Source organism: Aulonocara stuartgranti, assembly GCF_965226115.1.
Source record: "Aulonocara stuartgranti genome assembly, chromosome: 11".
Classification (NCBI taxonomy): Eukaryota; Metazoa; Chordata; class Actinopteri; order Cichliformes; family Cichlidae; genus Aulonocara; species Aulonocara stuartgranti.
In genome coordinates this window covers 2418906-2562210 of record NC_138947.1, presented here as the reverse complement: position 1 = coordinate 2562210, position 143305 = coordinate 2418906, and the positions used below count along the sequence as shown (strand labels likewise).

At 42.8% G+C, this 143305-nt stretch overlaps 6 protein-coding genes and 2 long non-coding RNA genes across 20 annotated transcripts; 3 read left to right on the top strand and 5 right to left on the bottom strand.

Moving 5' to 3' along the window:
• Window positions 1-7499: 7499 nt before the first annotated feature.
• LOC309717159 lies at window positions 7500-11627 on the bottom strand. Its single transcript, XR_014279633.1, has 2 exons — window positions 10167-11627; window positions 7500-10022 (listed from the first exon to the last, which is right to left on the bottom strand). It is a non-coding gene; the product is annotated as an uncharacterized lncRNA (long non-coding RNA).
• A 16368-nt stretch (window positions 11628-27995) lies between these two features.
• dnajc28 (DnaJ (Hsp40) homolog, subfamily C, member 28) lies at window positions 27996-31300 on the top strand. 2 transcript variants are annotated; one of them, XM_082550732.1, is made up of 2 exons: window positions 27996-28134; window positions 29457-31300. In XM_082550732.1, exon 2 carries the CDS (start codon window positions 29470-29472, stop codon window positions 30619-30621), a length of 1152 nt encoding a protein of 383 aa, XP_082406858.1. In that variant the 5' UTR covers window positions 27996-28134; window positions 29457-29469; the 3' UTR covers window positions 30622-31300. The 2 variants fall into 2 exon arrangements, with proteins under 2 accessions (XP_082406858.1, XP_082406857.1); XM_082550731.1 differs by having other exon boundaries at window positions 28042-28204.
• Window positions 31301-32687: 1387 nt separating this feature from the next.
• On the bottom strand, window positions 32688-34542 carry LOC309717979 (uncharacterized protein). The gene is made up of 2 exons (XM_082552920.1): window positions 34459-34542; window positions 32688-33152 (listed from the first exon to the last, which is right to left on the bottom strand). The coding sequence occupies exon 2, from the start codon at window positions 33116-33118 to the stop codon at window positions 32693-32695; it is 426 nt and encodes a 141-aa protein (XP_082409046.1). The 5' UTR covers window positions 33119-33152; window positions 34459-34542; the 3' UTR covers window positions 32688-32692.
• Window positions 34543-36034: 1492 nt separating this feature from the next.
• LOC309717173 (sodium channel regulatory subunit beta-1) lies at window positions 36035-45819 on the bottom strand. Its single transcript, XM_082551526.1, has 7 exons — window positions 45738-45819; window positions 42953-43018; window positions 40845-41011; window positions 39578-39812; window positions 39252-39402; window positions 39090-39143; window positions 36035-39000 (listed from the first exon to the last, which is right to left on the bottom strand). Exons 2-6 carry the CDS (start codon window positions 42993-42995, stop codon window positions 39098-39100), a joined length of 642 nt encoding a protein of 213 aa, XP_082407652.1. The 5' UTR covers window positions 42996-43018; window positions 45738-45819; the 3' UTR covers window positions 36035-39000; window positions 39090-39097.
• Window positions 45820-45958: 139 nt separating this feature from the next.
• gramd1a (GRAM domain containing 1A) lies at window positions 45959-97784 on the top strand. Of its 6 annotated transcripts, XM_082551513.1 has the most exons (22): window positions 45959-46069; window positions 48022-48096; window positions 51049-51948; window positions 76654-76879; window positions 80816-80836; window positions 81060-81144; window positions 82589-82692; window positions 82851-82946; window positions 83215-83295; window positions 84732-84850; window positions 85287-85602; window positions 86365-86518; window positions 86783-86866; window positions 87364-87510; window positions 88704-88825; window positions 89938-90080; window positions 91983-92086; window positions 93507-93737; window positions 93890-93974; window positions 95192-95299; window positions 96147-96267; window positions 96351-97784. In XM_082551513.1, exons 3-22 carry the CDS (start codon window positions 51485-51487, stop codon window positions 96444-96446), a joined length of 2907 nt encoding a protein of 968 aa, XP_082407639.1. In that variant the 5' UTR covers window positions 45959-46069; window positions 48022-48096; window positions 51049-51484; the 3' UTR covers window positions 96447-97784. The 6 variants fall into 6 exon arrangements, with proteins under 6 accessions (XP_082407639.1, XP_082407641.1, XP_082407642.1 ...); XM_082551515.1 differs by lacking the exon at window positions 86783-86866; XM_082551514.1 differs by lacking the exons at window positions 45959-46069; window positions 48022-48096 and adding an exon at window positions 49124-49213.
• LOC309717177 lies at window positions 64078-71897 on the bottom strand. The gene is made up of 2 exons (XR_014279642.1): window positions 71065-71897; window positions 64078-68226 (listed from the first exon to the last, which is right to left on the bottom strand). It is a non-coding gene; the product is annotated as an uncharacterized lncRNA (long non-coding RNA).
• A 1858-nt stretch (window positions 97785-99642) lies between the features above and the next one.
• On the bottom strand, window positions 99643-118864 carry scn1ba (sodium channel, voltage-gated, type I, beta a). Of its 3 annotated transcripts, XM_082552501.1 has the most exons (7): window positions 117740-118864; window positions 117576-117634; window positions 105668-105834; window positions 103569-103806; window positions 102400-102541; window positions 102128-102199; window positions 99643-101041 (listed from the first exon to the last, which is right to left on the bottom strand). In XM_082552501.1, the coding sequence occupies exons 2-6, from the start codon at window positions 117631-117633 to the stop codon at window positions 102133-102135; spliced, it is 672 nt and encodes a 223-aa protein (XP_082408627.1). In that variant the 5' UTR covers window position 117634; window positions 117740-118864; the 3' UTR covers window positions 99643-101041; window positions 102128-102132. The 3 variants fall into 3 exon arrangements, with proteins under 3 accessions (XP_082408627.1, XP_082408626.1, XP_082408628.1); XM_082552500.1 differs by having other exon boundaries at window positions 117576-118864; XM_082552502.1 differs by lacking the exon at window positions 102128-102199 and having other exon boundaries at window positions 117576-118864.
• A 6606-nt stretch (window positions 118865-125470) lies between these two features.
• LOC309717171 (C-type lectin BML-2-like) lies at window positions 125471-140711 on the top strand. Of its 5 annotated transcripts, XR_014279639.1 has the most exons (8): window positions 125471-125560; window positions 126237-126439; window positions 128708-128802; window positions 129034-129087; window positions 130052-130408; window positions 130494-131377; window positions 139525-139622; window positions 140013-140711. XR_014279639.1 is itself a non-coding variant. In XM_082551524.1 (4 exons), exons 2-4 carry the CDS (start codon window positions 136507-136509, stop codon window positions 140148-140150), a joined length of 528 nt encoding a protein of 175 aa, XP_082407650.1. In that variant the 5' UTR covers window positions 134628-135065; window positions 136030-136506; the 3' UTR covers window positions 140151-140711. The 5 variants fall into 5 exon arrangements, 1 of the variants encoding a protein (XP_082407650.1); XR_014279637.1 differs by having other exon boundaries at window positions 128732-129087; XR_014279638.1 differs by lacking the exon at window positions 129034-129087.
• The last annotated feature ends 2594 nt before the right edge of the window (window positions 140712-143305 follow it).

Sequence of the window (143305 nt, the reverse complement as noted above, 5' to 3'; positions counted from 1 at the left end):
CAGACTGAAGGAGTCACTTTTTGTCATTTTTTTGTTCCTTGAACACTCATAAATTCTGATTTGGACAACAATCTGTCTTTTCTCTACAATATTTTTATGAAAGACAAAAACTTTACTTATGAGACATCTTAACCACCAGAGTTCATTTAACTTATTTCCTCTTTGTTGTCTTACTTTTGGGTTCTGGGCTGCAGTCTGACGGCCTCTGAGCCAGATCAGTCCCCTTCATCTCGTTTAAACCCTCCATGGTCTCCTCCACTGACCGCTCACCGTAAGTCAGGACCATGAAAAACACCGTGTCCTGCAGGTCTGTCCTCATGTAGATGGTTCTTTGGATGTCTGACTAATGTTTGTAATGAATTTTACGCAGGACTTCCAGGACTTCCTTGAAAACCTCAAGTTCCCAGTAACTCAGACCAGCCAGGGTTTCCAAAATCAGCTCAATAACAGACGCCAACGTTTCTACCTGAGAAAAAAAAGGTAAATGCGACTTTTCTCCAGGTTTTTTTTCATCTCATCAACGTCTCATAAATGTTTAGATTACACCAGACACAGTTACAAGCAAATGATGTAAGTGATAATTACACACCTGATTAACATTTATTCCAACCTGATGAATTTAATCTTTCTGTTTATCTTTTCTACATGTAGGAGTTTTTTAAACTGAACATGTTCAGTGAACGCTGCATCATTTAAATACAGTCATAGGTGATATTACTCACTTTCTGGCTCAGCGCAGCCCAGTATTCATCCACAAAGTTTCTCTGGGAGAAATATTACAATATCATGGTTACCATGAGAAAAGAAAGTGTAGTATCCCCACAGCAGACTCGTCCACAGTTTAATGCTTTTCAGCACAATCTTTATTCATACTTACACTCGGTTGCTGTTACAAACACACACGGCTGCAGCTTTTCAGCCGCCACAACAACAACTCTCAGGATCAGGTACAGATTTTAAAGGCGATGCTGGCAAAGTTAGAAAGGTGCCGGCTGTGAACAACACCTCATCTATCTATTACTTCATTTGCTCTCTTTAGGCTCCACAATGATTGTCTGTCTAGTGTCTGTCGTCCACCTTAGATCCATTCATAACTTATTTAACGTCAGGGTTAATGATCAGAAAACAATTAAGTGTGTAAGGAAAGAATTTAGTCGTTTGTAATCTTAATATTAATGTCTGTGTTTTATTTAACAATATCTATTATTAAACACTTCAGTGAAGAAAATCCTCCTGCCTTCTTTCAGGAAGACAAAAAAGCTTCCATTGTTCAGTTTTTGTGACTTGGTTCAAAGATTTTGAATCAACTCTTGATAATTTTTTTTATTAGGGATAATTATTCTCTTACCTTTGAGTCCTGAGCTGCTCTCTGACAGCCTCTGCACCAGATCAGTTCTCTGCATGTCCCTGAAAACATCAATGGTTACCTCCACAGACTGTTGGCCACATGTTTGCACCATCGCGTTCACTATATGTTTTCTGTTTGTACTCGGTGGGAATTGTGGAAGGCCCCTCTGAAAACATGTGAACTGCAGGAACCACATGAACTCCTTGAGACCCTGATCACTCAAATCCTCCCGTGTTTCTAGAAGCAGATCTTTAACAGCTGCCATTGTTGCAACCTGGAAAATTCAAACATTCATAAAGAAAAATTAAATATTAATGTTTCTGTTGCTGTTTTAAATATTAAAACTAATTAAAGACATTTAAATCATGTTTTCTCTAAAAACTTAAAGATAAAAAAGCCAACATTTATAAAGAAAATATATCATTTCCACACTAAGACATTTTTTGGCATTTCTATGATAATGTGTGATTTTTCTGATGATCACCTAAACCACAGATACATTTAGTAACGAGGGCCTGAGCATTCACAGTGTGAAGACCTTGCTGTGTATTCACTATTATTATTATTGTCTGTGAAGGTTCCCAGTCATCCAGGTCATCGTAGCCCAGTGGTTCCCCCCCTTTGTTTTACAAAATAAATGCGGTTTATTTCACACCTCAAACATTTAGTAAACAATTAAGCAAATACAAATAATCTGCAATAAATTACAGGTAGTAATAAAATAAACTACTTTCTTTTACGCTACGTCCACACCTACACGGGTATTTTTGACAACGCAGCTGTTTCATCCACACGTAAACGGCGTTTTGAATAACTGAAAACGGAGATTCTTTAAAACTCCTTTTACGTGTGGACGAGGAATACAGAGTTGGTCACGCAACGTCAAAGGTATGTGCCTTTTTTCACGTCAGCTGTGGCCACGTTATTGTTTACATGAGATGAATTGCAGAATGGCAGATAGAGACACAATACTGTTAATCTGACTGTCTGCAGGTTTTACACAGTTACTGTCCCTCCATTTACAAAGGCAGAGGCGTCACATGTGATTATTTTACATGTAGTTGTTTTTCTTCCTGTGTAATAATATTCAACATTGCTGTCAATACATTTTTCAAAAAATGCCTCTCTGTGCAAAATAGGTTTAAAAACATAAACAGCTGTGGGATCCTGTTTGTCCGTGATTTGAACAGCCCAGCGCTGCTCCCCATAGCTGGACTGGCCATCGGGCATACCGGGAATTTGCCCGGTGGGCCGCTGGCGATTTTTTGTTTTCATGGGCCGATGGATTTTTTTTTTTTTTTTTTTAGGAAGGGTATAGGGCTTTGGAGTTGACGTCACGCCGCAATGCATTGTGGGAGCGCGGCACCATTTTCGGGGTCTACGAATCAAATCAAACACACTGTGTTGGAACAACGATTACAAGATGCTTAAAAGCAGCTCAAACGAGAATGGACTGTATAGAGACCGATTGCGTCCAGAGGCGAAGCGGCGGTACTTGCAGAAAATAGCGTGCATTGGAAATGTGGACCCGTATGAAATACGGCCGTGGAGTAGAAACCCTGAAGACCAACCGCTATTGACGTAGCCTGATATATTTCATACCTTATCTGTGGAGTCAGCGCGTACAAGTCGTCATTCAAACAAAGGTAAGTCAGCTCGAGTACTGCGAGTGAAATGCGTTTGATTTCCCTGCAAACATTCAGATTAGTGCAGCATAAATTCATTCATGAGGGGAAATTACAGTGAGAACATGTGGAGGCTGTTAGGTGGATAACATAGTGAGTTCAGTGCATTGATGAGACATTGTCCTGAAGGATTTAGTTATTCTCTATGGTTAAAGAAATTGCACTAATTTATTAATGTTTATTATAAATAATTATAATTATACATCTTGCTTCCATATTTGTATCCTGTGTCACTAAAAATACATTTTATTGTAGTTTTATACATTGATTAATGACCTGCAGAATCTCCTTATCATATTAAGTGATTCATAATTGTCACTTTATGCTTTCTCCATCTCTAAAGTGATGACATCCTTGCATTACATGCTTTAGGTTCATTTTCTGCAGGCAGGTTTCTGACAGAGAACAGACAGATTTAGACTATAACCTGCAGCGTTCTATAGATGGACACATAAAGAAATGCATAATTACATGTATGTGCTAACTTTCTAGACACTTTGTTACATTTATGATAAAGTAGATAAAACACATTTGTGTCGGCCTTGGCTCATAGTTCTTGTCTTTAAATGAACTTTGTCTGTGTGTGTTTCAGGTGCTGCTCTCTCAAAGACTGAATGAACCAGCATTGCAGCCATGGGTCACTGAGAGCATCACAGGGAAGGTTGAAGTCGCCCACTGCACCTGTATGGCCGGAGTCGCAGAGACCTGCAGCCACGTCGCTGCTCTTCTGTCTAAAGTAGACGGAACAGTGTTGATCCGTGGCACAAGGACTGTTACAGATGAACCTGCATACTGGGTTTTGCCTGGTAATATGACCAAGATACAGCCAGAGGTTGGCCATAAGATAGACGACTTCTCTTCAGCTGCCCAAAAAAAGGCTCTTGATCAAAACATAAACAGACCATCTGTAGTGACAGGTAAAAGGAGCCGTCCCCAAAACAGAAAAACCCCACCTGCTACTGTGGAGGAGTCGTCACTGCTATAATGCCATCATGTTTTATCTAGGGGTCTAGATTTATGCCTGTAGTGCACTGCTGTGTAAATAATTTGCATTTACTGAATATGTACTGACTGAGTCCCACTGTTCAAAAGTTGAATAAAGAAACAAAATAATTTTGCCTTTTTTTTTTATTAAAACCACTTTATAGAGCATCACATCAGTAACAGTGTAGAATCCATGTCATTTACAGTTTACAAATGACAAAATGTTTACACCAAATCATGAGTGTTTACATGATATCACCCACTACTAACATTACTTTATTTACTGTATCTTTTGAAAAAATAACAGCACAAGACTTAAGAATATTTAACAGGAGCAGAATGGCGGATCGGGCCAAAATCCTTTCCACGCCCACCCCCGTGACATCACGCTCCAAAGCCCTATATATAACGAAAGGTGTTGGATTGGCCAATTGGTCATGATCGACTCTGGGCTGGACCAATTACAGCCGAGGAGGCCGGATGCACCCTCCCCCTTGTTTAGCAATCACGTGATTTTCGCGCTTTGCATGCCGGGAACTCGTGGCAAAACAATCCAAGTACCGCATCAAATGCAAGAATTTGCAGCACCGCAAAACGTTCATTCTCCGGTTCCAATACCTTCTTGTTTTTTCTTTGCCGCACAAAAAAGGAATGTACAAAACAAAAGGAGAACAATGCCGGTCCGTACAAAGACAGACTCGACGAAAAGACAAAGAAAAGATACGAGGAAAAATCAGAGTGATCCTTACAGCACACAGAGTGGACAAAAGACGTTAACGTGCTGCCCAACTTTCACCACGCTCAGATTTATAATCATACGGTTCTTGGAGTGAGTGCATACACTCATGAAGTTTAGTAACTTCAGGTCACTGCAACAAGCCCAGGTACAGTTTACCGACGGATGGGTGCAGGACCTTGAAATGCACCGTGTAGAACGAAAGACCATCGTACGAACAAAGGTGAGTTTACCAGTCTCACAAATTGTCGTCATAAATACACATTCGTTAAAAGTTTATTAATATAACCTTTGAGCTCAACAGTAATTAATTAGTAGTGGAAATAATTTCTGGTAGCGTCACAGAAATGTAGCAGTGACAATAATATTGTATGCTGTAATCGCACTGGACAATTAGTGATACAAAACAACTGTTTTATCCTGTGAATAAAAGTATATGTTTTTGTCAATGTACCATAATAACAGAAGCGAAACGCAATATTGTGTCAGGACAATTTACTATTTATGCACAATAAACAAAGGAGCATAGCGCGACAATTTCTGTTCAGCGCCAGACTTGCTTGTAACCTATATCACCAGTTATGTTAAGAAAAATGACGTATTAACTACTACAAAACTCTGATCTTTGTGGGAATGCTTGGAGCAGACTAACATGTGAGCTGGAGTGTTCTGGGACGTTATATTTGGTATATCCAGGCCATCCCTCGGCTCTTACTTCGGAAACATGGCTTAAAAATTTCTCTTCAACGACGTAATCCGATAAAAAAAAAAAGATCTCTTTACCCGTCGGCTTCCCGTGGCTGTCATGCGACCGGCTATTGCAGTTAATAATACAACAGCTTCTTGCCATTTTTTGGGTTTCTTTTTATCGCTGTGTAACTGATTTCAATTGAAAGCCTGCGTGCGCTAGTACCTCTTGCCACAAATTCCCAGAGTCCATTGCGGTTTTACCCCTGAATGACATCACATTTCCAATCTTTATCCTGGTGGGCCGGTCTCTAGTCAAAATGCCCGGGCCGATTTTTTGTCCCAGTCCAGCCTTGCTGCTCCCGACGAAGGGGAAACCAATCCTGCAGGGAGACCTACCTCGGCACTTGTGCAGGTGAAGCCAAAGGGAAGATTTGCTTCACCATATTTTCTAGTCTTTGGCTTAGAATGAAGTTGGTTTGGAAACATATTCAGCGATGCTTGATCTCCTGCTTTGCGTTTCTGTAGGCGCCCGTGCTAGCAGTGTCCAAGCGTTTTGTCTTTTCCCCCCCTTTTCATCCCCCCCCCCCCCCCCCCCCCCCTGCCATGGCTCTATGCCCCCCCTAGGGGGCGGGCCCCACACTTTGGAAAGGTCTGCGATGCAGGGCTTGGATTCAGCCTCTTGGGAAAAGAAACCCGTTCCATGAAGCTCTGTTTGCACTGTTCTTGAGCCATTCTGAGGACCACATGAGGTTTGGAGGTCTGTACTGACTGACTCTGCAACACATTGGCAACCTCCATGCACTTTGCACCTTAGCATCCAATGACCTCGCTCTGTGAGCGCCCTACCACTTTGAGGCTGGATCGCTATTGGTCTCAATCGCTTTCACTTTTCCATAATCCCAGTAATAGTTGACTGTGGAATATTCAGTAGTGAGGAAATTTCACAAATGCACATCCTATCACAGTCCAAAGCCAGAATTCACTGAGCTCCTGAAAGCGCCCCCTTCTTTCACAAATGTTTGTAGACGCAGTTTGCATGCTTAGATCCTTGGTTTTGTACACATGTGACCATGGAAGTGTTTGGAACGGCTAAATTAGTTGGTGAGTGAATACTTTTGAGAACAAAATGTATTTTTCCAACCAAACCTTTTGTTTCTCCTTCAGTTTCAGAGTGAGTCGGCAGAAAATTAAGAAGACTGCAGCATTGAAGCACTAAAGAAGCTAACTGCACTCCATGAATGTCTGGCAAAGCAAATGAACCACCTGCTAATGAATGACACACACTTGAAATGGCTAACTGAAGCCCGGACAGGCTGGGATCCCCAGAAGGGACCAGTTACATCCAACTAACGGCAAATAACCTGCCTCCGCACAACATGGAAGCTCTTGTCAATCATCACAGCAGCTAAAATGAACAAACATATGGTTCAATACATGAGCAGGGCCCGGAAAGAAATGATCAGAAACACTGGAGGTGCAAAACACCAGATCTGGTAGATGCAACAGTCGCTCGAGACTGCAAGACCAGACTGACCAACCTGTGGACTGCCTGGATTGACTAAACAAACACCTTAAGAGTCAATGCCCACACATGGATCCTAGAATATCTGGAACTATACAAGATCACACACGCTAAGAGCCCTCATCGAGGATTCAGTGGGTATGTGACGAACAACACTAGAGGCCGACTTCAAGATAATTACACAAGTCAGCATCAAGTGCAGGATTTACAAAGGAGCTCTATCCCCACTGCTGTTCTGCATAAACCTGAACCCCGTCAGTGAGATCATTAAGACTCACTATCCACACCTTTAGGATCTATAGCGACAAGATCATGATGTCATTCTTACTGGAGAAGTGTAGTCGGATGGTAACGAGAGTGAAGGAAGGACAGAAAAAGTGGCTAATATCAAAAAATCCTTTCAATGGCAGACAAAGCTTGACTGAAGGACAGCACAGAGGCACCAATCATCACAGCACAGGATCAAGTCCTGTTAAGGTTCAAAATATTGGGGATGGAGACAAGAGAAAAACCACAATAACAACACTGGTCCGGTCGGGTTGAGTCAAACGATGATTTAATGATCACACACGTGGGAGATGGACACTGATGCAGACAGCCTCAAAATCTCAAAATGGTGGAGCATTGCTCAAACTTTTATAACCTCTGGTGCCTCCACCTTATCATAAAAAGCCTAAACATTCACATGCTCTCTCTCACACAGCGCCTAAGCTACGACCTTGGCTCCCTGTTTATCTGCTCCTGCTGAAATGGGGCAGAAAACTCCAGCACACTCTGTTCTCCTCTACTCAGACAAATTAGACAATAACCTTCTGCGAACAGTATTTCTTATAACTCAGCGATATAATGCATCATAAAACAATATCATTCATTCACAACAAGTCAGCAATTTAATGTAATGCAAATCAGTTTAACTAATGCAATAGTTATCAGCTTCTTCTAATTCAGGAGAATAATGCAAACTAAAACTACATAATAATTCACAATCTTTAATTAGGGGTATAACATGGCATAAAATAATATCATAATTTTACAATTCCCCCTGATGAGGTCATTAGAATAATGACCTCACAAACACCCTGTAGCCCAGTGTGGCCGGGTTCATCTCTTCTCACTCCTGAGGTCCTTTGTCCCCCTGAGGGGCAAACCATATGTAAGATGACCTCTGTGTTTGTGCAAGTCAGGTGCAAGACAAACTATTACTACAAGGATAGCAGGTCCAGATGACACTCCCCTGTTCTCCCACAGCTTTATTTGGTGTTCCCTTATACCATTCAGACGTAGACTAGAACCTCTGTCCGAAGAGCTCTTAACCTTTATTTTATCGCTGCAGCTACCAGTGTCGTCCAGTTGGGTGATCCTCTGCTCTTAATTCTTCAACCTTAGGGGTTAGACAACCCTTCAGTCGTAACACAGATCAGGGGATTATTCTGCTCCGATTTCAAACAACGATCTGTGTATTCTCCAGAAAAAGGAACAGGAAGGTGTCCCCTTTTTGCCCAAAAGCCTCTCGAACTTCGTTGGTCTGGTGTTCCCGGATTTCCGCCAACCCCTTCATGGTTATTGCTGTGTTTATGGGATCCATCCTTTTGTGGTGACTAGCTGGAGCCCAAACGCCATGACCCTTGGACCCAGTTGATGTCTCGGCAGTCACTGTGTCTGACTCTGCTACGGAGGATCCTCGCATCTCTGTGACCTCGTCTGGTGTCTGTTCCTTTCTCTGTAAGAGACAGAAAACCAAAACACCTCTCTTCCTAACCCTAATAATCTAATGTTGTTATCTACTGACCTTCTAGTGATTCAGAATTGGTCTAAAACATTCAGAATGTCCCAGGGACTTATTCTAATCATATCTTATGTGTGTGTAAGCATGTTTGCATTTAGCCCTCTGCACTCAAGGCATTTCCTACACTTTATCAGTCCGGACAGTCACGCCGAACGAAGCTTCTGACCTTCAAAAGGCCGAGTGCCAGCTCGTTATAAGCACATTTGCAAGGTGTGTCTGAAAATTATTGAAACCCCTCTTTTTAACAAAAGACAAAAAATTAACAAATCTTCTAAACGCTATTCAGTTCATTTCAATGAGTAATGATTAAACATGAAAGTGATAGTTTATGCTTTTTCACTGATTCTCTAAAAGGTCCGTCTTCTCGGACCGCTATTAGCTTAAGCTTTACCATTCCTAAATTATTAAAGACACAAATGAAGTTATAAAATGTTCAAATAATCCTGGTTTGATGTTAAAGCTCAACCTTCCCCCCCTTTTTTGACACATTCCAATGTGTCAAATCAACGGAGCTAGAACATTCAAAAAAAAAAAAAAAGTTAGGCAGCTACAAAGTTTCCCAGACTCTTAAGGTGATCCGCGTGTAACGTTCTGACTCAGGTATTTAATATTTTAATGAATCTCGTTTAATTAACTGCCACTATTTAAACTAACCTTAAAGACATAATTTAAGAAAAGATCACAAAGAATAACATGATATCAGTGTTTTGTAAGCGCGTGCGGCCTTCTATGCTCGAAGCCTTTCCCCTCAATAGATCAGTCAGACATTCGCGCTGACTGTAGCTTTTAACCCTTATTAACTTGAGCACAACTCCACAATGAGCAACAAGTTGCAATATGTATGAAAATGATCATGGTTACACCTGCAATGAAAAATTATATCATTATCCTAACACCTGTAAATGGAAGATTCATCAGAAGTTATAACAATCACAGGAACACAGATGTTAGTATAAGGTCAAAAGCTTCAATAAATGATCATCGATGCAATACTTGTTGCATGATTCTCATACAATAATAATGCTGACATTGAAAATAACAGTATAACACCCCCTTTTGTCCCGTTTCACTTGACACCTAAACGTTTATAAATGCCTCTTTAATTCTTGATTTTATTTCCCCCTTTTCTCCCCTTACTGACCACAGCAGGGGGATCTTAGTTTTGAATCAGCCATGAATCCAGCTCACCTGATTCATCAGTGAGCTCCACCATCACTGGCGTCTGACAGGGTGGCGCTGCATACTCTTCCTTTAATATCACTATTTTCAACCTGTTAATGAGAGTGTTTAAACCTGAAGTCGACTACGTCCACAACAAGTCAATACAGCTGTAAATGTGGCCAATTATCAATCTATTACCAATCAATAACAACAGATAACTTCTATTTTATGCATGCTTTTAATCAACCACTCACCCAGAGGATCTCCAATCCCAGCAAGTTCCTTCTCCTCCTTTAATGAGTCTGTCCTCCTTCCATGCCCCGGTAACCGGTCCATCCAGAGCCATATGATCTCAAATATACATACAACAAGCCAAACCACACCTTGGTCACACCAACCCCTTCCCACCCCCAAGATGCCCAATGCCATCCTAGTATGGACTGTCAAAAGTGGCTTTAACGCTGACTGTCCTGACAATCCATCTCATACTTTTCCTGGTCAGATTTGCCAATCTCGGCACCAGGGTTTTAAACGTTTCGCCATTTTCATTAGGTTTTATTTTTTATTTAGTTTCGACTCCAGATTTTCAATTTTTTGCCAGTTGTAATTAGTTTTTACCAATTCTTTGCTAGTTTAGTCTAGTTTTTATTTTCTGAAAATCCTTAGTTTCAATTTAGTTTTATTTGTGTTTTGCAAAAGTTAAGTGTAACAAACTCTCAGTTGCATCATATCAGTCATGCTCTTCTGGTTATCCTTGGGTGTTGAGACTAATAACTATTAACTCTTGCCGCACCGTGTGGTCCTAATTTTGGTTGAAGTCAATTGATAACCTTTTGAAGGCGATTGTTTCACACCTTTATTTAGATGTCCCAGTCCTGTTATCTCGGGATACATCACGCTGCCTTATCTGGGGTTAGCTATTTTCTTGGGATGCGAGTTAAGTGGGTGAGCTCTAAAAAGAGGGGGAGTGTGCTCCCCCTGATGAGGTCTTCTAGGTAAGCTAGGTTAACCTTCTTGTGTGAGCTTTTCAAGTGCACTTTTAAGGTTTGTGGGATTTTTTGTTTTATAAATGTCCCTCAAGACCCCCTGATGACCCAGTAATTCATTTTTGCACACTGTAGTACACATTTAGTTTTTTGCTTGTAGCTCTCATACTCTACTTGCCACTCCTCTAAGTCCTGATGTTTCTTAGAGAGGACAACAGAACCTTTAAAATTATGTCACATGTGTGGGGGTGTGGCCTTGCCAATTGTTTTTCCCACCTTTTCAAAATGGCTGGCGTGCCCACAAGCACATTTTATGGAAGAAAGAAAGGTAAGCTTGATATTTACAATTAAAATGTTTTGTTAAACTCAGATTTTTATTTTATTCAAAAAATAAACATCTGGTAAATAATTTCAGGGGTCTTTAAGAATTAGGCTCATTTACTTTCACAGGGAACATGACTAATTTATTAATGTGTGCTCTACACATTGGGACTTTATATTTATATTTATTTCACTTTTTCCTAATACACAACTTTTGACAAAGGCGGAGAGAATTCTTAACAGAATTATTAAGGGAGATTCAAACATAGATTTTTCAAAATATGAGAGGGTCAGGACCCACTAAAAGCCACACAAAGATTATCGAGATGCAGTGGCAGATGTAATAGAGAAAGACACAGGGCCACCTGAAATCTGTCGTCCTATCTGGTGCAAAACCAACATGTAATAGAATCTGGAATTTTGATTTTATTCCAAATTCCGGGGAACTGCACTGTGTTGTCCAGTCTATTTCCCCCTATTGGCAAGCTCACGCAAGTAGGGCCGTTTATGCCCCGGAAAGATAATTATACGTGCTTTAAGTTTACCACAGATAAAGTTAAATATCGGTTGGGGGAAATTGACCCCAGTTGGTGTTCGGTCACCCAGATTGGGAGGACCACCAACAATGTGAGTGATGCAGCCACCCTAATTGGGACTTGGGCTTATTCCTTATTCTACAAAGGAAGCCCCAATCTGATGAGAGTCTAGCAAAATATGGTTCACTCCACTTGCCTGAAATGGTTAGCAGTCCAAGGCATTTCAGTTGTAGAATGATTGGGTACAACAATGAAACAGATGTGAGATGAGGGAAGTGCCAAATGTTCCTTTGTGTCTCCAAATAAAATCAGTACTTCCTCAGATATCCTAAATAAATTGACTTTTGTGAAATAGACAGTTCAGTGCCATCACTTATTCCTAAACCAATAGTTTACAGCTAGTGAAGTGTCAGTGACTTCTGGGTTGGTCCCTGATCTTCATCTTATGAGATTGTTATTTTAATAACACTTGATTCATTTAAAAGAAAAAAAGAAAAAAGAAAAAACGAAAATATTTTCTCCCTGTTTTTTCTTATTCTCTGGGTCTCAGGAGGACATTACGTCCCTCTCCACTACAAGACTCTTGTTATGTCTACAAAACAGTCATATTAAAATCATCCTCAATTCTATTCTGGCGCTGTCTCCCGACTTTTCCTGACCTGATTCTGCGCGTGAACGGAGCAGCAACACAGACGACTCGACTAACGTACTACCTTAATTTCACTATAGCACGGCACGCACACATCAATGCAACCAAACACATTTAGCTATAAATCCAGTTAATTTTAGTTAGTTTTGTGAACATTCAGTACAGTTTTAGTTAGTATTCCTTTTTGTTTTGATTTTATTACCGTTAACGCAAATTCTTTCCACTTCTACTTTTCGTTATTTCATTTGTTGTCTTTAATAATAATAATCTCCTCTGCACCCTTGAATAAACACCATTAACATGATCAACCTTTCGCTGCTTGTTATTTCACCATGTTATTGAATCAAATACTACATGCTTATGTGGTTTACGACATTATATGTATCTAAATCTCCACTTTGTGTCTAAATGTTTGAAGAATTTTTGAGGGTCAAATTTTGAGAATTTGACCATAGTGAAAGTTATGGCATTATCACCCCCTTTGGGGATTACCTTTTTCCAGTTTTGATGATATTCCTCCCCGTTCTTTATTTTTTTCAAGTACCCCTCTTCAGTGGCGAGAAACTGTTGGTGTGATCAAGCGGGTGCTGTAAAAACAAAAGCTCAGGACAGAACAGTCACCAGTCATGTACTTCATTCAAAATTAACAAATATCAAGCTTCATATTGATCCTCTGAGTGTAATGGTACATTTTAATTTGCACTTCTAAAAACAATATTTTCTTTATTTTACTCTTGTTCTTGTGCAGCACCACCCCTCAGCACATGCCCCTGTTATTTTATCTTACTTTTAAATTGTTGACTACATCAAGAGAGCGCCCAAAAGACGGGGACCAGTGTTTATCATTACATATCTCCATTTTGAGTGTGGCTGTCTATCATTCCCCTCTTTTTCATAGACCTCGGTGGAGGGTTTTTTGTTTGTTTGTTTTTTTCTAAAATTAATTGACTCTCTATAGTGACCCACTATGGTTAATAATAACATGCTCAGTCATGAGTGGGATCAAACCTTTTCTTCACTTTAGCATTTAATATTCCCAACAATATAATGTAATACCTTAATTAAAACACAGCTACTAAAACACAATTTCCTTAATGCAAACATCAGTAGCTCAAAATTAGCAGCCAAAGGGTTCAGTCTGCAGTTCACACTGCTGTGAAGCTACAGCTCTTTAGTCTCTGTCATTCTTCTGTTCTTGCAGACAAAACAAAGCAAAACAAAACATCCACCCTTCTTTTACAGGCTGGGTGAATTGTCTGTGGACATTTAATAATCCTAAAGTCAGCACCGTTTTTTGTCTCAGTATCAAGTCAGTTAAACTTTTAGTCGTCAGTCCATGACTTTTAGTCGTCAGTCATATGCATACATCCACACACATTCATACCAAAAGTTGCTGATAATGGAGTCTCACGCGCAGCCTATTCGAGGCTCCATCACCAGCAAGATGACGTCATCATTTTAAAGGAAACAGCTCCTTGTTTGTTTTTCCTTCTTTGGACTGGATTGACTCGCTGCAATCCTTTTAGGCTTCAGGATCAGTGTCCCATATAAGTCAATTTTCTCCCAAGCTCATTATAATCATGGAGAAAAAATACTTTGCGACTGTTTTCAATAAGAATATTTTATAGCGCTTTAAAGTTCAATCTCTCAGGCCTGGATTAAAGAGCTGATTTGTTAAATCAGGAACTCACAAAATACCAAAATATCACCACCGGTGGATCACACCTCTCAGATGTTCTTATCTCAGTGCACTGTAACAAAAGCAAAAACAAACGTAAACAATAAAACACTCATATGATAACAGATACTGGGGCCCATTGCAAACATGTCCAAAGTTCAAACCATCTTTCTCTCTCTTAGTGAAAGAGAACAATCCAAACCTCACTGATAGAATCAACCTAGTGTCAAACAAAACCCAAAGATCAACCAAAACTCCTTTTTGCACCAACAAAACATGTTGGATTTACTTGACTCAATAGTGGACACTAGTTACACACCAACTCTTTACCTTGGCAAAAACGTAAACAACTAAGTTGAATCAACACAACCTTTTCATAATCTCTTCGAAATAAAACTCACACCATTCATTCATCATTTTCGCTCTGTACCACTGCTCCTTGTTAGACTGTGTGAAGCACAGTAAACAATTCAGTGGAGGCTTTGAGCCATAAACAGACATCACGCACAGACATTGTTTTCATTATCAAAGTGCTTCAGACCATGTCCTCTAAATCTACACAAATGCCCTCTGCGTGGCATGAAATACATTTAAGCAATAAATAATCAATCAGTTCTTGCTGTTGTAACCAACTCCGTATTTGGATGTTTGTGTGCAGCATTTGTTAGTAAAGCATTCTTCATTGCATCAGCGTGTGTGTGTGTGTGTGGATCACTTCTCAGTTCATTGAATCAACATTTTAATTTGTGTGTGTGTGTGTGTCATTTCTCCCTCAATCAACGAGTGCATATGTTCATATGTATGTTTCTTTTCACTCTGAGTCGGTGCATGTAGATGTGTGTGTTTGTGTGGGTGTTTGTGTTCATCACTTTCCTGTTGTAGTGTTCTGGGTAAACCACGGCCTGAAGCGTGCCCTGGGTCCTGCCCTCCTCCTTTTCAGTCTGTTTGCATCCATTGGTGCTGCTGCTCAGAGTTCTGTCCATACTGGTTCTGGCCCCAATTGAGGCAGTCCTTTTCTCCAGTGTCCAGCATCTTCTCCTTATTTCGCTCCTCCTTAACTTGACCCTTTTGCTTCGGTCTTCCTTCAGGGTTTTGATACGCAGCTCAATTGTCTGGATGTCCGTTTGTTGCTTGCAGAAGTGCGACTGCTGTCCGTTTGTTTGCAGGTGGAACGGCTGACATCCAGAAGGTGTATAGGAGAGTCTGCAGCTTCCACCTCCCCAGTGGAAGACCTCAATCTTTGTTCTGTTAGTCTAACACAGGCCTCAAGGCTCTCTGGGATCCCTGCTTGCACTCTCAAGCCCACGGCTGAGGTCGTAGTCGTGGTCCCATTCCACGGGAATGGAGTCCATGGTTGTTTGGGTGTCTCGGCCCGAGCGTTCAGTCCAGAGCTGGGCAGCCCAGGACGCTGAGCGATCGGAGGACGGCAGAGGCGACAGGAAGCCATCCCCCTAACGTTCGCTCCATAGCAGACCGGACAAATCACACTGCTCATCTAGCTCCAGGATGCTCCGGCCTGATTTCAAGTCCGGTGTCTTGGACTCCAAGCCTGATGGGTTCGATTTTCAGCTAGCTCCTCCTGGGCCATGCTCAGTTTCTGCTCTGATGCCTCGAGGTCTTATTGAGGGCAGAAACCTCAGAGTCTTTTCCGTAGAAATCAGATTTAAGTCCATTGATGTTATCCTTGCTTTGCTCCACGGCCTTTTGCGGCTCTGCTGTTCGGCTCTTCTCAGAGGTCAACTCCTGGCCGAGCCCCGACACCTGTGCCTTCAGCTTATTTTCTCCTGGTGTTTTGTCCATTCTGAGGTGACCTCAGTTACTCCTCCTATCCCTGGCACGCCCTTTTTGCTGCCCGATGGTCATTGTTGGTCCGTCACTGTCCTGCACAGTTTTAATGCAGAGTGGTTAAGGTCAGCATGGTTTTGCTCGGCCTCACTTTTCATCTGGGCTTGATGGGCTCTGTCAGCTGAAGCTGTCTTTTTCCATATGGCAAGAATGTAAAGAGTGTGTTAGAGGGGTGTGTCCAATCAGGCACAATGCTGGTGGCTTTGCGAGTGCCTCGTTTTCCAAATCCAGATGTTTCTTTGTCACGTACACAGCAACAGAGAGAACAGTCTATTGTTGGGATGGCTGAGGTCCTTCACGATCTTCCTGGTCTTGGTCCAGCACCGCCTGCTGTAGATTGAGTGCAGGTCAGGGTGCTCGGAGCGGATGGTGCGCTCAGCTGATTGCACAACCCTCTGTAGTGCTTGTCTGTCCGGCATGGTGCTGTTCCCGAACCAGACAGTGATATAGCTGCTCAGGATGCTCTCAATAATTCCTTTATATAAGGTGGTCAGAATCGGTGGTGGGAGCCGGGCCTTTCTCAGTCTTCTCAGAAAGAAAAGACGCTGACAGAAATCTCCCCGTGTAGTGAAACGGGCCTTGGATTACCGCTCTCCGTCTCTGCTGCATGAGATCATCTTCCTGCAGCACTGTTGACATTTTCAAGTTGTTGTTGCGGGTTCAGCTGCTTTAGCATTTGGTCAGGGTCACATCAAAGATGGTAGAGGAGAGAGCAAAGATGGTAGAGGGGAGAGCAGGAGTCCAGAGTCAGCTTCGGCTTCCCGGGCCGACAAAGCAGCCTGTAATCAAGCATAAAGAGAAAAAACAAAACAAAACAAAAACAAAAACAAACGAACAGGAAAATCATGTTGTATTGGCTGTGTTACTCAGAGAGGGGAAAAACAACGGGACCAGGCCCTGTGTCAGCCTTCTCTCCCCCTTTTTTTGTTTTTTCTCACCATATAATCCTCTCATAACCCACCAAGCTGACAGGACAACACAGGTACATGTTAAAATTCTTAAGATCATGTTTAAAGCACAAAAATGGAATTTTCTTTCATTTAGTAATCACTTGTATTAATCAATCAGAAGAAAACATGTCACAATTTGACTTTTATCAACCACTAAATTTGTCGTGTTATCACTGGTTGTGATTTTTTTTTTGAAGTTAAGTTGTTGTCCTGCAACCCAGAGGGTTTATTTGTTAGTAGTGGATAAACTTTATTGTGTAACGGCGGGTGTATGTTAAGTTTCACTGCTTTAAAGTTGCTGGAAAATCTTCACGTGTTCATGGGTGTAAGCTGTTTCTTCATTGCGTGTATGTGCGTTTGTACATGGGCTAATTTAACGTTTTTTCTCAAACGAGGCATTTCTCTAGCACGTGCCTCTCTCTCACATTTCTCTGCTTGTGTGTTTTTGTTTCACCTTCTTGTTGTGATGCTCCAGGCGCCTTCCCAACCTCCACAAGTCTGTTGGCCGCAATTTTATGTGTAAAACTTCTCTTAATTTCTCCTTTAATTCTCTGCTAGCTGCTGTCTTTTCCACAGCTGCTGATTCTTGCTGATTTTGTGTCCATTACTATAATTTTGCTTCGGCCGCCGTGCTTGTGGGGGCAGTTGGTCCAGCCCCATAGCCACCTGTATCAACACACTGAGAGATTTATTTAATATCATTTTCATCACTGTTAAATAGACTAGCAGGCAAGACGCCCACCTTTGCACTGCAGACTACATGCCAGTCTCCCAACACACTCCTCTCTGAGTTTCAGCTTTAAAACCCAACCTCATTCACACCCTAGTCATTCAAAACCTTATTTGTAGTATCATAATCAGCAAAATCAGCGTTTTAATTACAGGCATGTATCATTGTTTGCAAATCAAAATTATAAAACTCAAAAAACACGCTAAACAGGAAGCAAAGTCCTCTGTGCGCGTCACAGCTCATTTGCATGTTCACACACCGTCTAAAAATAGCTCGCAGTGCTGCAGCTGCACGTCACACACAGGGTCACACAAAGCTCAGACAAAACTCTTTTATTTTATATTACAAAGACGTCTTATATTTACAATCACTGACAGGCCTGACAGATTCAGCACCTAACAAATTTCGACAAATTTAAAATAACGGGTCTCACCGAAGAAAGTCCAACTTTTTTGTAGTCAATCAAACAGTATCTGTTACTTCTGGGAACAGTTTCTGACCTAACTTCTAAATCCCTAACTCAATTTAACTTTGTCCAAACAAGCACATCACACCATTTAAACGGTGAGGAGATTCTAACTCCTAGCTTATTTCGGGATGCCCTGTACCCCACAGTTAAAGCCAAACTGAACCAGGAGGGGGCGTAACCCCCGGGCTATGTGCTTCTTAGCAGACTTCTGGGCTGCCGTCCTATAATAATTTTCACCTAACCGATTTTGAGAAATTTTACCATAACGGGTCTCACCGAAGAAAGATAACTTTTTTACGACCAATTAAACAGTCTCTGTTACTTCTGGGAACAGTTTCTGTCCTAATTTCCCTACCAAACTACCTGAGCCTTCAGCTCAATATCCAGGGACTCAAACCCAACATTCTCTGTTACTTCTGGGAACAGTTTCATATTTCTTCAACTTCATTAAATACTCTTAAGCAACTTTAACTGCATACCACACGGTGATTCTCATCAAAATCAAAACAGACACTCTACCAGTAATTTCAGTGAGTAGACTTTAATTTAGTCATATCCAATTTGGCACACTTTGGAAATAATTCAACAGGTAGTGCCTTACCTTTAGATAAGCCGGCTTTTGTCCACTCACATCAGACCACTGGCTCGTGCCTGTCCGTTCGACAACCTCGGACCGTCCAAACTTTTAAATTCCACCCCAATACCACAGGACGAGCCCCCAAAATGTTAAGGTTCAAAATATTGGGGATGGAGACAAGAGAAAAACCACAATAACAACACTGGTCCGGTCGGGTTGAGTCAAACGATGATTTAATGATCACACACGTGGGAGATGGACACTGATGCAGACAGCCTCAAAATCTCAAAATGGTGGAGCATTGCTCAAACTTTTATAACCTCTGGTGCCTCCACCTTATCATAAAAAGCCTAAACATTCACATGCTCTCTCTCACACAGCGCCTAAGCTACGACCTTGGCTCCCTGTTTATCTGCTCCTGCTGAAATGGGGCAGAAAACTCCAGCACACTCTGTTCTCCTCTACTCAGACAAATTAGACAATAACCTTCTGCGAACAGTATTTCTTATAACTCAGCGATATAATGCATCATAAAACAATATCATTCATTCACAACAAGTCAGCAATTTAATGTAATGCAAATCAGTTTAACTAATGCAATAGTTATCAGCTTCTTCTAATTCAGGAGAATAATGCAAACTAAAACTACATAATAATTCACAATCTTTAATTAGGGGTATAACATGGCATAAAATAATATCATAATTTTACAGTCCTCAGCAGAAAGTCCACAGAGGCTGGGGTCTATCACAGCAGACAAGACCAGCTGTGTGAAGATGCCCCAGAGACAATCCAGGACATAACAGCAGGGTGCAAGATGCTAGCAGGCAGGGCATACATGGAACGCCATAACCAAGTGGCCGGCATAGTGTACAGAAACATCTGCGCTGAGTATGACCTGGAAGTCCCGAGGTCACAGTTCTGCAGCAGTATATACATATGAACAGTATTAACAGACAAAAATATATAAAATGTACAAATATACAAATCAGTCCATTTGTTCACTTTATTAGTTTGGTTTGCAGTTTTCTTCAGTAATATAATTCAATAATCATTTTATTTAAACCTAACACTGATATTATGATGCGCATAATAGCATTGTGTGGTTTTTCTAAAAATGTTTTCTGTTATATTAATTATGTTTCTCTTTCTTTGAGTTTCCTGTTTTGGGCGCTGGCTGTTTCCTGTCTGGGCAAAAGGTGCAAGTGAGGACTGTGGCTGTGTCCCAATTCAGGGTCTGCACGCTTGAAGTACGCGCACTACGTACGGTGCGTACTATAAGTACGAGAAGTGCTGAAGTGAGAGGCTTGTGAAATGGGACGGTCTAGCCTTCGTTGCGCTGTTCAGGTTGCCTAGCAACCATGATACTAACTGCAAGACACGTTACATACAGCATTGTTTGACAGAAATGAAGGAGAAAAATGTTTTGTTGGTCATGACATCACTTTGATTAGTTGAGTATCTGAGGCTGAAACCACAGGACTGTAAAGCATGGTTGTTGGGCTTCATTTCTGTGCTGAACAGTCATTTAAGATTAGTTAGTAAATAACAATTAGTTAATGCTGTTCATGAGACTAAAATCATCTCACTGTGTAATGTAAATATAATATGGACAATATTATAGTATTGTCAGATGTGTATATATATATATATATATATATATATATATATATATATATATATATATATATATATATATATATGTATATATACATATACATATGTATAGCAGCTGTGGACATATACACAGCTGTCCATACCTGAGGCCTTGGAAACTGCCAAGCAAAGACTCACAGCCTTGGCCAGCCGCTTGAGGAGGTACACCAGAGAGATAGAAGGCAGGAGAATAAACCAGCTGTTCTCCACAGAACCAGCAAAGGTGTACTCTCAGTGGCAAGGGAACAATAAGAGAGAGAGAGAAAAGGTCTCCAGTATGAAGAGTTGGACAGCACCAGGGCCCGACATGGTTCACGCCTACTGGCTGAAGAAGCTGACTGCACTCCACGAGCGTCTGGCAGCACAAATGAACCAGCTGCTAGTTAAAGAGAGACACCCGGAATGGCTAACTGAAGGCCGGACGGTCCTGATCCCCAAGGACCCCAAGAAGGGACCGGTCCCCTCAAACTACCGACCAATAACCTGCCTCAGTACTACATGGAAGCTCCTGTCAGGCATCATATCGGCTAACAGGCACATGGGTCAATACATGAGCGGGACACAGAAAGGAATTGGCAAGAATACCAGAGGCGCAAAACACCAGCTACTGGTAGACAGAACAGTCAGCCGAGACTGCAAGACCAGACTGACCAACCTGTGCACTGCCTGGATTGATTACAAGAAGGCCTATGACTCAATGCCCCACAGCTGGATACTGGAATGCCTAGAATTGTACAAGATCAATGGGACCCTAAGAGCCTTCATCAGGAACTCAATGGGGATGTGGCGTACAACACTAGAGGCCAACTCCAAGCCCATAGCACAAGTTACCATCAAGTGCGGGATCTACCAAGGAGATGCTCTGTCCCCACTGCTGTTCTGCATAGGCCTGAACCCCCTCAGTGAGATCATTAACAAGACTGGCTACGGATACCGACTACGGAACGGAGCAGTTGTCAGCCACCTCCTGTACATGGATGACATCAAGCTGTATGCCAAGAGTGAACAAGACATCGATTCACTGATCCACACCACCAGGCTATACAGCAATGACATTGGATGTCGTTCGGACTGGAGAAGTGTAGTCGGATGGTAACAAAGAGAGGGAAGGTAGTCAGAACTGAGGGGATTAAACTACCAGAAGGCAACATTGCAGACATAGAGGACAGTTACAAGTACCTGGGGATCCCGCAGGCGAATGGGAACCATGAAGAGGCCGCTAGAAAAGCTGCAACCACCAAGTACCTGCAGAGGGTCAGGCAAGTCCTGAGGAGTCAGCTGAATGGTAAGAACAAGATCCGGGCCATCAACACGTACGCCCTGCCCGTGATCAGGTACCCTGCTGGGGTAATAGGCTGGCCAAAGGAGGAGATAGAAGCCACTGACATAAAGACAAGAAAGCTCCTTACCATGCATGGAGGGTTTCACCCCAAGTCCAGCACCCTGAGGCTGTACGCTAAGCGGAAGGAAGGGGGCCGGGGACTGGTGAGTGTAAGCACCACAGTCCAGGATGAGACAACGAACATCCAAGAATACATTGGGAAGATGGCCCCAACTGACCGAGTGCTCAGTGAATACCTCAGGCAGCAGAAACCCAAGAGAGACGAGGAACCATCATGGAAGGACAGGCCCCTGCACGGTATGTACCACCGGCAGATAGAGGAGGTGGCTGATATCCAGAAATCCTACCAGTGGCTGGACAAAGCTGGACTGAAAGACAGCACAGAGGCACTAATCATGGCAGCACAAGAACAAGCTCTGAGTACAAGATCCATAGAGGCTGGGGTCTATCACACCAGGCAAGACCCCAGGTGCAGGCTGTGTAAAGATGCCCCAGAGACAATCCAGCACATAACAGCAGGGTGCAAGATGCTAGCAGGCAAGGCATACATGGAACGCCATAACCAAGTGGCCGGCATAGTGTACAGGAACATCTGTGCCGAGTATAACCTGGAAGTCCCGAGGTCAAAATGGGAGATGCCCCCAAGGGTGGTGGAGAATGACCGAGCTAAGATCCTGTGGGACTTCCAGATACAGACGGACAAAATGGTGGTGGCTAACCAACCGGACATAGTGGTGGTAGACAAACAGAAGAAGACGGCCGTAGTGATCGATGTAGCGGTTCCCAATGACAGCAATATCAGGAAGCAGGAACACGAGAAGCTGGAGAAATACCAAGGGCTCAGAGAAGAGCTCGAGAGGATGTGGAGGGTGAAGGTAATGGTGGTCCCCGTGGTAATCGGAGCACTAGGTGCGGTGACTCCTAAGCTAGGCGAGTGGCTCCAGCAGATCCCGGGAATAACATCGGAGATCTCTGTCCAGAAGAGCGCAGTCCTGGGAACAGCTAAGATACTGCACAGGACCCTCAAGCTCCCAGGCCTCTGGTAGAGGACCCGAGCTTGAAGGATAAACCGCCCGCAGGGGCGTGCTGGGTGTTTTGTTTTTTTTTTATTATATTACAGCAGTGAGCTTGAACTCTGGCTCAAAGATTCAAGTTGCAGTTACTTATATTTCCTATCACCCTAAATCTTCACTCAAAGACAAGTATCTTTGACAGTGTATATATAGATGTATTATGCATAAGAGACAAATCTTGTTCTTTTAATTTGTTGGCATTACTACATTTGGCTCAATGCTTACATATATGTGTAAAAAGGAAAATGTAGGAGCTGTGATAAGTGTGTCTGATAGAATGAAGAGTAGACTGATATATGAAATATTCCTTTATTGGGTGAGAAAATCAGACCATGTCATAACTGCTTTAAGTCATACAGAATAGATATCAGAGCCTTAAACAAGCTGACTTCTGCTAAATGGGTCAAACTGGGCAGAAAGTCTACAAACACATAACATCCTTATAGAATATGATGTAACACTATAGATCAACTTAGCTCAGAATATATAAAGCATATAAACAATTACAGCAATATGATGCAACAAACACAGCAGTGCTACTGATCCAAAATACTCAAAGCTTCATAGAACTGAAACCAACATTTATTTTAGCTCCATTCTGCTGCTGATACATACTTTAGGTTTCTGAACATTAAACTTGTTGCTGCCTTTCATAGTGTGTAACTTGAAGGCCCTGAGTACTTTCTCCCACACTGGAAACACTGGGATGATCACATTATTTGAACATTACCTAATAAGACTGATTCAGCACAGACAGTTCTGTTAAACTTTCCTAGCAGTCCTTCACAAACAGGGAACAGTCTGTCTATTCTCTCCATCTGTCAGCTGCTGCTGGCTCTTCCTCCTCCTCTTCCTCACACACTGCTGAGTTTGTCCTGGTGGATCATCAGGGCTGCAAAGCCTCACAGATGATGTGCAGCAGTGGCTCCCTCAGTCTGTCCTCACTCTGGACACTTGCAGTCGTCACACATGGAAATCAAATGTGTGATAAGCTGCAGGATTCAAACACAAGTGTAACTTATAAACACATGTTCATACTTTTATTCCACAATCAGAGAGAAAGAAACAGAGAGAGAGTGCAGGACAGACAGACAGGTGACAGTCTCAGGTGTACACACTGCTACACAACAGCACCAGAGAAGCAGGATTTAGTGTTTGTGTTATTACGAGTGTAAACAAGAAGAGTCCCAGATGGTGCAGTGGACACATGTGTGACTGCTGTGATTAAAGCATCTTTCTTTCAGCTTAACGAGTGAACCGTCAGCTCGTTCAAACACACGTTAAAGTGCGTTTGGCTCGACACCACCGAACAGAGGCAGCAATATAACATAGCTCACATTAACAGTGCAGTGAATCCTGCTTGTGCCGTGATATTCAGGACTGCAAACCGAGCAGCATCACTGACTTTCAGCTTGTTGTGTTTGTGGATATATGACTGACTTTAATTATCCACAAAATCATCACATTCTCTGTAAGATTAAGGTCGACTATATATATATTTAGAAGTAGAGGCTTTAAAACCATGTTAACGCTGAAAGTACAAACATCACTAATGTGACATTAGTGATGTCACACAACTTTGCCGACATGTGGGAACAGTAATGTTTTAATGTTCTTCGTTATTAAACATTCGCACATAAATAAGTGACATGATGTTCAGTACTTTTGACAGTTCACTCTTCGGCCGCTCCCTTCTGCCGTATTTTGCAGCAAAATTATCCACACCCACTGCCGCGCTATGAATTGTGGGATATATGGGACCACGAAGCGTGCACCGGACCACGCTTGATATTTGGGGAAATCGACGGCGCATTTGGAGTATGCATTTGAAGCACACTTCGAATTGGGACAGCCGTCGTCGCGTGGCGGTGACGTAATCGCACTTGAAATGCGTACTTCAAGACCCTGAATTGGGACACAGCCTGTGAGAACAAAATGCCTGCTTAGCAGGAACAACCATGTGCTTATCAGGAACAGGGGTGTTTTAGGTTTACTTATGTTATTCTGTGCTTAGTTAATATTAGTGTGTTTTTGTTTTCCCCCTATTGTGGGTAAATGGGTTGGCCAAACCACTATAAAAGCTACCCTCTTATATATTTGTAATTAGGCCAGTTTGTGGGTTAAGTTGTTTCCACTTTGTTTGTCTAAGTTTCTGGAAATGACTTTTTGTAGAGTTATATTTAGTTGACCTCTTTTCTGGGCCTGCTAATTATGTTTTTTGAATTTTGTCTTTTGAACCTTTTTGAGGGTAAAATAAAGAAAACCCTTTTTGAAGACATTTTTTTCCTGTGTCCTCTATGCCTTGGCTGCGTGGTCCCTCACACTGACTGAAAACACACTCTTGCCCATAATGAATGAAATGTTTCTATTTACCTGCATGGCTGCTGTAGCTATGGTACATGGAGCACAGGTTTGGTACTGCTGCCTGGAGAAAGAATAAATTGCCTTTTCAGCAGTCATTAGTATCTGACTGGACACTTGTGAAACAGAAACTGGATGAGTATGTATCTGGAATAGAGAAGTCTGAAATTCTCTGCCAACACAGAGGAGATTCTCAGGAGGTGCCACCAACGGCTACACCTCCTTAGGAAACTAAACTCCTTTGGAGTCAGCACAGCCATCATGATGACTTTCTACTATGCCTTCCTGGAAAGCATCATGACCTTCTCCATCACCTGCTGTACAGGAACAGACTGCAGCACACGGCATCACTGTGCTCTAAAATCATCTGTCACGGTTCTGGGTCGGTTCGACCCAGCATTTTGAGTTCATTATGTTTTGGTTTATTCTTGAATGATTGTTTTGTTACCTTTGTGAATTGTTGGTTAATTATTTGAATTCTATGTTTCTGTTTATTCATGTTAAAGGATTTGTTCTTCGGTTGTGTCTCACGTTTAGTTTAGTTCAGGTTCCATGTGTTATATTCTGTCTGTCTCTCAGTGTCGAGTCTGCGTCTTTTTGTAGTGTTTTCTTGTTTCCTGTTTTATTGTGAAGGTCTGCGTCTCATGTGTGTTCAGTTTTACCTCCCATGTCTCGTCTCGTTAATTACTCCCACCTGTGTGTAATCTCCCTTTGTTTCTCTGTGTGTATTTAAGTCGCATCTTCTGTCATTGTGGTTGCTGGTCTGTCTGTGTATCCATCATGTCTTACGCATGTGGTTTTTTCCATGCTGTCAACCATCGTCTGCCTCTGCTCGCTCTCGTTCAGGTTCGTGTTCAGTAGTCAGTTTGTTCCCAGTATAGTTTAGTCCTTCCTCCGTTTGCCACTTGTCCATTTTTATTTTGTGTTTAATAAACCACCCTCACACCTTTACAAGTGCCTGCGTTTGGATCCTCCTTTATTACTTCCACGCGGCTCATCTCATCGGCCTGCCTGTCAGAACTCTGGCAGGTTTTCAGCCAACAGGCCCAAAGACAGGCAGCCAAAATCCTCAACGACCCCTCTCACATTCTTCACCCTGCATTTCAATGGCTCCCCTCTGGGCGACGCCTCTGCTGCATTTCCTGCAGGACTGAGAGGAGGAGGAGCGCCACCTTTGTCCCCAAAGCCACTCTGCTTTTTAACTCCAGCCGATAAGAACATTTCCCACAACAGAAACATAAACTACAGTCTTCTTATTCTACTGACACTTTATTCATTTTTAGTCACTTACAATTATTTATTCACCTTTAGTCACTTTCATTTTAAAACTGTATATTCTGTGTATTTATTATTTCACTCCTATGTCCTTATCTTCAACGTATGCTGCACGGTTGTTTGTTAATTGCCCCTTGGGGATAAATAAAGTCTTCTGATTCTGATTCTGATGAACTTGAGATCAAGTCTCATCCTTCTTATAACGTCCTTAATGACAAACCAGAGCATCAGTGTCACAGTACCTGCTGAAATCTATCAGAATTCATATGCTCCCCATAATTTATGTAAAATATTTGTGAAAACTTTTTCTCAGTCTAGAATGCATGCATTAGCCATGGCATAAGCACGTCTGACCTTAATATAGTTTTCTTCCATCACATTTTGTATCCTAGTCTGAAAAGCAGGCCCCAGAAAGTCTGCTTCTGTTCATCGGCACAAAGCTTCAACTAAATGAAAGATGAGGGCTGCTTCCTCTCAAATGGACTGTCACTAAAACAACCTGACCTCTGACCGTGTGGTAACCAAGCAGCAAGAAACCAAAAATATTTGTATTTGTAATGTACTCTGCTCTAATTATTAATTAAAACATGCTCTCCACATGAAAAACAACAACAGAGAAGGTGAGGAGTGAGTGAAACTACACAAAGTTACAGTGGATAAAAAAGCCTCATCGGTCGATCTTTCATTTATAATTATATCCCAATAACATCAGCAATGCAAGAACACAAGAACACTCATGCTCTGACTTAACATGAACCTAAAAACCAGCAGCTCTTTATATAACTTATAATTATAAACTATTCTCAATTACATTAGTTAAAAAGTGACTTAATCCTTGCTTACCTTTGAGGACTCATCTCAAATTTGTCCACCTGGTAAATCATTCTTGCTGCGTGAGCAGGAGCTTGTCTGTGGTTTAATGCAACGTATTTTTTCTCAGTGTGAGAAACTAGTTCCATCTAGCTCTCTCTCTCGCTCTCTCTGATCTTTCTGGGGTTTATTTTAAGGTTTGTAAAAAAAAAAGTGCCTATAGCGGTGCCCCTTGGCCTCTTTTGGCACTGTTATTTGGGGCTGATCCTCAAATCTGATGTCTCCTTTTAATCAACATTTTCACTCCCCAAAACAGCAGCTGCAGAAACAGAATTTAAATAATAGGCTTTTTCATTAACTTTCAGTAAAAAGCTCCACATCACATTCTCAGATATGCATTCACAAACTAACCAGACGTATATTTCTTCTTTCTGGTTGTAACTCATTAAAGATATTGTAAATCATATGCAGTGTGTGTCTTTATTTACTAATTGTTTGTCATTGGACAGGAAGACCTGTGGTTTGCTGGAGCAGCAACGAGAAGCAGAAATGTAGCACATAATGTTTAATAACTAAGAACAGGAAACATAAGGGGACCATCCAAACCCAATGAACTCAGTTTATTGGGTTAACTTTATTCGTTTGATAAATTTCATCATGTTTTTGATAGAATGCTTCACTGTAATTAAAAATAAATGCATTTTAATTCTGACACATTATAGTGTGTAAGTGTTTTTTGTTTTTTTTCTTAAAGCAGAGCAGGTCGTTTAGTTCCACAGCCTTTCATAGAGAAGTGTCCCCCTGCTGGCCGCTGGCTGAACTGCAGCCACTTACTGTACAATAACACGAAGGCGCTGCTGGTCGTCTCTGGGTCGACAGAGGGCGCTATCGCAGGTGAATCCAGAGATATCGCAACCTTTGAGGAAGCAGAAGAAGAAGAAGATCCACTGCTAACAACAAACAGGTGACCTGTCTTCTCTCTGTGCGAGGCCGTGGGTCATGCAGTGTTATAACGTGTTCTGGTGAATAAACAGGTCTGGTTTTCGTTCAGTTTTGGGGTCTAAATGTTTTAAATCAGTCTCCATTAACTCGATGTTAGTTGTAAAACAGCAGCTAGCAGTCATTCTGGCTGGTAGCCTCTCCTCCTCCGCACACTGATCTCAGCTGTTGGCTGACAGAAGACTTCGAGCTGCTCTAAACTATTAAATAACGGCTAATTTGCATTTTGTGCTCACTTGTGAGGACCTCCCGTTCTGGTTAACACCTCCAACACTGTTATAAGGATTCAGAGGCTGCAGTGGAAGTGCTAAGACCAGTGCATGCTGTCTTTGTTTAATTATGAATATATGCAGAGTTAGGAAGTTTTACAGCACTCTTTGTATTTATGCATGTATATTGTATAAAGTATGTTAGAGTTATATGAATGGCCTCGTTTAGGGTGGTATCATCCAACATCCGTCAGTTTCACTGTATCATTTCTGCATATGTGGCCTTTATATTATTTCTCTGCCAGATTTAAATAGACAATCTTAATAAAATAAACTCATACAACCAATGCAATAAACGCAACATCGAGCCCTTCTTTCAGGTGAAGCTGTGATGTTATTTCCTGTTACAGCTGTTTTCAGACACAGTAAAGATCTTGTTCACAAACATTAGTGAAGTGCGGCTTTGAAACAAACTCCATGTAGACTCTCGACGTTTGTGGCAGGCTTGTGTTTGGGTAAAAACGCATCTATAACTGAGTAACTCATTGCCTCACCAGAAGTCTTTAATATGAAGCAGGATTGTGGCTCATCCAGGTAACGTCAGCGTTTAGCTCGGTTGTCAGTGTTACAAAGGTGGTTCATTTGTTTCTCACGTGCATCACCATAACCTGTAGATCTGCTCCAGACAAGGTGGTGATCCAGGTGAACAAGCACCAAATCACTGAAACATAGCGTCAGCCATGTAACCCAAATCCAAATATATGCAGAAATAAATTAGTTTTTTAATTGAATTGAACTAATTGAATTATATCATTATTAATTAAATAGTTCTTACTGATTTGAATCGATTGGCATTTTTAGGTAATTATTTAAAACTCACTTTTTCAACAACACTTTCAGCTTCTAGAGTTCTTTTGTAAAGTGTCTCTGAGTTTCTTGAAAGGTGCTTTACAAATCTAAATTATTATGACTTATTATTCTTAACAGCAGTAGCCCTCATTATTCTTCACTCTGAACCCTGGTGACAGTACACAGCCACAACATGCTCAACGTGTAACTGAACCTTCTGTGTCAGCAGGAGTGTGCTGGAGATGAGTTTCACTCTCCGCCTCCTGGTTTCCTGCGGCGACTGCTATCATGGACGCCTTCTGCTCATCTGGTCTCAGTCGGTCCGATCGCTGAGCTCTGGTCCTCGAATCAGCCGCAGCCTGCGGGAGAGCTACCGGCTTCTGCAGCTGCCTGACGAGGGCAACAGCAGTCCTGTGCAGGTGAAAGAGGCCTACCTGCGTCTCGCCAAGCTCTACCACCCTGACTCAGGGGTGCCAACTGCAGACGCGGTGCTGTTTGCTCGGGTCGAGGAGGCGTACCGTGCCGTGCTGGCGCATCAGAGCAAAGTCAAGCAGCTGAGCGGAGAGAAGGAAGCTGAAGCTGAAGATGAGGATAAGTCCAGAGGTGCAGCACTCCAGCACAGACACTACCTCAGCTACGAGGGCGTGGGCACAGGCACGCCCAGCCAGCGTGAGCGTCAGTACCGTCAGATTCGTGTCGACCGGGCATCCGAGCAGGTTTTAAACTACCGACAGCAGGAGCACGAGAGGGCGGCGGCGGGCGAGGGGGCGCTGGTGGAACGAGACATGCGCCAGCGTAGCCGCAAAATCAAGATCACCCAGGCAGTGGAGCGGCTCGTGGAGGATCTGATTCAGGAGTCGATGGCCCGCGGAGACTTCAGGAACCTGAGCGGCGCCGGAAAACCCCTCAACAAGTTTGAGCACAATCCCTACGCCGACCCCATGACCCACAACCTGAACCGCATCCTCGTAGACAACGGTTACCAGCCCCCTTGGGTTGTCACGCAGCGCGACATCAGAGAGGCCACCGCTCAGATCCGAAACAGGCTGCTGGACGGGCAGGCCCGGCTCAGTGACCCCGTGACTCCCAGAGAAAGCCGGGAGTGGGAGGAGCTGTGTGCGTCAGTGGAGGAGGAGCTAGTCAAACTGAACAAGCTGGTAGACAATTATAACCTGATCGTGCCGATGCTCAGCATGCAGATGGTTCACTTCAGTTTGTCCCGAGAGATCGAGTGTGCCGTGAAAGGAGCTCGCCAACGCCGACTGCAGCAGCAAACGGAGAGAGAGAGGGAGCGCGAGAGGAGGAAGGAGGAGAAGAAACGAGCCAACGCCGCAGCGATGACGAAGAACAGAAAACACGGACTCGTGTCGTGGATGCAGAATTTGCTCCGATAAAAAAACAACAACAATTATGTTTTTTAATTTAACCAGCACCAAAGGTCTGCCCGAAGGCACTGAAGCTACATCTGAGTTATTCAATTCTTACAGTAATTTCAGTGGTCACCAGGACATAAACACTGCATGTGTCAAATCAGCTGACTCTGCCCCAAAAAAGCATTTAAAATCTTTAATTTTCCCTGGAAGTTATGTTTCTAACATCAGCTTTGCTGTTGGATGGTTTCCCATAGATTTCTGTTCAGAGGCCTGAAGTACAAAGCATCTTCAGGTAGAACGTCACATCAGGTCGTGGTTATACTGGTTATACTGGGAAAAACAGAACATAAAAACCCTCATTCACTGACCAATCAGATACTTTGGTTTGAAGGATTTTAAACTGTTTCTGAATTAAAAAGTTCACCATGAGTACTTTAACTCATTCACTGCAATTGACGGCTATAGACGTCAATGGCAGTGAATGAGTTAAGTGCCCAGCTTCCTCCAGCTCAATAACAAAAAGATTAAACGGTCCGTTCTCGACTTGATGCTTTTCCCTCCTCATGGTAAGGAGGTGAAAGCATCTTCCAGTCCAAAGGTGGTGGACACCTGGTATAGCTAATAGCTAAAAGATAGGTGGTATGTAAGGTGATGTAGGGAAACTTGTGGTTTCAAACTTTAATAAAGGCTCATCACTGTGGATTGTGGTCCTTGGTTTCTGTAGATGTCCAGAAGTCGGGGTATCCGTAACAAAGTGTAAGTGGTTGGATTGTGTACCACAATAGGGCTGCCACAAACGATTATTTTGATAGTCGACTAGTCACCGATTATTTTTGCGATTAGTCGACTAATCAGATCATCATCCATTGGACGTAAAACGTACAGCTTATTGCACCAGCAGCATCTGCTCTTATATAACTATCATTAGCTTACAGCTTTAAGTGTTTAAGGTATGTGCTAACTAACAATAAAGACAAGATGATAGTTTATTAAATTTTAATGACATTTGCAGATTGTTTCGGTGAAGTTTAATAAACTCCTTGCTATCTAAAATCTAACAGGACACCGGAGTAAATTCTCGAGCATCTCACACTTCTGATAATCTGCTTGACGTTTATTCAGCTGTGTAAAAACTATAACTTTAATCTCAGACAAACTGATTTACTCAGGAACAAATAAAATACTAAAAAAAAAAGCCAAACAATAACATTTTAAGTTATCTAAGTGACTTATATATCATGTTTAACCTGAGTAGCGAAAGATGGCGGTGGGTTTGAAAACGATCTGCCGGGAGTCCGGTGCTCTCACGGCTCTAGTTAGCCTAGCCCCCGGCTAGCTATCGAGCTAGTGGGTAACAGACGTCTCAGAAAACGTCGGAGCCCTTTTGAAAATATGTGGTGTCCTGATAAACTGAGCCGATATTTGAGGTTTACACAGCTACATTCTCCATGAAAATATGTTAAACGTTTATTTTGTGACCCAGAAAGAATAATAAGAGTAATATTAAAACTAACTAGCTGCCGCCATTGTTGACAACTGAGCTGGGCCGCGCTATGAATTCTGGGACACAGCTTCTTCTTCTTCGTCGGGGTTTAACGGCAGCTGGCATCCTTGTACATGCAGTGCTGCCATCTTCTGTTACAGTCCGTTATTACACTCTTAAATCCTGCTACTTATTCCTGCGTCTTTTGGGATCTTACAAAGCTTCAAACGACGCGTCGACTATTAAATCAGTCGTCGACGATTTTGATAGTCGACTAATCGTGACTAGTCGACTAATCGTGGCAGCCCTACACCGCCACCATGTCCTTGTTTGTTGCATTAAACTACAGAGCTGATAGATTGATCCAGACTTTCATTTGTTTGTTTAGTGCTCAGCCAATCAGAGCCCAGCTCAGAGCTGCAGGTGTTTCCTGTCAGATAAAAGTTTAAAAGAAATCAGAATCAGAGTGCAAAGTGTGAGTAACTGTTGGAGTTATTTCTGTGAAATCACTGAAATGCAAACCCGACACTGTAACTTTTGGTTAATGTGATTAAATTAAATGTGGAGAGTGTTGCAATTTAAATTATTTGAGTCATTGATTGTCTTCGTTTAGTCCGTCAGCTGCTCCTGCGTCGCAGGATTGCAGATGATGACGGGCTCCTTGCTGCCCGCTCCATCACCCGTGGCCACCCTGCGCAGAGCCTGAGCGACGGCCCTGGACGGCGCCGTGGCCGCGTTCCAGTCGTGGGCGATGTACTGGTGGTACGGGTCGTGAGAGCTCTCCAGCTTCTTTGAGCGGATGTAGCTGAGCATGATACCGAACGTGAAGAAGCTGAACATGCCCACCAGCAGCAGGATGTACATGATTCCCTGAGACTCAGTGTGGGCCCTGCCTGCAGCCACGTGCTGCACAGCCTGCTGGGTAGTGAAGTTCTCAGCAGGCCCTGCAGGAGACAGAAAGCTCGTGCTGTTGAGGCAGTGCTGCAGGACGGAGAGAAGGAGAGACTGCAGCTCGGTACTGTTGATGTGGGACATGGCTGACCTCTGCTGGGCACTCAGCAAACTGCAACTAGGAAAAAAGATAAATTTATAGAGAAATGCAGTTATTTAGAAATGCGATATATGCCTCTGGTACACGACAAATGAATAATAATTTTTCATTTGTGGAGTGATTTTAAAAACTCATGTTTAAAAATTCTGAGTGAGTCGTTCAGAGGAGTCGTGATTCCCACAGCGAGGGCTGCAGTGCTCCGCACGCTGTGCAGATTTTTCAGTTTTCAAGTCTTTACAACCAATCAATATATTTCTAAAAAGCTTTTAATTTTGTAAAATTTTCACTTGATTTTTCAGATTTTGAACAGTAGATTTATTCAAGTAAAAGTACATTTTAATATACTTTTACTTTATATAAGTATTTCCATGTTTTGCAGAGACTGTATATTACTTGCACTCCATCCATCTATTTTCTGTTGCTTCTCTGGTCGGGGTCATGCAGAGACGCTCAGGCCTTCCGCTCCCCGCCACCTTCTCCAGCTCTTCCAGAGGGACACCGCAGAGACACAGCCTCTGCAGAACGTCTCTGTGGGTTGTCGTCCCAGTGGGGCCTCGCATACGAGGAGCCATTCAGCTTTACTTGCTTATTATTTGGCAGATTTTAAAACATAAATCTATTATTATATGATGATGTATTATTAGGGGAAACGGTGTCAGGTATTATATAAGTGACTGAACTGATATATACAGTAATCACTAATATCATGTTTAGGATCCTCCATGAGTACTTTCATAACTTTTGTTCTATTCTTCAACTACGATTATGACTATTACTTAAATAAAGTGATTAAATATTTCTGTCATCACATTTACAAACAGCTGTTCACCTAAAAACAAACTTCAGCTCTTCCATGAAAGTAAAACTTGTCCCAATGTTTTCTGCACGACTCTCCAATCTTTCAGCCCCTCAGCTTAGTTCTTGTTCCCTTGTGCAGCAGCCCAATGAAAACACTCATTTCAATGTGACTTTATGCAGTATGAAGAAATGTGTTGTGAAAAGATTTAAATACTTAATGGCTCATTTACATATTTAATCATCAGAAGAAAATTTGTGATAAAAAAAACTGATCATCTTAACCTGAGAGGTCTAGTTCCAGTTTTCAGCCCGTTCACCTGAGATTTAAAATAAACTACAAGGGAGGCAAGTGGGAGGTGTAATCAGGTGTAATCTGAGAGGCAGCTCACATTTTTCAAATCAATATCAGGGTTCTCACATTCTCGGGGATGATGATCGAGTTTGTCTTATCGTTACTGATGTTTAGAGATTTCATTGTGCACACACATCCTGACTGAATCTTCATGCATTAGAGAGAAAAACTTACCTGAGAAGGACTCACATCAACCCGTGCGTCTCCAGCGAGGAAAGAAGCAGCTAGTCGCTGAACCCTGAGTATTAATGCTCAGTCCTCACCCATAAACATGCTCAACATGTCAACACGTTTAATGAAACCAGGAGGTCACAGGGCAAGGTCAAAGGCAGCAGGGGTGTCCTAATTTCACTCCCCTGTGCTGGTCCAAGCAGCAGCTTTGCAGGAAGATTATTATCTTTACATCAGGCCTTGTTTAGGCAGCGTTACCCAGTACAATGTCACTGCTTTCATTATGTATCATGAGTCTGACTGCATGTCAGATATGAACATTTCAGTGCTGCTCATACGATCGCCATCCATGCTCCTCTGAGCATCCAGACAGCAGCTTGTCAGATGTGTATGTGCTCGGCCGGGTTGTGTTGCAGAGGGAGCGTGTGTCGCTGCAGGGACGGCGCCGGGCTGCGAGCAGGAAGAACAAAGCTGCTTTCAGACCAGAGGCAGTTTGGATCGTCTGCAGCACAGCTCAGACTAGATTGAGTTACAGCACAGTCACCTCCAAATGTCCTCTCACCACTGTGTGTGTGTGTGGACAGGGTTTAACGTCTTCATGGGGACCAAAGATGGATAGTTTACTATACTGTGGGGACAAACAGCCATCGCGGGGACCAAAACGCCAGTCCCCTCGAGTTTGAAGGCATTTTTAGACTCAAAATGTGGTTTTAGTGTCAGGATTACAATTAGGTTATGGTCAGGTTTAGGGTCAGGGTTAGGCATTCATTTTTGATGGTTAGGGTAAGCAGCTAGGGAAAGCATTATCAATGAGACGATACAAGGATATAAATACACACATGTGTGTGTGTGTTTAGAAACAGTGTAGCAAAAACAGTGGACAAATATTAACAAAAATATGATTGTACAACCTTTGTCTAATTAGACGTCACTGTGTGTGCTTTTAAACCAGAGTTAACATCGTCGTCGTTTTGCTTTTGCTGGTCTCTGCTCTCTTCCCTCCAGCCTCCACCTCCTCACTGTTCTTCACGCTGCACAGTGTTAGCTGACTAGCTAGCATTACCCAGAATGCTGTTCTGCAGTGTAATTTTGTAAATATCCTCTTAAAATTCAATTATTTGCTTCCAATCATCAGAACTGTGAATAGGCTGAAATAAAGTTCCCCACAAGGCTCTTGGTGGGAAAATTAACAATAATTAGTGATAATAGAAAAATTAATATTATGTACAAAACTATACCCATAAATGGTTGAAATAAGGAAAAAATGCTCTCGTCTCATTTTGTTCTAATGTTTCATACATTCTGACTTGAATTGCAGATGAATGGAGGTAAAGTGTGTTCTCTCCTACTCCCTACTGTGAGCCGTTACAGGATGTTCAGCTCTGAGTCAGCGGGCCTCACTTTGAGAACCTGCACTTTAAAACAACTAATGGGCCAATAACCAACAGTCTCCTTTCCAATGCTTCCTGTTTACTCCTCCAAGACTGTGAAATTATGACTGAATCAGTTACAAGACTGATTCACCTTAGCTTGTGCCAGCTTAGCATGTGACACAAGACTCGGGCCTACACCACACTGGCAGCGACGTGGTGACCAGAAAACATCAAATACATTCGGCTAGCTGATCGTCAGCTCCTCTAGCCTTCACTCATCCTTAGGCAAGACACTGAACCTTGAGTTTATCCCAAATCATTCATCAGAGTGTGTGTGAAAGTAGAATGAGACTTGTTTTCAGTTAAATTTATTTATACAGCGCCAAATCACAACAACAGTCGCCCCAAGGCACTTTATACTGTACGATAAAGACCAATAATCCAGGGAAAAGCCCAACAATCAAATGACCCCCTATGAGCAGCACTTTGGTGACAGTGGGAAGAAAAAACTCTTTTAACAGGAAGAAACCTCCAGCAGAACCAGGCTCAGGGAGGGGCGGGGCCATCTGAGCAAGGGGAGGACTACAGAACAAAGACACGCTTTAAGGAGGGCGAGTGACCAATGAGAGCACCAGACACTACTTGACATGTGACCTGACAGTAGATATATTAGAGGGTTACCTAGGCAACCTGGGATATGTGTACAGCCATCATCTTCAAAGTGATGAGTGAAAGGCTTCCAGTGTGAATGCAGTTTTATTTTAATCTTGACTTCGTCCATCTTGATGCTTTAAAAACAGAGTGAGGGACGCTTTGAGCTCAGTCACGGAGCATCACATCAGCCGATCAGCTTTATTCTGAATTAAACCAGAATTGAACTAAATGTTTCTACTGTCACGAACTCTCACAGCTGTGTGCCCAGTGCTAAAAGAAAAGGAGCTGTTGTCGAATAAAATTGCTTCATCTATAGAGCCGAGAGTGTCCGTCCACCGTCGATCACCACAGTCCCCGCATTAAGCCAGCAGTAGAGTTGGATGAGGTTTTCAAGCCTTTTATCTCTAAAGGATTTCTTTCACTGACTGGGAGGGAGGGGGACAAGGTTCCCTCACAATTTTAAGGGATACTTGTATCTGTGGCACGTTGTGTTATTATGCCTTTTTCCAACCAGTCATACTATGGTGCAGATTTGTTGGTGTGGGGAATTACGATGCACATGCCGCTTCACACAGTAACCCTACTTTCCCCCTTAGTATCAGGCACAGAGCAGGTGGGGGTGAAAGATCAGCTACCAGTCGCGGGTGTTGATCTTATTCTTGGAAATGAATTCGCTGGGGGAAAGATGTTCCCTGCCACCCCTGAAGCTGCTGAAAACCCTGCTGCAGATGTTTTCGGTCATGCACCATCTGGGGCGGTGTCTCTGCAGTTTAGCATGTGTGGTTGCTCATGCACAGACCTTGGTGATGCAGTGGACATTTCCCATACATTCTTTAAAAGCCTAAAACTCTTGTCAAGCCTTTGCCTGGGAATAAGAATGAATCTGTGGCGTTTACTGGGATACCAAACAACTTGTGTCTAGCAGTAGACAAAGAGCAATTCAGTAGAGCTCAGCAGTCTGATTCTACCTTGTCTGCCTGCCTCTGTGCTGCAAGGCGGCGAGCACTTGGAATCCAACCCGTGTTATACTGATGATGCTGTATTGCTTGTTAGGCCTTGACCACGATCATTTAGGAATTAGGAGATCTTATGATAGAGTTTCCTGCTATTATTTTTGGCCAGGATTGAAAACTGAGGTTGTCAGATTCTGTCCATCATTTTATCCACGTCAAATGGGTCAAACATTTCTTGAGTGGGAGAAATGTTAGATGGGGGAGTGTTATGATCCAGGTCATGATTTTGTGTTGTTGCTGCTCACCGCAACTGAGGGTGGCGTTGTTTGTTCTGTGCTTGTGTAAGTTTGCAGGTGGAGCCTGACCATTGGTAGAAGACTGAATGAGGCCGGCTATAAATTTGGACCTGTCCGGACTGGCGGCTCCGCCTACTTCCTGTTTCCAACAAGCTGTGTGTTTAGCCCCGTGTGTGGTGTGATTGAGTTTTCTTAGATAAGAAGAGCTAGGCTGCAGATATTGTAGATAGTGTAAAAAGATCTCTATTGTTGACCTGGTAGCTGTAGGGGCGGGAAGCCGTTTTCTTTGAGAAATGTTTCTCCTGTTAGGGAGACCGGTGGGAGGCCTGTATTTTCTTTTGGGTTTTCTCATTAAGTCAGTTCTGTTTAATGCCCACCCTGACGCTCGCTACCTTTTGAGTTTAATAAAACCGCTAGTCATTGTAAAACCGAGGCCGTGTTGTCCTACTGGAGCAGGGAGTGTGGGCTTTTTCTTTTTTTTTGGCTTTTCTTGTGTATTGCTCCAGCTCCTGCTGTGTACGAATGCACACAGGGAGAACAGACCACATTTATCTGGAATTATTGATGGAGAAGGAATATTCTCGAGTCACTGCTAACTTGTAAGTCTCTAATAAGTATAGTAGGTAACTTGAGTACAGCTCACCTGTGGCAAATAAGCAGTAATTTAATCGAACACTTTCATTGTTCGGAGATTGCTGACCGCAAACTCTTCATTGAAGGCTTAGTGTTTTTAAAGTAATGCAGGATGAGGGATTAATAGATGCTTTGTAAATATGACTTATGAGATAATAAACATTAGTAATTTAAAGGTGTTACTCACACCTTTAAGGCCTTTAAGCCTTAAATCAAAGTGGAGGTTTTCCTTTCCCCCCCTGTCATTTATGCGATGTTACAGTGGAAGATGTTTGCATTACAAATTACAGCACAGGCATCAGACTGCCCACACTCAGCTTTAACTACTCTTGGGTTTGTATGACACAAGAGAGAGGGGATATCCCTAATAAGGTCATCTCAGGTACAAAGGCTCCACCCACATTTTCAAATCTGTTGCATATGAGGGGCAGCCAATCAGAAGAAAAATGCCTTAAAAGGGAAATAAACAGCTTGTTTAACATAGAGGACAATCTGAGAGGCTTCCTCGAGGTCCAGCATGAGATAAATAAGGATTATTTTGAATTGTAATCATGCAAAGCCACACGAAGGTGTAAATGAGCAGGTCCATCTCAAAGAAAAAAATGCTCTGATCTTCTGCCTGAGCTCCAATCCAATCTGATGGATATAAAAAATGAAACATACAATCACAAAAATCAAAGTGAAAGACATTCTTCCGTGTACAGAGAATTTATACAGCAACTCACCGCTGATGTTAGTCTAGCTGCACCCCGTCACAGTTATCTTTAGATTCTCCCTGTCTACAAGTGCACAAAGGAGACAAAACAATCTTTTTAGATATAAAACCAACACAACCAAAATGACCTGTTTCCTGTGAACAGATCACCTGGACAACAGACATGACTTACCCAGCCTGAGCCTTTTTAGCTTGACGTGCTTCGTGCTCATCCCAGATTTTCTTGTAACAGTAGATCAGAACCGCAATGAGCCACAGCTGCAGGAACGTGACCAGCACGTACATCATTATCTCCGAGATCACATCAGCCAGCTCTCGATTGGCTGGGAAACAGGAACTGACAATGAAGCTTCAGAGAGAAGACTAACAGGGGCATATTTCTCCCATATTAGCTTCTCTTCTATCCGCCCAGCATGCATAGAGAAGAAGATCTTTTGTAACACTGCTTGGAACAACAATATTTTGTATAACTGAAGGATTTAAATCCATCCTCCTTACCTACAGTCACCACACTAAGCTCCACCTCCTTCTCCACAGTGACAAGCTCAGGAGACAGCGGCAGGAAGAGGGTACGGTGGAAGGTGCAGCGATACGTCCCAGTGTCATTGAAGGTGACGTTATTAACATACACGGTTCCCATCTGAATGTCATCATTTAGCGTCCCACGCCATACCAGGCGGTGGCTGAAGTCTTCATGGAGGATGTCAGCTACAGGATGGTCATAGTGGAAAATCTGAGATAGAGAAAGAATTAAAAAACTGGGAATTTAGTTATACTTGTTCCCTCACTTATATCTGAATAGAACATAAAGAAATAGATACACATAAGCTGATCGGTGACAAGGTAGGCCTGCTCTATAACATCCCCTGCTTTATTGTCCTTTTGAGCTCTAATAGGAAACATATTGTACCAAATAAATATCACCATGTATTCAGTAGGACTTTAAACAAATGACTGAGACCAAAAACTCATCAGAGATGTGTCAGGGGTACACGTCATAATAAAAAAGTTTGAAGGGATACATGTGAGCTTACATGTATGGACCCTCACACGCTCCACCAATCAGTGATCAGTCATCTAAGGCAGCGGTTCCCGACCCCCAGCCAATGGACTGGTACCGGGCCGTGAGTCGTTTAGTACCGGGCCGTGAGAGTCGAGGCTCAGGTGTGAAATTTATGTTTTTCATGGTTTTTTATCGTTTTTATCATTAACTCGGTTTCTCTGGGTCTTTTCCTGTGTGTTATGAATAAATCTTCTTGTTTTGGCACCGCTAATCGTTTTATTTTGTGGTGTTCATCTGCGACACCTTAAAGGCCGGTCCGTGGTGCAAAAAAAGTTGGGGACCGCTGATCTAAGATGAACAAAGGTAGACACTGACAAATAAAACAGTTCATCTTCCCTCCCTCCATCCCTCATATATCCACCCATCCATCCATCCCTCATCCATCTATCCCTCCATCCATTTTCCAACACGTATCCATGGTGGCAGCAGTTTACTGTGTAATTTATGCCGTGGTGTTTGTGTCTGTGGAGTTATTTGCCCACACAGAGTGGTGCAGGTTCTCCGGTGCAAACTCCAGCCACACTGTGCTGGATGTGAGTGATGCTGTTATTCTGTAGAAAGTGGTCCAGAACAGTGTTGCTCTTTTTTATGTTTGTGTCAAGAAACAAGAAAAAACATCAACGATAAAAAGAAAAAAAATCCAGTGACGTTTTTGTTTGATGCTCCACTACCTGAGTCACTAGAGAACTTTGCTGAACTTACATGCCTGAACTCCTCCTCTCCCAGAGGCTTGAAATGCCAGTCTACGGTGGCTCGTGCAGGGACCTCCTCTCGTCTCTTACAGGAGATGCAGCCCAGCAGGAATCCTTCTCCCGCCACAGCCTCGGTCAGAGAATCCACCTCAGAACAGCCGGCATGGCACTGAGACACTGCAGAGAGAGGACGAGGGGAAGAAGAAGTAGGAGAAGAAATATAAAATAGAAGCAGACAGAGAGAAAATACAAGAGCAGAAATAAATCAGAACTTTGTGAATCTGTCGGCAGTCACAATTGTCAAGCAAGCAAAACTTTACTTAAACAAGAAGTAGAGAGACAAAGAATAAAACTAAAGGCAAAAATACCCAAAATAAAAGAGCTCATGTCTTTCCAGTTACACACACATATCACATAATTTAGCACACAGGCTGCAATAAGAAGAAAAAGCGACATAAATCATGTCATAACAGACCAAAATAGTTTTAATCGCCTGCACATGAAGATTACAGTCACACACGTATGAATAAAACACCTGCATGCACTCTGTTAGGTAGACCTACTGAACTGCTCGCTAACACAAACATCTAATCGTCCAATCATGTGGCAGGAACTAAATGCATTTACCATGTATGAAGACATGTTTGAGACGACCTGCTGAAGTTCAATCTCAGCATCAGAATGAAGACCAAAAAACTGGATTAATCTCTCGTATTTACAGAGAAACAGGAAACATCCAGGAGCCGCAGGAGGAGCCATTCTCTGCTGGAATACTTAGTTGATGTCATAGACCAGAGCAACTCCAAACAACAGAAACTCAAATAACCACTTGTTGGAACCAAGGTTTGCAGAAGAGCAGCAGAAGTCCACACCGGGTGTTCATCCTGTCAGCTAAGAACAGGAAGCTGAAGCTACAGTTCACACAATCTCCCCAAAACTGCACAACAGAAGACTGGAAAAATGTTTCCTGGTCTAATAACCAACCTACAGCAAATGTGTTATGCTGTCATTTTAATTTGGCCCCAAATCTCTGAGGAATGTTTTCATTACCTTGTTGAATCAGTGCCATAAAGAGTTACTGCAGTTCTGAAGCCAAAAGTACTAACAAAATGTACCTAATGATGTGTCCAGTCAGTGTTCATTTAGGCAAAAACAAACACTGTAATCATCAGACAGACAGTCGTAAAAGCTGAAAACTCTGGAGGTTAGACATGTTTTGCATGTAACATTAACTGTATGTGAGTAAAGCCCTCACATACACGAGTCATCAGACTGATTCAGCTCCAGGAAACTTTCATGCTGCACGTTGTCACTCTAAAAAACACATCTGTCCGTGTTTCTTCTCTTCTTATCATCGAATCTGGAAATGTGTGCAAATGTCATTGAACAGATCATTGCTTGTATACAGAAAAACAAAACAGAGGCATCTTTCAGTCCTTCCGGATGCAAATGATGGATCGAACAGGAACAGGAAGCGTCCAGTCTGTTTCTGTCGTCCCCGCCCCAACTTCAACAACACACAGACGGAACACACAGGTGTGCAGGTGTGACGGCTACTGGAAACAGCAATAAGTGAGTATTTTATTTCTAATTAAACTCGACATGTCAACACCAAGAAAAACACAGTGACTGCAGTTGGAGAAAAATGAGACAAAGGCTGAAAAGAAGGACAGCGGGCTACAGATAGATGCAGATATTCTTATATCATCTTTTGTAAATAAAGACACAGTAGAAATGAAATACAATGCAATGCAAAAAATAAGAAATAAAACAGGATTTGTTTATTTGTAAAATACAATAAACAAAAAACGAAGAAACTAAAGAATAAATGTAACCAGTCACAGACAGTTATGAAGACAGTTATGCAACATTGTATCGAAAAGGCCGCCGTGACTGTCAGACCACTGAATCTGATGATATTTGTCCAACAAACTAAATTCGTTAACTTTTTTAGTTTTATTGGGTTTATAGTCATTTTCAACTTCCCAGAATAAGAGAGCTTTACGGTCAAAGTAAAGGGTTTCCATGTATTAGAGCAAAACTTCAGCCACCAGCATTGATCGTTTCTCAGAGTTAAAAGTTAAAGTTGAAGAACAGGAAGGATTTTTTTGGACTTACCAAAAAGACTGAAGACAACTAACAAAGAAAAGTAGAGTCTCATCTCTGCGGGAGCCTCGGTCAAGCCTGCAGAGAAATATCGGTGTTGTCTGAGATTACATGTCTGCCTCTTGATTCCCAATGAATTTCATTTTCCACGTGAATCCAGACTTTGATTTTCCCATTGGTCCAACAGCTCAACAATCTTTAATTTCACTGAGGCAAAAAGAGAGCTTCAGAGCACAGGAAATGCTTCATTTATATCAAAAAGTTGAGTCTCTGTGTTTCAGGAGTTTTAAGTCTCCCGTGCTGTCCTGTCTGACTTTAAGGCAGCTAAATTTAGAGCGTGTGAATCCAGGAGAGTTGGGCATTACGAACGCTGAGAGCCAGCACGAAACCTGAGAAGATGAGACCTGAACCACAACCACAACGTGACCGCCACAGCAACACTACAGCCAAGTGTCCTCTGATTCAAACACTGACAAATCACAAGCCTGCAAAAGAGGAAAACTTTACATATAACTTCAGATACAGTGAAATTTGTTGTGGCCAAACAGACGTATATTCTTTCTCAGTGTGTACTACGATACACACAGTTTACTGTTCTGTGTTTCATGTTCGTTCTTTCCTGAAAGGAGCTGCAGGGCTGACATGCAAAATAACCACCATAGGATTTGTTAAACAAACAAAGTGGAAACAAAAGCAGCTCAGAGATTAAAGGGTAGCTCACAATCAGCTGCTTTCATTCATACAATAACTTCAGTAAAAAGTTCAACATTTTCCTTCATGGTTCAATATTTTTACAGACATAAACATTTACAAATGTTAAACATGACCACATAGGGAAGGCTCTTTGAGCCAAAAGGAACCACTGCACCAAAACTTTAACTGAGCATCTCCCACAATATGACCCTCGGTATTCACTCAAAGTGCAGTTTTCAAATTTTCTCCAGTAAAATATCAAAATCATCCAGGGGACCAATGCTTGTTGCTGTTCTCATGTGCCATCAACATTAAAATGATGCTATCTCTGAATCATAGACAGACTTTGCTAGTTTGATTGCAGGTTTTACCAGAACTTAGATGTGTTTTCCAGCTGTACTCACAGAAATCCATAAGGACGCCTCAGCAGAGATACAAAAACAACAACAACACGTTTGTGGCAACTTTAAGAAAAGAACTGCAGTTTCTATCAAAGCTTAGTCATCAGAAGTGTTGCACATTTAAAATAAACTCAGTGAGACAATGTATGTTAAAAGAAGACAAAAGTAAAAGTTTCACATTTAAGAAGTGAAATATTTAATGGGGGTCGGGGTAAACTCGACAGTATATAATGGTTTTACTGATCTGACTCGTTACAAGGTTAAAGATGTATTAAACGCATGAATAAAATACACAGGTGTACTCATAAGACAGCAGGCAAATAGGAAATAAAGAAAAAGTGAGAAAAGATCAAAAAGGAAACAAAGAACAGCAAAGGGACAGAGAAAACTGGGAGTGTTGAAAAAAAGAAAGATGGAGGAACAGAAAAAGAAAAGAAATAAACAACAAAGGGGGAAGTCAAGAAGAAAGACGAGTGAGAACTAAATAAGGAAACTGGGGAAATGTTAAAAATGAAGAAAATATCAAAAGGGAGAAGAACAAAAAAGATTTTTAAAAAGAGGGGGGAGAAGGAAGCAATGAAAAAATAAAAATTAAAGCAAGACGAGCGACAAACGAGGGAAGAAGAAAGAATAACAAAATAAGGAAAGATGCACAAGAAGAAAGGAGGAATTCAGCAGAAAAGGAAGGAAGAAACAACAAAGGAAGCTAGGCCAGAGGAAGGAATGAAGGAAAGGAATGAATGAAAACAAGGACAGAGAGAAGATTGGAGGAAATAGAAAAGGCTGCACCAAAGAAAGGAAAGTTTGGCGTGAAGATAACCCATGAACCGAAATAAATCTGACAGCCGCGGATTAAGTGATTTAAAAATGATTAGTTTTCATGAAACATCATGTCCCAGCTCCTTTAAAAACGTGTTTCCTCTCCTCTTTTAGACACCACATCTCTTGTTCCTGCTTTAAATCCATCTGAATATTCCACACTGACTCTGACATCTTTCACACTTCCTGCCTGTCCTGTTTAGCGCTGTAAATTGCACTCATCAGCCTCTTTAAACCTGATTTCAAACCCGGCACTTCCCTCGTGTTCAACCACTAAATGTAATATTCGGTTTGTCTTGATTTCTGCCATTGGAGAGTCTGACAGTCGGTCAATGCCTGCCACAGAAACAAGGCCACTCAAGTCAAGGCTGCCAAAGCAGACATCGACTGAAGGCCTCAACTTGCGTGCTGACAAAGACATTCACGTGGAGGATGCAGGCGGTGAGGTGGCGTGATGAATGTAGCGGGCTGGATTGTTTTTAAAGGGGAATGGCTCGTGATGCGTGAGGTGAACCTGAACACGTCCCTCTGTGAGGTCGTACAAATATTTGGAGAAAATAATTAAAATGTGAGCAGGCGGTGGGACACACGCCGTGTTTGTGTGCGTTTGTGTATTTTAGTTGATTTGGAGGTCGAGGATGTCGTCATGTGATGTAACTAGAGCGATAAGCGTCCTTACCTCTTTGCTCTTTTTTGGCCTTGTGTGTGTCTGTGATTGATAATGGCAGCAAAAATCAGGAGGGTTAAAGAAATTCCCAGAGCAGAACATACGGGAGGGGGGACTTCAAGGAAATGTTGACACATGATAAACCCCGTGTGTGTGTGAGTGTGTGTGCGTGCACCTCTGTGACCCAACACATGCGTACACACAGTGAGTGACACACCTCCTATCTCACTATGCTGGTGATGATTCTTTATTTTTAGCTCAGATCGAGTTTCCAGCCCCTCCTGCTCCGCATGGTTCAGCAGCCAGAAGTGCTCAACAACACAACTCCCTGTAACCTGGAGCGCAGCAGTTCCTGCATATGTGACTCGGAGCTCAGCAGCAGCAGCAGCAGCGCCCAGCGAGGCGTTGATTGCAGGAGGCGGAGGAACAAACACCCGAGATGCCTCGCAGAAGCTACGGAGAATCTGAAATTGCCAAGTCACTGTGATGCTTTGTCATCAGTTTGAGAGGATGCAGAGGCAGCTGCTGGCTCGGGATCAAAACTGACAGGTACGTTAGAGACAATTCAAAAGTGGTTGTGTAGTTAAAGACTAAAAAACTTCTTTATATGAGTTTTTCTCCTCAAAGGACTACAAATGTCTCTGTTTCATAACGTGGTTGAGCTGCTGAAGTGCAAGAACAGCTATGTAAATATGGACTTTTAGAAAGTCCGGTATAGTGACAGATCAATAAAATCTCAAATATAGGTTGTAAATATGATAAAGTTAAACTTTGCATGCAAAACACCTAAAACTGTAAAAACCTTGAGAGACACACAAATCGTTTCCACACAAACCACAACACACAGAGATTGATCTTATTTAGATGATCACTGAGCTCCTTTATTTGATTTTGGTTTTTCCAGTTTAAATGTGCTGTTTTTGTCTTGTATTTGTGACCTTGTTAAATTAGTTTGTCTGAGCATCGTATTTTTTTATTTTATGGAGCTATTTGATAACTATTTAGCTGCTATTTAACACAGAAACTTCAAAACTTGGGGGATCAATAAAGTATATTGCATCTTCTTGTGACCCAATGATGTCACAATAATTAAAGCTTCTCTGTATGTCTGTACATGCCTGTACATTAACAGGTGCAGATTTCAATGGCGATTCTTGGGAAACATTAAAGATGTATATAACTATGACAGGTCGATTTTTCTTCAACAACAAATTCTTTTATTGCTACCAAAAATGAGAATTATGATTTCATGCCACCTCTGAATCTCTTTTTGCCTGCATGAATACCTCTGCCTGATGGAGGAGGCAGAAAAAACCCCACTGCAACTATGAGGGGTTTTTTTTCTTCTCATGTGTAAGATCGCAAATTGATCTTAAACATTCTGCATTAGTCTTTTCATAAAATAATTTAAAACCTTACAGAATTCACTAAAACGACGAACCGAATAAGAAGAAACATCTACAGCTATGACTTCATCGCTATCAACTGAACTTGAACTGTACTTTAATGCAATACCACTTTCACTTTATACCAGAAGATGGAGCACAAAGTTGATGTACCCCGTTATTTAACCTAACAAGTAAAAAGGAATTTATTCAAATCCACAGGAAACGAGTTCAGGGCTATTTTCTTTTGAAATCCATCCATTCTCATTCCCAACACGTAACATACCAATGATTTGTTACATCCCGAGGCGTATCGTAGTAACGCGAAATGTAACCTTCCGCATCCCTATGGTACGATTGTGGATGGAATCCAACAGCGGTAACACACGCTCCAGCCGTCTATTCCAGCGCTAACACTAACCTTAACCATATCAGGTAGTGTGTTCCAAAGCGATTCATGATCAGAATGTAAAATAAATGTACATGTCTAGATTCACTCTCATACCTCCAAAAGCGTACTATCCCGATGATTTGTCACATAGCGTTGATATGTTATGTTTTAGGATGAGAACATGTTGCTTCTGAAAACGTTTCAAAATGCTGCCCCTTCTGGTGAAAGGTTTAGTTCATATTTGCAGATCTTAATTACACCAATTCTCATTAAGACATTACAATCAAAATAAAGATTATGAGCATGAAAAATATGAATGAATCCACACTTAAACTGTTACTTTGTTTAAATGTTTAAGCAATATGAGCACAGACTGATAAATCCTGTCTCAGTAGTGATAATATTACACGGGAAATGGAAAATAATTATTTCTTTCGAAAATGATACAGAATACCCGAGATTCTCACTGAATTTTGTTTTTTCTGTTACATAAATAATGTCCTGGGTGAGGTGTACATACGCCACCACTTACTTTATAATGTGGCTTCTTGACCTTTATTAAGATTAGATAAAAACTGTATTTTTTAATTCTGTAACTGTAAAGTGTAAACTGCTATGCCGTTCCTTTAAAATGGCATTTTAATATAATAAATGAATTTCAAACAAAACCTCGTCTACAGTTATGCATTTGCATTATTTGGGTTTGCTTTTATTCTCCACTGCAGACCAGGTGACCTGGTATACCTATCGCCCAAAGACTGCATCCTTCCTACAAATGATGCTTCTGCAAGCGGAAGCAGGTGAGATGTCAATCACACTCTTATTTCTTAAATGACTGTTATTCACTTAATAGGGACCCACGGACACGCAGTATTTCCAGCGCGTGGGGTTACTAGTTGTTGCAGTAGGCCTCTTTAAACACAAGAGGTCGCTATGCTCCTTTGCATCAGCGGTGGTTAAGATTTGCTCCCTTCAAACAAACTCTGAAATTAAGCCAAATCTTTGGATTTCCCACCGGGTCAGATACCTGCTGCCCAGAACCTCTGCTGTTGTGACATCACCGAATTTATTTTTACTTTATTTTTTTCTTGTCCTGGAAGTAAAAGAGCCTCCGCGTCATAGAGACCCAGCTGGAGGTGACAGAAGTGAATAATGCGAAGGTTAAAGCTGATGGAAGCTAAACTGAAAACCAGTTCTCAGCAGGTTTCGTTTGTTTGATGTAAACACTCTTCTTCTCGCCACACATCGTCAGGACAGTTATTTTCCTCGGATCGTACCACAAAGTTTGTCCGTGGGGGGTTCGTTTCGTTTGGCTGTTAGATGTGTGTGTATGTGCACATACATCGAAAAATTCATTTAATCATAACATATAGACTTAAACATTTTTGTGTGTGTTTTGTGTGTTTATTTATGAAAAAGACAGCAGGAGTTGTGTTTTATTGATGAGGTTTAGCACAGCTCCCCCCCGCGCACTAAGCTGGTCGCCCTGGTCTCGTCCTTTTCACTTTTCGACAAAAAACGCTTTGTCTGTTACTTCAATAGCGAGTTAGTTTGGTTCCAGTGCTGAGCTAACTTTGGTCTTTATCTTTGAATTCATTTTAAGAACAGGGTGAGGGAGGGTGTGTTTTTAAAAAAGTGAAATGGAGGAGGCGTAAGTGGAACTTTCTGTGCTGCGAATAAAGTCTGAGCGGCATCATTGTCGTGGCCTTCAGAGCTCGGGTCTGTGTTTAAGGTTAGCTGGCTAAAGGGGCTAACAGTTAGCTGGAGCCGGCCGGCTGATGCCTCTCTGTGCATCCGAAGCATGTTGATGTGTTCCTGTGAGAAAGTGGATTTTAACATCACGTCCCGCACCGTGGCCCGGCTGGTTTTCGAGGCCGAACAGGATAACAGAAACGGAGGAAACTCGTCCAATGGGAGGTAGGACTTCTACGGACTTTTAAGGCTCTAAAAGTTTGTTGTTCTTGGTTCTTCTTTGCGCCTCGGTGGTCTTTCTTTGCGCTGCGGCTGTTTAACGGGTGGCAGGAGGTCGGAAATCTTTCAAGTGGTTATTTTCTGCACCGCGACGAACCGAGCAGCAGACTTTTGCACAGTTTAAACCGCAGAGCTAGTGCGTCTGACTCGGCTGTAGTCGGTGTGTTTGTTGGTGCAGTCGGAGGAGCTTCGTTTCACGGCGGGGACAGATAAGGCTCGCTCGTGTGTGCACGGGGATCACGGTGGCTGGATTACTCTGGGCAAACAAGTCTGTGCCAAGATTGTTCTTGTTCAAACAGATCACATCAAATACTGTCAGACGTGCCGGGGCCCTAGCCTTGGAAGTTCACGCTTTGAAGGCAAACAATGGACACACACACACAGGTTATCGTAACACACGGAGTTATCAGAGTTATCGTAGCTTCGCGTTTGCTAATATTATTTTATTCAGTTTGCAGAGTGGATTTCCTCGATTCACTGTTTGAAAATGTTATGATTGTGTTTCATTGGTGTCAGTGTAGCTTTAGTGTTTTTGCTCTAATGCAGAGAGTATTTATGAGGATCATGATTTTAAGAAGTTCACAATAGTTATTACAAAAACATATAAACACACAGCAGTTTTGAAGGCAGGAGTGTTGACCTCCAAAATCTCTATAAACATCTGCACCAAAGCCTCACCAGGTGGGCTGTGATAACAAATTTAACCAAAGACTGAAACTAACACACATTCTGGGTTTTGCACAATGTCGTTTCAGTTTGTAAACACAAGAAACTTTAACAAAAAATGATGCACAAGCAATTACAAAGTGATTCTCTGTTGGAGGACCCGTCTGCACTCTGTTTTCGGATAGTGTTGGCCTTGGCAGTGCCAGCTGGGCCTTGATACCAGCCACAGATTTTCCAAAGTTTGTGTTTGTGTCTCATACTGAAAAGAAGTGTGGGGTTGTTGCTGTTATTTCTGCCCATTTAGTAAACATAATTCAGCTTGAGGTATAAGTCAATTGAACCATATCGGAAAAAAGGTAGTTGAATGTTCCCTGGTGTATAACTTTTCTGACAAAAAAATTCAAATTTTTTTTCTCAATTTACAAGCTATCTTAGAAAACTGAAAGTTTACTATGAGTTGAGGCGTCTTCGAGGTATATAGGTGGTAGCTGTTATTAGCTATTTATTTTATGTTTCCACAGGATCCATTGAACAGTTATGGCTGCAGGATATAAAACTCCAGCATCTCTTAATGTTTCAAACCTAAAGCAAATAAAACTGAGCAGGGAGGGGGCATTGCGCTTGAAATCAACCCTTTTAAATCAACAAAGGCTCTTTCGGGGTTTTTGGATCTCTTGTTAATTCACAAATAAAACAACATTTACACCGATCAGTAATGTTTATCGGCTAATTTACCCCTATTTGGCTTGTTTGATCATAAAGGTTGCGTATCTGTTCTGGAGCAGCTGCGTTTTAAAAATTGGTCTCTTGAAGCTTTAATTAGTGGCTGTTATCTGAAAGCCCCAACATTCACCCAGTTTTGGCTATTTCAGAGTTTCTTGAAGGGAGAATTTCTTTAAATGATCCAAAAATAGTCAAACATAAATTAGCTCATTACAGATGAATTCTATTGATCAGTCTTCTGATAATCATTGCTGTCTGACAGAAATGTCTGTAATCTGTTAAACCATCACTTTAACAACTTGTATGTGAGGAAGCAGATTTATGATAGCTGTGGTCAGGTCCAGGCAGGCCAGCGTTTTGAACGCCAGGTTTCTGCTCTTGTTGCTCCTCAGGTGGCTCCTTCCAGACAGTGCTATGTTTTTCTCTGAGGCTCCTTATCTCAGGAAAGTCTGCCTAAACTCAAAAGAGTGAGACTTCTAAGCTGAACACAGAAGTGGGAGGATCGCAGAGCGTTTTAGCCTCTCGTTGCCAGCATATATGTACAGACTGGACAGCGGGAAGTGGATTGGTTGAAGAACTGAAACTGAGACTGCCAACAAGTTTTCTGCTGTGTATTTTTTCTCTGCAAGAAACCCTCAAACCTGTTCACTTGAGAGCTGTTTTGCCTTTTTTACCACTTCAGGAGAAGTTGACCAGCACCTTCAGAAGAAAATCTGTTAAATTCACAGGAAACATGGTGCGTAATCAATAAGTTGCTGTCTGTGGCCGACACGTGGTCGGTTTTAAATGCTCGTCCTTCTTGATGGCCTTGACTGAAAAGCTCAAAAGATGACGATGTCCCCTCCTGCAAGACCAGAGGGCATGACTCTGGCTCAGCCCATCCCCGTCCCAATGCTGACCGTCCTCCCGCCGTCCTCGGACACAGAGTCCTGGTCTTGTTCGCCTAGTCCCAGACCCCTGCGCTCCGACCGACCCCGTGGCTCCCACCGTAGTAGGACAAGAACCAAAAGGCGGAAACAGGAAGAGCAAGGCTGTGCTTATAAGCCGCAATGGGGCAAAACTCCACAAATCGTGATACAGTCGTCCACAGAGAGGGGAGCTGTTCAACATCGGAGTCCCTCGCCCTCTTTGGTTACTGAGATGGGGACAGCGAAGCAAGGTCGGGACAGTCCGTCACATGACCTCCTCATACCGCCGTCTCGCTCCTGGTCTCGTAGTCCGTCACCCAGCCGCCGCTCTCGTTGGTCCCTCAGGAGCCTGCTCAGCAGGGACTCTGACGGAGACCGCTGCAGGTTAGTGTGCTGGATTCAGTCAGTGATTTATTTGTTTTTATCTACAGTTTATCTGCTCCTCATGGCACAGGCCAAGCTCAAGCTTTTCTTTTTACCTTCAGTGATTCAAGTGAAGGTTCTTTCTTATCTCGCAGCACATAAAGTTCAGGAGGTCAGAACAGAGCGTCCGCACCGTGTTCAGCAGCCTCCTGGGTATTCTGTGCTTACCGCTGTGTAAAAACATCAGCCGATTTGCATTCAGGCCCGCTGAGACGGCGGTGACTCACACGAGCTGTGCAGCCTCTCATCTGTGCACATTTGGTGAGAGATAAAAAGCACATGACGCTCTCAGTCATATTTTTCTCTCTGAAACTACACGAGAGCAGCTATTTTGGATTAGGGTGAAGGTAATTACCTAAAGCTAGTGAGGACAGGATGAAAAGTTTTTCTTTCTTTTTTTATTTGTATGACATATAGCCAAAGTTCGTACAGTTAAGGAGGAGGAAAAAGAGAAGAACTGAGCTGTATATTCAGGGTTTTTCCTTTATATGTAAAAATAGGTGTGGGCCTTCTCGTAAAGCTTATTTGGGTGGCTGTAGCTCAGGTGGCAGAGCAGGTCAGCCACTAATCAGAAGGTCGGTGGTTCGATCCCAGGCTGCATCCTGGCTGCATGCCAAATATCCTTGGGCAAGATACTAACCCCGTGTTTGCCTACTGGTGGTGGTCAGAGGGCCCGGTGGCGCCTGTGTCCGGCAGCCTCGCCTCTGTCAGTGCGCCCCAGGGCAGCTGTGGCTACAATGTCAGAATCAGAATCAGAATGGGTTTATTGCCAGATGTTGAGGTTTACAACATTAGGAAATTGCTGCGGTGCTTCAGTGCAGACAATAAGAATTAAAGTGCTATGTAGAAAGAAAGATATGTGCATGAGATATACATGAGATATATACATGAGAATAAGAATTATGAGTGCTACGTAGAAAGATATATACATGAGTGCAGGTGGTGATCAGTGCCAGACATGAAATGATGCAGTGACACAGCGTAGGGTCATGTGTTAGTGGCGGGGACAGTCATGTGGTTATTGTTCATGTGTCCAACAGCAGAGGGGAAGAAACTGTTCTTGTGGCGAGAGGTTCTGGTGCGAATGGACCGGAGCCTCCTGCCTGAGGGGAGCAGTAGCTATCGCCAGTGTGTGAATGTGTGTGTGAATGGGTGGATGACTGAATGTAGTGTAAAGCGCTTTGGGGTCCTATGGACTAGAAAAGCGCTATATAAATGCAGGCCATTTAGTATATGTGATATAATGTGCCACAAACAGGACTTTAATATCACCAACCATTCCCATGTTATTACCGTGTATCCATATAAATGGCCCACCCTGTACTTATCTAAGCAGCACTTTTTCCTCTGAAGAGATGAAGAGATTATGTTCACAAGTAAACCTGAGGATGCGTTATCTTGTGATGGTGGCATTACATTTCGTGTCAGTGAAACTGTTTCGTCAGGGTTTGGAGTCAGTCTCTGCGTGCAGCTGTGCAGCTCATTTCAACATCTGTGCATTAACTCTTTATAACTATTTTTTTGAACAGTAATAAAATATATATATATTGCACATCAGGTCATCTTACATATTAAGCCAGCATATTCTGCTTTAGCTCTTTTGCACACATCTGTTTCAATCTCCATATTTTTGCCTCTTTTTCTGTCATCATTTATTTATTTGTACTATTTGTATTTTTATTCTATATATTAATCGGGATCTGTGGGTGGACAGCACAAGAATTTCATTGCACAGAGAAATGCCTTTTTCTCTTGTGACGCATGACAATAAACACTTTGAATCTTGAATCTCTAACCTGTCAGAAACCAGCTGCAGCACATTCGACTGAAGCAAGTCGGGTCCGGTGTGCTTCTGCAAAGCTTGATATTACTTAGGCAAGCTCCTTTTTCATGATTCTGTATTTAAATGTTCAATCATAGCTTTAAATATATTTTGATTAAAGAGTTGTCATCTCACCTTTCTACAATTTATTAAAAAAAAAAAAAGCTCAAGGAAAGTTTGTGTTTAAGCTGAAAGTAAATGAAGTTTCCTTTTTTATTCTTTAAGGAAATAACAATTTTGTGTCTCCAGGCAAATAAACATTTCATAACTGCAGGGTTGTTTTTTTTTATTGTTTTTACCTTTACTGCATTACAAAGGATTCTGTGTGTAACAGCGTCTGAACCTCACCTAAAGAAAGCTGTGTCCTGGGTGTGATTGTGCTTTATGTTTTAACATGTTTAGTAGTTTGATTCCATGCAGAAGCTCATTAGTCCACCACTGCTCTCTGCATGTGGCTGCTGTGCTGTGCCTCTGTTCCCGCGGAGTTTCCCACTGGTTGTTTTTCCTCTTCTCTGCGTAAAAACCATAATCAGTGCTGTGGCAATGGCTCTAAGAAAATGCTATAAATGATTGTTCAGAGTTTGAACAGAATTATGCGGGTGGGGGTTAAAGTTCACAGCCTCTTCTTCCTGGAATCTCCCAGAGGAGCAGAAAGGGTCAGATCTGGTTACTCCAGGTTCAAGTAAAATTTAAACCGTTTATAAAGGGATGAGCTTGTTTGGGCAGTGTGATTGATTAAGGATGTATTTGTAATTTAGTTACAGGACAACTTTAAAATGATGAATTATGAGAGGAAATGTACTTTTCACCTTTATAGACCAACAACAATATAGCCTTATGATGCCAAAATAACTGGAGATATGATTCCTGTACCTCGTGACAGAATCTACATAATTCTCTATTTATTTTCCTCCCAATTTCTAATTATATGTATTTATTTATAGCTGAAAAGCTTTTATGCGACACATGTCTAAGAAATCCTCCCGTTTTGACTAAAAACTCATTACAACACAACTTCTTTTATTAACATGGGAGTGTTTTTATCTTAGCTTTTCTTTCCTCCCACATACCATACCAGTCATTTGTTTTTGCAGATTACCTGTTAAAATCCTGATTGAGTCCAAGTATGCTATGATGTCAAATTTAAAAAAACAAAAACCTAGAAGCAGTCAGATGGCAGGATCGCAGTGATAAAGCAAAGACTGTACCCTGTATTTAAACATCAACATCACTGCTCCAGATGACCTGAGAGGATGGTGTGACTGAGGACAGAACCCGGGTTATGTAAACTGTAAACAAAGAAAATGAGACCACCTCTGAAGGAAAAGCGGAGCTGAGTCAGGCACAAGGACCAGAGGCGGGTTCCTGCACTCTTTATCTGTTCCTCGGAATGATGACATCACCTCCAGCCAATGGGAGCGAGTTCCTGGTCTGATGATGTCATGTGAGCCCAATCAGATGAGGGATGTGTGGATCACTGCAGTGGGCTTCTGAGGGCATGCACATGAACAGCTGTGCCCTTGTCCTCTTCATCAGCGCCTCCTTTTATTGACCTACTTATATTGTTCTGCAGCATATTAATGATTTTTAATGTTCACAGCTGACCCGGCCAGCGAGGATTAGGGAGGGTTTTTTAATGGTGAAAGCAAATGTTTGTGGAGCTTAAATGGAAAAGAAAACATTTGGTTTAAATAATGTTTGGTGAAACTGGGGCTGCACAGGTTTCAGAGTTGTCACAACATTTGCATGTTTCCCACAGATTTGTAGTTTATTCAGGTTGGGATGTGTCTGCAGTGAGTTGTCAAATAGGGCTGCCACGATTAGTCGACTAGTCACGATTACGTCGACTATCAAAATCGTCGACGACTGATTTAATAGTCGACGCGTCGTTTGAAGCTTTGTAAGATCACAAAAGACGCAGGAATAAGTAGCAGGATTTAAGAGTGTAATAACGGACTGAAACAGAAGATGGCAGCACTGCATGTACAAGGATGCCAGCTGCCGTTAAACCCCGAAGAAGAAGAAGTAGCTCCGTCCCAGAATTCATAGCGCAGCCCAGCTCTGTTGTCAACAATGGCGGCAGCTAGTTAGTTTTTATATTACTCTTATTATTCTTTCCGGGTCACAAAATAAACGTTTAACATATTTTCAGGCGAGAATGTAGCTGTGTAAACCTCAAATATCTGCTCAGTTTATCAAGACACCGCATATTTTCAAAAGCGCTCCGACGTTTTCGGAGACGTCTGTTACCCACTAGCTCGATAGCTAGCCGGGGGCTAGGTCACTAGCGCCGTGAGAACACCGGACTCCCGGCAAATCGTTTTCAAACCCACCGCCGTCACTTAGCTTAAAATGTTATTGTTTGGCTTTTTTTTAGTATTTTATTTGTTCCTGAGTAAATCGGTTTGGCTGAGATTAAAGTTATAGTTTTTACACAGCTGAATAAACGTCAAGCAGACAGCTGATTATCAGAAGTGTGAGATGCTCGAGAGTTTACTCCGGTGTCCTGTTATATTTTAGATAGCAAGGAGTTTATTAAACTTCACCGAAACAATCTGCAAACTTCATTAAACTTTAATAAACTATCATCTTGTCTTTATTTTTAATTAGCACAGACCTGAAACACTTAAAGCTGTAAGCTAATGATAGTTATATAAGAGCAGATGCTGCTGGTGCAATAAGCTGTACGCTGTATGTCCAATGGATGATGATGTGATTAGTCGACTAATCGCAAAAATAATCGGTGACTAGTCGACTATCAAAATAATCGTTTGTGGCAGCCCTATTGTCAAATATCACGTTGAATTATCAAATCAGATTGATAATGGAGCACCATGATGTGAACTGACACTGAGGAAAAACAGCAGCATGACTGAGAACAGTTTTCTTGGACTAAACTGTGACTCAGCTGTTCGAGATGTAAGATTTAATAATAGAATAGAATCATAAATGTAAATTAAATAAATTTAAAATATGAAATATATCTGAAATAATACATATAATGTCTAATAATAATAACACAAAAGATGCTCTATATTATGAAGTGGACCCTTCAGTAATACAACAGAAAAAAACCCAACAATCATATGACCCGCTGTGACCAAGCACTTTGGCAACAGTGGGAAGGAAAAACTCCCTTTTAACAGGAAGAACCCTCCGGCAGAACCAGGCTCAGGGAGGGGCGGGTCTGATGGACCACCACTTTAAAGCTGTTCTTGTCTTCTGGTGTTGTTTTGCAGAGGACACAGTCTGAGGTTTGTTGTGTCAATGTTTTATGTGTAGAGTAATCAGTACAAGAGTGCACTCCATCAGTTTCATTTCATGGTGTAGGTTAAAGTTCAGCAGCTCTGTTTCCTCTTCGTACAAGTGCGTACATGCTCGTTCTAAGAGAGGAGTCATATACTAACATGATGTTCAGCCCTATAATGTGAGCATAATCACTCGCTGTATGGTATTAACTGATAATAACACATGACTCATGTTAGTCACCGCATGAGTGCAGCTCTTCTGGATCACACTGCGTATATTCATTTGTTGCTGGTTTTAGGAATTGTTTTAGAGTTACTCACTTTTACTGGGCAGGACCTCATGTCAACTTTAACCAGCATTAGTAGTAATCAGTGAGGCTGCTGACTGACATTTGGAATAAAACAATACATGTGTGGTGTCTTTGAGCAAGAGGAATCTTTGCTTCTGTAATTGACATCGTATTTATTTAAACAGGAAAGGGGAGCAGAACTCATTCATAAGCAATGCTGCTTCAGTGCTGATGATTTATATATCGGACTGTGTCGTCATATGAAGTAATAACTGTCATTGTTCTAATATTTTTCCATGCAAATGTATTAGAAATGTTTCCTTTAATGTTTTTTTTTAATGACATGTCAGAATCTTTTATTTGCTCTATGCTAATTTCCCACCATGAGGCATAGTGGGCTTCATCTTTTAGACCCAGAAGCCATGTCTGTGTTTTATTCGGTCTGTGTTGTTAACTACTAGCATGCCTGCCGTTTTGCCATTAGCGTAGCTTTAGCCACTATCAAGCTTCCTCCCCATTTGCGTTGATGGGTTGGGCTTCTTGTTTCCTTAGAAACAGACATTTAAAGACCTGCATGTTGAATCCATAATTCTAGATTTGCCCTGAATGTCAGCTGCATGGAGGGCTTAATGTATATAGGTTAAGTGCTCTGTGAATGTGGTTTGTAGTCTAAAGTGCTGTGAGTCAGTAAGAAGAGCAGTATGAAAATGCCAGTCTTCTTGCAGCTTGACTGAAAGGCTTTTATCCATAGCTGTAGCCTCATTATAACTATATGTGGCTGCAGTATAGCGGAGGAAATACTGCATGCATGTCAGTGAAACGAAGTCATGCACAATCATGGTGCTAATACTTCAGCAGAGATGATTGTGATGTTTACCTGTTACTATACCTTCACTGCATGAAACAAAGGAAATAACATCACTGATGGGGAGAAAAATGCTGACTACTGGCCCTGATAATCGCACTGTCGCTGCTTTAACCTGGAGTTGTTAATTAGCTTTTGCAGTTGTATTCTTTGGTTTGTGTTACAGCATGTACCCTCACAGGCTCTGAGGTTTAAAGTAAGCAGCTCTTTGTTTGGCTGCTCTTTTACGGTGCATTCATCTGGCCTTACACATTACCCGCTTGGTGCATGAGACTCTGACATGAGTATGAGCCATCTGTGGGTGAACCTCAGAAAAGCAGATTACACACAGGGAGACAGAATAGTGGAAATGTGGGCCTAGCTCAGGCCAGTGTGGATTATGATGTGGACTGTAATCCAGAGGGATGGACAGAGAGCCTGAGGGTTAAAGGATTGGGTGGGCTCTGGACTTTGGCCAGGTGGACTCACTACAGGCAGACGTGGCCTCTGTACTGTCAAAGCTAGCCACATTGGAGTCGTGTTTGTAGCTTTACAAGATGCTATACTTGAACACATTAATAGGTAATGACCCACAAACTAACAAACCTTGAGGTTAGCTCCAAAAGTGACCATCCCCATGGACTCATGTGTGAAAATACAGTACAGCCTACTACAGAGCAAAGCAGTTTTTCTCTTTGTGGATAGTTTCCCTCCTCATAACTGGACACAAGGTGAGTTATTAACCTGCACAAAGTCAGCGCGCCTGTTTTGCTGAGTGAGATCCTAGGGCTTTAGCAGGCTGTGACTTGGTACTAATTTGCAGATATATTTGCTCATGTGATGCACGCGTGCACTTTATGGATGGCGCTTGTTAACAAAGCTTGCTAATATGAGCTGAAATCAGAATATTTAATCTGTGTTCTATATGCAGAACTAAGCCCTTATTACAGATTTTTTTAAAAATTGATTTATAAATGTGTATTAACTTAAATGTTAAATCATTTATATTTTAAAATCTGCAAAACAATAAATTGCAACATAATTGGGTATAAAGTACAGTATTTGAATCGAACATAAAGTAGAGTAGAAGTAGAACCTAGTCGTATTTTAGTGGGGACCATGCGACACACCCCTGGATATCCATCATGGATGCTTGTAGAAGTCAATAATTCACCTGAGTTAGTAAATGTTCAAACTTAACGAGCTGCTGACTGTGAGGAACCACTTCGTCCTCATCGAGATGAAGCATGATTTTCACCCTTTTCATTGTAAAGAAGTGCTCAGAGGGGGTTATATCATGACACCGATCCTCCCACCACTGCCTTTGGACTCAAGTGCTGTTAAACTTAAGACTCCCATTGGATGAGAGCTCTGATAGGGCTCGTAGTGGAATTAAGCAAATACTTTACCAAACTACGACTTTTAATACACTTTTACTTGAAGTATCCTCACATACTTGTCTATTTGCATGTTTCTTTATACTTGTACTTCACTATATTCTGCATTTATTCTGAATAAGTTTTATTGATTCTTTTTAAGATTTTAATTCAGACAAATCCAGTTAAGTTGAAGTTCGTTTCTTTGGTTTTTCTCCCTTTCGCTGATATCCTCTGTAATACTTGACCAGCTTTGTTGTGTATTTACTGCTGATTCCTGTGGGGCCCCATGCCTTGTCCTTGCCCCGTGTGCCACCCTCCACCCGGAAACGCCCCTGCCCACTTCATTAAGGTAGAAACGGCTCAGTCGGACTTTTCATCCTTGTCGATGCCATCAGTTGAGCGGTTTACAAAAAAAAATACACACGGAGCCTCCTCCCTCCCTCCTTCTCTCACTCCCTTACTCCTCCTCCTGCTCTTCCTTCCCCCACCTTCCCCCACCCTCCCCCTATAGTTGCAAAAGGATTACGGATGGACGCAGACACGGCAGCCCGTTACCGGGTCTTGCAGTCGGCATAGGGAGTAGCGGTGTGTGTCCGGTACCGGCGAGGTGCAGGGGCGTCGGCCCCGGTGGGAAATTAATTCGGATTTATTGAAGGAAACGCGGCAGAAGAAAAACCCTGATAGCGGCCGTGCTTCATCTGCACACTCCGAGCAGGAACACCGGTGCCATATTCCTGCTGCGAGGGTTTGTGACCATCAGCTGGACCACAAACGCCTCATGACATGTTCGAGTAAGTGGCATAAAGGAGGGAGGATGGCTGCTGTGCAATGCTCCGCTTTACGTACCCACACAGGTCGCATCCTGCAGAGCCCGCCGGTAGCACGGAGGCGCAGCAACAGCCTGCTGATAGCTTCATCCCGCAGGTCCCCCACCCTCCCTCCATCCGCCCAGCCTCCATCCTGTGCACAGGCTGCTGCTTTAGCTGAAAACGTCTCGCATATTTCCCCTCTCCTTGGACTTTGCTTCTCTGGCAGGTTATTAGGTCGTAAACGGGCTCAGCAGACCGATTGTTTTCCATGTGCTAGCTGCACATTAGCTGATCATCTGTCGGATTTAATGGGTGACAGGATAGAGGACAATATTTAAGCTAATCCCTCCTCCTGGGTACAAGCCCTGCCCAGTGACTGCATATCATTTGTTGGTTTCTTTGAATGGACTGAGGTCCGGACAGAAGAGCTGTCCATTTCTCATCTAATCAGTTTTTTAGTTTTTCACCTGTTTGTGGGGGGTTTGTGTCTTTGTGTGCGTGTATATCTGTCTAGATGGATATAAATATATATTTTTAGTCCGTTTGTTTGTTTTGCACTGTAAACAGTGCCATAACTTTATAATATGTGCTATATATGTAGATATAAAATGTATCTGTTGCATATTTTGAAGCATAATTACAATCAAAGGAGGGTAGGGATGGACTGATTTATATACATACATACGTTTCACTTATTGACCATATTGCAAATATTATTTTACAATACCAGAGTTTTACTTAACTTGGTATAAATGGAAATATTTCACATAACTTACAAGTCTTTTTTTCTGTGTCAGTATTGAAAAGCAGGGCAATCTTTTTAAAATATTTGGATATGAAGAATGTGGCTAAAATGATTAGTGCTTTAACAGTGTGCATATGTATACACAGTTAAAATGGAATAACTCACGTTCCTGTATGACGTCTGACCTTAAGAAATCCATCTTAAAGCAGGCATATGTACACAGTGACTGGTTAAAGTAAGAGTCTCAGAAATGTTAGCCAGCTGATAATACTTGACTTAAAGTACATATTATATTATTTTAGAGGAAGCAGTTCTCTAGTAAATTCTCATATAGATATAGAAACTCTTCCTTTCTGGTAAAACGTAGTACTAATCATCAAAGATGACGATGGTGTAAAAGAGGCACAGATTTCCTCAGGTGCTCTGATCAAAAACATCCTTTTAAAAGCAAATTCTGCCCACTCAGCAACCATCTCGAGCCTTTTTAGGGCACTTATTTTGAAGCTTTAACATATGACCTGTAATTTCAGTCTTTGCCTAAACATAAGAACAGTCAATTTTTTACTTTTTTTTATATCTTGGAAGTTTCAATTGTACAGCAATCTTCACCAGTTGTGGATCCTCCCACAGATTTCGGTTTGAGACAGAGATTTATCAAATTTGAACGACTCAGTTCCTTTGAACTATTTTGCAGTCAGCATTGTTTAGCCTGTGCATACAGAGTTGTTTTTGGCTCAGATTGGGGCTTTTTGGCTGTTGAATATCTGTTGAATTTAAAACATGCAGCAGATAAAAAAAGAAAACACACGTATGTAGCATTTAGTTGCCTGATCTAATTGGACTGTATGTCCTGTTAGATTGGACAACTTTATTCTTCAGTAACTGAAACTCCTCCAGTTAATACAACTGGCTGAAAAAAGAGTTATGTGGAAATGTGATTATTGTCTTTGTTATAACTAAAACCTTTGTTCTGCAGATAGCATTTGTTTGTCCCCACAGGGAATATCCCTCTACCAACATGTGTGTTATTTGGGATTTTTATTGACTTATCAGATGATCAGAAGTGACATAAGTCTGTTGAATTCCAGCTAACAGTCTCATGTTCTTTACTGTATATGATAACCATGCTTACTGGCTGTCTTAGTCACCCCCAGAGGTGGATTCTGGAAAATCAGTTAACTATTATTATGATAGGAAATAAGTTATGTTATGAGGGTTTATGTGACAATAGTTGGTGGTGCTTGTTGTTAAATATGTTGTCGGGATGAGGGTTGCTTACGTCACGGAGAGTTGTGAAAACCTCAAGTATTGTTTTCCTTTTACACTTGAGCTGCCGGCGGATTTAAACCCGGGATGTAAACGCGTGCTGACACAGACTCACATCATTCAGTGTCCTCACACTCTGCTAGCTGACCGGCTGCACAACAAGCCTATTTAGAGGCTCTGCTGCCCTGCGTACGTTACCTAAAGATGGCTTAATGCTACTTGACATAATGCTCCCGTGATTAGCATCACTGCTAATATTTTAAGGATTATTTCCCTGTAAAAACAAACCCGGTCATGTTTACGGGTGACTCCCTCAGCTTCAGTTCTCCTTGTGGTTGTTTTTGGAGGTTATATCATTCTGACTAACCTCCTCCTCCTGTTTCCTCATGAACTCCTGATACTGAGTTTTTAAGCTAAGCCTTTGTGTTAATCTCAGCCTTTGTTTTTTCCCTAAGTTTCCCAAACTAGTTAAGAGCACAATCACATGAAGGAAGTGATGTTGGCATCATATGACCAATCATAAACAAGGACAGGTCTACTAGTGGCTAGAGGTGGGAATCACCATACATCCCACGATACGATATTATCACAATACTTAACGCACGATACAATATTATTGCAATTTTTAAAAATATTTTGCGATATTCAGATTCTGTACATGAAGGTAAACTTTATCAATATTCATTTTATCTAATATCAAAGTCTTACACTCAGTCTTTCTCTCATTTCAGTTTTATTGTTGACAAACTGAACAGTTTGTATTACAGTCTAGTCCAACTTAACTGAATGCAACCATCTGGTACAATTATAGCTATTCTGAACTATGCAATTTGTGAAAACTATGCAGCCCCTTCAGCAACTGAAGAATTTGAAAGTAAATTAAAACAAAATATAATTTTACATTAAATAAAAAAGTTTTAAACTTAATTAAAATAAAACATGTCTTAAATTAAAATAAGTAAACTGTCATGTTTATTGCTGCCAAAAACAAAAGTTAAACACATTTGGACAGTGAAGGAATTTCAGGATTCTTGCTCAGAAAAAGGATCAACGTGCTCTGAAGTCAGAGCACAGAAACCTTTTTGTAACAAAATATCTGCTGTCCCTGTATCGATACATTATTAGCAAACAAAATATCACGATACTACACAGTATCGATTTTTTTTCCCCACCCCTACTAGTGGCAGAGCAGTGTACTTTACAAACAGGAAAACTATATTTTAAATATCCGAAGAGGTTGAACACTGTGTATCCTGTTGTACAGTATGTATAGTAGGGTTTGAAGTAGGTAAACCTACAAAAGCACAATATTAATAAAGCCAGGAGAGAAAGCTGACATAAAACAGGTGATTTGCTTTAATGAAAGTAGTCTGTCATGTTTGTCGTGTAAGTCTTGATTCTTTCACTTTCGGGTCCATAGGGACTAAGTAAAGCGCTATACAAATACAGGCCATTTACTTTCAGTCACAAAGACGTGACGTTAAATGGTGTAACAATTTATAGTACTTGAAATTGAGTACATTCAAGGTCAGCAAGGTCTCAATTTAAGATTTTCTTATATGAAAACTTAAAATTACTTCCATATAAACCTGCTTTCAGCCAGCAGGGAGATAATTCTGTTGGGTCTAAACTCAGACCCCGCTGTATCCAAGACTTATTCCCATGAAAGAAAAGCAAGGCAACAGTGTTCGATCGATTTCTTGCGCAAGGGAGGCCTCTCGTCTGTGACCAGCACGTTGAAATGACCACACTGGTGGCCTCCTCTCGCCGCCTTTTATTGACAAACTTCAAACAATAGTTTACAAAACACCTCCCCTTGCAACCCCCCTTTGGTTACAAAGACAAGGCACTGTATGTAAATGTATACACTGAGTGTGTGTGTGTGTGTGTGAGAATGTGTGTGTGTTATGTGAGAATGTGTGTGTGTGTGTGTTGGTCAAAGGGTCATAAAACCTAAAAGCAGGAACAACATCCTTGGTCATAAAGAGGGTAGTCTTCCCCCACACCCAATGTATGGTTTACCAAAGATAACACAGTGAAACCATACAAAGGGTAGGAAGCTCTACCAAACATCAAACAGATCTTCAAGTTAGGATGTATCTACAATAAAACCTCCCCCAGCACAGAGTGGCTGGAGAGGTGGTCAGGATCAAAGGAATGGCTTTGATCCTACTGCTTAAACTAAGACTATACAAATTTAAGAAACACAATGGCGACATTCAACAATTAGACTTAACATTTCCCTCCTTTTTGTCATTGTATACTTAAATTTCAACTTATGCACCCTTTGTTCAGACAGTGTCAGTGTAGATTTCATTCATGCACAGTAAACTACATCCTATACATAAGCAAATCAGTATCAACAGTTCAAAAACAGGAATTAATATTTTCAAAAGAAGATGCCACCAAGGACCAGACGGTAACCAAGCTATCCAGCCTTGTGGCGGATCTACTCCTGTCGTGCAATTCATTATGTATTTCTTCAAGTACACAACTGAATGTCAAAGGTCAAACAAGAAGAATCATCATTCTCAAAAATCATATGTCTCTACAATCCAACTGTATACAGACATAGGTATTTAAACGCATCAGTTGACTTTATTGTTTGTCCATATGGCTCTCAGCTAACTTCAAAGCTGCAGCCTGGTCAACACCCTTCTTTATGACTCCTATCAACCCCCCAAATCTTTTCACTGTAGGCATCCTGTGGGGGTTAGAGTCAACTGGTGAATTATCTGCATTTACAACTCTTCTCCTGTCCTGTTGTCACCACAGAAAAAGCTTTGTTAAGGAAATTGGATCAAGCTGTTTTGATCTTCTTGGCTCGAAACCTCAAGTGTTCATGATGTAAATGTAGACAAAAGGCTTCTCTGTTTACATCCTTCTTGCAAAAGACAAAAGAATAAGTGATGTTGCCATGTTCCATGGTTAATCTCCAACTTGGGCTAATCCATTGTCCTTCGTACACATAGGCAATTGGCCTGTTTCCAGTTCGTTTAACTGTATAATGTCCTGCAACAAGTCATATTCTTTGAGTCAGACGAGCAGGTCTGTCTCACCAGAGCAGTTCACCTTCCCAGCTACTGGTGAATCAACCTTCCATTCAGGTTCAGAGCAGTTGAAAAGTTGGCAGTGTTCCTGGATGTGTTGCTAAAGCAACCAAACAAACTGTCTCGCTCCAAGTGATGCTATCCGGTTGTGTTCTTAAACTGCCACCAGTAGTTGGTTGAAAACCCATGCGGGTACTGGGTGTGATTTGCTCTGTCCCAATGCGCTCCTGTCATCCCACTCAGGGTCCACAGGCACAAGAAGATGCACAGCACATTCCCAGCCATTCTGATGAGTACCTGTGGCTCAGTTGGTTTCTTCACCGGATTGAGACGAGGGGCCCTGGAGGCTTTCCCCCCCCCTTTGTTCCCGGTCTTCCTGCCACTTACTCCGAGCTGGCCTGGATGTGTGTCACCTTCTTGCAGTGCGCTTGATATATCCAAGTGTTCCTTCCGGCAATCTTCACTGCTGTGGTCGTCGTCAGCAGCATCCGATATGGACCTTCCCACCATGGACTGGACCAGCACTTCCTCTCCATGGCCTTATCATCATCCAATCTCCAGACTTCAGGCTCTGCTCCTGCGAAGAAACAGAATCATCTGGCAGATCATTTGTTCTCATGACTACTTTACTTTTAAACATTTTCAAGCATCTAATCTGCTAATATGCTCTCTCTTCTGCTTTTCTATCATCACTACAGAAGACTGGAACTCTAACTCTAACTCTAAATCCTCTAACATGTGTAATCTCAAAGAGTCAGACCATTCTCTGTTGGAGTAATCCTCGTGTACTTATTCTATACAGTCTAACCATGTCCTGCCTGTCTTCCTAAATCCTAACTTTACTGTTCCATTAGTTCTCTCTGCAAAAAAGTTTTTTTTTAAAAGTATTTAATAATCCTAGAGTGAGTATAACGACTGCTCATCTCCCTCCTGTTTGAGACATGGTATAGCCAATGGCTCAAAATAGCAGCAGTCTTATACAAATTATTAGGCAGTACTGGTTTATCACACAGATAAAAAATCATCCTGCAAGCTTGCTCCCTCTGTAAGTCACAACTATTGTCCTGCAGTAGGTGAGTGGGCCTGCATGTCTGCTAATGCTGTACTGATAAAAGGTTAACACCATGTTTAACTAAAGCTGCCTCTTTTGCGATCTTATCTGCAAAAACTTTCCCTAATGCAACCGGATCTTTCCCTCACATGTGTGCTGCACATTTACAAACGGCAATTCCACTGGTTAATAACGCTGCCTCCAGCAGATTTTGCAAGAGTTTGGTGTGTTCTGCAGGTTTCCCTGTTGAGGTTGTCATACCTCGTCTCACTCACTGCACTACAAAGAAATGTACAGTAGCAAATGTATACTGCCTATCAGTGTATATTGTCTCTCTACAGCTTTACACGCTTCCGTTAAAGCTAGCATCTCTGCTGCTCAAGCAAATATGAAACATGCTAGTTGTCCTACATAGATAACTCTCTCTCACTGTCTGCTACAGTAAAACGTGTTCTAGTCTGTCCCTCTGCTGTTGTAAAACTCAAATCATCAACAAACCAAACCTTTCCCTCAACGAGTGGCACATCTATTAAGTCATCCCTCAGCTTACACGTCTTCTCCTCGCGCTCTCTACACTCATGAGAAGTGCCCTCCTCCGTTGGCAAAAAGGGTTGGACAGATTCAGAATTCTGCACCACTTTATGGTAATATGTGTGGTTGTGAGAGTAACAGTAACATTAAAGACAAGTGTCTTGTAGGTGACAGAAATGTAAGTTTAGTCTGCAGTAGTAGACATCTACCTCGTGTGGAACTAACAATTGCAAAAGGTGAAATAAACTATTGAAACATTGTACAGCTTAAGCTGCTGCACATACTGATCTCACGCATGGAGGTAAAGCACGAGCAACTAGAGCTAATCTTTTAGGATAGTAAGTTACTGGCTTCACTTGTGGAAAAAGTGCTGTTAGTTATTTTACAGTCACCTTGCATTTGTGCTGTTCACAGAACCACAAGTCCATCGCTGGACCTCCTCTGCGCTGTCACTTTTTGGAGCTTGGCACGCTCCCTCAGGTTCCATTTTGTGGGCGATCCTCTCAGTCACTCCTTCTCATCATGGCATCTCACGACATCTACAAATTGAAAAAATGACACTCCTCTCGCCACACGGCTTTCGCCATGTGTCAACTCCCCAATGAGACATGTACAAGAGTGTTGCACAGTCTCCCTAAAACAATCTCCAGGGTTTGTCCCTTGGAGCAGCTTCACTCCAAGCTGTAACCCTGTGTAAAAACATTAATCAGCACTTAAATGTTCAGCTTGTTTAGCTCCCAGCTCCTGTATCACAGAAGACAAAGTCTTAAATTTAAAACAACTTCACATTCGCAACCAACTGTAGATCATAAGAGTAATAAAGTATTTAGCATCACAGAGACAAGTATCATTGCAGGTTTATTCTAAACTCATTAAACTCCTACGTTTTCCCATAATTTATTCCAAATTATTTAACATCTCAATGTTATTCCACATTGTAATCAGTGAACTTCACTTATAGGCCATCAAAGCCTCATCTGAACATGGATGCACCACTTGCATAGGTTTAATACTTGTAAATAAACAGCTAATCACACAAATCACTGCAACAATAATAGTAAACATTGTTTAATGTTACTTCTGGACCCCACCTCTTGACGCATGGACACTCTCATGCGTCAACTCACCAAACCTGGATCCCTGCCTTAAAAACTGGCTCCACCAGGAGCCGGCATACTCACCATCATGGCCTGGAAAACAAGATCTGGAAGTAAAATCAAACTTCACACTTATAAACAAGTATATCACAAGGGTAACAAGCATTCAGCATCAGCAAGACAAGTGTCATGTGCAGGTTTTCTCAAATCATTAAATCACTATTGTTACCATAATTCGCCTCAAACATGGATCATCCCATGTGCTCAGTTAACATTAATGTAATCGGTGACTTCCCTTAAGCAAAGTCACTCCACTCATATATTATTATGGGTCCAAAAGTGGCCAGCAAATGAGCCCATAATAAACTATTCCATAAATATCGTAATCTCTTATTTGTTTTACTCATGTCACTTGTCCACTTCTGCTGAATGCTACATGCACTCTTAAAGAAAACAAAACCTGAAATAAAGAAACAAACATCCACCAGTTGTTCTGCTAAAAACCACATCATCAAATCACATGAAAAACTGCAATGCTGTAAGAAAAAATGCAAATGTTAGCGCTGCGCAGGTGTGTACACACTTTCTCACAGTAACTTCTGTGAGTACCACAAGCCCATGAATAACACACCTCTGATAGATTCACAAACATAAAAATGGCATTTAAAAGGTTAAACCATCACGCAACCTCAGATGTTGCTATCATCTTTCTGCTCCTGTAACAGAGACACACACAGAGATACATCCACACCTTTGTCAAGCGGGGGTTGACTTCACACAATGGTGTTAAGTCAGTCAGTCAGTTCCCCATTTATTTTAAAATTCTTACTCATTCACTCAGTGATTCCTTCTTTAGCTAATTGTGGAAATTATCGTCGCATCCGTTTCCACGCTCAGCAAAACAACGTCATTTCAAAAAGAAAAATAATTTAGACTGGATTTCCTGGTTGAATCCTTTTGGACAGGAACTTGTTTCCTGATTGTCCCAAATAAGAGCCCATTTTAATTTTGGAGAAGCTCACTTTGCAACAGTTTTCTCGACGACGCTTCGATTCTAATCGTGCAGATCTGCTCAACAGAGATCATCAAACAAAACTTTCAGTGCACCATGAAAGTAACAAAATAAAAGAAAGAAAATAAAAGAAATCAAAGAAAATAATGGAAAGAAAGGCCTTGTTTAAGTCATGACACGTGTTCTTCATGCCAGGGGGATAAATCGTAACAACCCAATTGGCAGGTTCAACTTTAGTAATAAAGACAAATCAAACAGCCAGTTTAATCTCAAACATTCATCCAATCAGCCATACACACAACATACAGCATAACCCTGTTGTCTTAGCACATAATAAGTTTTAGTTCTCATGTAACTAAATGTGTGCCATGGTAAAACTTCTTCACACACCAGAAACTCACAATCAGCTCACTCAACTCACTCATTCAAGACCTCTCATCAGCATTCTGTTTCCTCCTCTATGATGCAACCATCTGTCCTCCTATAATATTCAGTCCACTAGTCTATGTATCACTTTCATCTTACTAGTGATTTGGACAAGATGACAAACAGAATCTCATGCTTAAGATGCTGTCTGGTCTCATGAGTATCATTGTATGTGTATATGCATGTGGGGTTAGTATAGTTAATGCATTTTCAGTATGTTTTTGTGTTCATCTCTCACCACACTTCCATTATTCTCATCACTGCTTAAAACAACACACATCTCTCTCTGTTTTTTTTTCTTTAACTGTACTTTTCTCCAAAACAGAAAATAGCATTACAGCTGTTTCAGACTGAGAAACACCAAACACTCTTCGTGCCATCATTCATCCACACAACTATTTTATTTCTTTTTGTCCACTGGGCAGGTGACCTGCAGAATCACGTCTGCCCCAGCTGGATACCTTTCACACACACCATGACGTCAGACACTCTCACACTCGCGGAATTGATCAGGAGAAAAACTTTCTTTCCTTTCTGTCTCCTCTCTTGCCTAGTCTGTCTTGGACTCAATGCTGCTCCTAATATGCCTCTAATCTCTCCTCCACTTCTACCTCTGCTCTCTCACGCTCTTCTCTGACTCTACTTTCTGCTAACATTCTTGCTCTTCCTAATGCTTTTCTACGGTGTTGTTCTAGAGTAGTTGCAGTGGATTGAGCTGTAGTTTCATCCTCAGGTTTCACAACTACTGCTTGCAATATTGCTCTTTTAACATTCTGTGCTTCTCTCCTCCTCTGAGCCTGCTCCAGCCACAACTTAGCAACTGCTAACTGCAATTCCTTCCTCTGCTTCGCTTTACCTGTTTTACCTGCTACACTTACAGATATTCTTTCTACCAGCATTTTACACTTAACTTCCACTAATGTCCCTTCAAATCCACATTTCTTATACCAACAACCTACATACTGCGTGCTGCCTGGTAAAACTTTCTGCATAAATTTTACATCTCCTTCTAAGGCAGACTTACACATTTTATTCTCCATTACAAGACAACAATCAGCCACACTCACGCAGACCACGTCTGGCCCGCACACACACACAACATAGGCCTATCGCTTGCGTCTGCACGCACAGCTAGCGCTCTCTGTTGAAAACTCTCAAACGCCCCATATGGCGGAGAATTCAACCTTCGGACACTCTCCAACGCCCCAAATGGCGGAGATTCCGGACTCTGAACCTAGGTTCTCTCCACGCCCCAAATGGCGGAGAACTCTCCACGCCCCAAACGGCGGAGAAGCCTGCGTCTCTCTCACGCGGCTAGCGCGCTCCCGGACTCACGTTTAACGCACAGCCCGTAGCCGCTCTCTATTGTTTTGGGTCCACGTGCGCTCTCGTGACCAGCGCTCCCCGGGACTCAAACGTTTCACGCAGAATCACGGTGACGCGTTTCTAGGATCCCACATTCATTCACGCGGTTATAGAGACGCTCTCTAAGGCCTTCTGTACTCACTGTTTGTTTACGTTCATGGGAAGAGTCTCTGGATCCCGTCAATCGTCATCCATCCCGAGGGGAGGTCAGGCGCAAACTTCCCGGCCTGGTGGCAAGCCAAAAACACCAGGGCTTTACGTCAATCATCCCAGACGTTGCGGTGGCGTCCTCTCCCTCTCCTCGGTGGATGCAATGTGTTAGGCTCCGGCTCCGAAGGACCAAATAAATGTTGGGTCTAAACTCAGACCCCGCTGTATCCAAGACTTATTCCCATGAAAGAAAAGCAAGGCAACAGTGTTCGATCGATTTCTTGCGCAAGGGAGGCCTCTCGTCTGTGACCAGCACGTTGAAATGACCACACTGGTGGCCTCCTCTCGCCGCCTTTTATTGACAAACTTCAAACAATAGTTTACAAAACACCTCCCCTTGCAACCCCCCTTTGGTTACAAAGACAAGGCACTGTATGTAAATGTATACACTGAGTGTGTGTGTGTGTGTGTGAGAATGTGTGTGTGTTATGTGAGAATGTGTGTGTGTGTGTGTTGGTCAAAGGGTCATAAAACCTAAAAGCAGGAACAACATCCTTGGTCATAAAGAGGGTAGTCTTCCCCCACACCCAATGTATGGTTTACCAAAGATAACACAGTGAAACCATACAAAGGGTAGGAAGCTCTACCAAACATCAAACAGATCTTCAAGTTAGGATGTATCTACAATAAAACCTCCCCCAGCACAGAGTGGCTGGAGAGGTGGTCAGGATCAAAGGAATGGCTTTGATCCTACTGCTTAAACTAAGACTATACAAATTTAAGAAACACAATGGCGACATTCAACAATTAGACTTAACAAATTCCTCCTGTATTATCGGTTTCTTATTGATCCTCGTCAGGGAAAGATGAAGACTCCAAATGGTTTTCAGACTCTTTTACTTACAATGTCTGTTTTTCACTAAACTCCACTAACATGCCTCAAAACCTTTATCAGACATTTTTAAAAAATCCAGCATTAATCTAACGATCTAAGAGGTTTCTGCCTCAGGTTCAGATGTCATGTGATATTTGGTTTCCAGGTGTCTCTTTAGCTTGCTTACTATCAATGTTCCCTCTAATTTTTCATGTGTCTGAGCAAACACACAAACTCCCTGAGCGTCCCTTGGACCACTGTGAGCGACAGCAGACGTGCACTGTGGTCACGCCAGCATCGAATCCATCCAAGTTACATGGTTTAGTAAAATAATCAAATTACAGCATTTACATTTATGTTAGACGACTTTTAATTAACTGCTTTAGCCCACTTACAATGAAAATTTAAAAAACCTTGTTCATGACCTGTGTAGCATGTTAACACTATTGGAAGGAAAAATAACTTTAACTCCAATTTTGAAAACACAACTTTATTATTATTATTTTTATAAAGCTCTGACTTGTATTATGAGTCTGTGGTCTGGGAGAGAGTCTGTAACTCTGTCTGCAAAATACAGGATATACTGACCAATGTTGGGCAATTAATTATATAGTTACTTCTCCAAAAAAGTTACTGAGTTATGCAAACAACAAAGTTTTTTTGCAGCTGTTTACCTAAAAATGCAGCCAAGGCGTTTTTTTAAACAAACATTTCAAACTATTTACAGAACAATCAGCTGTTCTGCATCAAATCTGATGCCACACAAATTATTTGTGCCGCTCCAAAAAATAATTTCTGTCCACTATGAGATGAAGGAGAACAACAGCCTGATACCTGCAGGCCTGACAGCAGCAGATGTATCACTGCTGTAACACCTGTAACACTCAGCAGTCGCCTCATTGTTCTGACACACACAACAACACTATTGACTACACTACAAACTAACTACACAAGATCTGCGCTAAACGTTGCAAATCTCTCACATCTCAATTCCGCCTTCACTCCTGAAACTCCCCCCTTCCTAAACCACTAAATGCCATGTTGCCATATCATTTTTTGATTGGTCCACATGGTACATTTTTCCACCAATAGGAAATGCTGGGGGAGGTTTGTTTTCGCTCACAGGCTTTCGAGCGTTTTCCTTATCAAACGCAGTTTTTACCGTTTCTTCCCGCAGTAAATATAAACAACGACAGTATTCGGGGGGAAAAACAAACATTGCAGATATTTTTATCATAACTCTGGTTTTACGTGGCCGATCAACACAATTTAAAAACTGGTATAAAGTCCTCACTTTGTCCGTCAGTTGTTCCGTCTGTCCTGCTCACATCTCCAATGGTTGTACACGTTGTCATTAACGTGGCTTCACTCCACATCAGCCGCTTTGCTCGCTAAAACACCGGTGTCGCACATAAGGACGCTGTCATAGCCTGTCAGCGACGTTGATTGGCTGCGTATATACGAATGTGAATCGCATCATTGGCTGGACTTTGGGATAAGGTGGCATCGTTCTAATCCCATACGGGAGCAGCCAGTCACTGACTCACACTGCAAAACAGAATTGTTAACGTATTTACTTTAATTTAAATTCAGGTGAGATTTTTTTATTTGTTTTGTGCGCAACACAGATTTTCTGTGCGCAGAGACGTGCCCGCAGTGCGCAATTGCGCGCGCAGCTTAGAGGGAACATTGCTTGCTACTATATTTTTGTTTAGGAAACTGCTAACAAATGGCAAAGGTTTTGTTTGTTTTCTCTTTAGTTCATTTTTTGTGGTATTTTAAAGACAAAGTGATCAGTTTTATCTTCTCACAGATGTTTTCTTTATGTCATTCGTCACATTTTGTGCAGTAGAACTTCGCATCAATCAAATATTATTCTGAGCTCTCTAAAGACATCTGACCTCCGTACTCCATGTGCTCCGAGGCCTGAGGGATCTCCTGGGAATGGTGGTGCCACTTTTCAGAGACGTGATTGATCAGTAGGCGATGGTCTTTGTAGTCACGAGGGCAGCGTGAAAATATTAGTTTACTGATTGAAAGCAAATGAATGCATGTTTTGAGTGTGTCTGCCTCACACTGCAGACACAGTGAGGTTAAAGCTATGAGTGTATCAGCAGTTCTTCTTGCTTTGGTTTCTTGTATTACATTTGTAACTGTAGCCCAAAAGGAGCTTCTTTTAAATCCAATCCAGGGATTAAAATGTGCCTCATATCATTTTATATTTGGAGCTCATTGATTCTTAAAGCTACATCCAAACATTTTAAATGCTAATGAATGAATAATCATTTTATTTGTAAACGTTTGAACATTTATTGAAGACTGTTACCAACTCGCTTTAGTCATATCTTGAGTATAATTAATTTGCCAAGAGGAGATAAAAGAACCAGTAATATTTGAGCAGGAGCACTTAAACATCAAGTAAATAAAAAAAAAACGTGTTTAAATAATGCTGATTATTCAAACGAGCTATCATGCTGATAGCCGCGTGCCACGACAATAATGCTTTAGCAAATTTAATCTGAAAACCAAAAGCAGGTTAAAATGAGCCCACCTTGTAGCAGACGCTCTAACATATAGTTGATAAGTGATGGGCTCACAGTTAATGACTTTTTATGAGGGGAAAAAACATAAAAAAAGCTAAAGATGAGATTTACTGATGTTAAAGGTATTGACATTCAGATTCTCCGTGGAGATGATGTAATATTGTTATCCTGAAATCATTCGGCTGTGATAATGGGGCAATAAAAGCTAGTGTGACAGCGCTAAGGCCTGCAATACATTGTGTGTGTCTTTTGAAAGACGGGAATATCTGTGATTGACTGATGATGACAGTTTTACTCACACAGGATATGGATGTATTTCTGAAAAAGAAATCTGGACTACTGCGTAGGGCTGGGCGATATGGCCTAAAATCTGTATCGCGGTATAATTTGAAGCACGTGCGGTAACAATATATATCACGATATATTCTTTTCTTCTGTATAATGTATTTTCCACACTATAAGGACTTAAAATCCTTTAATTTTCTCAAAAATCGAGAGTGTTCCTTATGTATGAATTCTGGTTGTGCTTACTGACCTCGAACCGATTTGGGCTGCAGAAATCTGTTAAAAATGTTTTAGTGTAACTTTGGTAAGCCGCCCTGCTTGATGGATTGTCAGAGCATTACGGCTGCCGTAGTGAGGAGCTTCGGAGTAAGCTGGGTCCAAAACTCCGTCTGCTTCAGGTCCCAAAGTCAAACGAACACTGAGAGTTAAAAACTGTCTAAATTCTTTCATCTTTAATAAAATCATCAGCGTTGCTGCTTTACCAGGTGTAACAATTAAGTTTAACATCCAGGCATCCATGAAAACAGAATATATTAAATTTAACGGAGTTAGCCGTTAACAGGAAGTTAGCTCGCTAGTTTCCACCTAAACATTTCATACCATGTTCTGACTGAGATTTTTGAAACTAATTCAAACGTACAGCTCTGTTATCACTTCTAACATAAAGACAGGAAACTAAACAGCAGTGGGTTTGCAGGGTTACTGAAGTTGGGCTAGCTGGTATATAATGTTGTGCTACGTGATTGCTAGCGACACAGCTATGTTAGCATAACATTAGCACAGTGAAGCTGGAGGATGAAGCCAACTTTTTTTCCACTCGATAAAAGTTAACGTGCGGGATTCTGGTGGTCAGGGACAAATGCAATCGCATTGCAGGATGCTGTACACGGGGCAACTTCAGTCAGGAGAACAACTGAGATCATTCATCCACAATACGAGGTTAGTTATTAATATACTGCAACAACATGGGAACAGAACAGCTGCGAGAGAATTCAACATTAATGAATCGATGTTACGGAAGTGGAGGAAGCGCAGTTTTTGGCTTTCCCCATATTTCAAAAGTGCTTCACCTCTTTGCTATGACTGTCGCCCGCCATAATTTGCAGATGATAATGGTTGTAGCTGCTGCGATGCTTTCAACCAAAACAGGCGCAGCTTGATGACATCATCAACATGCGATAGAGCGATATAGTATCTCTATCGTTGGCTAAATTTATATCGTTTCTATCGCCCACCCCTACTACTGCGTTGTGGCATTAATTCCCAAAGCTAATGACAGTGGATGTTTAAATGTTTTTACTCTACTAGTTTTCTTCTTGTGCTTGATTAATTTGTTATATAAGATGTAAAATGCAGTAAGATTATGATTCCATTTTTTTTTATCGTCAAATAAAACTAAATGAGAGAAGCTTGTGGGAAAGTTGTTGTCGCCGTTGACCTTCTTATGTTCTCATCTAAATTTGTGTCTGACTTTTCACTTGTTTACTTAAAGAACTGAATCAGAGACAAACTGAAGCTCGTACGCTGTCGTTCTGACCTGCTGGTGTTTACTTTGTGGCTCTTAGGTTTCAAAGTTGCACGTCTTGATTGGATGGTCTTAACACCCTTTACTAACTGGATTTAAATGCCCCCCCGGTCTATCTGTACCAGTCAAAATGACTTTAGCTGATAGGTCTGGCCTTGCGTGGCCCCTCGTTGGTCCTCAGTAGGCACTTTGTGATGGCGTTTTATCATCAAATGAGAAACGCCTGCAGCTTTTCTTCATAGCACGACATGAAAGACTCACTGGGCAAGTCAAGCAATGAAATGTGAAGCGGTTTCCTCTCTTCTCCCCTCAGCTGAATGTTTTGGTTTTTTTCCTGTCTCTTTTTATCTCCAGTACGGCCAGTAACTCTCCACGCAGCACCCCCGGCAGCTCTCCCTCCCTGCGGCGCAGGGTCCTCGGGGGAGGCAGGGCCAGTGAGAATGAGGCTGGAGGAGAGAAGAGCAGCAGTGGAGGTGGAGGAGGTGCTGGTTCGGACGGTGCACTCCCCTCCATACCCTCTGCCTCCTCCCTCTCGTCTGCCTACCCAATCGCCTCTCGCCACTTCAGCCGCAATGCCAAGGTAAGTGAAAATATCTGCTAAGGTGAATCGTAGACTGATCGACACAGCAACTGTGACCTCACAAATGTTTTACCGCTGCCATCTTGGTGTTTTGAAACTGGACTAACAAACTGTCATAGACACGTTGTTATGCAACAATCTTCCATTTTTATTCTAATAATGACCATAATTTACAAAGTGAGCTTCATATTTTATTTAATATGAGCTGAAGCTACTGACATGACCCATAAAGTCATCGGGAAAGTGTTTAATGAGGTCACAGAGCAAGTGTGGAGTAGCATCGGTTTCCCATAGACTTCTATAACCAGAGGTTTTTGTGCAAATAAAGCAGTCGCCTCTTTGCTGCTCGCCACATGCAGCTTGGAGGCTGTGTCCGTGTTCAGTTTGCAGAAATAAAAACGCAATAAACACTTTGCATTTGCATCCAGATTTTCTGCATTGATTGCTAAAAACGGTGGTTCTGATCTTCTAATTAGCTTTATCTAATCAGACTAAAGTAGCTACATTAAACACACTCGATGGTATGCAGAGCAGTTCCCCTCCTTATAAATGCAGCTAGGCTCATGGCAATTTGACTTGAGACTGTCCTTTTTTAAGTCACGTATGTCAGCCTCAACCTGTCCATTCACCAATTTCAATCAAATCTTAGTAAAATTCTAGCTGTGCAAGCGCCAACCTAAACAGACAGGCACGTACCTGCCGGCTGAGAAACTACAGAACAGAATGCAACAAGAAGGAAAGTTGGTGCTGAAAGTAGACAGTTTAAATGAAAGTGTTAGACGTGGGAGGTCGCCCACGTCTTTAATGAATGCAGCGAGAGAGCCGGGTGTCCATCTGCCGTGACACCTTTTCTGTTTTCAACGAGCCAAACGGCAGCAAAGACGAGGAGTTGTAGTCAGGGAGGCTTCAGAGCTGAGCTGAAGGAGACGTGACGCTACAGCACTGAGTTTCTGAGTTTTACTTTCATGGCAAACAGCTGCTCTGTGTGTTAGAGATAAACTACATGATAAAAAAAAATGTTTTGATAAACGTTGTCATATTCAAGCGTGTGAAAATGCTAAATGAGACATTAGTTTGTGACTAAATTAAATATGTTATTAAATTATACGTCTAGCCCTTAACTTGATTATCATTGTTTGCAGTGGGGCCCATAATGAAACTGAATCTGACGCCTTTGTTTAAACAGGAAGCCTTACAGGAACCCTGGGGCGCCTCTGTCAGTGCGCCCCAGGGTGGCTACAATGTAGCTGCCATCACCAGTGTGTGAATGTGTGGATGACTGGATATGTAAAGCCAGGGGTGCCCAATCCCGGTCCTCGAGAGCTACCGTCCTGCAGCTTTTAGATGCATCCTTGTTCCCACACACCTGAATCAAATGAATGGCTTGTTATCAGGCCTTTGCCAAACATGATGGCATGCTGAAGAGATTAAACCATTTGATTCAGCTGTGTTGGAGTAGGGATGCATCTAAAAGCTGCAGGATAGTAGCTCTCGAGGACCGGGATTGGGCACCCCTGTGTAAAGCGCTTTGGGGTCCTTAGGGACTAGTAAAGCGCTATATAAATACAGGCCATTTACCATTTACCAAAGTTTCCTAAAGATAAGCAGTTGTGAGCCACAGCACTGTCACGGCATATTTCACACCTGGAGGAGATGGAGGATGCAACAGCATTTCTAAAGACACATAGTTTCACGTCAAATAACAGCAAAATAAACATACATATATAACGAGAACCAACTTTCTTTGGCTGTTTTTTAGAATAAAAAGTAATCATTCAAGTCTTCTAGAGTCCAGCTCCCCAAAGGTTTTATGAGGGACAGACAGTTCAATGAGCTGCTAGCATCCTGAACATAAAAGGACCATTCATCCTCACCACGTGCCATCAGGAAGCATCCAGTAGTTTTAACTGTATGTAGAATTTATCCACAGCTGGGAAGAGATGGGGAGAGACGGCAGGCATTTAACAAAATGAGACTTGCTCACAGGTTTAGTTATAGCCCAGCTACAGCTGTGTTTCATGCCTATGACATGCTCCTGGCATGTTTTGTATTTACGACTACTTTTAATTAAGCTTGCAACATGGTACAAAACGTCGATACATTAAAAAAACAAAACGCACACAAGCGGCGACGGGCAGAAAGTTTCATCGGCTCATGCACCCTGCGATCACAGTGTGTATATCCAGCTATGTGCCACGCCTCATTTATGCTGCAGGAAAAAACACATCCAACAAAGGATTAACCTCCGTCTAATCCCCCGTTCTCCAGATACATTTTAGGAACTGAGGCGTGCTTCCACATGATGTACTGACACGGTCAGAGGCAGGAGGACAGAGGAGACGAGGGGGCACAAGTTAGAGAAATGAGAACAGCCTGCTGGTGCTAGCACTGCTGCTCCATCACCGTCACTCGTCTCATAGCTGCAGGCCTGCTTTGATTTCAGGCTAGCAGCATTAGCAGTGTGGCATACCTTCAGTACTGTGAAAGTGAAATTTTTTGCATTATGGGCCCCTGAAATTTTGAAATTTGACTGATCATAGGTTCTCAATCAGATTAAGATTTAAGACGTTTTCTGGACCTCAATCAAAAATGTTAATTGGATGATTTCCAAGCTGCTTGGCTATCACTTCCTCTGTGACATGGTGCTTTAGTGGAAGAAGCCGACTATCCTTCAGGATTGTATCCCAGAAGCTGACAGTTAGTCAAGTTTTATTATCAACACAACATCATACACTCAAGTATACAGTCAGACGAAATATCGTCCTCCTGGATCAAAGCTGCAAACTGTAAAAGCAAAGATTCAACTATACAGAAACTAAGATAAACTAAGGATGAGTACAACAGTTTTGTACTTGAATAGAAATGGAATAAGAGTAGAAAACAATGAGAATAAATAAATACAGTGGTACATAGATGGACTCAAACAGTGTAATACAGAATAGTGCAAGTACTGGAAGTGAGAGGAGAGTGTTATGTAGTCCAAGAAGTGTGTGGAGAAGTGAGTCCAGTGTGGAGGAGGGCAGCGATGCATGGAAATTATTTTTCTTTTTCTAATACACAAAACTCCAGAATTACTTCACTGAGAAGAGACAGGAAATGCCCGATGGAGGTGTTGCTGAAAAGGAGCTTGTACAAGTTACTAAACTGTAGAGGTTGCTGTCTTAGCCTGCATTGCTGCATTGTGAGTCAGTGTGTTCAGTAAGGTCATAAAACGTACAACTGATTGTGTGTTATGTTAGTCCGATTGCGTTTGTGTAACTTTGATTTGCATAAAGATCTGACCGCATTTCATAAGCAATCAAAGCAGAAATTCCAAAGTGCTGCAGAAGTCTCGTGGTGCTCATCAGAGATTCAAACGGGCGTCTTCATGACTCTGTAAAATTTGATCCGACGCAGCGTTTAGTAACCAGTTAGGAAACGGTTCTGCTTCAATCCGGTCACTTAAATATTAACTCTGTGTTTGCCAGACGTTGATTGAACACGCTTGTGTTACGTAATGTCAATAAAAACGGTCTTGAGTCTTCAGTGAATTCACACAATACAATAAGTGAAAGTAAATGTTTATTTTTAGCAGCTCTCACTTCAGCCGTGTCAGCTCTTCCAGTGTTGACTCGTTCTTTCAGGAGACTGTAAAACGTTAGCGTGTTTGCCCTGAGTAAATTTACCTAACGGCACACGTAACCCGAAGGCTCTGGGTTCACCTCGTACTCGCTGCAGGCTCGTCGCTTTGAAGGCAGCAGCCTGTTGCAGCCAAGACGGTTTGTTGCAGCTGCACAGTGACAATTACCTTTTTTTAAAATAGGGAAGTGGTGAAAGTTTGGACATCCCTTTAAAGCTGCACAACCTCAGCGTTGCATAAAACGGAGTCAAAATGTTCTGTTTCTGCTGTGACTGATTTTCTTTGAGTACTAAATGTTTTCCTTTTTTTCTTTGCAGAAAATGCAGAGCTGGTACAACGTAAGTACACGCCCTCTTCTTCTTTAACGGCTTTTTTCAGCTTTTACTTCCAGTAGATGAAACTGGTTGACAGTAAAATGATTGGTTTAGTGTGATATTTAAAAATGTGTTTTTTCTTCTTCTTGATTAAACAAATGCAAGTGTTACCCGAGATGTTTACTGCTAGGATGGTTGTGAGGTAGAATAACATGTTCTGTTTTTTCTTTCCTGTCGTCACTCACAGGTTCTCAGCCCCACGTACAAACAGCGGAACGAAGATTTTCGTAAAATCTTCAAGAAACTTCCTGACTCAGAGCGACTTATAGTGGGTGAGTGAAGCATGTGACAAAGTGTGCAGTACCACCAGCGCACCAGGATTTTATAATCGGCCACGCCGGCCGTGAATAGTCCACTTTCTGAGAGGTTAAAATGATTCCTAGTGCATAGGAATGGGAAGGTCATAAGGAAAGGGAGGATAGAAGATTTAAGGACGTGTGACTCTAAGATGTACAGTACAAGGAATGGTTTGCAGTTGCAACAGGTTCATGGTGCTCAGCTTAGAGCTGCTGCTCGGGTTGAGGTGGTTTTGGGCATCAGAATAGGGACAAGAGCTGAAAGAGGCGGCTGGGTGGGGAGGTGGAGTAAACGTTGCCCCCACTAACATACCCAGATGAACAGCAGACGTCGAATCTATTGAAAATCACAAATGTTATTCCTGTGTGCCAACAGCACACAGGTGCTTGAGAAACGCCATCTGTGGTTCCACACTGGTTTCTTTTTGGCTCTGAGAGGAGAACTATGCAGATTTAGTAGATTCAACACACGGAGACGCTCTCGAATGCAGGCCTGCAAAAGCCAGCAGCACATAGCAGCGACAGTTAAAGCCCTTTTTGTAGGTTGAATGCCAGTTGGTTGAAAGGTCTGCTTGAGCAGAAAGGAAGTGACATTAGTTCACCACAAAGAGGAAGGCTGCGATTAAACCATCAAGGATCAAAAAGCTCCGTGTGAGAAGCAAAGACGTAGGCTGCGAAGTGAAACTCGCTTTCGCTTCACTACAAAGAACTTTGTTGTATGACTTGGATCTTCTCTAACGACCAACAGCATGACAGACAGGAACAGCAGTTCGTCACTGATGCTGTACAAGTGTTTCCCAGGTGTCAGTCTGGACGCTTTAGCCCCTTTTTCCATTAGTGTTTACTTCGATCGACTGGGTTTCCCCTGCAAACCAGTACTACCTAACATGTGTTTGTTGTCATAGCAACGTGTGTCCCGCAAAAAGGTGGACGTCGAGGCAACAGTATACCTGCTGCTCAGTCTGTGGCTTTTCGTCTGGCTCTGGGACCACTGCGTTGGTTTTGAAACCATCTCCCTCGTTGCTGAGATGCTCTCATGACTCATCGAGTGATGCTACTGGCCAGCCAATCGGTGGCATGCAATCTGATGATGTCATAATTTAGTACCCGCTCGCTTGGAATCCCGGGCGAGCAGATACTAAAGGTCACAGGACCCGGTACCTAATGGGAGAACCGTGAAAACTGTGGTGACCCGTGGAATGGAAAAGGGCTTGTGAGTCTTGTTTGCTGCATCATCGCTCCTGCTGGACCGCAGGCTGATGCCATAATGATGCCGTAGACTCTCTGTAAGAGTTTCAGTCATTTTTCTCTGCCCACCAGCCCCACTGCTAAGAGCCAAGTGGTGTTTACAACCTGTCTGACGTTGATCTGTGGCAGCGATGGCTGTTTTTGACATTTATTTCCGTCTGTCTTTTCTCAGACTACTCCTGCGCTCTGCAGAAGGATATTCTGCTTCAGGGACGCCTTTATCTGTCAGAGAATTGGCTGTGTTTCTACAGCAACATCTTCCGCTGGGAAACCACTGTAAGCTACACTGTGTACACTGGCGCACACCTTCTGCAAACTAATTAATGTCACACCTGCAGTCTGATAAGAGTGAAGTTTGCAGATCAATAAAGATGGCCTCTGCGAGATAAGAGCGTTGCACGCTGTAAAGCTTTCTCCTCTGCTTGTTGGTTCAGATCACCATCCTGCTGAAGGACGTTACCTCTATGACCAAGGAGAAGACTGCCAAGCTCATCCCAAATGCCATCCAGATCAGCACTGACAACGAGAAGGTGAGAGTCAAAGACGAATAATAAAAGAGACGCTTTGATTTACGAGGACATTCTGCGGTTTAACCGTTGATAGTGTCAGCTGTTGAAACGGTTCACTTCAATCTGTTAGAGAAGCGTTATGAAACGAGCTGACTCGGCTCGATCTTCACCGGCCGTGATGAGGCAAACGGGGGGAAACCGTCCGTCAAACCTGTTCTCACATTTTTGTTCTCTCTCCCTCCTTTTCTTCCTCCCCTCCTTCCTGTTGCGTTGATAATCACCCTCTCAGCATTTCTTCACATCTTTTGGCGCAAGAGATCGCAGCTACATGATGATTTTCCGCCTGTGGCAGAACGCACTGCTGGACAAGGTACAGCCTCCGCTCCCACCCTCCTGCTGGTTTGTGCTGCTAGTAGTTATCATGTCAGAGTAGAGCAGGGTGTCAGGAAGCGTGGTCGTAAATACAGGGCTGAGAGAGCAGTTTCGATTACTGTTATCTGCTGACTTTTCTGCTCTGAGCGTCTGTGCAGAAACACAGCTTACTATTATCTCACATGGTAGAGAAAATAATGGCTGATTACTCTTTCCCTGGAAAAAACCAAACTAATCTTTTAGTTTAGTTTGGACCTCTGCGTTCACGAGATGATCGAGAATGAACGGCCCTCTGAAACAAAATATTAAGGATGTCACATAAACCACTTCACGACAAGAATGCAGCTGCTTCCACCACAGCCAGCTGCTTATTGTGCATACATGTTTCTGTTGTGGTGTAGCTGCACTCACAGCATCTAGTTATTGTTCGGAAACAATTCCTGTAATAAATCCTTAACAGACCGATCAGCATTCAGCAGGATATTGGGCTTTCATGCTTTGAATTAGCTCCAAGTTTATTAAATTTTGAAAAAAAAAAAGATTATTTTTTCCTTCCAGCGGTTTAAGATAAACTAAGAAAGTGTGTAAATAATTTGAGCCATTTAGTTTCATTGACATCCTTCATTAACAACGGTTTTCAATGCTGTCGGCTGAGTTGCCAACATGCCAGTGTCTGTTCCCTGCAGTGGCAATAAAAGTTGGGCTGAATGTCACTGTTTTGTAATGCTGACTACTGTTGGCTCCCTTTTAGTGAATCAACACTTGATTCCACTTTGACCTTTCAGCAGTGTTGACATCCTGGTCTTAACTTGAACAGTTTGCTTTTATTTACGCTCCTCTGAGCAGAAGATGCAGAGGCTTCTGCTTTTAGAGATTTACAGGCCTGCGGCGTGTACAGGTGTTCACACATCTTGTTTTTAACTTTAGTTTAAGATTTCATCTCGATATTTGCAGCATGAACCAGATGGAAAAATAAAACACTGCACGCTGCTCACACAACTAAAACTGATAAAACACAAAAATGTTACAGCAAGGTGGGATAAAAGTGGTTTTTCTTTATTGTCATTTCCCCCTGAGGTGAGCACCGGTGTGTTCATTTATAATAACTGTGGTGTTTTTCAGTAAAACAGCAGCTGTGCTCTGAATGGGCCACATGGCACTATATTTACCGTCGCCTCAGACGGAGTCGTAAAGTGTCCAACATGTTTGCACAATTGATTTTGATTCAAGGCTCATTGAGAATCAATAAAAAGTCCCACACTCTGTTGCACAGTGAACATCCCAGACTAATGCACGCACACAGATGGATTTTGGCTGTCACACAAATCCTATTGCCTGCAGCTGCTGTTTCTACACTTGCAGTTTGACAAGACAAAGAGCTGCAGAGTGAACCGCGCAGGAACGTGCATGATTAAATGTCTGTATTTTCTGCAGTCTCTGTCCCCCAAAGAGCTGTGGCACATCGTGCACCAGTGCTACGGCACTGAGCTGGGCCTCACCAGCGAAGACGACGACTACGTCTCCCCCACCGCTGAACACATGAACGGCCTGCTGTGAGTGTCTATATGTAACCACCTCTAGTTATAGATGTGCGAGTTATTTGAGTCTTAACCATGTTAAAGCTGAAAACCTGCTTTTATTTTTTCCTCGTGTCACATTTTTATTGTTGGGTAAAGTTCTGCACGTCAACGATAAGTTGACTCTCTAATGAAAAAGACACAATATGCGTCCCTGTCAGTGAGATTTAAGCTTATTTGTTACGTCTATAGTTAATTGGCAGTGACAGAAGCTATAATAGTCATTTTATTGTGGTTAAATGCTTAAACAGAAGAAGGCATGACAGACAAGCTTATTAGCGATCATTTAAACATACATGTAGCTTTAGGGGTCACTTTTCCATCTTTTTAAGCAAACAAGAAGACTCTGGGTTCTCTAACAGATGTTTTTCCCTTTCCCTCGCTGCGACGTTCCTGTTGCCCTGTTCTCCAGGCCGGGAGAGGAGTCGGGGTCGGTCACAGACCTGTTGGACCTGAGCTCAGTATCCGTTCCCTCCGCGGGCAGCTCTCCGCCTCCGCTGGTGCCATGCAGTTTAAGCAGTCCTCCTTCAGCTGCCAGCCTCAGCGGATCCTCTCCGCCCTCCTCTGCCTCCTGTCTGCCCGTGGAGGTGCCCTCCTTGTCGGGAAGCAGGCTCGGCTCCGAGCCCCTCGAACCCAGCCCGCCCAGCTCACACAGCTCGCTGCCATCCACCACCACCACCAACGCCTCTTTCTACGCCTCCACCCCGGCCTCTGCTGCTGCCTCTTTTGTGAGTGTTCTTCACATTCAGACTATTTAATATGCAGGACGTGGCTGTCTGTTTGTTATACCTGGAGGGCTGGGAAGCAGAGCCAGCTGACCTTTGCTCTGCATGTTGAAACTGAATCTTTTGAATCTGTATTTGATGAAACATGCCTGAAGCTAAAAGCAGCTTATTTAAATTGCACTGCCAACGCTTGATCACACAGTTTTGGGCCCTTTTATTCCCACGTTTGATTCATTACGATTATTTGTTCTAATTAATGAGCAAATAACAGGCTAGAGGGGAGTAAACATGATGGGGATGGTTCCCAATAGATGTGAGAATTTCTATTTTCTATTATAGCAATTTAAAAAGAAAAAAAGCAAATAATTAGTCGATTCAAAGGATTACATCTACATCTATGACCACATTCAGGAGGAAAAACAATAACGAGGCCTCCAGGCAAGAAGGAATTGATGGGAAATATTTGTGTAGTCTGCATTCGTCTCTGTGTCCAATCAGCCAAAAGCTGCTGCGGCGGCGGTTGTTTCTCTGCAGCCGTTATCTCGACGCTGACAGAGTGAATAAATGCAGCGCTGTGTCAACCCTGTGCCGGTTTCACATTAATTGGATGGCTACAGTGGTATGCCTGCCGAGGCCACATCAGCACGAGGCCAGCCTCGCTGTGAGGCCTCTCAAGTCATATGACAATGGGGTGATCTCCCTCAGACCCCTCACTAACTGCCCTCCCATGTGCTCTTTCTCTCTCCCCCGCCTCCTCTGCATCAGACTCTGGAAGAAGGCGGAGACAGCCTGTCCGAGTCAGCCAATCACATGCTGCCCCCACCAACTGCCAGTCTGGGAAACCTCTCGTCATTGGACATCACCAACGATGAGGACCTGCCCACAGACCCCAGCAACTCGTCTGACACACAGGAAGAGAGTGAGTGTCGTTTGGGCAAAGAGACCACAAGAAAAGAGATTTAATTTGAATCTGTCGGTCGGCATAAATTTCATCTAAAAACTAATTCTGATAACATCTTAGAGCTTCAATAAGACTCAGAGGTACCTTTATGTAGGTAACAAATGATATTAAAGTGGTTTCCTGCCCTCCTGATCTCAGGACAATAACTCTTTGCTCCGCTGCACGTCAGCAGTGAATGCAGGTTTTGTAAACATGAACATGCTGTACTTTGTCTCACTTCAGTTAAATCTGACCTGAACCAAACCGAAACGGTTCCCCGATCAGCTAACGCATCTACAATCACCTCCAAGCTGAGCGTGTTATATGGTGCTGTAGACGTTTACTCTACACCTCTCCTGCTGACTCTTGGCTTCACATTTGTTTGTTCTTGGACTCGGCTAGAGTGGCTTTGCATGATTCACTGTTCAAAATAATCCTTGTTATACTTACACTGGGCCTTACTGTGAGTTTAAGCTAATATTTTTGCGATTGGCTGTCGCTCATTAACAGGTTTAACAGCAGGTGGGTGTGGCTTATGTGCCTGAGATGGTCATATTGATACCCTCGCTTTGTGAACTAACAATAATGGGAAAAACATAAAGATGAGTGTTCAGAGTAGTCGGATTACTTATTGAGAACATCCAAAAACTGTCCTATAAAGATGCAAAGATGTAAAAACACATGTAACCCAAAGTTAGCCGTGTTTGGTCGAGCTCTGCCGTTAGTGACACTGTGACGCGCCTGCTCATGAACAAAGCAAACCTCCGTGGTGGAGGCAAATACTTTGTAGAAACATCAAAACAAACTTTTCTTTGGCCCTGCAGGTGAGGTGGAAGCGTTCTGCGCTGACCTTAGCGGGCGGCTGCTCATCAACACGGCGGTCCGCATGAGCGTGGACAAACTGCATGACCTGCTCTTCTCTGCTGACACGCACTTCATCCAGCACCTCTTCTCCCAGCGACACTTCACCGGTAGGTTAAAACACTCCTGAGAGTCAGGCCTGATGACTCACTCGTTTCATTTCGGTGGATTTCCATGATGTTTAATTACTTCTTCTTTTTTTTAAACTAAATAAATAGATAAAGGTGAACTGGGCTGAATCTGCCGCAGTCATGCAGACACACGGTTTCATCTCGGCTGTCGTGTTTTAATTGTAGTTTGAAGCCCACGTTTTAATCACTAAATCAATAGCTTAGCCATACTCTGAGTCCCTTCTCCTGCTGTTAACCGTGTAGCTTTGCTGGATGATGTCATGCTCTAATGTTGCCCACAGTTAACTTCACTAACCTCCACAGTGCTTGTGTGAACTTGTTGCAGGAAGTTAGTGTGACAGAGCGAGTTTTTCCTGTTGAGACACTAACAGTTAAGGTTTGAAAATAAGTTCATCCACTCTTATTCTCAGTTTGCTGATACCTGATCTGCCAGCGTCCATTTTTGTAGCTCCGGTGTTTGAAATGAAAATAAAACAAATTCCCCTGGAAATCGGATTTTGGGGATGTGATTACTGTTGTGATGCTGCTGAAGCTCACCCTGTGTCCCACTGATGAGCTGCTGAAAAACCTGCTCCTCTTCTTTGTGCTGCGTCACTTTTCCTGTTTAGAATAGACTAGATAGAAGAATAGAAGAGAATTCAACTTTGTTGTCATTGCACATGTTACAGGTACAAGGCAACGAAATGCAGTTTGCATCCATCCACAGATATATTATATTATGGGTATGTTACAATGTACAGGGTATGAAGGTATAACTATAAGTATGTACAGGATATAAATATGAAAACTACACAGAAATATGAACTATGCACGTTATAAACAGTTGTAAAATTATAATGTTTGATAAACTGGCACTCAGAGTTGCCTTTGCTTTCATTTGTTGTATATTTTAGTGTTTCTCTGTGAAGCTGAGATGAAAGTGAAGCTGTGAGGCTGCTGGTTGGAGGCCCAGCTCGCTCAGGGACATTCTGTAGCTCTAACTGGGGCCTTCCTTTCTTTCTTCCTTTCTTTCTTTGTGTAAAGGAGCATGCATTGACTCTCTCTCCTCGCTCTCGCACTCTTTCCTTTTCATTCATAAATTCGGAGCTTCGCGTGTTCTCTTTTTTGTCGCTCTCCCATTTTCACCGAGTCTCTCGGGCCCTCTCGTTACTTTTGTTCTCCCTCCCCTTCAGACCTGTCGGTGGGTGAATGGCAGCAGGACGGCAGCAGTGGGAACACCAGCCGTGTGCTCAGCTACACCATCGCCCTCAACAACCCCCTCGGGCCCAAGACCGCCCCTGTGGTGGAGACGCAGGTCAGTCGTCAGGATGAACGTTTCTAGCTTCATTGTGTAGAAACTGGAGGGGAGGTTTTATTTTGTATTGATGCTTCAACTAGCTCTAATTTGAGATGTGAGAGAAGATGTTAGTACTCTGTTATTACGCTTCAATAATTTTGAGTCAGTTTAACTTTTTAGTTGAATTTGGAGACGTGTTCTGTCGGACACATTAGCATTTGTAGCATTCTGAGCTGTTGACCCATCACTTGAACACATTTAGACGTGTTTAATATAAAAAATCCTCTTTTTTGAGAACCTGTGCGAGTGGAACGAGGAGGATAAAGAGCAGCCAGGTGCTGCTGGTGCACTCGATTCACTGACCATCTGCAGAGGTTTTGACAGTTTGGAGCAATGTTTGGATAGATGAGGCCAAACTGGAGATGTTTAAAGCCAAAAACCAACACCTTGTAGCAACTGTCAGCACTGTATGTTCAAATGTTCTGCAGTCAGATATGAGCCATGCAACAGGACAATGATCCTTAGCAGAGAAGCAGCACTGTGGCAGGACCTGAGGAGAGCTGCACACAGCGGCTCACAAACCTCAAAGAAGAAGTTTTTCACTGCAGAGTCTTTATTTTCCACATGACCGTGTAATACGAGCACAAAGGAAGCTTCAATATTATCACTGATGATGATGATGATGGTGTGATTATTATATTTACGGAGCATAATAACTGACAGTTTAACTACTGTGAGAGAGCAGTTTGGATTGCTAGCTCTGTAGCATGTTTGATGCAGGTATTGCATCAAACATGGGAAACTTGCAGCAGCATTAGTCAACAAACCGCAGCTAGCTAGAGAAGAGCAAGATAGATTTGCTGATAAATCAGAGTGGGGCCTCAGAGGGAACCACAGAGTGCGTATAACGGATGCAGCCACCATGATTACTAGTGTTGTTTTGTGGTTTTGCATGTTTAACATGAAGCACTGACTCAGAAAGGTTTTGACATACAACTGTGATGTTTAGGTTTTTTGGGGGTTTTTGGGGTGGGGCTCTGTTGGATTCACTTCCTGCCTGTAGTTTCTACGTGGAGTGAAAAACATGGATCCTGCATTGCACTAAAACTCCACCTTCTGCCTGCTTACAGACGCTGCAGAAAAGCAGCGCCCGGGGCGAGTGCTACGTGGTGGACTCGGAGGTCATCACCTCAGGCATCCCATACCAGGACTACTTCTACACCGTCCACAGATACTGCCTCACCTCCATCAACAAACACAAGAGCCGACTCAGGTTTGTGCGCTCGTGGAGGTCGCCCGGCTTACTCTTCACGCTCACACGGTGTCACTTAGAGCCACGGCCGAGCGAACAAAGGAAGAACTGAAAAAACACTCGAGTTTATTTATGCAGCAGCCTGCACTCTATCAGACGGGCTCCTTACTGAAAACACTGTTGGACTCGGCGCTGCTTTACTTGATGATACTGTGACTGATAACGTTCGTGATTAGATAATAATCCAATCGAGTACACTTCACTTTGTAAATTCATAACTTCCATTGCTCTAAAAGCAACGGGCAAGTCGCAGAATATCCAGTTTAAAAAAATAAAATAAAAGCAGTTATTAAAGGAAATAAGATTTCAACAGAGCTCTGCGCCGTCTGTCCGTCCCTGATAAATGAGGACATCCAAACACGACAACATGAGCTGAGCAGGTCGACAAACACGACAGCAGACGAGCAGTAGAAGAAGTCATGATTGCATAAGTGGCTACAGGCTAATATTCTGTTAGCTTCCAGTGCTCGAATCAGTCCTTATTATGAAAATGCTGTTGGAGTAATAAGCAGCTGACGTACCAGAGACGCTGCTTAGCACGGCTAAAATGAACCACAGGACGGAGTTTGCAGCCCATGGGTGAAGCCACCGTGACATCATCACCCACTGGTGTCGAATGCTGTCAGTCAGATAATCCGTTAAAGAGCTCAAAGAGGCACCACCAGCACACACGGTGAAGCGCGAGGTCCACTTTAATGATTAAAAGCAGTGAAAAAGCTTAACGGACTCAGAAAACCTCCAAAAGTCTGAAAACGCAGACGGACCGAAGCCTCGTCAGGCCAGCTGTTTTCACCAAACACCAAAGAAACTTGGGTTTAGTTTAGTCTTAGTACACATTTTAATTTTTAATCAAATAATAATATTTTGTTTAATTTCTGCTCAGCCTGTGAGCATGACTGTGATAGAAATGGCACTCCACATGTCTGAAGTCTTGACTGTAGCATTCCCAGACTGAAGAGCATTTTTCAGCATTTTCCACCAAAAGCAGCAGACGGTAGTTTCTCAATAGACCGTTATGCACATGGCCTGAAGACAGCTTAGCTGAAGTAAGAGCGGTGGCTCTCCTGTTCCCAGTTATCTTCATCTCAAGCCCAAATGCAGCCAAGTTCATTCTGCTTTAGGCTGTAAATATTCCTCCTGGTCGTCGCTTTCTGTCTGATTACATGAACCTAAATATGAGATGTCGGTTGTTTTGACAGATGTCTTTCCCAAGAAATTGTGTCAAAGTTCCCACCTGGAGAGCGTTCACATTAAATCTGCTCTCTGGATCATTCATAACCAACTTCAAGCATTAATATTCTGGCATACATCGAAGTCTGACGTCTGTGACGTAGAGTAACAGGAACATGCGTGGGTACCTGCGTGTTTCGTCCATTTTCTGCCAATGCTCTTTAAAAAAAAGCATTCTGGGTGAAATATTGAATCATTTCACCATGTGGGGTAGGTTTGTACTTTAAAACACATACACAAAGCCACACTTTGTCGTTTAACCTGAAAACGGTATCAAAATCGCCCCTATTTTTGATTTTTAATATCCTCCCGATTCAGAGCTCGACTCTTTAGTCATAGTTGTACTTGCGTAATTCTCTGAACTTGATGCAGTTCTTTGGTAGACTGAAACACGCTAGCTTGCTAATTTTGTGAAATGCTCTTATACAAACGGAAGTTTGAGTTTGAATTATCAGATCAGACTGTAGAAAATGTAAGAGGCCCTGTGTGTAGTTACGAGCTGAGAAAAGTCCCGATTAAGACCAAAGTGATGCAGCGCAGGTTCAACTAAAGAGCTTTTCTTTCCAGAGAATAAAAATGATGCTTAAAAATGTTGCGCATGCTTTAAAAGTTCCTTTGCGTCTCCTCTGGCAGAGTTTCCTCAGACATCTGCTACAGGAAGCAGCCGTGGAGCCTGGTGAAGGCGCTGATCGAAAAAAACACCTGGAGCGGCATCGAAGAGTACTACAAACACATGGGTGAGTCAGGGCAGCCGAGCCGCTGAGAGAAACAAACAGGAAATGCTTAATTTAAAAGAAAAAAGGATGCTTCCTGCTGCAGATCAGAGAGATGGAGGATTGATGTGGTTTGCAATGTGGCCGCGAGCCGTTTATCTACAACTTCAGGTTCTTTGAACAGAGAAAACTTTGAGAGCTGACAACGTTTGATAGTTTGCTTCTGTTGTCTCACACTGCACCACACTGAACACGGTGAGCTTATATTTAGAGCAAAGTGCATTAAATTTATATTCAGATGTCTCAAATGTCAACAAATCTTTAGGTAATCCATTTCATATAGGCCTTGTTTACCTGCGTCCACGCAGCCCCCTGGGGGCCTGTGATGGTACTGCACAGAGACCACGAGCAGTCAATTAATATTCTTAAGTCTAATTTAAATAAAGAAAAAGGAAAAAAAAAATCTAACTTCTTGCTTTAAAAAGTGTGAAGATGATGCAAGGAGCAGAGATGTTGAAGGTAGAAGCTGTGACGAAGAGGGTGGAGTGGGCGGAGTGGGTGGAGATGAGCGTCAGGAGTGATTTGTGACAGAAGGATGGCAGGAAGAGAGAAAGGGAAGTTTTGTGAGATGACAGTGGGACGGCTGGTTGGGAGACGTGGCACTGACAGGGACGGGGGCGGAGCTTGAGGAAAAGGGGAGGAGACTCCTGCAGTGACTCTAAAACAAAATGTTCTTTCAGGTTTTATGGTTTTGAATTTAAATATTTACATTTTCTAAAGAAGCTGAACTGATGAGGAAGCTTCACTAGAACTAAACCTGAACCAAGCTCCTCCTGCAGCTCTGTTAATAACTATAAAGGTCTTAATATGGAGAATGAAACTGTTGATGGGGAATTAAATTACGTGAATCATTAGAAGCTGATTGAGAGAACATAATATCCCTGTAATGATATTATGATAACTCATTTTCTGCTCGTGCGCTGAGTGTAGTGGATGTTTAGGTGGGCCTCACGCTGTCCACAGATAAACAAGACATGGGCGCTGACAGAGAGCATATCAGATATCAGAGCTTACATTCTGTCACGCCGTCACAAGCTCCGGCCTGTAATCAGGCAGACGTACACATTTTTCTGTACGTGTCTGGTCGCGGTCGTCTCCGGAGCTTTTAAAGAGATCGCCTGGACGTCTGCGTGTGCGCTGATACTTTATGTAAAAGACAAACCGGAGCCATTAAGTTCATTTCTGTTTAAAGAAAGTCACAAAACAGACACGGGGGCTGCCAGTCCCACTTTCCAAGGTTTCAAATATAGTTTTTATTTTGGATAACGTTCTTGAAACTGCATCAAATTTGAACTTGGCCGGACTCGGGGCGTGTTGTGACACCTCATGGAGCGAGGTATTTTCCCTCCGGTCTTCCATTCTGGGTTTTAAATCTCTCACGCAGAGAGCGAGGTGTGCAAGCTGGAGACACTCCTGCAGACTGAGGTTACCGTGATGACCACAGGCGAAGCGGTGGGCACCGACGCCGCCAAGACCCCGCCCGGCTTGCGCCGCAGGAAACGCACGTGCTCGCGGCGGCAGGGCGAGAGGGAGCGAGAGAGGGAAGGAGGAGGAGCGGGTGGTGGAGACCGAGGGGACAGAGGAGTGGGAGAGGAGAGGGACACGAGAGAAGCCGGTAAGTCCGCCCGGATACAGACGCAACCAGCGAGTCCCGCCTCTGTGCAGTAACGCCCTCTGGTGGTTGTGTTCGGTTTTCCAGCCGTCCAACACAACCTCACTGATTTCTAATTGATTCAGTAACAAAGTGTTCACTGTTGTGTCCTTTAGGCTCTCAGTTTATGAAGCTGGGGGAGCGATCGCGTGGCGGCGGGCACAACGGCATATCCACCATCCTCCTCATCGTCAGCTTCATGTAAGTGTTTGTGGAGTCGAGTGTGTGGATTGGATCTGTGGGTGAGCGTCGCTCTGTCTGTCCAGCATGTGTGGTCTTATTTAATCAGCAGCAGCGGAGACGGTTGTATGAGGAGGGGTTGTACTGTTGCACGGCGGCGTCAGGACCGGTGCACGACGTGTGCTCTCTGTACTGTGAGCTGATCACAGCCCTGCTTTGATTGTATGTCTCTGGTTAAAGTAGCTCGCTGCTGCTCAGTGCGCTGCTGAATGTTGCTCATGCAGACACAATCGATCCTTCTGCTTACTAACGGCCTCACGATGCCTTTCTTGCCATTTCTCTTTTTCCCTCCTTTCTGCATTACTTCTTGTGCGTAGGATCTGTATCAGGTTCGTATGAGAGGCTTTAAACGTTACACCACTGGCTGTTTAAATATGACCTCTGAGCACAAACGTACAGGAAAAATCCACCGTTCAGGCTGAACCTGAAGCTTTGACAAATTCAAATGAAATGTGATAAATGAGGTTCATTTCTCTTCAGTCTAAAAGCACAGCTGCTGATTATTTTAAGCTGCTCTCATAAACGTACGATTATCTGTCCCCAAAGGGAGGAGGATTATTTAAACGAGGATTCATAACCAGATTTTAAGTCATATAAAAAAAAAAGATGAAATCTGTCTGAAGAAATGTGACACCACATTTTAGCCTTTATTGGATAGAGACTGTGTAGAGACAGAAGCACTGAGCGAAACCGTCGCCCTCACGTCTGATTTATTTGTAAAATAAGAAGTTTTAAACTGAACAAGGTCGGTGCGACAAAGTTACAAAATTAGAATCAATCAAAGAACTGTTTCAGAAGTTTTTAATCCAAATCTGCTGGTCATACCTCCTCAGCATGTTTGACACACATGTGCTGCAGTGAGACCAGCTTAAAGGCCGCAGCCTGCCGTCTGTGTCGTTTGTATCGTGGCTGGGATGAAGTCTAGTTAAAGGTTTCCAGTAAGACGGAAAATTGAACAAAAATGAAAAGAAGCCTTGAAATTAGCCTGTGTGTGTGTTAGCTGACGGTGGATTCTTCCTGTAACAGCTCAGACTCCAACAAACCCACAAATATTTGTGTTCTTTTGTTCCGTTGGTTTTTCGACCTTCCTGCTGTCCGTGTGGTTCAGTGTGAAACATTTTCAGATTGTGGTTGGTGCTGAGTGACTCTGACCTCTGTGCGCTCTCTGTCCCCGTCAGTCTGGTGGTGCTGGTGGCGCTCAACATGCTGCTGTTCTACAAGCTGTACGCTCTGGAAAGAGCCGCACATACACTGGAGACGTGGCACTCCTACTCTGTTGCTGACAGGTAAAAGACACCGCCCTGCTTTCCTTAAACACACACACACACACACACACACACACACACGTTCCTCTGGGAAGGATAATTGGTGTTTGGTGTGAGTTGCTCCTGTGGGGGACCACAGCTCTGTTACTGCATAGCAACAGGTCAGAACAAGAAGTTTTAAAGGGGATAAGATCAGTAAAAATAGGATGAGGATCATTTAAGCAATAAAAAAATCTATTTCACACAAAATGAACCAAACGGCAAAACAAACAAATAAAAAACTGGCTTTCAGCAGGAAGGAAGTCCCGTCTTGTCTTATTCTCTGTGACGCAGGGACTATTTTCTTTCTACCGTCTACATCCGCCAGTTACAGAAGTGTGAAGCGAGCTAACGTTGCAGGTGGACGTCACTGTTTCCATCCTGTGAGGAGCGAAAGGTTTAATCCTCGGGTTTGTGTGGCCGCCTCCTGCACGCTGTGACACGCTCGGTTTGGTTGGAAGAAAATAGTTCGTCCATGAAACCGCTCACGGACGGGTTTGTGGATATTTTTAATAACCTGCTGAGTTTTCAAACATGTTTCGGTGCTTTGGACAGCACACAGGACAGGAAGTGCACTTTCAAACTAAAAGTTTGAGTTCCTGCTCGCACACTAACGCACATGGACATTCATATTTTTGGAAGCTTGTATTGAACCTTCTGACAAGTCTGTTTATGAGTTTTCATTTGTATTACTTTTGATTTTTTGTCTAATTTATTGCTCAGTTTGTTTCTTAGACAAAAACATAAAAGGTCACTTTGTGCTGTTGACTCTGGGTTAAAGAGCTCTTCTTCTTCCTCTTGTTTCTCCTTCCTCCTCCTCACCCCTCAGTCCTTTGCCTCAGACAGCTGGGGAGTGGGCTCAGGTCCTGCAGCTGCAGAGGCAGTTTCATCAGGCCCAGCTCAGCAAGTGGCAGCAGATCCTGCAGTCCTCCGTCTCGCTGCTCGACCAGGTTGGCGTCCCGCTTCAGTTTGCGTTGACGGCTGGCTTCAGCTCACAGATTATAACCCAGCGTGTGCCTCTCTCTGTCTCCAGATGAAGCAGTCTTTAGAGAAGCTCCACCAGGGCATCGTGGTCCCAGAGGTCAAGCAGGACCCCCCTGCTGACGCGGAGTCCCTGACCGAGGCCTGAACCTCGCCTGCTCCGACTGCCCCCCTCCCAACCTCCGAACCCGCAGAGATTCGGATCGTTTCCTGTTTGAACCCCGGTGAGAGAGGACGCCGCTCAGAACTCTCCTCGCCTGACTGACTTGAAACCGCGACGTTCACCTCGAGTGAACTCAGACTGGAAGCTTTCAGGACCACAGCAATAATTTCCCTGCAGCTGCAAGTCGTGCGTGTGTGTGCGTGCGTGTGTGTGTGCGTGCGTGCGTGCGTGTGTGTGCGTGCGTGTGCGTGCGTGCGTGTGTGTGTGACACGAGGCCACAGGTGGGCCCGTTCAGACCACCCGGTCAGCTGCAATCTCCTTTAATTCAGACCTCGACTATCACAGACCGAACTTCCTCTTCTGACCTGCAACATTTCAGAGGTTCACGATTCGGGAAAGCGGGAGCGTCGATCGACTCTCAGCGGACGAGAGAAAAGAGAACGAGGAACACGCTCCCACTTCTCCCGGGCTCTGTCAGGGTTTTACGTCTTTTTCAAACTCGGTGCGTGCGACTGTTTCCTGGACCACGACAGTATTTATTGTTGCCGCTGACTGTCTCGTCCTGCTCTGAAGAAGTCATGTGATGCCTGTTTCCTGCTCTGATTTGCTGTTTTGTGCGTGGGCCAAGAGGGGCTCCACGAGAACGATCACTGGCCCCAGCAATAATAGTGATTCATGTTCTGAATGTTTCAGCAGAGTAGTACATAGATACATATATATATATATAATGGTAATAATGAACCGTGTGTGAGTGTGTGTGCAGCGGAGGACATTTGGAGGTGAGAGACGGGCGTTCGTGTTAGTTTGTTTTTGAAGATTTCTCTTTCATGTTGGGTTCAGGTGGAAGCTCTAAGGTCTGATCAGTGACGGAGCGACTCCTGTGAGGACCAAGCAGACCTGTGAGGGTCCCGGAGAAGAAAAAAAGGGAATTTTTCTGGCAGTATTGTTTTTCTGTGTGTGTGTTTGTACGATTCATTTTCTTTTTATTCAGTTTTCATCTTCCGTCTTTGATTTTTGTCGTTATTCGTCCTCCCCGCTCACCGGACCTGAAAACATTTCACCCACCCGAGAGCTTCCTCTCTGGTTTTCTTTCCTGCTCTTCCTCACGCTCTCGTTCTCTTTCTCTCTCCATTTCGTTTTGGAAAACGGCGTCTGCTGAAGCATGCGGGCCCTGCTGTGCACGGCCGTGCGTGGGTAACAAAAGGATGTAATATTTATTAAAGGAGGGAGAGAGGGATGAGGAGCAGAGATGGGAATGTACTGTAAAGATGTGATTGTACACCATGCTATGGAGAGAAATGAAAAGCTCTAAACACGCAACAACGCCTCACTTTTCTTTGAGTCTGTGTTTGTCTCCTTTGGCTTAATCCGTTTTGGTTCACAAATAAAGTTCCTGCAGTCTTCTCCAACCGAGGAAAACCTCCGTCAGTGCAGGTAGGACATGTTGAAACATGGGTCTCATCTTTCCCCGCACCATGTCGTCCCATCCCGGGAATATCTGAGCTCCCGTGCTGATGATCGTTGAAACAACAGTCGTGCAAACACAGTGAGGATAAACCAGGCTTTGCTCTGCTGTAATGCCTCTTTGCACCACTAGAAGGTGCAGTTAGTCTGTGTGACTTTTGCTTAACCACTTTATTTACAGTGGGGGTGGGCGCTAAAATTAAACAGACAACATGAAGTCAAAGGAGCTCTCCATGCAGGTGAAACGAGCCACCTTTAACCTGCCAAAGCAGAAAGAACCCACTAGAGAAATTGCTCCAATATTAGGATTAGCAAAGTCTCAGTTTGGTACACCATGAGACCGAAAGACAGCACTGAACTCAGCAACGCAAAAAGTCCTGGATGTCCACAGAAGACCGCAGTGGTGGATGATCGCAGAATAATTTCCATGGTGAAGAGAAACCCCTTCACAACAGCCAACCAAGTGAACAACACTCGATATCCAAGTCTACCATAGAGAGAAGACTGCATGAAAGTAAATACAGAGGGTTCACTGCAGGGTGCAAGTCACTGAAACCAAGATCAAGAAAAAAGTCAAGAGAAGACGTGGAACCGCTCATGATCCAGAGCACATCATCTGTAAAACACGGCAGAGGCTGTGTGATGGTGTGGGCGTGCACGGCTGCCAGTGGCACTGAGACACTAGTGTTTTTTGATGATGTGACTCAGGACAGAAGCAGCTGAATGACCTCTGAGGTGTTCAGAGACAGACTGTCTGCTCACATGCAGCTAAATACAGTCGAACTGGGCCTCATTTCATAATAAAGATGGAGAACGACCCAAACCAGCAAAGCAAGTTTATTAAAGCAAGGACGTGGAATATTCTTGAATGACCAAGTCCGTCACCTGATCTTAACCCAACAGAGCATAAAGTCACCGTTACGCTGAGCTCTGCACGCTCTCCTCGCCGTAAACTCAACTTTGTTCTTAGAAAACCTTTCAGCTCCTCTGTGAGGTGACATCATGAACAATTTGGCTCACAAACATATAACACGAAGAACTAACATTCCTAACATGTGACCAGCCGGGAACAGAATCTATAACATGACACAGAATTCACTTTAAAAACTATTTGTGTTTGCAGCTCAGTTTGACTTCATTCACAGACATCACCGACACATGTAAAGGCCTCAAACAGCTTATTGTGTCAGAAGTTTGATTTATTTCAGTTTGTTTCCAGTAAGCAACATTTCCACACCTAAAACTGCAGATTCTGATTTGCTGAAGCACGAGCAGTGCAGCGGGGAGGCTTCTTCTCGTTTCGCCGGTTCAAAGCACAAAGTACATCGCTTACAAAGGAGGGCACGGTTTGTTCTTTTTTAGCATCTCAAACTTTTGGTGTTTGTTCTGAAAAGAAACCATCACATTTCCGCCTTTGCGTTATTCCAACACGCAGCATGCAGGTACGTGTGTCTCATTCTTCTCAAAGTATGAAACTTGCTTTTGTACAATAGACGAGCAGTAAACATGCAGACTGGCAGTGTTGAGCTGCCATCTAGTGGCTTTCTGGAAACATGTTTTTCATAAAAGCCAAAGCTTTTACGAAAAACATGTTTCACATTTTTCCCTTTTGTGTTTCCACTGGCTTCTCTCCGGGAGGCACACTGGGCACGGCTTGTGGTGCATTTGCCCACGGCAGGTTTATAATAGTTTGAGCCCTTAAGTTTTCTACAAAGACACTAAGACATTGGTATGAAGTTAAACATCAGTGGGAAACTTTCAGCTGCTGAGGGTTACACTTTCTCAGGGGCATCCGCTTCTGATCTGGGACAGGAAGTCACTGTTTTTGTTTTTTCAGCGCTGAGGCTTGTAAACAGCTTTGAAGGGCAGGTTTAAATGAGCAGCGAGCCTCCTTGTGTCAAACAGCCAGTTTAAACAGGCGGTGATCTGCTGAAAAGGCCTGCCAGGCTTTTTTAACCTGGCCTGTGACGTACATGAGATGAAACAGGATCTAATATTAAACCTTAAAAACTAGCTGCTGTAGACCTATTCTGCTCATGCCTGCTCCATTTATATTGCTGGTCTGAAATGGAATAGCTTTGCATGCCTTTTGTTCACCAGTGCAGTGCTGGTGCTGGAACGCAATCCCAAAACCTTCCACCAAAACAAAAAGTCTGCAGCAGTAACTAGCACCACCACAGCACAGGGCAAACAGCTGCAGAAGCTGCAGTTCCAGCAGTGAGTCGGTCCCCGTAGACTCTACAGTAAACGTTACAGCAGAAATAAACATTTTTACAGCCTGACACAAAAACAGGATTTGGCCTCTGAGGAGGAGGATGATGGCTTCATCTGGGGCTGAAAGTTCAGGGTTTGAACGCCATCGTAGGAATGTATATATGACTGAGAAAAAGGAAAAGCAGAATATGTCCACTGTAACCTGTGAGTGCATCTTTGTCTGTAAGGTAACGTTTGCACCTTCCTGCTGCGTGTAAAGGTGAAGCTGTCGTGTTTCATGAGCTCGGAAACTTTCAGAACCGTCACAAAATCCTCTCTATTAACTCCACGTGCTGCAGGGTAAAAGGTGTTTGGACACTTTATCCGGCTGATGAACAGTGAGCTGCACGTAAGATAGACCAGCACTTATATTTGTATTTTACATTATTTTGTGGTATAAACTGATTATCATGGTTATATAAGGATGATAAACAGTTTTTATTTGGCTCCACAGTTTAGTGAACCTGCAGAGGAAACCAGTGATTTTAATGCTCACCGGCACCAACACATGGAGAGTGATGAAGTATTTCTTGATAAGCTTGTAATCATGCAGTTAGTGAATACATAGCGTATAATAGACCCTACATGTGTTCTGTGCAGACGTATACACCTATATACAGCATGACTCCCTCCCTCTGTCCAGCTTAACAAAGACCTGATGCATCCGTGCGTTCCCTCTGAAAGTCCGTCCTTCATCCTGCTGCAGAAAGTCACTTTAGAAAAAAAAAAAAACTTTCCATGAAGATCTTTCTCCTCGCTGTGGTTCCATGTTTCCAGCTTGTGGAGAGGATGGTGAGAGGAGGAGAGGGCACACAAGAGGACGAGCAACTCCTCAAAGAAGCCGCCTTGAACGTTTCCCCAAACTGAAGATTTAAAAAAACAAAGAAAACTGTAAGTCACTGACAGCGAGCGATGTGAGGCAGCGAGCTCAGTTTACATCTGATAAACTACATTTAAAGCGCGGGTTTCAAACATGAGGTTCAGGGGCCATAAAAAGCCCACATCATTCATCAGTGTGATGTGGCTCAGAGGTGTGCAGCAGTCCTGACTGCTCCTGATGAGGTCTGCGGGTCTGATATGTAAACTCCACAGCTCCTCTGCTGGATTCAGGTCTGGCAAATCTGAGGGTTGGCCGGTGACAACGCCAATCATCAATAATCTACAACTGCTTGCATGACCACATGAAGCTGGCCAGTGAAGACTGTCCCGCAGGAGTAACGCACCACCCACTTCATGGTGGTACCTAACAGCATTCAGGGTGCTGTCGGCTAACAGGTGGAGGTCTGCGCGGTCCTCCCTGACCATCGCTGACCCACCCAGTCGTGACAGGTGTCGACAGCAGAAGAGTCACCGTGGCGTCTGCAGACTCTTTCGTGTCTGTTGCACGTGCTCAGTGTGAACCTGCTTCCATCTCTGAGCACACCGCAGGCCCACAGCAGTGGTGGACCTGCCAGTGCTGGTTTTCTGGACAGAGCTGTGCTGTGAGCACAGGATCAGGTGTTCTTACAGCATAAAATCTGAAGTATTAATGTCATGTAGTGCTCTCTAAATGTTCCTCGAGATGTTATTATGTTATTTTGAAGATCTCCCGCCTGAGTGCAGCCATCTAACGAGAGGCGCTTGTAAAGCCTGGGGTCACCAGACTGATTCAAAACACATAATTACTGGAATATTTCAGTTTCATTATTAATTTATGTAAAAGTAAAATCAGAATTCAGTAAAATGATGAGAAAAGTAAAGCAAGACCTGACCCACAGTGAGCTTTGCTGCAAATGCATGACTTATATGTTGACATGAAAATTACTTACACATGTGTTCTTATGTGTCTGCGTGATTCTTGGATGTAATCTGACTACTGCATGACCTCCTAACCCGCCCTTTTTGCATCTTCTTAAAATGAAAAAGCAAACAAAAACTAAATATGGAATTTCACGGTGATCGAGACCTACCCGTGCTATTCTGCCACTTGTGCACCTGCACAATTATCTTTACTTTCCGATGCTATAGCTAAATACTCCTCCCTGGAAGAAAGTGAGAAGGAAAAAGGAGAGAAACAAGAATCAGAAGATGTCAGCTCAGTGAGAGGAAAAGGAAAATGTCATGTTGAAAACAGCAGATTGAAACAGTAGGATGGAAAAACGAGGTCGGAAGGTGAAGACAGCCCGGCGGGATTTTGGAAACAAAGTCCTGCTACTGCTCGTGTGCTTTAGGCGGTACTCACGCGCTCTCTCTCAGAGCTTCCTCTCCTGCTGCCGAGATCTTCCTGTAGCAGTAAATCATCTCAACCAAGAGCCAGAACTGCAGCCCGATGATGGAGACGTACATCATCACCTCAGACAGGATGGACGCCATTCCCCGGGTAACTAGAGACACGCACAGGGTTAATTTGGGTGTTTATGCAATACGAGTTTTACAAAGATACGACTCCTGGATTTAAAATCATCATTTCCTGAACTTCACATGGTTCAAAAATCTTCAATTGTCTTGATTCGATCTTAGTTCATCCTCCCTCTGAAACAAGCTGTTTTACCTCCACCTGACCCTCTATGACATCATAAAGATCCAAGAGAAGGAAAAAAGTGTCTGAAAATGAGTGTTTAACTCGTAATCTTTCTTTTACTTAAGCATAGACTGACCTCATTACTGAGAGGAGACCCCCAGGCCGAATCAGGACCCCGGAGAGCTCATGTCTCATCTTTGTTAGGAAGGGAATTTATAAAGGATGCGCTTAACCTGTAAAGCCAAGTGCATCATCATCTTCTACATCATCAATATCATTTTTTTTAAATTAGATTACATGATGCATTTTGAGTGATAAATAAATCAGTAAGAAATAGAATCTAATTGTTTGGTAGCACAAACAATAATAACCGTTTTCTCTGTATGGTTGCAGGTCTTTACCTACAATATGAATCACTTTGTGATGTGATGCTGCAACGTATTTTAAACCAGCGTCACGTTCAAAGCCGCTGACGTGGCTCATTTACACACAAAGTGTCCTTTGGAGGTGAACTGAGTGGTGACATCACTGAGACGGGGTGTTGCTCGCCATTTTTCAACATCCGGGGCTGCTGTTTTGGAAGGGTGTGCTGCTCTCTCCCCGAGGAGGAAAGTGACGAATAATCTGTTAAATACTAGTTTGCTTAAAAAGATGCACCAACAGAGTGTTGTACTGACACCCGACACAGCACACAGACAGATGTCTGTGTGCTGTGTCGGGTTTACTACACGCCAAGTGATCGTATCTGCCGGATAATGGCATTTAACACAGCCAGCATGTCCAGTTCAGTAACTCTGGTTAGTGTGAGAAATGAGGCCCATCTCAGAACTCATGTAAAAATTAGTAAACCAGAACAGGAAGTATGAGTCAGTTTTGAGTTCAGTGCTTACGCCGTGCAACCACATTAATGGTGATGTTCTTCTCTATGGTCTTTTCGTAGGCGTAGTTGCTGTATTTGAGGGTCCGGCTAAATTTGCATTTGTAGGTTCCAGTGTCATTGTAGGTCACGTTGAGGATGTAGATGGAGCCATCCTGCAGGTCCGTGGTATGCTTGCTGCCGTTCCAGGCCAGACGCTCGTAGAAACGTGGGTCAATGATCTCGCCGCGTGCATCCTCATAAATGTACAGCTGGAAGAGGAGGCGGAGGAGGGAAAGACATCATTTTACACTTCTTGTGTGTTTCTCTACCTGTTCTTGGATTGGATTGACGTTCTTTGTTGTGAAATCATATTTATTTACAGGCTTCACATGAAATCACTCTAATCATTTCATTACACAGAAGACTCTCTGCATTTTAAAGGTTTTGGTTTTCGGAGCTATATTTGAAAGGAGAGTGTAGAGTGCTGCTCTGGCCATCGCCCAACACAAGCCTGATTAGAAAACTGCATCCATAAACTACACAGGTGCAACCTGGGTGTCATCTGCATAGCAGTGTAAATGTATGCTATGTCTTCTAATGATACTGCCTAAGAGAAGCATGTATAATGTAAAGAGAATTGGTCCTAGCACTGAACCCTGTGGAGCTCCATAACGCTCGAACGCTCACTGAGGAGGACAAGCACAGAGATGAGTCCACTGTCAGAGGCCATAAGAAGATCATTTGTAACCTTCACTGAAGCTGTTTCTGTGCTGTGATGAGCTCTGAAACCTGACTGAAACTCTTCAAATAAACCTCTGCAGATGATCTCAGTCCAATCTTTCATATGTGTTGATGCATGTTCAATCATCCAGGTAAGGAAGTCCCAGAAAGTGGATTCTGTTCATCTGGACGTCATAAGTGGGAGAAACGTTTCATCCAGGTGACTTCTTCAGTCTAACTGCAGGTTTCCAATCTTATAAACAGGACATTTGCACAATGACTGAAACCAGCACCACTGAATGAACAATGGGCTGGGAGGTCAGTTCCTTTAATATGCAAATTGTCATGACCACTGATCAATAACCATGAGTCCCAGTCACAGAGAGTTGGGGAATGGCTGCAATCACAGCATTGTAAGATGGTGACAGATGGACCCTTAGGCCCCTCCTCCATTCAGAGATGGTCTTTCCCTTTTCACGTAAATGGCCTCCTTGGCTCCACCCTCAAACCAGCGTTCCTCCCTGTCCAGGATGTTACATCCTCATCATTGAAAGAGCGTCCACTGGCCTGTAGGTGTAAATAGACTGCAGAGTCCTGGCCTGACGAGGTGGCTCTTAGGCTGTTTGATGAATAAATTGTCCTCCTGCATTCACACCATCTTCCAATGCTGCGAGCGCAGCCATCCCCCAACTCTCTGTGAATGCTGCTCAGAGCCATTGATCAGTGACTCATGCATGTTTAAAGAAACAGACATCTGGTCTCCACATCTCTTCCCGATATTGACTGAGCTGCAGCCTACATCTCATATCTGCACTTGCTGGTGAATTAATGGATGCTGAAACTAAAAGGCAGCTCAAGGCTAATGGGATCTTTCCCGCTGCATGCATGAGGCGTAATGGCCTTTTGCTGTGCCTGGTTGTGTCTCCTTAAGTAAGTAGGTTTTCAGCACAGACTGAAAAATATCTTCTGTCATGGAAAATGCATCTCTCTGCTCTGCCTCATGATAAATGCATTGGCATCCTTTTCCCAGAAGAGAAGAGGCTGCTGTGATGACGTGTGTTGAGACATCCAGCCTCTAGCTTCAGAACATTTTACTATATTTCTGGCTAAATAAATTTCACCACTGCTATTTTAGGGATATGCAAGCATAACTGACAGGATTTGGTCCCTGCTTGAAGAGCATCTACAGCTCATCCAACCATCTGATAAATAATATGACTGCTGTGGGCCTAAATGTGCTAACACACCATCCAAGAAGTGAAAGCACTGAATAGGCAGTATGTACATGCCACACATTTCACCTCCGCAGTTCATGGATGCAGCTTGTTAACCAAACACCAACCAAAAGCTGAGGCTTCAGAAACCGTGAATGACATCAGCTTCCTTGTATATTCTGTGGTAAAATCTTACGTCTGAGAAGTCGCTGTCGCCTGAGCCTTTGAAGGACCATTTGACGGTGGCCGTGGCATCCACCTCGCCTCTCATCTTACAGTAGATGCAGCCCAGCTTGAAGCCGTCGCTGATAACAGCCTCTGTGTCCGAGTCCACTTCCACGCAGGCCCCGTGGCACAGCGGAGCTGCAGAGTGAGGGAGACGCAGTTAGTTTCTGTCTCTCGGCCTGTTTGCGGGTCACGGGGTCAGAGGCAAGTGCGGTGAGTGGCCGTCTTCCTCTCTGTCATGTGCCCGTGACTCGAGGGAAAGGCTGAATTTGGTGTTTTCTCTCAGTACTTGCAGGCAAACTGTCTAAACTGTACTCGAGAAAACAATGCTAGCTACGTGACTTTTACGTGCTTGGTCCCAATGCGCATTACATGCAAGTTTTTTGTATCGGGCATATCTTTTTTCTTGCAATTTTTTATTTCCCCTCATTGTTTCAGCTCATAGATGGATTAGATTTGGTAAGTTTGGGTTCTCTGTTTGGCGTCATTTTCACTTCTGGTGTTTTTAACTGAAGCTGGGGGGAAATAAAGAGGTTGCAGTGAGCGATACCATTGTCTTGCATTCTGGCCACTGCTAACTGAGCTAAATTCATATATAGAAGCGTGAGTCTATATATGCCATCATCATCATGACACATACTTCTCATCGGCCAGGAGTTACACACCTGCAACTCCAAATGTTTCTGTCTCACACTGCACCTTGCAGTTTCCACTGCGGCCTCAGCATCGCTCTCAACCAATGATCTTGTGCTATTCTCAACTCTCACCTCTGGGAAGCGTTTGATTTGAATCGTAAGATGGTGGGGAGGGGAATGAGGGAGAGGACAGAAACACACAGCACACAACGCTGATCAGAAAAATCATTAAACAGCAGCCGCACGTCGTCCGTGTGCACGCAAAAACGCCGCTCTGTTCCTTTACTTCCTGGGACGTTTAAAAGAAACACGCAATCGAAAAGCCACCACACGGAGGGACGTGGAAGGGGAGACATGAAAGAGGGAAGAAAGAGAAGGTTAGCACAGGTATCAGTCGTTAACAGCCATTTCTACAGGAAAAGCACGGGAGACGGGGAAGCAGGAGAGGAGAGGGGTCAATGCTGTATGATGCACTGCAGAGAGGAAAAAAGGGGAGGAAGGAGGAGAAGAGAGAGTTAAAAACACAATTTAAGGCTTCACAAATATAAACCCAAACACTACTGAGCCGACAGCTGTCGCATTAGAAGAAGAGACTGAAGCAGACCACAAACCCCCCAGATGGACCCGAGAACACCCGAGCCAGAGGGCAATGATTGCAGAGGACTTGGAGAGCAGGGATGAGTGATTACACGAGTGCCTGGGGGAAAGCCACATTCAAACAAGCTGTATTTCATTTTGGGCAGAAAGCGCGTCCTGATGAGCGAGCTCAGAGAGAGCGGCAGCTGTCAGTCCGGACGCCTGGTTCACTCGTCACGATGTCAGAAGATTTGTTGAACTGGATTTTAGTTCAACGCCTGGTAGCTGTGAGCCGATTTTATTAGAGTTTGTGTTGTAAACTCATAATTTATGAATGCTCATAATTCAGAGCTCCACCCTCTTATCCGAACAAGTATGCACGCTTTTGGCATCCCCGCCCCAAAAAATTATAGTGTGGCAGACCAGTAGGGGGCTCCACTCACACCCAGCGAGAAGGGAAGGGGTAATGTTTTTGGGTTGTAGGAGGTGTTTGCCGCCTTGTGAGTTCGGTTGGTTGAAGCCGAGATTAAAGTTGGAGTAAAACGTGGCGAGCTCTCGTGTCGTCCTTACGTACCTCCACAATGGTGCCCGTGTCTACTTTTAATAAACAGTTTATAACACTTTAAATATACAGTCTTTTCCCCATGGGTGTGTTTGGGTGAACTCGTTTACCACCATTCGCTGTCACTTGCTCGAGTCTCGGCACCTTCTTCTCATATGTTATTATAAACATCTGAAACAGTTGAATCATGACTTTGCTCTAAAGCGCGGGAGCTCGGGTAAGCTCGGGGTTTGGGGGTTTTCTGGGAGGCGAGCCTGCTGAACACCAAACAGGCCTGAGGCAAACACCGTCTGCACACACCGCTCAGAGGACAGAAGAAAACACAAGGCTGCTGCTTTATTTGATTTTTTCCCCTTTCAGATTCATATCTGCTGTAATTGGCTCTCGTCTCTGTTACAAATGCGATCTGATTGTTTGCGTTAATTGCACGCTGCTGTAAGCTGCACCAGCTGTCAGCGCCGCGGCTAATCCTCGCCACCAATAGAGGTCGATGAGAGTCAGTCATCAGTTAATGCCCCTGTGAAATCCCACAGGGGGAGCATCTGCAAATCAAACGATAGCCATTTCTCTCTACAAAGAGGTTCCACCAAGTTTCCAGCTGAGCATTAATGTGCAACAACATTTTGACTCAGGTCTGTGTACTGCTGACTTTACCTGATACAGATTCTACCATGAAAAGCAAAGAAAGGAAACAGGAAGGCAGTAAAGGAAGAGGACGTGCAGAGACACATAGAAGGGTTTGACATGAGACCTGGAATACAGACAGTAGAGACACATTAAAACAGGAACTAACCACAGCAGAGATCAGAGGAGGATAGAAGAGAGCGCTCTGGCTGCAGAGCCACTCCCTGAGCCTGGTTCTGCTGGAGGTTTCTTCCTTTTAAAAGGGAGTTTTTCATTCCCACCGTTGCCAAAGTGCTTGCTCATAGGGGCTCATATGATTGTTGGGCCCCTTGGGGCAACTGTTGTTGTGATTTGGTGCTATATAAATAAAACTGAATTGAACTGCAGAAGTTAGTCTAATATTTGCAGGTCAACCCACTGCACTCATGTTGTCACAGATTAGCACAACATGAACAGCTTAACGTTCATAAATCTAATTCAACAAACATGTGATGCAGAATATTTTAACCAACGTTTGTAATCTTTGCTGCTGCAAACCTCACCACACCCACTGACCTGATGACATCAGACACACACGTTCATGTTGAAACAGAAATGAGTGCCATGAAATTATTCCATCAATGCATGTTAATCAGAAACTCCATAACAGGAGAAAATGTCACAGGAACTCAAAATACTTTCCCCCCCTTGTTTGATATTAAGTTTACGCAACATATTCTGTGTAATTACTTTATGCATTCAGGTTTACAGTGCAGATGTAAATCCAGCTGCACACACACAGAGACAGCATGAGGCTCTGATCCTGAGGGAGGGAGGCTGGTGACGCAGTCAGAGGCCACACTGTGCAAGGTGAGCAAGCATGTTGCTGACTGTCCAAAGCTGAGGCAGCGAAAAGGCAGCGAGACGAACATGCAAGCAGACACAAAGAGGAGCTCACATCCAAAGTGCAGACTAGACAGTCAGCAGAGTCCCTGAGCAACGATTCCTCAGAGCAGCAGCCGCAGCAGTGCACAAACACAGAGCATCAAAAGTGCAAATCCATTGCGTAATCTGCAGACGGAGGTTCAGGATTATGCAACGGATATTCCAGAAAATGCCGATTAGGAGATTTCTTTTTTCCCCCCAACAGGCTGGTTAATCTCTCATTTCAGTTGCCGTTTGCCTCCTGAGGACTACAAAGTGACTACAAAAGACTACCCAGTGAGGTGAGCTAGCTTAGCATGTCACAGGAGGCTAAAGAAAATACAGAAAGGATCGAGATTATTTGCTGAACTGGGCACAAGAGGAAGAAAAGAGAATTGGATAAGCGACAGGAAAAGAGATGAGTGAGGACGACATCTGTTTCCATGGCCGGGTTACCAACACCCACAGACACCGTGGGCATATATGACCCGGGTTTAATGCCAAGCATCCGTGACATTTCCCCCGACACAGAGCCGGTGAGGGACTTTCTACTGGAACAAGGGAAACAAAAAGACACACAGCTCCGAGAGCTTCGCTTTCGTTTTACTCCACAAAGATGCCACTTGATGGCACAGACGCAGGGCTTTACTTCATGTGTTTTCCTCTGCAAGAGCAGAGTCTGTCCTGGACTTGGGGTGACCCGGAGGTCTCAGAGTTTGGCTGCACATCACTTTTCCCCCATTTCCAAAATCTAAATGAAACTGCTCAAAATATTACAGATAATTTCCCTTTCATATAGAGCTGGGCGATAGAACGATAACGATATGTATCGCGATATAACTTTTACTCGATAGAGAAATTAAGCTATCGCGATAGACCTCGCCGCTCTTGTCCTCTTAAAAAAAAAATAATAATAATAATGTCAGCCAATCCAAATTAAGTAGCGCAGAGCCGAACCAATCACAGCCGCAGCGTCACGTCGCGTGACTTGTTAGTACAGCACAAGTGCCAAGCCGCACGTGTGTTTGTTTGGGAAGCAGCCAGCGGGTAATGGAGCCAGCGCGTAATGGAGGAAATGAGTGTGCCGACTAGAAAAATCAACCGAGCGTGACCGAAGAGAAAACAGATGACGGTTCCAATGCTGGAGAGATTGTCGAACGGAAGAGCCATAGAAGTTCCGTAGTGTGAAGGTATTTCGGCTATTTCAAGTCTGACAAAAAACAGAGTAGCGTGCACTGTAAATTGTGCCGAAAGCAAGTCTGGAAATACAATAAACTGGTGCATGCGTCACACTGTGCGCCACGTTATTGTTTCGGTTAAATGAATTTCTACAATACTGTTACTGTTAATTCTACTCTCTGCAGTGTTTAAATGCTTACATATACACACAGTTACTGTCCCTCCACACATACGACTCGGTTCTGCTTCTATGCCCCAGCTTTGTTTACTTTTTCCCACCGAGGCTTCTAGACTTCTGATTGGCCAACATTTCTGCACGGTTAGGAATCGAGCGCCACCTGCTGCTTTGGCATGTTCATAGCAGCGTTTTCCTTCATTTCTGCCTTTATGTGTGGACGGGATTATTTTTTAAAACGAAAACGGAAAATCTCCGTTTTCAAAAATACCCGTGTACGTGTGGACGTAGCCTCAGTCTCTGACTGGAAGCGCTAATTCGTCATTCGGCTTTTGTCAGACTAAAGTAACTGTTAAAACTGTTTGAAAAGCTAAGCTATACAACAAGGAGAGATTGAGAATTTCCTTTTAGTTCTCAGTTTATTTGATATTGACAAAAGTTAGTCAGTTTTGTCTGTTCTTCTGTAAAACAAACTAAGATTTATTTTTAGAATTAATATTTTGTTTCTAAGTGGAATTGACAATTTAGTCTGTTTCATTTGTTCTATTTTGAAACTTAAACGCTTTAGCGGCTGTCTTTTGTGTAGTTTGCAATATTTGCCTTTTATTTATCTGAAAAAGTCTCATGTTCCTTAAGTACATCTACCCTGTTGAACTTATTATGGGAAATAAATATTTAAATAAAAACAAGCTGCTGATTATTTCACATTTTACTTGTGAGCAACGGCACATTTAAATCTTACAAATATAGTTATTTGGCTTATATCGTGATAGATATCGTTATCGCCTGAAATGAAAAAAACATATCGTGATATGAAAAAATCTCATATCGCCCAGCTCTACTTTCATAACAACTGTACTGGAGTTCATTCATTCAACTCGACCAACTGGATTTTCTTAATGTGAAAATAAGAGGTCAGGGTTAAAAAGGAACAAATAAATAAACACTGAAAAGAACACAGTGGAAAACGTTAAACTAAAAATAATGCAAAAATAAAATAATACAAAAAATAGACACAAAATAAATATAAATGTTGTATTTATTGATGTTCAGTTGTAGCACTGTTAGTAATATGAATTATATTATTGGCACATTTGACAATATTTCATTTATTTATTGGCAGTATTAGGCCTCCATACACACAGTCAGTGTTGGAAAGGTTACTTTTTAAAATGTATTCCACTACAGATTACAGATTACATGCCACAAATTGTATTTTGTAACGTATTCTGTTACGTTACTCAATGAGAGTAACGTATTCTGGATACTTTGGATTACTTAATATATTATCATGCTTTTTACAACTACATGAATGCGCTATTGCTGAATGATTTATTACTATTACTGAAGGTTACTCTCCACACCAACACCAACTAGATGTTTAAATCTTAATATAAATGAGTAACAGTAGGTGGACATTAGGTAAGGCTGCACTTTTTGCATCGATCTCGTATAGAAAACTATTCCGCGCGTATATAAAACAGGTCCGCGGCTCCGAACCGTAGTAAAGGGACCTCTGAATAATAGGGCTGCCACAAACCATTATTTTGATAGTCGACTAATCAGATCATCATCCATTGGACGTAAAACGTACAGCTTATTGCACCAGCAGCATCTGCTCTTATATAACTATCATTAGCTTACAGCTTTAAGTGTTTACGGTGCTAACTAAAAATAAAGACAAGATGATAGTTTATTAAATTTTAATGAAATTTGCAGATTGTTTCGGTGAAGTTTAATAAACTCCTTGCTATCTAAAATATAACAGGACACCGGAGTAAATTCTCCAGCATCTCACACTTCTGATAATCAGCTGTCTGCTTGACGTTTATTCAGCTGTGTAAAAACTATAACTTTAATCTCAGCCAAACCGATTTACTCAGGAACAAATAAAATACTGAAAAAAGCCAAACAATAACATGTTTAAGTTATCTAAGTGACTCATATATCATGTTTAACCTGAGTAGCGAAAGACGGCGGTGGGTTTGAAAACGATCTGCCGGGAGTCCGGTGTTCTCACGGCGCTAGTTAGCCTAGCCCCCGGCTAGCTATCGAGCTAGTGGGTAACAGACGTCTCCGAAAACGTCGGAGCGCTTTTGAAAATATGTGGTGTCCTGATAAACTGAGCAGATATTTGAGGTTTACACAGCTACATTCTCCATGAAAATATGTTAAATGTTTATTTTGTGACCCAGAAAGAATAATAAGAGTAATATTAAAACTAACTAGCTGCCGCCATTGTTGGAAACTGAGCTGGGCTGCGCTATGAATTCTGGGACAGAGCTACTTCTTCTTCGGCGTTTAACGGCAGCTGGCATCCTTGTACATGCAGTGCTGCCATCTTCTGTTTCAGTCCGTTATTACACTCTTAAATCCTGCTACTTATTCCTGCGTCTTTTGTGATCTTACAAAGCTTCAAACGACGCGTCGACTATTAAATCAGTCGTCGACGATTTTGATAGTCGACGTAATCGTGACTAGTCGACTAATCGTGGCAGCCCTACTGAATAATACGTCGGGTTCGTGTCGGGCTCATAGCTGAAAACTAGCTTTACTTGAAAGGCTGCTCCAACGGAAGTTATTGTTTCGGAGGAAAACAGGAACACGGTGTACAGTCGAGTCTTAACAGCTTACTTACAGCTGGGCTCGTCAGGCTCTCTTCTTGGCTGCAGTGGTTATTATTATATTTACATGCTTCCAGCTCCCGTTTCTGCTCGGCGACAGCTCGTACTTTTCCTTTTTCTCCCTCCCTCGCTCACAGACACATAACAGCAGTCCATGCTCCCTGCAGCACGGACTACACTGCCCATCAGGCTACATTCTTTAGAGCGATGCCTGTAACACTCTGCCTGTTGCCTTCATATTAAATATTTTTTGAATAATTTTTAAAAATATTTCTTCACCCACGGGCCGCAAGTAGGGGTGACATGGGCCGCTTTAGACCCTCTTAATGTGTGTTTTGTTTGGGTTTCCACCGGCTTGGAATTACCAAAAATAGAGAGGGCATAGCTGAACATATGAAACAGGAAAAACCGCTGTGTAATCCATTTATTTCAACAAAGTAACTGTATTCTGAATACAACCTTTTTAAACGGTAACTAACGGAATACAGTTACTCATATTTTATATTTTAAATACGTAACGGCGGTACATGTATTCTGTTACTCCCCAACACTGCACACAGTACATCCAGGGAGTTACATTTGTGCTTTAATATCTGCTGTAAAACATCTCCAGGGAGAGAAATCCTTTGATTTCACTTCAGCTGTAATTACGTCTACAACAGGTTTTCATTTTTTTCCTGTAAGCTAAACCAAAATACTTTCCCTTCAATATTATCGAAGATGTTATTGGATCAAATCTGTTCCCAGTGATTGTTTTTACTCTCCAAGCTGCGTGGAAGGTCACCTCGTCCTTCAGAGCCCATCAAAGCCTCCCCTTCAAAGCAGCAACAGCATCTCACCGGGATTACAAACCTCCACACAGCTGGATGAACAGAGGCTCAGGTGTGCATGCGTCTGCCTGTCACGTGTTTGTGACACTATCGAGAGGGACACACGAAGCCCGCAATTAGGTCGTGGCACAGTCTCTCGTTCCAGATTCATGGGTTAGAAAGGATCTAGAAAGGATGTGAGGCCAAAAAAAAGATCCAAGCATCTCTGAGCTTTCAGTGCCACGCATTTAATTCCTCTTAAGAAAGGGCTGAAAAACTTTGTAGTTTCATCGTGGGCTGAAAGTGCACACGCAGAGGAAGAATGGTTTGTGAAGAGGACAGACGGTGATTATTTTTAGATTTTCTCACCTGACACAGATGCTTGGAAAACTGCCAGCCATAAATCATGTTAGCTGCTTTTTAAAGGTTTAGTGCACTGCAGCTCTAGAGTACTCATAATTAGCTTATCTGGCAAAGCTCCTCTGTAACGTAATCGTCCTTAGTGATGCAGAGGATGGAGTGAACTGATGTAATGGCGATGGAGCCGTTATTGAAACATCGCGGAATTCAAGCCATTCGCAGACTAAAGGACTCTGCCATGTTACAACTTTGGACGCAGAGCATTAATACGGTTCGGGTCAGGCTTGGAATCTCACACAGTGCTGTCAAATGATTGTCGTGGCTTTTTAAAAACCGAAGCTTGTTATCAGATCAATTGTTTTTTTCCCACAATCTGAAATGAACGATGTGACAAACATTCGACTTTTTACCAACAGAGAAGATCGTGGTTGTGACAAACAGAAACAATTCTCCTCATTCCCAGATCTGCACTCCACGGGCAGCTTTGCATGATTCACAGTTCAAAATAAGTTCGTTATTCAGTTTATTATGTTCGTAAAACAAGCTCCCATTTAAGCCAACTGTCACCTGACTGGCTGTCCCACAGCAGGTGGGCGGGGCATCTGTGTCTGATGTCAGGATATCAGGGCTCTATGATATCGCACAGACCCAGGAGTAAAAAAAGTCAAGTCACAGCACGTTTATGTATGTTTCATACACTGACCTTGTTATTTGAAACTTAAATATGAGCACCATCGTAACAATATAAACATGACAGCACAAAAGAAACAAAGAAGTCTCTCACAATTTTTATCCTATCAAAAAAAAGAAATCAACAAAAAAAAATTCAGAGGACCAAGTACGGCACCTTGAGGGACACCTCTTCTTTGAGTTATGTCGTTTTTCTTGTAACAGTATTAGGTCAGTACCATTCAGTTTGGAACAATTACAGCACCAACTTTGCTCACAGTCGGCCTTTTTCTAAGACGATTATATGAAACCCAACCACTGTCTGCACTAACACTGAAAATTATATAAAAATAAATATAAAGATAAATAAAGATGTAAATCTTAAAATCTGTAAATAAAAATCAAAATACGTGTGAAATATCAAGCAGGTTTCTTTTCAAAACAAAGAAATATTACATAAATACTGAAGCCATTTTTTAATCATTATTTTGTCATCAGATACAGGGTACCTTTTTTCTGTGAGCTAAAGTCAGTTTTTGGGTGGATTTAAAAACATCAAATAAAATGTGTTTTTGTTTGGGGTGGTTAAAAATTCTCAAAAAGCTCATAATCTCATACTCTCTTCTGTTCCTCTTTGTTAGTTTCCATCCAGTGTGGTGCTTCGCCTTCTATCTTCCCTGTCTCCAGCTCCAGATGTAGAAGCTGACTCTTAACCTTTAACTAACCCACCGGCCCACAACCAACCCGCCCAGCCCGCTGACAGACGTTGTGTAACCTTAGTACTTTGCCCAGATCGCTTTCCTGCAGCTCTGACATGTGTTCACCTTTGGGCGGATGAAGCCGTGTTAACGCGTCCACGTGCAGCAGTGTTCTGAGAGACTGAGTGTGAGTTAAAGAGCAGCTGGCTGATGGAGATAAGAGCTCAGTAAATAGAGGTTTCTGAAGAAATTCATCAAAGAACACTCTTGGTTAGGCATGTTTTGTTTTTATGGTCAATACTGATTTCAATTGCATACTGTTGTGTTTATATATATGAATCGATGGCTTTACATTTAGAAACATTTTTAAACGCCTGCAGGTTTCATGAGACTGGCAGTAATTAAAATGTGATGGATAGCGAGGTTCAGGCTGTTTTCGCACATCAGTGGAAGGTGTTTCTCGTGCTTTAATTAAATAAATGTCGGTAACCGGATTCCTGTGAAGGTAAGAAAGTGAGTCGTGATATCTGAAAGGATCCAAAAGGAGCAGAGGGAGCTGGTTCGAGTCAAAGGATGATGGTTTTCACCCGAGTGCTCCACTTCAAAAACCCCTCAAATCACACACCTGCACGCAGCGTGATGCTGGCAGGCTGAGCTGTCTTAGAGTGCGTGTACAAAAGCATGAATGATGGACTCCATCAGCAAAACAGGGGACGGTGATAGTCCATTTCTCTCTCTGTGGGCAGAATCTACACATACGTGTATCATAGGGCTAAACATGTTTTTGTTTTGGAGGGCAAAAACGGTACAAAGGTTCATATTTAAAATTGGGTAGAATGTAAATTTTAGTCTTAGGTTTGAATGATTAACTGTTTAACTGCAAAACATAGAAACATGCTGGTTTGTCCATCGCTGGCTCGATGCTTCATCGAGTGACAGCAAAGTTCTGAGTTTGAACCTTCCTGAGGTCTTTGTTCTTTGTGCACCTCGTACCTGACATGTTAGGTTACCTGGTGACTCTAAATTGGCAGAAGGTGCAGATGCTAGCAAACATGGCAGACGCCATGAGGTTATCCCCCTCGTCATGTTTCAACAGCAAAAACTGCACAAAAGATGGACAGATGTTGTTGTTTCAACAGTAACCAGTCAGACTGTTGGTTACAGAGCAAACACACGTCTTTGTTCGATGTGATACAAGATTTGATTGACAACTTATCTGGTTAGAAGATGATTTGGACACAACACTCACTCCACCCACGCAGACTAATGGTACCGAGCCTGCCGTGTTTGTGCCATCAACATTTATCTTTGTGTGAATTCTGTCTCATTATGTGCTGCATGCAAAAGGAAAGACATCAGTTCTAGTTTGATTTGGTTCATCTTTTCCTGAGCTTTTGATGTTTGGTTTGCTTTTTGTTCCGAGTCCTTAAAAGAAGCACCCAAAACAATTCCTCTAACTAAAAATTCCAAGAAGGACAGAAAAGCTATGTCTTGAACACAACTTTGATCTTTGTCCCGGGACCCTTGCACCTTAAAACCAAACAAAAGGATCAAGTCCAGTTTTGAACCTGGTTTCCGTACGAATAAAAAAAACAATCTTCAACTTCAGAGAGCAGGCAGCTCTGCAGGAGCTCATCACTGTTACTCATCTTTGCCAGTTAATCGATCATTTAATTGTTTACGTTATCCTCGCTGACTCCAGCTTCTCCAGCCTGTTTGTAGCTTCGGTCTGTTTATCGACATAAAACTGGACGACATCTGTTTCACAACGATTAACCAAACAATGGGTATGTTAATAAATAATGAAAAGCAGTCATTAATGGACTCTCCACTCTGTGAACACAGGCACACATTGTTCCTGACTTTTAAGATACACACCAGATGCTGCGTCGGTATGTGTGAGTGCGTTTGCGCTCGGCATTTTAAAGCCGCCACATGGCCTCATCTCATTTCAAATTTTGAACAGCTGGGCGTTTGGCTCTACGGTGGAACAACAAACAGTCGGACGCACACAGAGAACGGAAAACACCTCAACAGAAACCATCGAGGCGAGGTCACCACTCACCTTCAAGTGCCAGGAGGACCAGAGGCAGCAGCAGCAGCAGCTCCATCACCGCGGACATCCTGACAGAGGACAGAGGGGTGGTGGCGTCTCTCAACAGTGCACACACAGACACACACACATACACAGACAGGACAGATCTGGAAACCCTCAGAGCATAAACACACCAAAGACGTCTCAACTGTGACTAAAAGTCGCCTCCTGTTTATCTGAGGGGTGGGCGGTGTGGGTGGGTCCTCCTCTTGCTCTGCTCCTTGCTCAACAACAGGAAAAAGCTCACATCAGCAGCAGTTTGTTCGTGCGCCTCTCAGTGTTTGAGCATCTAGAGTTACCAGAGGGAAGAATCAGACCAGGTCTCAGGTTTCGGCCTCTTTGTTCAACTATTTATGTTCCGTGGCACACCCTCAGGTCTCCTTATTGACACTGCGCGCACCACACAATGTAAGAGCCAATGGAATCCCGGTGTTTGAAGCTCAGCTGGTGGGGGATGATGGAAACAGTGCTGGAAATGGAAGAAGTTTGTGAGAGCTGGTGATGACTGCGCAGCTCGAGAGCCAGTCAAAATGTTGCATTCATGAATCCACAAGAAACACCGAGCTGACTTTGTCCTCGTGGGCAACCTGAGTTTAAAAACGGAGGAGCGGAGCTCGGCTGGGCCAAATGGAAGCAGTGGGAAGCGTGCGCCTCTCTTTGGCTTTGGAAGACTCAGTATTGCGTCTCTCAGAGTTATTGCTGTCTGCAGAACCTTTCGGGGAAGAGTCTTGTGTTTTCCCTCTTATGAAATCACCCGCTGTGCGCGCACATATGCGTGGTTTGGCTGCTGTCTGCGCATGAGCTGCACAGGTGGCACGCACCGGGCGGTGATCCCGCGCGTCTCTGGGAAAAGTGCGCGATTCCCGCTGTGCGTTCCAGCAGTGCAGCCGTCTTTAAACTCACCTCCGGTCTCACAGCGCGAATCTGTCGAACCCAAACCGTCAGCGCCCTCCTGGCCGTCTGTTCTCCCTGTGAAACAAACGTAGTCCCGTTTACCTGTAAAAAGAATCCTCCTCTGGAGGAGAAATCCTGCGCTCCGTCCTGAGTTCCTCGAAGCGCCTCCTTCTACTGACAGGTTAGAGATGGTTTCTCTCCCACATCGGAGAGATTTCAAGATCACACAAGGGGAGAAAATCTTCTTTTCGACCTTTAAGAACGAGCAGAGCTTCACATTCCTGAGTGAGAACACACAAACGCACACACAGAGCTTCAGGAATTACGTGTCAGCGCAAGGATGCCGCGCTAATCAGTCTTTGGGATGGGTGAAGGCTGGGGGGGAGGTGCATGGAGGAGGAGGAGGAGGAGGGTATTATGCATTGCAGCAGCAGAGGGATGGAGAACGAAGAGGAGGAGGGAGAGGTATAGAGCCGTTGTTATGGCAACAGTGGTTTATGCGATGGTTTCTTCCCTTCCAGAAACCCCCACGTGCTGGCAGGAGAGTCAGGTCTGAGTAACGGAGCGGTGTCACGTGGCGCCTGGATTTAGACTGAGCCATTAACGGGGTGGGAGGTACAAAATAAAAGATTTATGCCTAAAATACTGACTTCACGATTTGACGTAATTTTTCCCCAGAACTAAAGTGTAAAACGTTCATTTTAATGGAGAAAAGTGAATAAGAGACATATTAGAAATAAATAGTGTGTACAAAAGAGTGGTTTGTACTGAGGAAAAATGGATATGACAAAATTCATATAAAGTGTGGGAGTAAAAATGATACCTCCTGTGTGCATAATGCTCAGCCTGACTGCTGCTGGGATGAAGGAGCTGAGCAGTCACTCCTGCAGGAGCGGCTCAGGACCTCCACGGTCCCATCCAGGGGGTGAGAGGTGCTGTCCATAATGGACATTAGCTTGGCTAACATCCTCCTCTCACTCACCTCCTCTGTCCAGGACAGAGCTGACCCTCATTAACTATAAGCCACTTCCTGCTCCTCCGTGGCAGACAGCCACATAAAAGCCTACAGAAACCACCACAGCGCTCCTCAGTAATGTCCTGCACACCTGAAAAGACCTCAGCCTGCCAGCAGATGGAGCCGACTTTTTGATGTAGCTCAATGTTTTCAGTGTACAATGAAAATGAAACATGTAACATGTTCGAACTTTGCCGCGAGATATGACAGATATAAACCCTCAGACTTCATTCAAAATGTGGGTGTTTGATGGAGAGTTGCGGTTAGAGAGAGTTTGGAGACCGTTTGGAGGTTTATGAGAGTGAGGAGAGAAAGTCAGGAGAGAATGGAGCCAGCTAAGAAGAGGAGGATGTCCTCCCCTGTGTGGGAACATTTTGATTTTATTCCTCCCAACAAGGTATGTAAATTTCTACAGAAGATGTATTTTCATGATACTGATGGTGCAATACAATTTATGTTGAGCTGTCTTGACTTTTGTACAAGGTGAAGTGTTTGCTATGTGCCAGGGAGCTGGGATATAACAGCAACACCTCATCCATGCTTAGGCATTACAGAGCTTTGCATGAGAATAAGGGGAACACCGATTGTGGAGCAAGACCAGGTGAGCCATCAAATGCAATGATAATATAGCATGCAGTAATGTTACTAAATGATATAACAATATTATACAACTGTTATAAGTTACGTGTGTGATATTTATATTTGTGCTTTGTCTTTATTGTCTTTCCTCAGGAGAACAATCTCAAATAGATGAAGACCTGGTCAGCATGGTGATTGAGGACTCCCAGCCATTTAGCATTGTGGAGGACAAAGGATTCAAAAGATTTGTTAAATCGTTAAATCCCAGCTATGTTCTCCCCACTAAAAAGGACGTAAAAGCAGTGAAAATTTAGTTTTTACAGAATAAAATGTGAACAGGCAGGACTGAGGCTCAAAGCCTCAGTGTGTAGCTGTCCATACCTCAACGTTACAAAAGCACAACTACTGTCCACACCCCAACCACACCTCACCTCACAGTAAATGATCATTTCCATTTCAAGCATTTCCAAATAATCATTTCCCATACTGCCACTATAAATATACACAGTATACTGCCATCACTACAATATACATGTTTTACACACTCCTTTTGTTGTTGACGTTTACAGGCTGTGTGCAAAATGCCACACTCTTCAAATTCATGCCAGCTATTATTTTTACGTCCAGTAGGTGTCCTGCTAGAGCAAATGAAGCTTCATGAAGCTTCGCGTTGGGGTGAACCAATTGGATGAAAAGCTTCAGTGCTTCATGGGGCTTCATCTGCCCATCACTATCAGACAGCACTTCAATAACGTTAGCGACTCAAAAACACTACCAGGCTTAGTGCAATACTCCAGCGCTGTCTGTCGCTCAGCCACACCATTAAGTAGCCCTGCTACTAGTTGATTGGCAGCAGCTGGTGGATTGACTGCAGGTGCGGCAGCTCCGGGCGACAGCACTTCCGGGTCGGAGGTAGCCTGTTGCTAGGTTACCTCCTAACACATCACAGCGGAGCCGGAGGGGAAGACAGGGCGATAGGAGAGACACATACACACGCACACAGATATACACACACTGGCAGGTCGACCGGTCAGGGCGCCGTCAGATCCTGACAGGACCATGCTGAGGACAGACCGGAGGCACCACCCCATGACATGAGTGAGATTATGAGAGCTATTGCTAGCTCTGAAAAGACGATATTGGACCGTATCGATTCAAGCACGAAAGATTTATTATTCCAGAGGTTGGGACATATTTTTTCTGCACCTGCATTTTGGTACCTGAATGGCAAGCTCGCAAAGTCATCTGCTCTTCGTTTTATAAGCTGGAATGTTAAAGGTATAAATAATCCGGTTAAACGCACAAGGGTTTTTACTCATTTAAAATCATTGAGATCCGATGTTGTATATCTGCAGGAAACACACCTCCGATCAAGTGAACAAATTAAACGAATTAAACTGTTTCTCTGCTTGTCTGCATTGCCACAAATTGTTCTATTTGGTGATGTATCATAGAACTGTACTATATAGTGTATGTACGTTTCTGTGTTTGCTAGTAACTACCATCAACCTAAGGTCTCAGCTAATTTATCTTTGCAGAGATGTTCATTTGATTGTAACAGCAGTAGGAAAGAGCAGTAACAAGAGTAGGACAGCTAAGCTAATTATGGCTAAACATTTGGAATTTAATGAAAGCAAAAATTGACCTTGCAAAGATGGATAGGTTTATTTAGAAAGTCAGCTATTTACATTTAGTGTTCGTCCCAAGTAGGAGATTTTGAATTGAGTCTAAATTGACCGCAAATTTACTTAACTTGTTAAAATCAACCAGGCTGTTACTGAAGCAGTCGAGGAATTACCTTTGAGGTCTCAGTCATAGGTAGTAATGCAAAATCTAACATTACACTAACCTTATATTTTTGTAAAAGGCAAAATGGACTTTTTTCCAGGGTGGGGGAGTGTTTCATGTCTGTAAGTTAAAATTGTTATTTTTGTTGTTTCCTGATTTCTAAGAATTGGGAGAACAATTACATGCTAACAAAATGATGCATTTTGGTTGCCCATGTTTGGTGTTGCTTTGGGCTTAGGGTAATCACTGACGATGACTTACACCTAAAAGAGCTCAAAATCAGAAAACGTTGCTCTAAAACATGTTGACATGGTAAATGAAAATGAACAATAATCAAAATTGATCATGCAAACTGAAAGACTACTTACTATGTTTCTCTTGTTACTTCATTAGCCTCAGTGTTCTCAGATCATTCTTTACATAAAAGCACCCAGTTGTCTTGCAAAGAATGTGTAGGATTAGTGCAATCACACACATTCGAAGATACTGGTAGTTATTGTTTCAAATGCCTATTTCATGACAACCAGGCTAAATTCATCTAAGGGAGTATGAAAGAGATTATCTGGATGCTGAAATGATTGTTAAAATACATTAGGCCAATAATAGTAGACCTGTGCTACATTTGTCCAGCTAGGCAACACATATTTCTGCATAAGAGATACATGAGACACCCTTTAAATAAGCAAATTTCATGTTTAAAACATGGAAATGCAGCCAAAATGGACCATACAATGGCCTCAGTGAACACATCAGCACATAAGTAGAGATGAGGAAACTCAATCACATTAGACATTAATATGACTATGAGTAAATTATATATGTTATATATTCTGTTACATGGTTTAAAGAATACAATGTGATAATCACACATGAGAACGCTGTTTCCAGTTATACAAATTTATTTAATTTTACTATTAAAGAAACCAATTATGTGAATAAAAGCTCACCACAAGAACATCTCCCAACCCAGTCTTACAAAGTTGCAGTTACAATAAAAAACTGTTGGTGAGCTAAAAAACAATCCTGGTGCTGATGCTTGTCATTGAACGTTTTGGACAGAGCTCTTGATTGAAATGCCTACCGTTGTGCGTAGGCATTTCGGTCCAGATGTTATGGAGTTCAGTTCAGCTAAGATGTATTTCTAAAGCACCGGATGGCAAAAATAGCCGCTTCTCGGCTGTTTATATTGTAAGGTAAAGACCATACAATATAAGAGAGAAAACCCCCCAACAATCAGATGATCCCCTGTGAGCAAACCCTTGATGACAGTGTCTGTGAAGGTTATCAGTCATCAAGGCCATAGTAGTCTAAGGAGCTTGGAAAGAAAAGCGCCTGGACTTCTTTAAGTTAAAGAAGTCCAGGCGCTTTTCTCCAAGCTCCTTAGACTTGGTGACGGTGGGAAAGAAAAACTCCCTTTTAACAGGAAGAAACTTTCGGCAGAACCAGGCTCAGTGAGGGGCGGCCATCTGCCTCGACCGGTTGGGGGGGGGGCACAGCTGTTATAACCCCTGACGCAGCATAGCTTCTAATTCTGAAAGATACGTAGATACCTTAAACCTGCACTCTATGCAGGACACCAAGCGATGACACGACTTGCAGTACTATAGGAGTCTATGCAGAAACAGTTTTCTCTCTTGAATCTCTGTAATTTTTTTGCTACTGAGTGTCTGGGTGCAGTCACTCATTTTGGGCCAATTAAATCAAATGAACTTCCATTGTCTAAGTTATAGCCCTATTGAACCTGCGTTAACCAGCTTTAATAGGGAGGGCCAAAGTCGTAGTTGTGCTAAATTTCCTCGAATTCTCCTCGGAGATTTTCGAGTAGCTTCCTTTGTTCTTGAAAGTTCTTTTCCATTTGTCTCATCGCTTCCCGTCCATTCCACATCTTTTTGGTAAGGTCACTAACCTTATTTTCTAAGGCCTTATTTTGTTGTTTGAGTATGTCAACTTGGACATCGTAGTTGTTTATCAGATTGTTATGTGCTTCCTGTGAAACTTTGGGAGTCTGAGCTTGGGTTTGCAACGCCATGTCTTCTGTTGTCAAGGCTTCCTGTGAATCATACAGATTTTTCTTGACCTCTTCAAGCTCTCTTTTCATTTCCTCAAATTCATGGCACAACAACTCCTTTTCTCTGTTGGTCACGTTAACATCATGTTGGGAGTCTTTCTCAGTGGCTTTGAAGATCCGTGATTCTCCTTTCGCACCCTCATCGTGTGGTTTCAGTTCTTTTTGAGAATCACCACTCCTTTTGGAAAGCTCCTGGAGGTCCTGTTCAAGAAGTTCGTTATGCCGCCTCAATATGTCAATTTCATGTGCAAAGCATTGGAGTTCCAGGGTCTGTCTGAGCTGTTCACTGTCCGTTGTTTTGTTTTCCTCATTCATGATCCTTTTTCTTTCTTCACTCTCTTGTAACTCTTTAAAGGCTGTGTTTGCCTGATGGAGCTCAGTTTTAACAGCCTGTATTTCCTGTTGCATGTCATCTTTTTCCTTTTCAAAGTCCCTTTTCAGCTCACACATGCGTTTTACCGTCACATCATTTTCCTCTCTTAAAGACTGGTTGTCCTTTTCCATGTCTCCCACTTTTATAACCAAGCCTGTCTTGCTGCTTTGCAACTCTCTGATTTCTGCCTCCATTTCCTGCATCACCTCTTTCTGTTGCTGGATCTCTTTGGTTTTGGAGCTGTTTAAATCCTTTAGAATTTGGTTCCAATATTCCAGCTCTTGAATTTTGAAGTGAATTGTTTCATTCTCTAGTTGCAGGTCTCTTTTCCTCTTGTTTTTAGAGAACCCACTTCGTTTGAAGAGAACTTCAATGTTTTTTTGGAGAATCTTGTTCTCATTTATGAGCTCTCTTTTTTGCTCCTTAAGGTCGGCGTTCTCGACTTTAAGGTCACGTATGGTAGAGTTTTGTTGTTTGAGAGTTTTATTCTCATTTTTCAGCTCTTTGATTTGCTGTTTAAGTTTTTCGTTCTCGGCTCTCATGTTGCATACAACAGGATTTGACAGACTCATATTTCAAATTGAAGTTGATGCTAAATCTCTGTACCAACTAAAAGATTTTTTAAAAATACCGTCAACTGTGTCAGAAACGCAAGTTTCCAGTAGTTTCCTGCCTAGTGAATTCTTCCACTCTCTTTGAAAGACTGCCAAGAGTGAGAACCTCTCCCCTATTTATAGGTTTTCGTGTGCTGATGTCATAAAGAAGACCAGAGATCAAAGGGATTCTGGTGAAACGTCACTGTGTCTGGTCTGGGCAGTTCTGAATTGAATAATAACAAAATGACGGGGGGCGTGTCTGGTAGCCATGTGAAGACGTGTTGTACAGGGCTCCTCAATGCAGGGCCGGCCCGTGGCATAGGCCGTATAGGCAAATGCTAAGGGCGCCGTCCATCAGGGGGCGCCACGCCAGTGCCATAAATGTTGAAAAAAAAAAAAGTTGGTACTATTATTTCTAAATACAAAAAATAATCCCACGTTAATTAAAATGCAAAGTAAAGCTTAGTTAATAGAAACATTATTTGTTACAACATTACGCCCCCCCTCCCCGTACAATGCGCCCCCTCCCTTCCCGTATCATGGTTCCTTTTGGACACAAGATGTCAAAACGGCCAAAACTGTCAGGTGGCCAGGGAAGAAAAAAGAGAGAAGAAGAGGAGGAGAAACGAGAAAAAGACAGAGGTAGGTAACGTTAGCCTACATGAAATTATTTGAATGTGATAGTAACCTAAATTTTTAGCATTAAGCTAATGTTACATGATTCGCTAATTGCTAATCAATAAATAGCTAGTTAACTGTTTTAACGTCAGTTAATATTGTGGAGGGGGCTAAATTGTTATGGAAAATAATAATGTAACGTTAGGTAATTACAGTACTCCCACCTTTCCCACCATTCCTCATTTGTATTCATCTTTTAAGCAGGTGTTTTTTGTTTACATTGTTATTGCCTTCTGGTTAGCTAACGTTTACCCTGCAGGTAATAGTCACTTTTCCACCCCTGTATATATTATAGTTGTAAGCCTAGTTGTTAAAGCGCACATCATTAATGTTAATTAAGCAATATCACATGAGAGGGAATGCTGTTTTTTAATATGAGCACTGCTGTGATTCGGTCAAAGATAATCATAACATAACATTCTCATATGATATTATACTGTTACTTTGCATTCTGCTATTCAGCATTTCACTGTAATGATGACAATAAATTGAATCTAATCTAATTTGCATATCAGTTAACATCATACATATATCTCTTTGGTTTTTCATTTATATTATATCATTTCATTTTATTCCTGGAATCATATGTTTTTATTATTAGACTTTAATACTCAGTGGTGTCACATACTCCTCTCTTCAGATGCACTGTTGAAGTTTCTAAATCCCACCCCTGGGCCATCTACCACATCTACCGCTGCTGCCTCCACTTCAGCAGCACAACCCACCAGTGATGCAGCATCAGCAGCACCAGCAGCACAACCCAGCCATGATGCAGCAGCATCAAGCGGTCTTCCTGCTGCACCAATAGACCCTGCTGACTGGCCTTCTGCTTTAACTGAAAAGGTACGAACAGAGTTAGTTCACAGAGGTCCATTTGTAATTGATAGTGACTTCACATTCCCGAAACAGAAAGACGGGCGAAGGTGTCAGCATGATTATTTTAACAGACTCTTAATCAATGGGGAAAAGGTGAGAAGAACCTGGCTTATGTATTCGAAAAAAGAGGATAGCTTGCACTGCTTCTGCTGCAAAATGTTTTCCAAGAGAGATTACAAACTGAGTAGGGAAGGTCTGAAGGACTGGAAAAATGCAAGCCACTTGCTCAAGGTCCATGAGGATAGCCAGGAGCATAATGCTCACATGGCAACATGGAAGGACTTGGAGGTCCGTTTTGCGAAAGGACTCACAATAGATAAACAAGAGATGGCACTTGCTGAGGCTGAGAGAAAAAGGTGGCGTGAAGTTCTACATCGTTTGGTGGCAATAATTCAGTCCTTAGCTGAAAGAAACATGGCTTTCAGGGGGTCCACAGACACATTAAATAAACCAGACAATGGCAATTTTCTGAAAGAAGTGGAGCTTATGGCCAAATTTGATCCAGTGATGAAGCAGCATGTCAGTAGAGTAGAAAGTGGAGCTGGCAGTCACATACGTTATCTGGGAAAAACAATCCAAAATGAACTGATTGACACCATCAGTTCAAGAATAATAAAATGCATTGTGGAAGATATCAAAGTATTTCTCCATCATTTTAGATTGCACACCTGATCTGAGTCATAAGGAACAGCTCTCTGTCATTGTTGCAGAGGAATCAACAGGAGATCATTTGTCAACTCTCATCCTAAAACGGATAGAGGAGCTTAACATTCCTTTTGAAGACTGCAGAGGACAGTCCTATGACAATGGGGCCAACATGAAGGGAAAAATAAAGGTGTTCAGGCAAGGTTGCTTCAGCTAAACTCAAGAGCTTTTTTGGTCCCATGTGGTGCCCACACTTTAAATCTGGTAGTAGCTGATGCTGCAAAAAGCTCACCAGATGCCCTTGGCTACTTTGGGCATTTAGCAAAATTATGTTGTGTGTTGTTTTTTGAATCACTGTCGTACCCAAATGGTTTGGTGAGCTGACAGAGTTGATACCACCGGCTCTGATACCAGCGGTCTCTGATGGCCTCTCGTGAAACTTCACTCTCATTGAAAGTCAGTGTGAAGGTGCAGGGGAGCGTGGCAGTGGATCCTCTGACAGCACAAGTAGACCAGAGAGGATAGATCACAGTTTGACCCACAGCACCTAAAGACGAGCAAACAGCGATTAGAACGCAGTGACTCAGTTTAGTGATGGACGGTAAAGGGACTGACTCTTCTATAGCGCTTTATACAACATGCCACATTCACCCATTCACACAAACACTGCTTTCTATGCTTGTCAGTGCTTTCATACACCGATGGCTGCATCAGAGGCAACTTAGGGTTAGTATCTTGCCGAAGGATATTTGCCATGCAGACTGGGGCAGCCAGGGATCGTCAGTAAATACAGACTGCGGTGTGAAGCACTAAAACAAAGTTTCAGTTCAAACAACAAGATCTTTGAAAAGTTCAGACTTTTTGATGCAGAATGCAAAGGTAATGTCATCAGATCAACATCAGACACAACCATTCAAACTTCTTTACTGTTCAGATTTTCTTGAGAGAGAATTTTTGATCCATCTGAAACATTCAAGAGATTAAAAAACTCATTTAACTCAATCAAATCTGTTCATTAATAACAGTTTGATGGGAAAACAGAAGCTTTTTGGCCAAAATTATTCCAAACCAAAGTTTGAGAAGCAAATCAAATGATCATCATCATCACAGTCAGTCTTACCTGCCAGCAGGAACAGGAGCCCTCACAGAGTGTTTTTGTCCCAAACTGCCATCCTTACGTTTTAATGAGCCGACTGAATGACTTCTTTAAACGTGTGGTCAGCAGTGCTGATGAAGACACTGGCTGACACACTGAGGTGGTGGGTTTAATGTCTCTGTGGTCAGTGTTTCACTTCCTTTGATTTTTCAATAAGTTCATTGTAACTGAAACATGTCGTGCAGCCTGGGTGAGGAGGAACTCACAGGTTTGAGTTTCACTGTTAGCTCCTCTGAAATGCACCACAGAGACGTCGTGTTGACGCAGAGACGACCAAATCCAAAAACATAAGGAGAGAAAAAATGATGTGCTGAAACATCGATTTACTGGAGTTAAAACTTTTAACTGTCCTGTTTTTGTTGTTTCTAAATAATAATTTAACTAAATAATTTCTGCTTGTTTTAGTGTTGATAAGTCTCGTGCTTCTTACTCAGGGTTACCGTCATTCTCGCTCTCAGGCTGACCAAGAACCTCCGTCTGAATAAGGGGAAGCTTCATCAGTGTATCTCATCAAAGAAAAGCCTTTCAGGTGATGTCAAAGAAACAACAAACACAATAAACCTCAAAAAATGTGGTTCTCATGTTTGCTGTGTTCAGACCTGTCTGTAAGGCGAATGAAGACACTCGACAATGAACGTAACCTGATTCTGATTTGATTAAATGTTAAGAGCATGAAGTTCTGAGCATGATGCTGCTTTAAGTGTTATGATTAATAATGAACGAGCAGCTGCAGATGAGATTCATGAGGACGTCTTCACAGTTTTTCAGCTCTCAGTCATGAAGAGGTGTGGACTGATCCTGCTGCTGCTCTCAGGTCTGTGAACTCATCTCAGTCGCCTCATTTACAGTTTGAATAAAACTTTTGATGTCAGAAAATCAAAGAAAGCACAAAGTGAACTGCTCCATAGGGATTATTTTAAAGGTGTCTGTAAACGAGCTTCAAGCAGTCACAGGAACACTCGTACAATCTCCAAAGACCTTTGTCATGTCAACTAAACTTCTAAAGGTTTCTTTGGGTCCAGTTAGAAGTTTGATTGACAGTTTAATGGTCGGTAGTTTGTAAGAGTTTGTATAAAGTGAAGTAAAAGAGTAAAGAAAGAAAGGAGGGAAGAGTCAGTGCATGAACGTGGCTGTTTGTGTGCACTGCTGAGAAAAACACGTCTTGATTTTATTTTCTGTGTAGAAATCTGACTGAAAGCCTGAAACGCTGCAAACCCGTCAGCTCGCTGAAAAAGATCCTGACTGCTTTTACCACGTCCGTGTGCACGTTAGAGCAGGGCGATATGACCAAAAATATTTATCATGATATTTCATTTTCTTATCGTTGCCTAACATTGTACCGGTATTACCGTGAACGGTATAATATGGCCCAGCCCTAGTGCACGTGTTGTTCAGCTTTGAGCCTCGACCACTAACACGTCGTTTTCCTTCATTGTGCACACTGAAGAGGAAAAATCGTCCAAATACATGTGCAATAAGGCCAGAGTGAAAAACAAACTTAGCACTGTTAAAGCAGCTTTTTAAGCTGATGTGAGAGTTTCGCCCTGGAGCAGGAAACCAGTGTGTAGGTGTCCACAGGCACCGTAAAACAGCTTTTAACCAGTACACGAGTTACACATCCTTTGAAGGACACATATATTAACATATATTCACGTCTTTAAAGATGTCAACAAAAAGTTTGCGTTGTGGTAGCATGTAAAGAATTTATTCTCCTGATGACTAAAATAGTTGAGCTGAGGTGAGTCTGTGACCGCGCTGACTGACTCGTGTCCTCTCAGGTTACGTGATGGTCTGCCATCTTCAGTCTGATCAGTTAGTCAGACAGCTCCACCTGGTTGACCTGCAGAAGTCCTGGAACGATGCTCAGCAATACTGCAGAGATGAGTACATTGACCTCGCCATCGTTAACAGCTCAGCTCTCATCCAGGAAGCCCAGAAAAGGGCGGGGAGCACCGAGGCGTGGATTGGACTCTCCAAAGGCTGGAAATGGTCTCGCCTCGGTCCAGTTCAGTCATCCTGGTTTAACATGTGGTCACCGGGACAGCCAGGGACCAAAGAGTGTGTTACAATATCTAGTGATGGATCATGGTCCACAAGACCGTGCTCAGCTACTTATTACTTTGTCTGCTATGACGGTGAGTGTTTCAGACTTTGGTACCAGGGTTTGACAAACTGAACATTTTAGCTGCAGGTTTGAATCCGTCTGATCTTTTGTTTCAGCTGCGACTAACAAACACATCCTGGTGAAGAACTCAATGACCTGGTCTGATGCTCAGTCTTACTGCAGACAGACGTACACAGACCTGAGCACCATCACCAACACGCAGGACAACAGCCAGGTCGCTTCTATGATGCCATCTTATTATCAAGCCTGGATTGGACTGTACAGAAAATACTGGACGTGGTCAAACTCGAGCACAGCCTCCAACCTGCCGTGGGGGCCCGGGCAGCCTGATGACAGCGTAAACTGTGCCACAATAGTCGGATCAACAGGCTCCTTCAACAGTCATAACTGTGATGACCAACGCCCCTTCCTCTGCTCCAGAGGTGAGTCTGTCCTCTGTGTTTCTGCACAGTCTGGTCCTCCTGGGCTCATCCGGACACTCTTGGCACAGCACTGCCGATGCTTTGGGTGGCGCTGTCATTTAGTGTTTGCTCTGTCTGCGGTAGAGTATCACTTCCTGTTCCTGTTTCAACACAGGAACAGGAAGTAGTAGTTGAGTAGCTTATCTGCGTAGCAATTTAATTAAAAACCTTTAGATAACTTCTGTTTTCATAGTATAATCTTCACGTGCACCATGGCTACTTCACCTGTCCCTCCTGCACTTTCTTGCTCATTGTGTCAGATGTTTAGTTACTCCTTTAGCAGTAATGATATCTGTAACAAATGTAGCATATTTGCAGCTCTGGAGGCCAGGATTACTGAATTGGAGACTCGGCTTCGCACCCTTCATTCACCCGTAGCTAGCCAGGCCCCTGTAGCTGGTGCAGCCGAAGATAGCGTAGGCCCCGCTAGCTGTTCCCCGGCAGACCCCAAGCAGCTGGGGAAAGAGGGCGGCTGGGTCACGGTGAGGAGGAAGCATAGTCCTAAACAGAAGCCCCAGGTACACCACCAACCCGTTCATGTGTCTAACCGTTTTTCCCCACTCGGCGACACACCCGCCGGGGGTCAAACTCTGGTAATTGGTGATTCTGTTCTCAGACATGTGAAGCTAGAGACACCGGCAGGGGCCAGAGCAGGCGACATTGAAGGAAATTTAAAACTGCTGGCTAAGGGTAAACGTAAATTCAGTAAGATCATAATTCACGTCGGCAGTAATGACACCCGGTTACGCCAATCAGAGGTCACTAAAATCAATATTGAATCGGTGTGCAACTTTGCCAAAACAATGTGGGACTCTGTAGTTTTCTCTGGTCCCCTCCCCAATCAGACCAGGAGTGACATGTTTAGCCGCATGTTCTCCTTAAATTGCTGGCTGTCTGAGTGGTGTCCCAGAAACGATGTGGGCTTCATAGATAATTGGCAAACCTTCTGGAGGAAACCTGGTCTTGTTAGGAGAGACGGCATCCATCCCACTTTGGATGGAGCAGCTCTCATTTCTAGAAATATGGACAAATTTATTAAACCCCCCAAAATATGACTATCCAGAGTTGGGACCAGGAAGCAGAGTTGCAGTCTTACACGCCTCTCTGCAGCTTCTCTCCTCCTGCTACCCCCCCAAAAACCCATCTCCATAGAGACTGTGTCAGCTCCCAAACAGACAAAAAACAAACTAAAAACCAGAAACAAACAACTTAAACATAAACAATTACAAAGAAAGAACAATACAGTATCCACACTTGCCATATTGGTCCATTTGATTGACCTTTATTATAATTATGAATTTATTTTATTTTCAGTTGCTACAAACGGGACAGACATGACTGGGGGATAGGACAGGGAGAAAGAATGAAAGAAAGAGAGGGAGAGAAAGAAAAACAGAGGAGGGGAGAAGAGACGGTGAGAAGGGGGGAAGAAAAAAACAGAAAAGCAAACAAAACACCTGGATCACCTGTATGGAGAAAAAAACCAGAAGAGAAAACAAACAACAAAGAGCAACATAATAAAAACAACACCATCACAATAAAGTAGCTAACAGTAGATAACAGTAGATACTTTTTTAATTTCACCTGTTGAGAAAGAAAAAAGAAAGCAAGCAGAAGAGAACAAGAGTAATAGAATAAACAACATCACAATGATATATGGGAATATGACAGTAAATACTAAATGTTAAACATTATTGTGCAGCACATAAGATCAACAGAACACAGTGTGCTTTGAGGTAGGAGCCAAAAAGGGTGTAGTTTGTGGGTGTGATCACCCGTGTGTACACCTGTGAGCATGGACGCGCTTGTTTTTTTTAAAAGGTTCCTTCATGTAATGATCTGCTAGAGGGTGTGGGGGGAGGTGTGTGGGACCTGATTGAGCTGGGGTGCTGACCAGAGGGCAGCGGGTCAAAGAATTGGTGGGCAGGATGTGAGGGGTCACCTGTGATCAGTTTCTGGAAATATTCATTTGATTTATTAGGCTGTAGATTAGTAAGCATGTCCTGAAAGTCGTCCATGGCTATCTTTATTATACTGACTCTGCGTCTGACACTAACCACAACACAGGGTTTGGGACAGTTAGGTTCAGGGTCATCAGTGATGATGACCTCACAGGGTTAAAAAGCCCATCTCAACAGAGAAAGTTGATAACCGCTGTCTTTATTATCTCTTTAAGACTTTGTTGAGGCAGCTGACTCAAAGAAAGTCTGGCTGTGTTGAACTTTGTAGTATACAGTCTACAGACAAGATTAAATACTTATACGGCTTCCTTATTCTGCCTCCAAATTACTTGCCAAGTGTAAAAAATCTTGTATTTTCACTCTGGAAGTGAGCAACATCATGTGACCTTGGAAGGGGCGGGGCTACATGCATTTACACAGAAGCGTGGAGCGAGGAAGAGCCTGTTTCACCTGTGAGCTCAGTAAAAGGAAAGGATGAGTTTGGGCCCAGCAGCAGAAAAATTCCACTGAGTGAGCAGGAGTGTAATCATCATCGTCATATCCAAGGTGGAGCACCCACCCCCCTCCATCCATCCTCCGTTTACACTGCCCCTGCATCACGAGCACTGAGACACTACAGTGAATAAAGTTAAGGTGGACTCCCCATGTTACTTCCCTTCTTTTCATGCCAAATCTGTTGAGGGGCGCCTTAATTTAACTATCTATATTAAATTTTGTGTAACAAACTGGGATATTTAGAATAAAGCTATATATCGGAGCTACTTTATTATATTTTGTAACTTTGTAGCATATTATATTTTATTTATTGATTGTATTGGAGGAACTGTGACCACATTATTTCCTCTGGTATTAATAAAGCATTTTGATTCTGCTACCTCTGCAGCTCATTAGCTGCACTCATTTAACCTGACTGAGCGTGACCAGTAGAAATAAAGGATCGAACTCAGTAATTCCTGGAAACCAGATCTTTGTTCAGCGTCAGCAAACCAGCAGCTTAGCCTGTAGCTGATGACTAAAAGGACCCACAGTGCTCAAACTGCACCTTTTTCATGATCCAGGGCAGGTCTGGCTTCTTCTTTCAGTGAAATTTAGTGGTGACTTTAAAATCAGTGCATTTTATTTGTCTGTGACTGAGCCTCCATCTTTGGGAGTGGTGCTGTGTGAGACTCTCAAAGCACGTTTTGCACTTTTAGAGGAGATGCACTAAAACTGTAACATCATTAAAAAGACGCTGAAGCCAAACAAACAAAGAACAAAATAAAAACTGTTTGTTCTCTATGATTGGAACTGACATGTGAAATGTGTCGGGTTGTGTCGTCATCATCACTGATTTGTTTGGAGGAGTCGAGCTTGAACGCTCTTTTGTCCCAATTCTAATAATGACAACATTATTCAAATAAGACTGAAGTGGTCGGGCAGAGAATCAGCGCTGTATCCATGCAAACACATGCACAGCAAGCAAACCTCGGCCTTGGATTCAAATGAAGACGCAAACATTTCCAAGTGCGTCCATCTTTGCTGATGATGCAGCAGACACGCTGACCTCCAGTCAGGAGGAGGAGCATGTTCTTCCTCTCACAGACACTGAAGCCTGAAACCGAACGGCCCGTTTACTGCGTTTAACCTCAGTCCCAGTTTCATGGTTCGACGCCTGTGACCTCGTTTAGCTCCAGTTCACAGCCCGTTCTGCCAGACGTCAGTCTGTTTGCATCTGTAATAACTTTGAATAAGTCATCTTCAGTTAAACGACTCTGAGCATCTTTAATCAAATACACTTTAATGAACACTGGGCTGCTTTCTAAAAAACCACTTTTACAAAGTCTCTGATGGACGTGGGAGGAGGAGCGAGGATGACATTTATATCAGATGAAGAGTTCTGACTGTGTCACAGCTGCACAGACGTCTCATCGTGTCGGGTATGTTCTGCATATGTTTGGTTTATTTGATAATCTCACACATTCATTGTCTGGTATTCTAATAAACAAAATGATGATAATTGAAGGAAGACAACATTTTTAAAGTTGAACGTTTCAAATGTTGAATATGTTTGATAGTTTTGTTTGAATGATTAGATTAGATAGAAATGGAGTGAATGACAGAGACAGCTGCCTCTTTGTTGATGCTGCTTTAAGTGTTATGATTAATAATGAACGAGCAGCTGCAGATGAGATTCATGAGGACGTCTTCACAGTTTTTCAGCTCTCAGTCATGAAGAGGTGTGGACTGATCCTGCTGCTGCTCTCAGGTCTGTGAACTCATCTCAGTCGCCTCATTTACAGTTTGAATAAAACTTTTGATGTCAGAAAATCAAAGAAAGCACAAAGTGAACTGCTCCATAGGGATTATTTTAAAGGTGTCTGTAAACGAGCTTCAAGCAGTCACAGAAACACTCGTACAATCTCCAAAGACCTTTGTCATGTCAACTAAACTTCTAAAGGTTTCTTTGGGTCCAGTTAGAAGTTTGATTGACAGTTTAATAGTCGGCAGTTTGTAAGAGTTTGTATAAAGTGAAGTAAAAGAGTAAAGAAAGAAAGGAGGGAAGAGTCAGTGCATGAACGTGGCTGTTTGTGTGCACTGCTGAGAAAAACACGTCTTGATTTTATTTTCTGTGTAGAAATCTGACTGAAAGCCTGAAACGCTGCAAACCCGTCAGCTCGCTGAAAAAGATCCTGACTGCTTTTACCACGTCCATGTGCACGTTAGAGCAGGGCGATATGACCAAAAATATTTATCATGATATTTCATTTTCTTATTGTTGCCTAACATTGTACCGGTATTACCGTGAACGGTATAATATGGCCCAGCCCTAGTGCACGTGTTGTTCAGCTTTGAGCCTCGACCACTAACACGTCGTTTTCCTTCATTGTGCACACTGAAGAGGAAAAATCGTCCAAATACATGTGCAATAAGGCCAGAGTGAAAAACAAACTTAGCACTGTTAAAGCAGCTTTTTAAGCTGATGTGAGAGTTTCGCCCTGGAGCAGGAAACCAGTGTGTAGGTGTCCACAGGCACCGTAAAACAGCTTTTAACCAGTACACGAGTTACACATCCTTTGAAGGACACATATATTAACATATATTCACGTCTTTAAAGATGTCAACAAAAAGTTTGCGTTGTGGTAGCATGTAAAGAATTTATTCTCCTGATGACTAAAATAGTCGAGCTGAGGTGAGTCTGTGACCGCGCTGACTGACTCGTGTCCTCTCAGGTTACGTGATGGTCTGCCATCTTCAGTCTGATCAGTTAGTCAGACAGCTCCACCTGGTTGACCTGCAGAAGTCCTGGAACGATGCTCAGCAATACTGCAGAGATGAGTACATTGACCTCGCCATCGTTAACAGCTCAGCTCTCATCCAGGAAGCCCAGAAAAGGGCGGGGAGCACCGAGGCGTGGATTGGACTCTCCAAAGGCTGGAAATGGTCTCAAACTGGTCCAGTTCAGTCATCCTGGTTTAACATGTGGTCACCGGGACAGCCAGGGACTGATGAGTGTGTGATAATAACTGGATCTGGATCATGGTCCACAAGACCGTGCTCAGCTACTTATTACTTTGTCTGCTATGACGGTGAGTGTTTCAGACTTTGGTACCAGGGTTTGACAAACTGAACATTTTAGCTGCAGGTTTGAATCCGTCTGATCTTTTGTTTCAGCTGTGACTAACAAACACATCCTGGTGAAGAACTCAATGACCTGGTCTGATGCTCAGTCTTACTGCAGACAGACGTACACAGACCTGAGCACCATCACCAACACGCAGGACAACAGCCAGGTCGCTTCTATGATGCCATCTTATTATCAAGCCTGGATTGGACTGTACAGAAAATACTGGACGTGGTCAAACTCGAGCACAGCCTCCAACCTGCCGTGGGGGCCCGGGCAGCCTGATGACAGCGTAAACTGTGCCACAATAGTCGGATCAACAGGCTCCTTCAACAGTCATAACTGTGATGACCAACGCCCCTTCCTCTGCTCCAGAGGTGAGTCTGTCCTCTGTGTTTCTGCACAGTCTGGTCCTCCTGGGCTCATCCGGACACTCTTGGCACAGCACTGCCGATGCTTTGGGTGGCGCTGTCATTTAGTGTTTGCTCTGTCTGCGGTAGAGTATCACTTCCTGTTCCTGTTTCAACACAGGAACAGGAAGTAGTAGTTGAGTAGCTTATCTGCGTAGCAATTTAATTAAAAACCTTTAGATAACTTCTGTTTTCATAGTATAATCTTCACGTGCACCATGGCTACTTCACCTGTCCCTCCTGCACTTTCTTGCTCATTGTGTCAGATGTTTAGTTACTCCTTTAGCAGTAATGATATCTGTAACAAATGTAGCATATTTGCAGCTCTGGAGGCCAGGATTACTGAATTGGAGACTCGGCTTCGCACCCTTCATTCACCCGTAGCTAGCCAGGCCCCTGTAGCTGGTGCAGCCGAAGATAGCGTAGGCCCCGCTAGCTGTTCCCCGGCAGACCCCAAGCAGCTGGGGAAAGAGGGCGGCTGGGTGACGGTGAGGAGGAAGCATAGTCCTAAACAGAAGCCCCAGGTACACCACCAACCCGTTCATGTGTCTAACCGTTTTTCCCCACTCGGCGACACACCCGCCGGGGGTCAAACTCTGGTAATTGGTGATTCTGTTCTCAGACATGTGAAGCTAGAGACACCGGCAGGGGCCAGAGCAGGCGACATTGAAGGAAATTTAAAACTGCTGGCTAAGGGTAAACGTAAATTCAGTAAGATCATAATTCACGTCGGCAGTAATGACACCCGGTTACGCCAATCGGAGGTCACTAAAATCAATATTGAATCGGTGTGCAACTTTGCCAAAACAATGTGGGACTCTGTAGTTTTCCCTGGTCCCCTCCCCAATCAGACCAGGAGTGACATGTTTAGCCGCATGTTCTCCTTAAATTGCTGGCTGTCTGAGTGGTGTCCCAGAAACGATGTGGGCTTCATAGATAATTGGCAAACCTTCTGGAGGAAACCTGGTCTTGTTAGGAGAGACGGCATCCATCCCACTTTGGATGGAGCAGCTCTCATTTCTAGAAATATGGACAAATTTATTAAACCCCCCAAAATATGACTATCCAGAGTTGGGACCAGGAAGCAGAGTTGCAGTCTTACACGCCTCTCTGCAGCTTCTCTCCTCCTGCTACCCCCCCAAAAACCCATCTCCATAGAGACTGTGTCAGCTCCCAAACAGACAAAAACAAACTAAAAACCAGAAACAAACAACTTAAACATAAACAATTACAAAGAAAGAACAATACAGTATCCACATCTGAACCAAAGAGTAAAACAGTGAAATGTGGATTATTAAATATTAGGTCTCTCTCCTCCAAGTCTCTGTTAGTACATGACTTAATAATTGATCAACAAATCAATTTACTCTGCCTTACAGAAACCTGGTTGCAGCAGGATGATTATGTTAGTTTAAATGAATCAACACCCCCGAGTCATTCTAACTACCAGAAATCTCGAAGCACAGGCCGAGGGGGTGGTGTGCTGGGCTGGTTCTAGACAGGCATATATGAGGGGGCAGACAGAAATGTAAAGGGGGCACATGGTGGCAGCTGAGGCGAATGTGGGGTGCTCTGAATAACTGTTTTTGTCATGTAATTGGATTGCACTTTGTCAAACCTCTACCCTAAAACCTGACCAACTTGGGTGTCCCCCCTGAAGGCTCAGCTTCTGCAGGTCTAGATCTTAGTGTCACTGAGGCACACAAACCCCCTGACCACGTTAAGGTGGCAATCACTCAGGAGGAAAACTGAAAAACAAAATAAAAAATAATAAAATAAAATATTGCTCATCAGATTCTACCAACTAAAAACATGACATTTACCTTAATTAGATGCCCTATGTTAAATACATTTGAATCCAACCATAGTACTTCTCACTATTGCCAATATTAACAAAACTAAAAAGGGTAGGCCAAGTTATGAAAAAAGGGCACTTCTCCAACTCTTGAAAAATAGAAATAAAAAATACATTAAAATATCCATCCAGTTCTTTAAAACCAACAACATAAAATCTATCTTAATTTGATTGCCTAAGTAAAGTATCAAATCAATTTTATTTATATAGCACTTTTACATTATACATGCTTCCCTTAGGCAGCATCATTAGAAGACATAGCATACATTTACACTGCTATGCAGATGACACCCAGCTCTATCTGTGCATGAAGCCAGATAACACACACCAATGAGTTACACTGCAGGAATGTCTTAAAGACATAAAGACCTGGATGGCCGCTAACTTTCTGCTTCTTAATTCAGATCAAACTGAGGTTATTGTACTCGGCCCTGAAAAGCTTAGAAATATGGTATCTAAGCAGATTCTTACTCTGGATGGCATTACCTTGGCCTCCAGTAACACTGTGAGGAACCTTGGAGTCATTTTTGACCAGGACATGTCCTTCAACGCACATATTAAACAAATATGTAAGACTGCGTTCTTCCATTTGCGCCCCTCCCTGAGCTCTGAGTTCTGCTGGAGGTTTCTTCCTGTTAAAAGGGAAAAAGTTTTTCCTTCTGACTGTCGCCAAAGTGCTTATTCATAGGGGGTCATTTGATTGCTTGGTTTTTTCTCTATATGTATTACTATAGGGTCTACCGCACAGTATAAAGCGCCTTGAGGCGACTGTTGTTGTGATTTAGTGATGTATAAATAAAACTGAATTGAATTGAATGGCCCTTTTCTTTCTCTGCAGATGTCAAACCTTCAGCCTTGAGGTCAGTGAAGGTTCAGCTGAGGGCGGGATCTGCAGACCTGAACGACCCCACAGTGCAAGAATCCATCCTGCAGCAGGTCAGAGGTCACACGGGCCCCGATACAAGGAACAGACCGCTATAACTACTGTGAAATGATAGAGAGCAGTGAGTCTGTGCAGGTTCAGGGACACGTGACAGCACACAGCTGCAGAGATACGGGGCTCGTTTAATGCAATCCCATCCATTTGTATTATTTAACCTTTTTAACTGGTAACTTGAAGAAGTCACTTAATTTCAGATTACTGTGAGGAGACGACGTGAACCAATGACAGGCAATGAGGCCTAATTCCAGACTTCAGTTTCATCCCCAGCCAGTTCATTTAGTTCATTTCCCCCAGAAACAGCACCAACAACGTTTTCTGCTCACTACAGAAACAACGGCTGATTAATGAGGAGCTTCTGTTAATGTGTGAAAACTGTGTTTCAGGTGAGGGAGAAGCTGGTGGAGCAAGGAGTCACTGAGGAGGTGAAGCTGAGGTGGAGGACGCAGCCTGATGGGAAGGTTTTCCACAGAGAGGAGGAGACAGCCACTTACTGTGAGAAGGAAGACTGTGGGTCGGTTTAGTCTGAACGTTATTGGCTGATGTTCCTCAGATGATCTGCTGTGTAATTCAACTTATTTCCATCTCTGTACTCTGACTGCTGGACTGTAACAGCGTAGCTTTGCATGACTGACAGTTGGAAATCATCCTTCTTTATCCTAAGCTCAGATCAGAGTGTCTGATGAGCTGTTTTATGCCTCTTTGTTTCTTCTGATTGGTGAAGCTAAAGTTTGCAGGTGAGCGGGTGGGCGGACCTTCTGTGTCTCAGATATAAATGTTCATGATATCCTGTCTCTACATATGAAAGTTCAAGAGGAGAAAAAGGTGAAACTGAGTGTTCAGAGCAGCCTGATGTCTGAGCTTTTTGACTTCATACTTTATAGTTCAAATGAGCACCCAGCAATATAACAGTAGATATGCCGTATATGTCAGTGAATCGCGCATTTATGCTCTCTATTATCATATTAAATATACATTTTTCTGTCTCAGAAATGTCTCTGCTGCTGTTTGATTCTGTAAACTACAGTCATGGCTCTGCATCCATCTTCATTGTAAACTCTATTCAATAAAGTCTATTGATATTTTATTGTCCTGTCAGAACTTTCAGTTGCTTCATTTTTATGCTCTTATTTTGAATTTGATGCAGTAACACACATCATAAAGGCTGAGACAACATGAAGTTTAATGCTAAACAATAAGAGTCTCACATACAGTGAAGCTGATTGGCGGGACAGCAGTCACATGACTGGCTATGAAATCCCAGACAGACAATCCAACAGTTTGTGAAACATCTGAATGTAAAATGCTGAAAACTTCTGCTGCTCATCTGTTCACAGAAAAATCTGTGAAAGCGACGAGACGGCTGTGTGACGGTGATTTTCAAAATAAATTCAGATCAAATATTTTCTGTTTTAAAACACAAAGTGTTTCACAGTCTGATAAAACTCCACATTAAGACCAGAGTACCTGTCCACACAGCGGTGCATTCACTGCTGCACACCAGAGGTGGAAAGAGTACTCAAAATTTGTACTCAAGTACAAGTACTGTTACAGTGGTTAAATTGTACTCAATTACAAGTAAAAGTACTGGTGTTAAAAATACTTGAGTAAAAGTGCAAAGTACTCTTCTCAAAAACTACTCAGAGTATTAATTACTTGTTAACAGACTGATGTTTTATTCTGTCGTCAATAGCAGGCATTCAACTCGATTCACCAGTATAATGTTCAAAGCACATTTCTCAGATGAACAAGGTATAGAAAGGTAACTTGTTTTGTAAATAAATGTAGATATAAAAGAAGGAATTTTGTTTGTTAAAAGAATGACAAAAATGTTTCTGAACATGCGTCGAACCATTTAAACTTTTCCCCATACACTGAACAACAGGCAGGTAAGTGTCTTAAACTCTTAGCATTTCTGTCACACTTTACTTTCTGAACCTTTTGTTCAGTTTCAGCAAGAGCTGGTTTTCTAAATTAACAGAGGCTATCCGACTTCGTTTGGCTGTGAAGAGTAAACCAGCACAGCTAAAAAATCGTTCACACGCAGCAGAAGCAGGCAGAGCTGTGTTCAGTTTAAGAGAGAGGTTTTTGATTGCTGAGAAGGAGTGCAGCAGCTCCATGGTGTCTGTGGCACAAGCAAGGTAACCATCAAGCTCAACTGTACTTTGCAGCCTTCTGGAGATTGGTCTGGAGAAGAATTCATCTTCATCAGATGACTCTCTTTGCTGATCCTCACTCCCATGCTCTATCGTTTCAAGATGTTGTTTGATGTATGTTAAGGCTGTAATTGCAAGTAGATAATACTTAGAGAGCAAAATATGTGTATTTAGCAAATCTAATTTAAGAAAAGGGATCACATACACAAAAATGCTGCCCATACAGCTAACAAATAAAAACAATCTACATTATGTTCTTTAAAAAAATATATCATATTGGGAAACATATAACCCTACTGATCAAGAGCCATGTCACTATGATAGGCCTATATCAGGCCAATGATACTGATCAACTGATCCATCAATCTGGCTCTGGTACATGTCAGCTGAGAGCTGGAAGATTAATTTGAGATGCAGCTCAGCACTATGTTCCAGTTTTTTTTGTTTGTTTTTTTTTAAATATAGGCCAGCTGATTGTAGGCCTGTGAGTTTTAAATGACTACAAATTTAATTTATTGTAATGACGGTGGTTGTCCAAATAATAAGCTAAAACATTCCTACGAATTGTAGCTCATATGCATGTGCACACACACGCACGTTAGCTAGCTCCATCTTATTTTAATATCAGGCTAACCAATGGTGGTGACAATATCTTAGCCAAACTAATAACCTTAACACACATGAAAAATAAGAAAGCAATATTGTACACGTATAGTTGTGAAACCTCTTACCTCAAGTTTTAAATGACTACAAATTAAATTTATTGTAATGATGGTGGTTGTCCAAATAATAAGCTAAAACATTCCTACGAATGAGGTCAAACAAAGTTTGCATTGCATCTGGACGCTGTCCCCTTTTCTCCCTCTGTACATGAAAAATTCCTCCAGGTACAGCCATGGGGGGCACTCGTCCTCCGTCTTTTCTACGTCGTTTTCATGGTTGACAGTGTTTTGATTTGATAAATTTAAATTTGATATACCTTTATTAGTCCCACAAGGGGAAATTTCATAAGGCTGCCGACCTATTGCACGCAATGGCGACGCCATCTTACCCTCCGACCATACATACATTACACAAAACATCACATGGGGAAGACAGGTCAGAGAGGTATAACAATGGAAAATGCACCACATGAGGAAAGATAAGGAGAAAAAAATAACTCCCCCTAGACTGAGCTCCAACAGGGAGATCAGTTTGAGAACAGAAAAAAACACCTCTGCACATAGCACATGAAAAAAACTCTTAATACACCAAAGAAACACATGACAAGCGACAGGGGTGGGTAAAGGGTGAAAGACAGCCGAATTAGACAGTACATCCGGGCCTGCATGCGCTGGTCTCCTTGATCCCCGTCAGCATCGGAAGAGAATAAGTGTCGAAGGCGTTTGGAAAGCGAGGGGGGATGAGTGTGTGCATATCAGTGTATATGTGCGTGTCCAGAGTTCAGCTGAGACAGTGTCCTTCGCCCTGCTAGGCTAAGTAAACAGTCTTCCAGCCAACCCAGGTGGCCAGCATGGAATGGG

Bases quoted from the DNA above. Each gene is read 5' to 3' on its own strand.
- dnajc28 (XM_082550732.1), top strand. From the start codon at position 29,470: ATGAGTTTCACTCTCCGCCTCCTGGTTTCCTGCGGCGACTGCTATCAT.
- LOC309717979 (XM_082552920.1), bottom strand. From the start codon at position 33,118: ATGTCCCACATCAACAGTACCGAGCTGCAGTCTCTCCTTCTCTCCGTC.
- LOC309717173 (XM_082551526.1), bottom strand. From the start codon at position 42,995: ATGAGACTCTACTTTTCTTTGTTAGTTGTCTTCAGTCTTTTTG. The intron at 41,012-42,952 runs GTAAGTCCAAAA...CTCTCTCTGCAG, and splicing joins AGTTGTCTTCAGTCTTTTTG to TGTCTCAGTGCCATGCCGGC. The intron at 39,144-39,251 runs GTAAGTCATGTC...GTGCACTTGTAG, and splicing joins GCTAAAAAGGCTCAGGCTGG to ACAGGGAGAATCTAAAGATA.
- gramd1a (XM_082551513.1), top strand. From the start codon at position 51,485: ATGACGATGTCCCCTCCTGCAAGACCAGAGGGCATGACTCTGGCTCAG. The intron at 85,603-86,364 runs GTGAGTGTTCTT...CCTCTGCATCAG, and splicing joins CCTCTGCTGCTGCCTCTTTT to ACTCTGGAAGAAGGCGGAGA. The intron at 95,300-96,146 runs GTAAAAGACACC...CTCACCCCTCAG, and splicing joins TCCTACTCTGTTGCTGACAG to TCCTTTGCCTCAGACAGCTG.
- scn1ba (XM_082552500.1), bottom strand. From the start codon at position 117,633: ATGTCCGCGGTGATGGAGCTGCTGCTGCTGCTGCCTCTGGTCCTCCTG. The intron at 103,807-105,667 runs GTAAGATTTTAC...CTCCTCTTCCAG, and splicing joins GCGACAGCGACTTCTCAGAC to CTGTACATTTATGAGGATGC. The intron at 102,200-102,399 runs GTGAGTACCGCC...ACTTTCTTCCAG, and splicing joins GAAGCTCTGAGAGAGAGCGC to GGAGGAGTATTTAGCTATAG.
- LOC309717171 (XM_082551524.1), top strand. From the start codon at position 136,507: ATGACCTGGTCTGATGCTCAGTCTTACTGCAGACAGACGTACACAGAC. The intron at 136,799-139,524 runs GTGAGTCTGTCC...CTTTCTCTGCAG, and splicing joins CCCCTTCCTCTGCTCCAGAG to ATGTCAAACCTTCAGCCTTG. The intron at 139,623-140,012 runs GTCAGAGGTCAC...ACTGTGTTTCAG, and splicing joins AAGAATCCATCCTGCAGCAG to GTGAGGGAGAAGCTGGTGGA.